General features: G+C 42.2%; 1 protein-coding gene across 1 annotated transcript; it reads left to right on the top strand.

The window, feature by feature from the left end:
- The first annotated feature begins 27522 nt into the window (after positions 1-27522).
- micu1 (mitochondrial calcium uptake 1) lies at positions 27523-129766 on the top strand. The gene is made up of 12 exons (XM_080740423.1): positions 27523-27626; positions 32411-32578; positions 37368-37578; positions 46275-46437; positions 62230-62273; positions 84628-84742; positions 87545-87627; positions 91128-91328; positions 96060-96197; positions 105119-105227; positions 126327-126416; positions 128459-129766. The coding sequence occupies exons 2-12, from the start codon at positions 32412-32414 to the stop codon at positions 128620-128622; spliced, it is 1485 nt and encodes a 494-aa protein (XP_080596549.1). The 5' UTR covers positions 27523-27626; position 32411; the 3' UTR covers positions 128623-129766.
- Positions 129767-144179: the final 14413 nt, after the last annotated feature.

Here is a 144179-nt window from a genome sequence, read left to right as displayed (position 1 = left end):
TTATTTTGTATTGTTGGAGGCTGTTCAAAGTTTATATTGTTAGAGGCGTGACATTCTGAAGAAACCAATACATAGAAGTGATTTCGTTAAAGGCTTTTATTTGGAATTGTTAGAGGCTGTTTATGAGGAAAAAAACTGTTAAACTGTTAAAACAAGATTTTTATATACTACATTATGTAAAAAAAAAAAAGGAAAGCAACAGCAATTTTGTTTTAGTTTTTACAGCATGGGTCTTCAACAGGGAGTCCGGGACCCCTAGGGGGTCCTCGGAGTTACTACAGGGGGTCCTCCAAATAAAAGAAATACAACCTTTTTTTTCCCCACTTGAACCCTAACGTCCAAATTCTGAGAACTTCAGCCAAAAATAGCTTGATCTACAAGCTTATGTTTGGCAAAGAGGTTTGGTGTAGAGGGGGAAAAAGTCAATTTTTTAATTAGTATTGACAGTTCAAGTGGTTAAATATCTAAAACAAATTGACATGAATCCAAAATATCTGAAAACATAAATTGACATGAATCCAAAATACACTAATATATTGAGCAGTCAAACAATGAAACGATATGGAAAAGGTTGTGGGGGTCCCTACTTCATCTCTCTCAACTTGGCCTGAAAACGTTGAAGACCCATGCTCAGTGGTCTTGACTTGTGTCGTAGAAAAAAAAGAGACTATTTTATATTGGTTTTATGCTGTTTTATTTTTTGGGGGAAGGATAGAATAGGTTGACCACTTGTAGCATTGGTATGATCCAAGAATTTCCTTTTTGGTAAGTATACTGAAAACATACACAAACAAATCTTTTAACATGTTAAGAGTAAATTGTCAAGATTATTAGTACACCCTGCTCTTCTGTAATATAACCTGTCTTGATACCAACCCTCTTGCAAACTTTCAGGCCATTTAAACTCCTACGAGTTGTTTTGGAATTGAAGGGAACAACTTGTTGGACACACAATGGTGAGTTTCTTGATCAATTTCAATTCCAAAAGCAAGCCCTTTTTGTTATTACATTTAATGTTTCTTCTGTTTCTTCTCTATTGGACAGTGGCAGTAGTGATGGGAGGGAAAGACAGTGGAGTGTGACGGGAGGATCAGAATTGAGCCATGGTCAGATTGTCCACTGTCATTGTCAAGAGAGGTATGTAGATCTACAGTTCAGTGTCTGTTGACCCCATGGGTCTATACTTTGTCAACTCAAATCTCTTTGCTGAAAATGGCAGATTTGCAAGCTCACAATGTCTAAAGAATTTGACAATCTAATATACAAGCTCACATTGCATCAATTGTGATGCATGTTTGTTTGTTGTTTTTATTTTGTGTTAGCTACCAGAATATACACTTTTTGATTGCTTGTGGAGTCAATGGACTTCTGCCCCCTGGTGTTGCTTTGGCCACATAGCTATTCATTTCAGCAGATACCCTGCCAGACTTTTTTTATACATGCTACCTTTTGGGCACATCACATAATATGCTTCTCTGCCTTATTTATTGTATTTGTGGCGAGTCTCTAACGCCACAACCCCCAATATTTTAGTTATTGTCATTAATGTTTTAAAGTTCATGTTTTCTGTCTGTTTCCTGGCTGCAGAGATCATCATGCTGTCCTTAATGAAGACCTGATGGACAACTTGAGATGACAGCTGCTCAAAGTTCCAGTTTCCTGAAGATGGCAGTGTCAGTCTCTCAAGTCTGTACCATATGACTTGGACACCGGTCTTGTCAAGACGGGGTAAGCATTGGTCTCTTCCAGTATATTGATCGGATGCACTGTACAAGCCAACAGTTTGACAAATGGATAGAAGGAAATAACAAAATGTAATATAGTTTTGCAGATAACCTTTTTTGATGGATAGAGTAGAATCTGCTTGAGTGGTTATAAATGCAACACTGGGCATTTACATTACCATACATTATTTTCTGTTTAATGTTATATGTAATACATTGCATATCTTTTTCACCAGGCTGGTTACTGTCCAGTCTTGTATTAATGTGATGATTGATTTGATGCTAGGCATCTGTAAATTCAGGCTCCAAGTCAACATAGACCTGTGTTTTTCTATGTACAGTATAGTTCCCTAGAGCTCAGATTCCTGCTTTAGCTCCAATGAGCGTAACAATAGAAATGTGTATCTCTGTAAGCATCATGCTTAATGCACTCAAACTGACTTTTGCTTTGTCTGTTTCTTGGCTGCAGAGATCATCATCCTGTCCGTAATGAATACCTGATGGACAACTTGAGATGACATCTGCTCAAAGTTCCAGTTTCCTGAACACTGTGTGAGACACTGTCAGTGCCACCTGTCCTCAGTCAAGTCTGTACCAAATGACTTGGACACCGGTTGTGTCAAGACGGGGTAAGCATTGGTCTCTTTCAGTGTTGGAATGACAGTTGGATGCAAGCACAACTCAAACCTATTGATTGGATGCACTGTACAAGCCAACAGTTTCACACATGGATAGAAGGAAATATCAAAATGTAATATAGTTTTGCAGATAACCTTTTTGATGGATATAGTATAATCTGCTTGAGTGGTTATAAATGCAACACTGGGCATTTATATTGCAATTCAAGACAATCAACATGTTTGCTACAAAACTGACCAAGTTCAGTGGCAACTTCCAAATCTTGGACATTGAACCTTTCATTGATTAATTTAAATGCCTTGTGCTTTGGCATTACCATACATCATTGTCTGTTTAATATTATATATTTAATAGATTGCATATCTTTTTCATCAGGCTGGTTACTGTCCAGTCTTGTAATGGTCACAAAATGTGATGATTGTTTTGATGCTAGAGCGGAGGCATCTGTAAATTTAGGCTCCAAGTCAACATAGACCTGTGTTTTTCTATGTACAGTATAGTTCACTAGAGCTCAGATTCCTGCCTTAGCTCCAATGAGCGTAACAATAGAAATGTGTAGGTTTAACTCTGTAAGCATCATGCTTAATGCACTCAAACTGACTCTTGCTTTGTTGTCTGTTTCCTGGATGCAGAGATCATCGTGCCAGTCCTTGTGAACACCTGATGGACAACTAGAGATCATCGTGCCAGTCCTTGTGAACACCTGATGGACAACTAGAGTCCTTAATGAGAAGTTCATTTTCTTCATCATCTGACTTTTTCCCATGTTGGGCACACTCTTTGGACAAGTCTGGACTCAGTGACATTACTCTTGATCAAAGCCGGGCAAGTGGCACAATGTTTTCATGTTTGTTCATTCCACCATGGCTTCTCCTTCATGTATAAAATGGACACTTGCTGTTTTTATCAAGATCTCAGCACTGCTTTGTGAGTATGATGACGGAGAGCTTTTCATTGTTTTTCAAACTACCATGTGGTGTTTTTAAATTGTCTTTGTAATTGCCCTATTAGCATTTGACTGTACAATCTATTTTGTAATCAAGTTTTGGCAACCATATGCTGCTGATAATTTGCTGTACTGTGAGAAAAGCTGTAATTAGATTTATCTGCTTTTATAATTTACTGTAAATGTTTGCTGAACATCATAATGCAGTGTCACCCTATTTTAAAATTAAAATGCCATATCATAATAGTTGTAGTGTGTTTATCACAGAGTGTAATTATGTTCATAGGATATGTTGTTTTTAAAATAAATTACCGTAAACGGGTTTAACTTGTTATTTTTTAAAGCAAATTACCGTAAACTGGTTTAGTTATTTATGGTAAACAAACAGTACTCGACTTTAATATTTACGGTTTATGGATAATATACTGTAATGTGTTATACATTGACACCATAATTTTTATGGTGAGGTTCAAGCAATTTAATAGTAATTTACGGTAAAAAAAACAGTTCTCAACTATAAAATGTATGGTTTACAAATAATATACCGTAATCTGTTATACATTGTCACCGTCATTTCTATGGTGAGGTTCTGGTAATTTAAAAGTAATTTACCGTAAACAAACAGTTCTACTGTAATCTGTTATACATTGTCACCGTCATTTCTATGGTGAGGTTCTGGTAATTTAAAAGTAATTTACTGTAAACAAACAGTTCTAAACTGTAAAATGTACGGTTCATGGATAATATACCGTAATGTGTTATACATTGACGCCATCATTTTTACAGTAAAGTTCTGGCAACCACAGCTGCCAGTATCTTACCGTAATTTAACAATTGATTGTAATTTACCGTAAACAAACAAACAGTTATCAACTATAAAATGTACGGTTTATGGATAATATACCGTAATGTGTTATACATTGACACCATCATTTTTATGGTGAGGTTCTGGCAATTTAATTGTAATTTACCGTAACAAACAACAGTTCTCAACTATAAATTTTACGGTTTACAGATAATATACCGTATTGTGTTATACATTGACGCCATCATTTTTACGGTAAATTGCTGGCAACCACAGCTGCCAGTAATTTACCGTAAATTTCACTTTTTTTTTTTTTACAGTGTACCTGAAGGCAGCATTCAAGAGAATTGCCTTGTCCAAACTCTCCAGAACTTATGCAGCATCTTATGTTGAAAGAATTGCCCTCTATGTGTAGAAATCCATGCCGTTACGCCACATCTCCAGTATTCACTTGATTATGCTTAGTTCAGTGTGGTATCAAGCACCGAAAATAGCCGACCACCAAGCTCACAACGCGTCGCAGCGTGACGCATTGTGAGCTTGGAGGTCTGCTATTTTAGATATTTTCACCAAGAGGCCCTTTTAGAAATTTCAGCCCCTGCCTCTCTAACATTCGATGCACGTCCCTGCCCCTTCATGATGTTGAGACACACATGAGGTCACAGCGTCCTTGACCTTTGACCACATCATTATAATCAGTTCATCTTTGAGTCCAGCTGGACGTTTTTCTTTCTTTTTTTTTTGCCAAATGTCATGAAACTCCCTTAAGGCATTCTCCTCCTGGGATATTCGCGGAATGTGCACGAAATCTTTTACTCATGAACTTTGGACCAATATCTAAAGGTGTATTTCGGCGGAATTCTTTTTTAGAGAATATTTCTTTATAAGTCATGCCTCGTTTGGCCTGAAGCCATGCAACTTGCTTATACTGTACATGTGCCTTGACTCAAGAGAAACAAATCTGTCTCTTTGTCCAATAAGCTCCGCTCTGAACGCTAACTTAGAACGCTAACCTGCCGACGCAGGTGAATGCTAACCTGATGAATAAGTCTAAACCTTAACCATAACCCTAACCCTAAACCTAACCCTTACCCTAACCCTAACCAGAGTACGAGGATTCTAAACAGCAGATTTTGCCATGCGTTGTGAGCTTGTAGATTGGCTATTTCTGCTACTGTAGTTTGGGCCCCCCTCCATGAGCCAATGGATATTATAAAGGGCTGGCTTCATTAGATAAAGGGGAAAAAAGATCTGTGTGGATGTGTCTCAGTTAGTTTTACAATTAAGTTAACTCAATCAGTAAGATGCTTGCCTTTAATGCTGATAGTCATCGGTTCAAGTCTCACCTCATGCAGACTCTATTTAAATTGCATTAAACAAAATGTGACCGTGTTCTGTTAATGCATTTAATATATTTGAAGATAGGCAACAGAGTCTTATGCACACTGGGTGCGTAGGCAGGGATCAATGTATTTTAAAACATGCATATGCACAAGATGTACATATAACCCGCACACTATCTTCTACTTGCCAACAAAAACTATTTTATTAAATATGCAACGTTTCGGTAAAAGACCTTCTTCAGGCATGCCTGAAGGCATGCTTGAAGAAGGTCCCATAAAACTGTGAAAAGTGATGACTCATCAAAATAAAAGTGGTGACTCATCACTTTTCACAGTTTTTTTGGGGACGTTTTAGACCAAGGAATGTTTTTCATGCAAAAACAAATGCTTGCAATGGATTCAGAATCATGGAAAACCCCTAGTTTGACCCCTCGCATGATACTTAGAGCAGATTTCGTTTTTGTCACACCAACATTGTTCTTGTGAAATAAATAGTTTTGTCTTTATTAGAGACTGCACTGACTTGCGTTTCCTACTGTCCTCTCGCAGATAGTCTGCAGTCGTTTGCCTTTCCAGATTTTCTAACAGCTCTATTGTCCACTTTTAATCAACAAATGCAATGGATTCCTTAAAGACACACATTGTACTTCCCTATTTTGAGCCATTACAAGCAAGTTGAAATCACAAAAAGCTAATTATATTTGCCAAATCAAAAGACCGGAGAGCTGAATTAGCTTTGCACTGAGATAATGTATGTTGACGTTAAACAGTTTCATGCCCAAAACATGGCAGTACATGAACGTGAGGTACCGAGATCCACTATGGCATCTGTGCAGACCCCAGTGTATGGCATGCACGGCTTTAGGCTAGAATTGTAACATCATGTTTTTCCTATAGTGACAATCATGTTTTTCCTTCTGACGATCATGCCACACTACCTTTTGATATGTTCACTGTCCAAATGTTTGTCTCCATACAGCCTGTCACTCACGGACGGTTGCACTGTAATGATGCAATTGACAGACCTTTATTATATTCCTTCCCTCCATTGTCCCATGCCTTTTCATACACGCATAAAAAACCTCTAAAAACACAATTGTCATCACATGTCCCAGACACATAGGCCTACTGTACAATCTCCTGGCGGAGATTTGCACTCTCCTGAGCGGATCTTTCAAGTTGATTTTATGGCATGACAAGCAGAAATAATTATCAGCTTCAGCTTGCCCAGGGTTGGCAGGGTTATTTCACTGACAATACCCAGCATTGTCTGGGTTATTATTGTGTGGGTGAAATAGGACCTCCCTCTCCCTCTCCCTCTCCCTCTCCCTCTCTCCCTCTCTCGCTCTCTCCCTCTCTCCCTCCCCTTTTCCCTATCCCTCTCTCCCTATCCTCTCTGTCTCTCTCTGTCTTTCTCTCTTACTGATCAAGCTTGAGTCTGACATCACATCACATCACACAACCCTCCCCTACTTACTCTGTCCATGTTTGGGCATAATCCAACCGCCTGCCCATCAGAAAGATAGACGCACACGAACACGTGCACGCGCGCACACACACACACACGCGCGCGCGCGCTGGCGCGCACACACACCTTGAACTTTATATCTACTGTATGGATCATGTAAATACTGTGGGAAAGGGATTGTTTGACTAGGATCAGTTCTTTGGCGTGGTTATCTCAGAGAACCTGAGGGAGGGATGTGCTGAGTGGACAGGTGGTCAAATCGGTGGTTAGCAGGGACGTGCCGAGAATGTTAGAGAGGCAGGGGCTGAAAGTTCTAAAAGGGCCTATTGGTGGAAATATCGAAAGAAGCTGACCTCCAAGCTCACAACGCGTCGCAGCTTGGAGGTCGGCTATATTTTTGGTGCTTGATACCACACTGAACTAAGCATAATCAAGTGAATCGCGGAGATGTGGCGTACGGCATGGATTTCTACACAGAGAGGGCAATTCTTTCAACATAAGATGCTGCATTCAAGCTCAGGAGAGTTTGGACAAGGCAATTCTCTTGAATGCTACCTTCGGGTATGGCATGGAAAGAGGGCATAATTTGCATTTCTTTCACCATAGTAAAAACTGCATTCATGGTCTGGAGAGGGCACTTTTTACAGACGGATAAAAGGGCAGGGGTTCAAGCCCCCTTTGATGTCTATGTGAGCCTGGTGGTTAGTCCACAAATCTCTGCATCTGTTTGCCTAGACTGGCGTCCAAGTACAATCTTAAATAAATAAATGGTAAATGGTGCATTTGGGTGGGTGACGTGACGTAACGTTTTCGCTGTCCTCGGTGTCAAACATGTATAAATAAAAAATATATTTGTCAAAAACCTTCTGAATATTGTGCAGGACATTAAGCTTTATGTGAACTTACTCAAGATTAAAACATTTCATTCCTCATTTCTTCAGAATTTTCAACCAAACATGGCAAAACTCATATGGTGTGACTGTCCTGACCTTGTTTCTCAAAGTGGGAACTTGAATAAAACTAAGAAAAAGAATTGCTAAAAATCATTTGAAAATGAATTTAGGCTAAAAAAAATGTCTATTTGTGAGCCTATATCTTTTCAAAGTCAAAGCATAATGTTTTCAGTCATTTCTGATCAAAAACATTTTGTCCCCCAAACCAAAATCATTTGGTGTGACACTAGTTTGGACAAATTAAACAGGCAATTATTTGGACACCTATCGGCTAGAGAGGTCCTTCTTCTGTAAGGCTATTCAGCACTCCCAGCACAACTGCAAGACAGGTGTCTGAGGTGAGTTATAATTTTAACATTTTCATGAAATGCCATCTTGTTGAAACTTTGACAAACTCACCACTTTGGATGTCTGTTGGTGTGACACCTTTTCATTAAAAAAAGCTTAAGTTATTTGAAGTTTTGGTCATATTTCCATGTAGATCTAGGTTGCTTTGTTATAGCTAGCATGCTGTTAGCATGCTAATGTGTACATAGTAGCCCCAAGGTAAACCTAAATGCAGAAAACGTAATATGGTGTGACACTTAATCATAATGGTGTGACATGTCTGCTTGTCACGCCATATGACTTGATTGTCACACCATATGATTTATACTGTATTTAACTACAGATATAACAATAAATAACAAAGTTCCATGTTTCTTTTGTACATTTAAACATTTTTACATAAAATGTAATTTAGCTTCATTCAGTGATACTTCAAATTCATCAGACAGAGCAGAAACCCCTTCACAGAAACCTTAACATATTGTTTCAATCTAAACAATATTTTCTCTTTGTCTTAAACTATACATTCCATTTTCTTTTGTCAGCTGGAAAATGAGTGCTGAGAGAACGAGAAAGTACAGGGAGAAACTAAACAATGACCCAGCAAGGAGAGAGGAGCCAAAGGGGCGAGACTGCATTTTCTACGAAGAGCAGGAGGTTGTCTGTGGCATAGCAGAACCGCAACAAGGCAGCCGGTTTGCTACCTTCACCAAATACGACTGGCTGATGTAAAATACAGTCTAAATGTATAATCTAATCTGATCTAATACTTTTGTACTTTCACTCACTGTACTGGACAGTGGACAGTGTTAACACTTATGTTGCAATGATTTTTTCTCTTCAATGTCTCGCGTTGCCATGGTTACCATAGACTTCCATGTAATTGTGCAATTGTGTAAAAAGTGCACGCCCATGCCTAGATGATGCACCACGTGTGGCTAGTTCACAGCTTTCAAACAAAAAAATCCGCTTGGAAATCCGTTCAGGCATTCATGATTTATGGGCCATTATGTTTTCTTCAGATGTAAACAAACATGGCTGCCATGTTTGAAAGAATGAGTTGGTATGGGGGTTAAACATGCAATTTTGCGATCGCGATCATGCCTAATACATTTCTGGAGGTCCAAAATTTTTTTTTGAAAAAAAGAAATTGAAAAAAAAAAAAAAAAAAAATCAAAAACGGCCCAAACTCGGGGTTGGCACAGCGTTGGTATCAATACAAACTCGGGAAACTCGGGGTTGGCACCAGATGTGTTAAGGTAGGACCCGAGACAAAACTAGCGAAAATAGCTGATCTACAAGCTCTCAACACGTTGTGCTGCGAGAGCTTGTAGATCAGCTATTTTCGGAGTTGAGCAACCCAGCACTCTTTAGCTAGTGGAGATGTGGTGTAATGTCATGATTCCTAATTACATTTGTTCAACACAAAATGCTGTGTTCAAGTTCAGGAGACTTCGGAAAAAAGCAATTTACCTGAATGCTGAGTTCTGTTTCCACTAATTGGTGTTAATAAAATGTTGCCTTGGCTCCATCAAGTGTGGCTATGCGCCTTATTGTCTCTTTAGGATCCTTCTGCCGTGGGCCGGCAGAAGACTTAGGTGTGCGTAGCATTCCTGTGCACATCCTCATCATCCATCTACTACTACAATTCTTTCTTATCCCATGTTAAAGCTCTACAATAATATCCTGTTCAGAAATATTAAGGCCATGTTATCCTGGGTAATTGTTTAATCAATCAGTAAAGTTCAGTACTCACTAATAGGTAGGTTAAAACACAGTTTGCTTTGACACATGAAGATATGATCATACGGTGTGACACTAAATCATTTGGTGTGACATTCCAAATAGTGAAAAATCATACCTTTATTAATGATTAAACCAAAAAAATGTTTATGGATTACATAGAGAATATTATCAGGAAGAGTCACAAATATTTGTGTAATTTTAGAGAAAGTTTTGACAGAATACATTTAAAATATGTTGTAAGATCATGAACATGGGCCTCACACAGAGTGTCGATTATGAAAAAAATATACAGATATAATTAATTTTCAAAAAACTATAGTGGATCACTGGTTAGTTATGATAAAGGACTTTGATAAAGTGAGTAACTTAAGAAAGATGTACTCCATTTTCATTTTATGAACAATTATTTTCATGTCACACCATATGACGATTTTAGGCACAAGTACAACAAACTGCTGAATAAAGTCTGATTCCAATAAAATATCTAAAAACAAAATGTATTTCCATAAGGTTGAGAGTGAGTAGAACAAAAGTAAATAACTTGCAATTTAAAGTTTTTTTAAAAACACATTTTTTGGGGCGTCACGTCACTGACCCATTTATATACAGTAGTGCTTTTTATCCAAACTGCTTCACATAGATTGTGCATTACATTCACCCATTCACACACACATTCATACATCGAGGAAACCATGCAAGGCACAAACGTTCAGTGGACTTGTTCAAGGACACTTTGAACACTGTCATACCCTTTCCTGGGTATTTTGAATGTTGTACACTAATTAAATCAGACTACAATTACAGCTTAGCTTTCTCACTATAGCACCACATTAACCCTGGTGTCACTATTTTGGGAATATCATTATAGACAACATGTTTCAAAGAGTTCAGTTTCTTTAAAAAGAATGCAATAATAGCTAATCTATTACATTATTATTTGCGCAGCACCATTGTACAACAAAAAGGCTCAGGAGGCTGAGCAGCCAGTTCGATCCCGGGCTCTCCCAGAGTTAGTGTCGAAGTGTCCTTGAGCAAGACGCTGAACCCCTAATTTCTCCCGATGAGCAGGTTGGTGCCTTTCATGGTTTCCTCCGCCATCAGTGTATGAATGTGTGTGTGTGAACTGTGAATTGGTGAATGTAATGTACAATCATTGTAAAGCACCTTGGATAAAGGTGCCATATAAATGCACCATTTACCATTTATAAAATATGACTTATGGCACCACACAGAGTGTAGGCTAGTGCCAACTTTTACATTGAAGATTTACGGTAGATTAAAAACTGAGGGGCATATCAATCTCATCTGATTGTTGCTATACTGTGGTACATCTTGGCTGTGCTGCTGTTGAATGCATTCCATTATGGATATAACTGTACCTATTATTAGTCTGTCCTCCACTGGTGGTGGCCATGTCACAGAGTAATACAGGTTCAGATCAGATCTAATCCCACTGATCACAATGTCCACCACTTTGAAAAGGTTCCGGCTTACTTCTTGACAAATCATGCCAGCATTTCCAGGGATAATAACAGGAGCAGTAACGTGATAGGTTACCACAACTCACCTTTAGTCGTGGATTGTTGAGGACCAGTCATCCTCTTTATGATGGGCCAAACCCTTCATTTCACTCTTGTTGCCACACCTGCGTTGGTCGAGGGGTTAAAGATAAGTATTTCCTAATTTATCTTTAACCTCTCCACCAACGCCCCATGGTCAACACAGGTAGGTACCTGTGTTGACCGTGCAACTCAAGGGTAAATATTACTCCAGAGTTCATATTATTATCAATGTATTATTAATTTGTATCATTAATATTATTACTACGTTGTTGTCATTCAAGTTAATGTTACAATGCAATGCAGAACGTGTGTGTACACAGTATACACACAATATACACTACAGCAGTGGTTCTCAACCTGTGGGTCCCACAGGGTCCCCAGATGATTAACTTACTGTAATGTCCAACACCACAGTAAACAAAACAACATAAAGTTTACGTTTTTAGAGGGTATCTGCAAATTCGTTTTTAGAGAGTATCTGCACATTTCTAAAGTTACAATTTAAGGACTTTTAAATAGTCTACCTCTAATATGACAAATATTAGAGGCAGACATAGTGAAAATATGTATATTATTTTCACAATAGAACCGTGTTGTACAAAATGAAATGCCTCAACTCTTAGTGCTCGTCAGGGTGGGGGGTCCCCAGTTAAAATATGATTATTTTGGGGGTCGCGGTCTGAAAAGGTTGAGAACCACTGCCCTACATGCAGGATAGCATTACATAACAACAACAATGTGCGGTGCATATGGGGTGTGTCGGATGTTTAGCAACCTGCGTGTGGAAAGAACGTTGTTGTGACAGTTCGTGTGAGATGTGATGCTCCACTCCAGTAGTAATGTAATGTAAAGCAGGGCGGCTAGTGTTTTGGGCTTTCCCTGAACCTTGTCCCTCAATCCTGCAGTGTGTCCTCTGGTACAGCGCGATGAACTGTGTTGTTGGTGCAATTTAAATGCAAATTCCCAGTCATGGACGAGGATGTGTTCAAGGCCTTATGGGTACATTGATTTACACAGTCAAAACTGGTGTGGTGGTGGGTTTAATATTTTGTCGTATAACGGAGTCGCGCACAGAAAACGACTTTACAAGCTCACATCGCGCCATGATGCAACGCGTTGTGAGCTTGTAGAACAGCTATTTAGTATTAGATGGTCCTGTCCCAAGTAGACCTTATATATTTCTGTGCAATTGTGCCAAATAACTGTTATTTGAGTCCCAGGGGCCCTTGACAACCAAGGGCCCAGGGGGGCCAATGACAATTTACTTATGTGTAAATATTTATATAATATAGGCCTATAATATATAAATATATTAAATATATACAAGTTCCCTCCTTTACAACCATCTGACTAACTGGACTAAAGTCTGACAAGCTGAGATCACTGATATCACAAAGATTACATTTTTTACATATCATGTAAATACTGTTAAGGGGATTCCAGACGGTACGCGGTCACCGCCTGCTAGTAATTCATTTTCAATGAGAGGCGGGCGGCTATTTCGTCCGCGCAGCGAAGTTTAGAGGCGGCGAGGCGAGCGGGCGCAGTCCCGTGAAAATCCCCGCGAGCGTGCTCGTTTGTGCATGCGTACGCGGGCGGTGAGAGATGGATTGTGTTCATCTTTGTGAAATACCGCGCAGCGTTTACTCAAAGAGCGAGTGTGTTTGTGTATCACCGCGGCGTGTTCCTCGCAGATCCAAGCGGGAGCCCCGGCGGCAACCGCTGTCCGTCTGTAGAGCGCCTTAGACTGTAAATCCTGTATAATATGTCTACAGGGGCTTTCTTGACCTACATACTGTAATACGTTACAACTCGGATAGTGTGCTTGCGTGCCAAACCATGGCTACCTGTTCTGGATAGGGGTCAGGTTTGGGGACCCCTGAAAGATAATTGGCCAAGAACAGCCTTTAATCCATCCCTGATAACAGCATGCGTTAACGCATGGTTGTATAAGCCGTTGTAAACAGCAGCAGCTGCAGCGAAGCCAGGTCTTATGTTTCATGAAGGCATCTGAGTTAGTTCAGATGTTACACGATTTGACTGTGTGCCGTGAGTTGCTCATATACTGTGCTCGCACGTTACTTCAGGTCACAAACTATAAAAAGAGCTGACTAATATAGACCTCAGTGTCAGAGTATGAGAACGTATTAGACCCCCACTAAGATATTTAAATAGAATTTCTGAGTTATCAAACTGATCTCTATCTCTAGCTTGAATTCAATAGCAGAAATATGCATTTAGAATTTGACCCCAGCAACACCTAATTATACGAGAGACATTTCTGTCAATATTAAAGTCAACATTGCTGCAGTCAAGTATTTGTACTCGAGGTGTGTGTGCATATGTGTGCGCATGTCTGTGAGACTGATAACAAAGCCCTATGCTGAAGTGTCTGTCAGCACCTAATGGATTATCCCCTCCAAGAGAACACGTCACGCCCATAGTGCATACACTGTGCAGCAATGAAACACATCCTTCATACATTTCCAAGTGTATTATTATTGTATTTTTGTATTGTATTTCCTTTATTTATAGTGGAGATGGACAGGAAGCAGAGAGAAAGAGATGGAGAGAGACATGCAGTAAAGATCGTTGGGAATGGGACTCGAAGCCACAATGCCACAATCCACAATGTCAGGCTACATTGGGGCCTACTGGAGGTGCATTGTGTATTCTTAAGGCTTTTGCTAGGTAATGGTGGAAAAAGGCCTTGTAACCTGCCCTGTAATGAATCACTCAGAAGGGAAACACCCTCTTGAATCAAACACAAGCACAGATAATCCCCGTCGTCACAGCACAGTGGTTGCGTGTATGTAGGGCTGAGTTAAGAGGTCCTCCTGCAGACCAGTCTTATCTCTTGTTCCACCTTTGCACTCTCACAAAAGCTAGAAGGCAGAAAAGCGGCGTGCCTTGCTGTGCCGTTCTGTGGACAGTCCAGCCCTATAGCTTAGCCAAGGAGAAAACGTGACATTTCATTGAGGAACACAGCAGAAAACATTTACGCTACACTCTGTGCCTAGATCCCCATTTTAGTCTGACTAATCACCACCAATGCTTGAGTCATGAGCAGTTGAAAGCTGACAGGAACAAACTGTTCCCTCCCTTTGGCTCCCTCCCTACGAATGACACCCTGGCCAATGCTCCTGGACTCTTCTGTCTCCTGGACTCTTTCTCCTGGACTCTTCTCCAGAACCTGGCACCTAAGCTGTGGAATGACCTCTAAGTCAGGACTGAACAGATTCACTCCCCATTTAATGAAAACTCACCTCTTCAGGCTCTACCCTCACTGCCTACTAGCACTCCTCATTTCTTGTATCAACTCGTCATAGTGTTTGCTAATAGCTCAGTCAGTATGTTATTTAGATAGCATGTTAGACAGATGCTATAATGTACTGTAGGTTTTATGTTTACTTACTTAGTATCCTATAGTTATTTGTACTCTTTGCACTCTATTTAACCAACCATCATTTGTTGACTATTCCTGCCATTTATTCCTATCTTGCATTTTCTAAGTCGCTCTGGGTGTGAAATGCCTAAATTGTAAATGTTTTTTTTTTACATTAATTTGTTAGGCATGCGCCTCGAAGTCTCCTGGGAGGCTATTTCTGTTACATGTATATAGCAACCATGATGAAGGGGTTGTTATTACAAAACAAACATGAAACATCAAATGAAAGTCACAAAAAGACTGTAGGCAGGCCAAAGCCCACCCAACCACTACAGTTGTGTATACTACTTTCACTGAGAAAAGAAGAGATGGCTCATTAGTACTTCAAATGAACTGACAGATGAATCAATTCCTTAACTTTCCAACATCCCATCGTGCATTGCGCAGAAGGCGAGCAGCATTTCCGGCATCGCAGCCAAGTGTGATCTACAAGCTCACAACGGTTGCATCTGTGACGCGACGTGAGCTTGTATGTCTGCTGTTAACCGGAAGTGTCCCGCAGATAATGCTACAGTAAAGTCTTGCGGAAACAGGTAGATAGAAAAACCAAATATAGCCTAAAGAATACCTAGTAGCCTACATACCATACCCTATAACACACGTCATTTCGCTGGATATTTTCAGTATGACCCATTGCTGTGCTCTCAAAGCCTCAGCTATGTATACATCAGGCTTATGCCTGCTTGTCTGTACACGACTGTTAACTGATACTGAGGTTCCGAGGTCTCATGGGGACAGAGTACAGTACTGTACAGTGCACTATACACCATGTGTGCATAACTTTCAGGGAGATGGTGAGTGGTGACAGTGCTAAAAGAACTCTGACATTCTTTCAGCTCTTCCTTCCCTACTGATTTACATTTACAATACAAAATAACACTTTATTAGTCCATGAGGGCAATTCAATTTAGGGTACCATAAAAAAACAAACAAGAAACAGACAGCACACACAAACAGTGCAATTTATCTAACAAGAAAACTATGCAGAAGAATATCAGAATTGCCCTTTAAGTAGGCTACTTGTGATGCAACTAAAAATAAAACTGAAATGTGGGTCAAATTAATAATAAGAAACAGTCCAATATTTCATGTGCCAAGCACTAGTTCCCGATACAGCTTTGGATTGTCCATTAAGTCTTTACTCACCAGACAGATGGATGGCTTCCGGGACAAACGTAGCTTTATGCCAGTCAGAGAGGCGTCTGGGAGCATACAGTATAGGTTGCTTTATGCCAGTTAGAGGGGCACATGGGAGCATAGGTTGCTTTATGCCAGTCAGAGGGGCACCTGCATGGGAGCGTAGGCGACGCCCGACAGGGAGCTTGAGTTGACTCAGGGTACGAGGGATCTGGTCCATAGGTTCATGTTTGTTCCAATTTGTTCAAGTTTGCTCTTCGACAGTGGGTCCAAAAAGGTTAAATCAATTAAGAATCATAATAGTCATAATGAAGCAAAAAGGCAAAAACCAGAGGGGCCCTCACACCTACAACAGTATGTCGAACTGCTGATCCGACCGATATGCCTGAGTAAGGATCTCGTTATCTGTCAGTCCTTGTCCCTTTTATGCCCATATATGGAGATCCCTGATGTCATCAGTACATGCCCATATATGGACTGGTTTGTTTGCACTCTCCATATTTGGGCGTAGTTGGGAACTCCTTATATGGTTGGTTATGACTTGGAGTCATAGTGACATGAGTCAGTGTGTGTGTGTGTGTGTGTGTGTGTGTGTGTGTGTGTGTGTGTGTGTGTGTGTGTGTGTGTGTGTGTGTGTGTGTGTGTGTGTGTGTGTGTGGCAATAGCTGCTGACATCACCTCATCAAAGATCAAACCCTAGATATCCATACATGAAGACGACTGGATCATCACCTAGATCTCCATATATGGAGCTGACCTCTACATCTGATTCCCAGGTGATGCCTTGTTAGGGCGACCACACTAATAGAATCCCTTTTAGGCCCATCAATATTAAGCCCATATCTGGGAATGCCCATGCAATAGAATCCCTATTATGCCATCAATATTAAAGGAGTAGTTCACCCCCAAAATGACTTTAGTCATGCCATGGAGAGTAGAGTTCAATAATATTTTTTGGTTTTTGTCACATTCCTAAGACAAAAATTTGATTCGAGTAAATTTACCCCCATTGATTCCGGATGGTGACCCGTTTCGAAACGGGTCACCATCCGGAATGAATGGGGGTAAATTTATTGTTATCACATTTTTGTCTAAGGAATGCGACAAAAAACAAAAAAAATTATTGAACTCTAGTCTCCATGGCATGACTAATCAATAGAAAAAAAGTCATTTTGGGGGGTGAACTACTCCTTTAAGCCCATGTTGTGCCGACCTCTCTTTTCGCCCTTAGGCGTCTTACTGGTATATGTGTTGTAGTACAACAGTACTTTAGTTTATTGTATTTTTAAACTGGGTGACCTTTCAAACGAATTTCAATTTCCTAATTGCTTGGCATCTGGCAATAAAGACAGTATGTATTGGAGTGCATTCCATTATAGTATATGGATAAGAAGGGAATGTGAGAGCAGGGCCATGCAGAGAATGTCAGAGAGGCAGGGGCTGAAAATTCTAAAAGGGCCTTTTGGTGAAAATATCGAAAATAGCAGACCTCCAAGCTCACGACCTCCAAGGCACTTCCTTGACCACGAGAGCAAAGGTCCGTTTCTCAATGGATTTTTCATCTAGGAGGGTTATTAAACACATTTGGCTGGGGTGTATTTTTTTAAATGGCGGGCAAAATGTTTGACAGCTAGGGTAATTTTCAGTCTCATTCACTTACTATACACTACACTATAAAGGAAAAAATGACTCCCAAAAAATCTGCTTTAAGTGGGATGTGAGGGGTCAACCTAGGGTTTTTTAATTATTCTGAATCCATTGCTAGCATTTGTTTTGCATGAAAAACATTCCTCGGTCTAAAAACGGACCACAAAAGACTGTGAAAATAGATGACTCATCACTAAACCATAGTTTTGTTGGGAGAATACACACTGGCCAAATTTGTTTAATAACCCTCCTAGATTACAAATCCATTGAGAAATGGACCTTTGCTCTCGTGGTCACGGAAGTATCGGATTCGGCCCAACTAATAGTGAAAACGGCATGGTCTGGAGAGGGCATTTTTTACAGACGGGTAAAAGGGCAGGGGCTCAAGCCCCCTTCGGTGTCTATGTGTGCGCGTGCCTGTGTGAGAGTGACACAGAGTCAGTGAATTAGATAAGTGGCTTTCACTTGGAGCAATATATGCTTGCAGAATACCATTGTCTAGCTTGTGGCAAGAGTGCTATTTTAGGGAAGCTATTATTCAAGTGGCATGTTTTTCCAGAGAGTGGACAGTAACATACTAACAGCCTTCTTGTGACAAATTGTTCACATTAATGAGCCTTTCACTGGACAACTTCAGTCACTGTTAAGTAGCCTCCCTCATTAAAAATGAACAGACACAAAGAGAGTGAGAGAGAGAGAGAGAGCGAAAGAGAGAAAGTAAATCGGTTTGAAAATTAGGCTGGAGATAGACACTGTTTTGTAATTTAATGTACAAGCAGGACACGATATTATGCTCTTCTGTCCAGGTAATTGCAATAATCCCACTGAGACTTTATTGAAAACAACAATACACCGTGACCTGCATCAGCAATAACAGCATCAGAGGTGCACAAAGCAGATGAAAAAGCCCTTTGAAGATTAGACTTTTAATGTCATTTGACCTTAGTGTCCAAGCGGTTCATTTGTTATTGTAATAGTCCTATTGATTTGGGAGGCGTTTCGCTTCGATTGCTCAAGTTCTGGCCTTATACCTTCTTTTTAGGTCAATAAAGGTTTGGCAAATGCATTGCATACATGGGTGGGTGCAGGGGCGCAAGAGGCATTTTAAAAGTGAAGGGGATATATCTGGGAGGTATGTGCGCGCGCATAGCGCGCGCGAAAATTTTTGGGGTATCCCCCCCACTTTTGGTGATATCCCCCCCACTTTTGCCCCGAGGAGGGGGGGACATATCCCCCCCACCAGAGAGTAGCTCTAGTTCCAATCCACACCAACATTGCACAATGCAAATACTGTCAAAAAAAAAAAAAAAAAAAAAACACATCTACAAGCTCAAAATGCATTGCAGTGTGACATGTTTTGAGCTTTTGTGTGGAATCATGAACATGATTGCGTGTGTCACACACACACACACACACACACACACACACACACACACACACACACACACACACACACACACACAATACTAGTCATGCATTCAGCTACTAATAGACCCAAGTGATGAATGCAGGTACATTTTTGGAATTCTAACAGCTCAAATAAATTATATATCACTGGATATTAACCTGTGGGCCACATTAAGTGAAGGCACATGGGACTAAACAAGAAAGCAGTTATGGAGTCTCACCTGTAGTGGTCCATCCTGGTCATCCATGCGGCTTGGGCCTCCAGTCTCCTCTGAGTCACTCAGTTCCTCCACATGGATGGATCCTGTTGTCCCATCTTCTGACTCGCTGTCAGATATGTCCTGAAAATGAGAACGTTATTTGGTCAGATCATTCAGAAAAGTGTCTTAATATTGAATGACATGCAATGATGCACACAGGATTTACAAAGGATTCTAACCTGCAGTCCAAGTCTGTGGCGTCTGGTTTCATCCACCCAGCTTGAGCTTTGGGATACAGTCTGCTCTGACTCACTGTCATGATTAGAAATGTCCTGAAAACATGAAGGAAATAGTAGTTTCATACACAATGCAATATAAAGAAAATAAAGGTTAAAGGGGGCCATTAATGGTATAATTAATAATTTGTAGGTTTCTCCTCACCTCCTCCAAAGCCTGCACTGGCTGCCCTCCAGCTGCTGCCTTCTTTTTGTTGTTGTTGTTGTCGTCTGAATTTGCCTGGTCATAAACCATGAAAATTAAATCACTATGTTCTGTGCATGTTGACAAGTGTCAAACCAAAGACACATGTCGGCTGCTGTCTTTTTGTTGTTGTTGTTGTTGTTGTCAGAGTTCGCCTGGTCATAAAGTTTCATAAATCATGAAAATTAAATCACTACAATTTGTTCTATGTTCTGTGCATGTTGACAAGTTTCAAACCGAAGACACCACATGCAATGCATGTACAGTGTTTTACTTTAGTAAAATATTCTGTCTGTGACCAGTGAGTGACAGTGATTCTTTCACTCTTTCACTGATTTATTTTCACGTGGGGCCATGAGTGATTGCCTCATTGGTGTCTATTTTTGGGTCCGACATGAAAAAGTTGGGAACCACAGTAACAAGAGGAAACGTAACTTAAAATGTGTTGACAAACGAAATTGTATTTCCATTATGCATCTGTTCAAAGGTACTTACATTGTTGCTTGATTTAAAGAACGACGTTATCGTTTTTTGGTTTTTTGACCGTTTCATTTTGACGTGAGAGGTCCAGCACCTGCAATGACGGTCTCCTTCTGCCAGTGCCACTGCATGCCTGCTTGTGTCGCAATTAAACTCATTCAGAACAGATGAGCTGCAAATGGACTGCACTGCACTGGTGGGACTGTGCCTCTAGAGGGCAGTAATACGCCTTGAAATGAGAACTAGGCCTACTCTCAGTGTGTACAGTATAAGCGATCATATTTGCGTCTTTTTCTTGGACCTGAACACTGGGTGGGATATCCCCTCCACCCAAAAAAAGTGAAGGTGTTAATCCCCCCCGTCCCCTCCTATCTATTGCGCGGCTGGGTGGGTGACGTGACGTAACGTTTTCGCTGTCCTCGGTGTCAAACATGTATAAATAAAAAATATATTTGTCAAAAACCTTCTGAATATTGTGCAGGACATTAAGCTTTATGTGAACTTACTCAAGATTAAAACATTTCATTCCTCATTTCTTCAGAATCTTCAACCAAACATGGCAAAACTCATATGGTGTGACTGTCCTGACCTTGTTTCTCAAAGTGGGAACTTGAATAAAACTAAGAAAAAGAATTGCTAAAAATCATTTGAAAATGAATTTAGGCTAAAAAAAATGTCTATTTTGAGCCTATATCTTTTCAAAGTCAAAGCATAATGTTTTCAGTCATTTCTGATCAAAAACATTTTGTCCCCCAACCCAAAATCATTTGGTGTGACACTAGTTTGGAAAAATTAAACAGGCAATTATTTGGACACCTATTGGCTAGAGAGGTCCTTCTTCTGTAAGGCTATTCAGCACTCCCAGCACAACTGCAAGACAGGTGTCTGAGGTGAGTTATGATTTTAACATTTTCATGAAATGCCATCTTGTTGAAACGTTGACAAACTCACCATTCTGGATGTCTTTTGGTGTGACACCTTTTCTTTAAAAAAAGCTTAAGTTATTTGAAGTTTTGGTCATATTTCCATGTAGATCTAGGCTGCTTTGTTATAGCTAGCATGCTGTTAGCATGCTAATGTGTACATAGTAGCCTCAAGGTAAACCTAAATGGAGAAAACAGTAATATGGTGTGACACTTAATCATATGGTGTGACATGTCTGCTTGTCACACCATATGACTTGACTGTCACACCATATGATTTATACTGTATTTAACTACAGATATAACAACAAATAACAAAGTTCCATGTTTCTTTTGTACATTTAAACATTTGTTTTAAACATTTTTACATAAAATGTAATTTAGCTTCATTCAGTGATACTTCAAATTCATCAGACAGAGCAGAAACCCCTTCACAGAAACCTTAACATATTGTTTCAATCTAAACAATATTTTCTCTTTGTCTTAAACTATACATTGCATTTTCTTTTGTCAGCTGGAAAATGACAAGTGCTGAGAGAACGAGAAAGTACAGGGAGAAACTAAACAATGACCCAGCAAGGAGAGAGGAGCCAAAGGGGCGAGACTGCATTTTCTACGAAGAGCAGGAGGTTGTCTGTGGCATAGCAGAACCGCAACAAGGCAGCCGGTTTGCTACCCTCACCAAATACGACTGGCTGATGTACAATACAGTCTAAATGCATAATCTAATCTGATCTAATACTTTTGTACTTTCACTCACTGGACTGGACAGTGGACAGTGTTAAGGTAGGACCCGAGACAAAACTAGCGAAAATAGCTGATCTACAAGCTCTCAACACGTTGTGCTGCGAGAGCTTGTAGATCAGCTATTTTCGGAGTTGCGCAACCCAGCACTCTTTAGCTAGTGGAGATGTGGTGTAATGTCATGATTCCTAATTACATTTGTTCAACACAAAATGCTGTGTTCAAGTTCAGGAGACTTCGGAAAAAAGCAATTTACCTGAATGCTGAGTTCTGTTTCCACTAATTGGTGTTAATAAAATGTTGCCTTCAATGCCTTGGCTCCAAGTGTGGCTATGCGCCTTATTGTCCCTTTAGGATCCTTCTGCCGTGGGCCGGCAGAAGACTTAGGTGTGCGTAGCATTCCTGTGCACATCCTCATCATCCATCTACTACTACAATTCTTTCTTATCCCATGTTAAAGCCCTACAATAATATCCTGTTCAGAAATATTAAGGCCATGTTATCCTGGGTAATTGTTTAATCAATCAGTAGTTCAGTTCAGTACTCACTAATAGGTAGGTTAAAACACAGTTTGCTTTGACACATGAAGATATGATCATACGGTGTGACACTAAATCATTTGGTGTGACATTCCAAATAGTGAGAAATCATACCTTTATTAATGATTAAACCAAAAAAATGTTTATGGATTACATAGAGAATATTATCAGGAAGAGTCACAAATATTTGTGTAATTTTAGAGAAAGTTTTGACAGAATACATTTAAAATATGTTGTAAGATCATGAACATGGGCCTCACACAGAGTGTCGATTATGAAAAAAATATACAGATATAATTAATTTTCAAAAGACTATAGTGGATCACTGGTTAGTTATGATAAAGGACTTTGATAAAGTGAGTAACTTAAGAAAGATGTACTCCATTTTCATTTTATGAACAATTATTTTCATGTCACACCATATGACGATTTTAGTAGTACAACAAACTGCTGAATAAAGTCTGATTCCAATAAAATATCTAAAAACAAAATGTATTTCCATAAGGTTGAGAGTGAGTAGAACAAAAGTAAATAACTTTTATGCCTGCAATTTAAAGTTTTTTTAAAAACACATTTTTTGGGGCGTCACGTCACTGACCCACATATACTGTACTGCCCCCTTTCTAGCTGAGTGGTTATAGTGGTTATATACTGTCTGGGAGGAAGTGTCCTTGAGCAAGACACTTCTCCCCGGGCCTCCTAATAGTTAGAATGGGTAAATGCAAGAAATACCCCAAAGGAGTCAGGACATGTCAGAAAATGTTTCTTTCAAAGATTCAAATTCAAAACAAAAGTAGCATATCCACATACTAAAAAGGTCGCTAATTTGGATGCTTTTGCATGGCGCGATAGGGTGTAGTTGTAGTATGATCAAGTAGGGCATTCATTTCAGAAAAACACAAAAAGTTAAGGTATATGTAAATAAGAGGTTTCTGCTCGACAGCAATGATATTATCATCTTATTGAATCCCCACGAAGGAAAACATTCTCCATTTGCACAAAGTCCTAGAACATAAAATAAACAAAAAATAAAATAAAAAAAGATTTGATTTTCTCAGAATCTGTTTTTGAGAGATTAGAGATTAGTGATAAGTATGACTAAGAGGAAATGTACTTGTCTCTCTTGTTAGCATAATCAGAATGGAGAAGCTGAAAGATCCCTATCCCTATAAGAAATAATTGCTTTATGGGTAGGCCCTACTTCTGTTAAAATAAACGAACTAACCAGACCTTCCCTTTTCCCCCACTCAGTGCTTTGTAGCATTGTATTCTATCTCTATATGTCCATAACCTCATTGCTGAAAGGCGAGACCAGTATGTTATACCAAATCTTTATAGGTCAAGTTTATTCTCCTCAAAAAGATTACCGACAGTACAAAGGCAGGGCCCTTAGCCAATGAGGAGCAGCGTTCTTAATGGTGACATCACCACCAACATGCCTCACATAGACAGGCTTTACTCATCTGCGAAGAGAAAAGCCTGGTGACTATGAGGTGAATATAAGGCAGAAAGCGTTCAACTTCCGCCGTGAGCTCATAAGTGAGCTTCCCCAGTTTTCCCATAACGTAACTTCCGTTAAACGCAGCACTTCCGCTACAAATCTTGGAACCAACCAGAAGGCATATTGTCTACAGGGTGCCCACCAACAAGCGCAACCTGATATAAATAACAACAACACATGGGCTCAAGACCAGTATGTTATATCAGTATGTTATACCAAAACTTTATAGACCAAGGTTATTCTCCTAAAAACAATTACCGACAGTACAAAGGCAGGGCCCTTAGCCAATGAGGAGCAGCCAAAGGGTAGATCTTTGTGCCCATACATGGTGTTACATGCGAGCCCACACTGTTTCGTAGGAACAGTATTTCTACTTAAATGAGGCATCCTGACCAAAACACATATAGGGTTAAATCTGCCTTTTATCATACCCTTCATACCTGCTTTAGTCGATTTTTTCATAGCTGCCCCTGTTGCTAGATTTCGGCTGTCCCTGTTGCTAGATTTTTCATGGGCCCTCTCATAACTAACACGGTGGATTGTCATCCCGCTAGTGCGGTTATTTCTTTAGCTTCAAAGTTAGCATTTTTTCCTGAGACCAACCAAACCGCTGTTTTGACCTTGCAGGCACCCTTACTTGTCAAACAGACGAGAAGATCCAGAGACACTCCTCTGCTCCTCCCCTCCCTTTCTGGGCTCTCCTCTCCCTGCTCTGGTGCAGAGCAGAAGCCGTAAGTAAAGGTGCCTGTGAGGTCTTAACAGCAGTTCGGTTGGTCTCAGGACGTTGTGTAAACACAATCCAATTAAAAAATACTAACTTTGAAGCTAAAGAAATAACCGCACTAGCGGGATGATAATCAACCGTGTTAGTTATGAGAGGGCCCACGATATCTAGCAACAGGGGCAGCTATGAAAAGAAAAATGACTAAAGCAGGTATATGAAGGGGTATGATAAAAGGCAGATTTAACCCTATATGTGTTTTGGTCAGGATGCCTCCTTTAACATTGATATACTGATGCATCAATCAGAAATCTGATCTGTATGTGACACAGCACCTCACCTCAGGAGCTCAGCAGTTGTGTTCATTCTCTGTCACATCAGTTATTCAGCCTGGGAGATCATGTGTGTTTTAGGCGTAACTGGCATACTGCACAGAATAAATGCATTTATAATTGGATAAGAAAGGTCAAAGCTTTATCAAGCCAGAACAAGACATCATATTGGCCTGTAAAGGGCAGACAACTCTTTTTGTGTTTCTGTCTGTATGTTTAGCCCAGAGCTGTCTATTGGAGAGTTGCGCCACCTCCGTTCACTTCTTCAGGCCAGGTCTTCTACAGTACATACAGAATGCATGGGGGTCCATGAGCATTTGTCACTATTTTGAGGTTACATGACCACCAGGTTTCGGCATAAGCAGTGGTGGATGATGTACTCAGATAAAAGCAGCAATACAACATTATAGAAATACCCTATTACAAGTAACAGTCTTGTAAAATAAATGTTTTGAGTAAAAGTACAAAAGTATTGCCATCAAATTATAGGCCTACAGTAGGAACTGTAAAAGTAGTTTAACTCATTATGCAGAATTTCTCATTTCACAATACAGTATCTATCCATAAATGCATGGAATCTCTGTCTGTGTGTGTAACTTTCCCCACTTATATCGAAAACCATCCAACCAATCGACTTCAAACTTGTCATGTCACCCAGGACCCGAGGGTGTGTTCAGCGTTGTTCTGTCTGTGTAGCCTCACTTAGCCAGACTATATCACTAAGGGCGGATTTGACTGATTCCAGGCTACTGTCTCTGTGAGAAGTGAGAACTCATCTGACCTCGCCTGGCAAGCCAGCCCTGATACTGCGCTCACTCACTCATTCCTTCCCCAGTATCAGGTCTGGACTTCGGCTTATAGGTACCGAGTATGAGAAATCTGAAAATGATTGGGGCCAATCAGTGACTGCGTTTCATCATCATCATCATCATCATCATCATCATCATCATTTATTTAACTCACGACCATGATCGCATGGCATGGAGCACAGATTATATACATACACATGTACATATACATTTATACAGTATACAATACATAACAATACAATACAATATTTATATATAACATCAATTACAAAAGCAGAAAACGGGGAGAAAAAAAAAAGGGGGGGGGGGGGGGGACATGGGGGCTTAGTCTATTTACAAGTCTCGAGTAGCAGCCACCTCTCGAATTATAGTAGTGACTAACTAATTAACCTGCGACTAAAGCTGTCAAATACTAACCTGACTCCGCCAGATGGTGGCAGCAGTGCATACCGTTCTACTTTACCATCTGAGACTGCTCGGGGAGAGTTGATATAACTCGTAAAGTCCCAGACCGGACAAATCAGCGGCAGCTACGGGCGGGCTCTGAACGGCTCTGAGCCAATAGAGTCTGACTGCAGACCACGAAACCCAGGAGGCGGATTCTGGGTGTAACGTCATGCAGACAGGCCAATATGCGTGGTTGGAGTTGGCACTCCCAGACTGTAATAGACAGACGGCCCCATCCAATCACCTGCTAAAGAATTTGAAAAAATGGCCCGCCCCTTACATCGCCCGAGCAGATGGTAAAAGTAGGGCGGTATATGCAGTATACGCACTACTGCCACCATCTGGCGGAGTCAGGTTAGTCAAATACATACTGGAATAAAAAGTACCTATTTACCTCTGAGATGTAGTGTGGTGTAATGTTATATGATAATGTTATATGATATAGGCCTACTTAAAGTGTGGTACCTGTGGAAATAAGCCGTAGTGCTTCCAATAAATTCTTCAATCAATCATTCAATCAAAACCACCACAGAAGATGATGCTTCATGGCTCGGGGGCGTGGCCATGGGCGGGGTTCTTGTTGTGGACACGGAACTTGCTCCTGTTGTGGTCTCCTCTATGGGTCTCCTCCTCCTTCAAGCAGATAGAGATGGGATTTATGGCTCTCTGAAGTGAGCTGGATCTCCTTTCAAAGAGCCTTTCAAAAGACTCATTTTAGTTACTTGTCACTTTTTTTTTTTTTTTTCAAATCACTTCAACCCTATATACATTTCTGACATATATAAATTTCGGCCATTTGAAAATAGCCGATCTACAAGCTCACAATGCGTTATGCGTCGCGACGCATTGTGAGCTTTTTCAAATGTTTTTTTCCCCCCTACATTTCACATCACACATCAAGTGCATTTTGATACCATACTTTTGTACTTTGACTCAAGTAGCCCTACATTTTAATTCCAAACTTCTACTTGTGGCAGAGTATTTCTACATTGCAGTATTGATACTTTTACATAACATAAGTAAAGAATGTTTGAACTTTTTCCACAACTGTTCATTTACAAAAGGAACGACTCCCTACTGCGAACTGGAGAAAGCCTGGTAGGCGAGGTTAACTGCGAACCGGATCCCATCGTTCATTTCAAAGAGCCGTTCAAAAGACTCGATTCGTTCGCGAACGTCCCATCTCCACTAGCAGCGCTACCAGTGGGAAGGAAAAGAAAGACGCATCTGGAGAAACGTCGAAGAACCTGTGATTTTGGACGTTAAACAGCAGGGACGCCTTTGCGGTGAACCTCCACGTGAGTAACGGACGCGTTCCACTCGCATGTCGGCATTGAAACGAAGCGTTTTACTCGACGAGCGAAATACGAGAGAGAAAGCAGCTGTAAACATGGCTCAGTGCTGGGCTAGCTAGCGTTTAGCTGTGGGTCTGATCTGACTGACATCTACCTGGGCTGCTGGGTTCAGTGGGTTGATGATGTCAGCTTATTAAAGCTTGATAGTTTGACAGTTGGTATTTTGAATGCGTTTAGATTAGATATAATTAGTAGCCTTGTTTCCGTGTGGTGTTTTTAGCCGTTGTTTTCACTGACAGCAGTAATGGCATTGTAATATCAACAACAAGGTTAACTTTAGCATCTGCTGGCTGGCTGCTGCATCTATCCAGTGGTGGAAAAAGTACTCGAGTATCTCTATTCTCTGTTTCGGAATAAAAAAAAAAAAAAAAAACTTGACTAAAAGTACAAAAGCATTGGCATCAAATGATCAAAATGTACTTACAGTACCAAAAGTAGAATGTACTCGTTAAGCAGAATGTCCCATTTCACAAGTTTTCAAATATATATAAATAGCCTATAAAGTATAAGATGTATGAAAGTCATTTCAAAATAGCTATTTTTTTATGTCCGAAATGTATATAGGGCTGAAGTGGTTTATGTATGTTTTGTAATAATAATAATAAAAATATTAAAAAAATAAAATAATCTACAAAGTAACTTGTAACTAACGTTTTCAAATAATTGTAGTTGAGTAAAAGTACTATATTTACCTCTGAGATGTAGTGGAGTAGAAGTTAAAGTACTGAAAAGTTGAAAACGAAATACTCCAGCTAAGTAAAAAAAAATACCTAAAAATAGTACTTACAAGGGGCACGGTAGTGCAGTGGTTAACGCTTCGCCTCACAGCTAGAAGGTCCTGGGTTCGATTCCCGCCGGGGGACTCTGTGGGTGCTGGCGGCGTGTTTCTCCCTCCACGTCATCAGCGCCCTCACCCTAGGTGGGGTAGGCGATAGGGTTGATACCCTCACAAAAACATGCAGTAATCCTGGTCTCAATAATGCCTCCCCCTGGCCAGCCGGGGCGCTTGATGGAGGGGAAAGGAACTGGTTGGAATAACGTGTTCTGTTCTTTCCACACGTTATGTCCATCCCGGGGAAATCCCCCCTGTCAGGTGAAAAGAAACAACTTGGACTACTCATGCATTGAAGGAAGTATGAGGTCAGTCCGTTGTCTCCCCAGGCACGGCAGCGGGAGAGCAGAGCCCAGGATTACATAGGCAATTGGCACTGGGTGAAAATGGGTTGCAAAATCTTGGGATAAAAAAAAGAAAAAAAGTACTTACAGTAAGTACAGTACTTAGTTACTTCACACCACTTGTTGCCAACTACCTGAAATTCAAATACCTGACCAAGAAAAATTAAGGATGCCCAGAAAAAGATTAAATCTTTCTGGATTATGTAAAGTTTTTGTACATTATTAACCACTAACCCTAACCCTAACCCCAGCATGTATATGCACAGTGAGCCTTGTAGATCTGATATTTTTTGCAAAGAGATTTGGTGTACTGTAGACAGAAAATAATGGTCCAAGTTCAAGTCCATTTTATCCAAGGAGTTTTAGATTGTGCATACATTCACCCATTCACATCACACACACACACACACACACATTCATATTCACCAATGGCGGTGGAAACCGTGCAAGGTACCGCACGGTTTCCACCGCCATTGGTGAATATGAATGTGTGTGTGTGTGTGTGTGATGTGAATGGGTGAATGTAATGCATACATAGGTTGACCTAATGACATGTTACCGTACAATCCTGCTCATCAGGTGCAATTAGGGGTTCAGCGTTTTGCTCAAGGACACTTCTACACTACCCTGCAAGCCAAATGACGTCATGATGACGTTATGATAACATCCTCCGGTGACTCGGGTGACGTTCTGAACTAGGCCAGATCACAGCCCATGTGGGGATGATCTTGACGTCATTACCAGGACGTCACACGGACTATAGGATTATTGTTTGTGATGGTAGTTATGATATTTATCTGGCCTAGATCGGACCCTCGCTGATTAATCCAGGACGTCCGTTTTCGTGGGCAGGATTTATTTTGGTTGAAATCAGGTGATATTCTAGGCCAGATCTGACTAGTCATGGTTTGACTTGTGTCACTGTCTGTCTGATTGATTCCCAAAAATAAGGAACACAAGACTGAAATAACATGTCTTTTAGTTTCCAAATAAGGGAAATTTGGCAACCCTACTCTCACACGAATGTGTCCTAATCTTGTATCACTTCACTGTTGCAATTTGGAAACAATGGGTGTGGTTTGGTTTGCAGGAATTGGCCAGGTGCATTCATTTCAAATGATGTGAGATGAGAGTAAAAACTGGCTAATGATGAAGTGCCTAATCTTCTTGGCTTAGACTCCATAAGAAAAGATTAGAGGATTAGGCAAATCTTTAATCATCTCTGGAAGGAAATTCTGTCTAAAGTAAAAAACAAACACAAAACCAAGACAAATAGGATAGTTAAGCTGAAATTAGGCACAAAATATCTGCAATGGGTCTCTGAGTGAATCTGAATCTGAATGTGTAGAGTTTATCAAACAATAGTCATTACTATGTCTTATCACCAATGAACTGGCAGTATGTCAACTTTTAAAATGTATGAAAGTCATTTCAAAATAGCAGATCTACAAGCTTGTAGATCGTCTAAATGGCTGAAATATATATATGGGGCTTTTAAGCCGTGACATCATTTTGTAGGCAGAGGAGAACTCTGCCCCCAGAGCATTTTCTGTCCCTCGCTATTTCAACAGATCCGAGACAAAAATAACGACTAAAGTATAATTCTAACACTTTCCTTTCAACAACAAAGAGAAGAAAAATGTGTAAATAGTAAAAATAGTAAAAAGATTCACGGAAACTGGGGGCAGAAATTCTCCTCTGCCTACAAAATGATGTCATACTTTACAGCCCCATAGGGCTGAAGTGGTTATGTATGTTAATACTAATAATCTACAAAGTAACTTGTAACTAAAGTTTTTAAATAATTGTAGTTGAGTTTGAGTCAAAGTACAATATTTACCTCTAAGATGTAGTGGAAGTACTGAAAAGTTGAAATTCTGGTAATACTCCAGTAAAGTAAAAAAAAAAAAAAAAAAAAAACTCAAAATTGTACTTACAGTAAGTACAGTACTTGAGTAAATGTACTTACTTTGTTACTTTACACTGCTGGTTGCCAACTACCTGAAATTCAAAGACCTGACCAGGACCGGGTGTCCCTTATTTCCAAGAAAAATTAAGGATGCCCAGAAAAAGCCCAGGAGAGAGATTAGAGCTCTCCAGACTGAATAACTAATATTGTTTTAAGCTTAGCTTTTTTTAGGTGGGAGTTAATTAGTTTTGTGAGGGAATTAAATTCTATGTTTACCTAAGACTGTTAATGCTTTAGATTATGAAAGTAATTTGGCTTGCGATGAGAAAATAGTATTAGGCAGTTTGAAATCTTTACACAGGCATAGGTTTAGGAATCCTAGGATCCTTATACCATAATTTAATTTATTATTAAATCAGGCAAAATCTCAGATCTTTCGGGGGCTACGGTGGTTAGCGCTTCGCCTCACAGCTAGAAGGTCCTGGGTTCGATTCCTACCGGGGGACGCTGTGGGCACTGGGGGCGTGTTCCTCCCTCCGCGTCATGTTCTCCCCGTGTCTCCTAGGGTTGATACCCTCACAAAAACATGCAGTTATCCTGGTCTCAATAATACCTCCCCCTTGTACCAGTGAACTGTACCGTCATGAAACTGTACCCTTTCCTATGCAAACTTCTAATAAAGTCTTCAATCAATCAATCAATTAGACTGTTATTAACCAAGACCAAAACGTCATGACCATAATTACACCCTGACCCTCCCTGGTTGCCTGTGAGTTTCAGAATTGATTAAGACTTACAAGGCTCAGATTTGTAGGTAAGGGCCCTCTTGGTTGTTCCTAAAACTGGCCTCATTAAACTCACCTCATTATCTGTGGGCGATTGGACTTTTAAAGCCCCGGGCGGGCACCAAAGCTTTGGAGCTCCTTGCCTGTCTGTCAGTGCCTGAGGATTTAACTAAGGCTTGTAAAGTCAACTTGTCATCTTTTAAATTACTTCTGAAAACTTTACTTTCATGTCATGGCATTTTGCTCACCTCCGAGAAAATGTACATAAAGTGTTAAAAAAAGAAAAGAAAAAAAGAAAAAACATTCAACGCTCATAAGTGTCACGTCACACACAAATAGCAATACTTAAAGGCCCAGTTCACGTCTGGGACAACCAGATCATATGATGCAGCATGATGATGCATTTATGATGCAGCATGATGCATCATAATGCAAAATGCATCATCATTCATGCTGAAATACTAAAATATCTCAAAACACAGATTGAACACAAAAAATAACTCAGGATTGTGTTGATCTTGTCCCAATCAACAATAAAATAAGATCTGGTTGTCCCAGAGGTGAACTGGGCCTTTAAAGAACAACTAAACAATGCAGCGCCAAACAAAAGTGTTCCTAACAGTCAATGCTAGTCAGTGCAACACAAGTATCTCACTGCCATGCATACACAGCAATAGAACTCAATACTACCAACACAACCCAATAGTGCAGGGCCAAACAATAAGTGTCCATAGTCAGTGCAAATAAATCAAGAATAAAAAATAAATGAAAGCAAGAAAGTGTGACACAGCAAGACGCCACAACCAATCCTCCCATCATCATCATCATTCATCCCTCCTCTCTCTCTCTCTCTGCAGGATGTTCCGGTTGCGGGCGTTGACGGCGGCCTCGGTGGGCCTGGCACAGGCGTCCCGGCGCTACCACAGCGGGGCAGTGCGGGGGGGCCCTGGCCGCCGGAGGCTGATGCTAGCAGCTCTGGCCGGGGTGACGGGGGTGTCTGCTAGTGCTGGACTGCTCTGGGCCAGGTAGGTGTAGGTAGGGGTGGGCGATATGGTGATAAATATCACTGAGACGACACAATGTCTCCACGATATTCCTTTTCAGAGATATCGTATATATTGTGTTACAATGAGGGAGCCTTATAAAAAATCCTCACCTCATGCAATAAAGAACGTGCAGACCAGTCGAGTGCTCCGTTATTTTGTTTGGGTAGTCATTTATGAAGTGCCCAGGTAGTGAAACAAATGAAACCAAATGGACTATAAAAAAATATATAAAAGTTAGAAATCGTGTGATGACGTCTTTGGTTAGGCAGTTTTCAGAACTTTCCACAGCCCACCTCAGGTGTCTCAGAGGTGTGTATATAAAAATGCACTTCAAACTAAAGCAGTCCAGAGCGGGTATGGACAGAATGGGGCCATCCTAATGAGCATTAGGGAGGAGGACCTGTAATATGAACATAAAGGTTGACAACGGGTGAAGAGCTCTGTAAAAGTGCAGCTTCATGCTGATGTGAGTCTGTGATATTTATATTTTTAAGCCAGGCATGCACTCTAAAAACAAAACAGATGGTTCTAAATAGCACTATAAATGGGTCTTTCACGCATAATCATGGGGGGACCTAGACGAGCCCTTCATCTTTACTATACAGCAGGGGTCTTCAACGTTTTCAGGCCAATGCCCCCTTAATCGAGAGAGAGAGATGAAGCAGGGACCCCCACAACCTTTTTTCATAGATTCCATATAGTGTCATCATATAATTCTTTGGGTGAACTACTCCATTTAAGAACCAATATTTTTGTGCGTGTTGGCTGGAGCAAATCCTAGTGGCAGTACACCCTGCACCTCACTACTGTAATACCCTTTTAACACAGTTCATGGTGTGCTCCACCCAAATCATTTGAATTCCGCTGAAAGCACATCTGGAGTTGTATGCACTGTTGGAAAGAGGATATTCTTCTTTCCTTCATAATCATGCTAATATTGTATGTACTCATAGGACTATCATGCAATGAATTAGAAATGTTTAATGCGCTAATAGTCACAACGGAATGTAGAGGCATGGCTTCGCATGGCCAGTCTGTGATGTCAGTCATCTATGACATCAGTGCTATGTCATCAGTGACTGCCATTGATTCCATTATCAAATTCAAGTTAAATAGTAAAATCCCACCGGTGCAAAGTGAGCGGTGCTTGGATGGTATCAAACAAGACACACGTGCATATCTCCTTGTATGGGCTGTTCGGTCCGTGGCGTTTGTTATCTCCATACATGGAGTTCTGTGCTCATTCTATGCTCCTACACACGAAGCCAGACGTAGGAGAGGTTAGCACTAAAACATTTTTAGAGGGGTAGGTCTACTTCTTTGGCCTACTGACCAACCTTGACCCGTCCGTGCTGGATAATTATCGACCCATCTCTAATTTGCCTTTTCTGGGCAAGGTCCTAGAAAAAATTATCTTTCATCAATTGGATGTGTTTCTGCAGAACAATAAGGTGCACAACAAATTCCAATCCGGCTTCAGGAAAGGACACAGCACAGAAACTGCACTTTTAAAAGTTATTAATGATCTTAGGGTGGCTGCTGATAACAAAGATGTGTCCGTTCTCCTACTGCTGGACCAATCGGCGGCTTTTGACACAATTGACCATACAATTCTAATACAACGTCTCGAACACTGGGTAGGACTGTCAGGTACAGCTCTGTCCTGGTTTTGCTCTTATCTGACAGGCAGAAGCTACTCTGTTAATATAGCTGACTTCGAGTCAAACAAACACAACATCTGCTCTGGTATTCCACAGGGCTCGATTCTTGGTCCTTTATTATTCTCCCTCTATATACTGCCGCTGGGAGAACTTATTTCCGCTCACGGTGTGAATTTCCATTTCTATGCTGATGACACCCAGTTGTACCTTTCGGTGGCTACGGACGACCCCTGTGCTCTAGACCCATTGCTGACGTGCGTGTCCAGCATAAAATGCTGGATGAGTGAGAACTTTCTCAAGCTAAATGAGGACAAGACAGAAGTTCTCATAATAGGTTCTACTGCCCAGAGAGAATCAATAATAAATAGACTTGGTAACCTGGCTAAAGAAAATAACACCTCTGTTAAGAACCTGGGGGTGATCATTGATGCTGAATTAAATTTTAATACACACATTAATCATGTCACGAAGATTGCCTTCTTTCACCTTAGAAATATTGCGCGAATTAGAGCCTATCTGTCGCTGAACGATGCAAAAACGCTGATCCACGCTTTTGTTTTCTCTCGGCTTGATTACTGCAACGCACTTCTCTCTGGTCTGCCAAAGAAAACAACTGACAGATTACAACTTGTTCAAAATGCAGCAGCCAGAGTTTTAACAAAAACTAAGATAAGAGAACATATTACTCCAGTTTTAGCGTCGCTACACTGGCTCCCGGTTGTTTTTAGGATTGATTTTAAAATTCTTTTACTTGTTTATAAAGCTCTAAATGGTCTGGCACCTTCGTACCTCTATAACTGCCTGCATAGATATGTTCCAACCCGCCCACTCAGGTCCTCTAGTGCAGACCTACTTGAGGTGCCAACAATGACATATAAAAAATATGGTGAAGCAGCTTTCTGCTTCTATGGACCGACAGCTTGGAATAAACTACCACTACACCTAAGACAGGCAGCCTCGGTGGATAGCTTTAAAGCACAGCTCAAGACCTATTTCTTTACTCTTGCTTTTAGCTACATTTTTTAATCCCTATGCTGCTATTGACGTCCGCACGGCTCTGAAATTGTTCTTCAATGTTCTATGCTTTTATTTTTTCTTGCTTTATTGTAATCATTTTACTTATCTCTTTTTTATGTATTTTTTATTTCTATTTTACTTTTTCTCTGTTAAGCACGTGTGCTTCATTTTATGCTCTGTAAAGCACTTTGAGCTGCATTTCATGTCATGAAAGGTGCTATACAAATAAAGTTTTATTATTATTATTATTACTGGCAGTGTGAGTGTACAAAAGAAATCTGGTGCTGATCAGTTTGCGAGATTAGCCCCCCTTACCATACATACAGTACTCAAAGATCCATTTCTAGACAGCTCTGCCTTCTATACAGAGCCACAATGTAAAGATAATGTGGGGTAAATAATGTGGATTATATTTTTAAATATACGATTGGGGCGTTATTTACTTTTGTTCATCATTACATATCTATATGTAAAGAAACACTGGATCAGATTAGAGTCGAGTCCAAAGTAGAAATACTATCTGGAGAATAAACTAATCAGTCTTGTTTTAATCGAGTTCTGTAGACAAACTGTTTCTTGTATACGTTCTAATGCTTTAGTATTAGTATTCTGTGCTACATTTTCAAGGTTCAAAACTAGATTTCTCATCCAAAGTGGGCAGTTATTTCCAAGGTGAATAAACCTAAGGCTTTGTTTCACTGCAGTCCAAAGAAAACAAAGCGGAAGAAAGTCTTAAAAATCTCGAAATGAGTTTAAGATCTGATTGATTTGAGCAGAGCACGTCGCACACTAACCCCAGAGGGACCTAGTTCCAGGCTATGGTATATAGTCTATCAACTCATCTTAAATAGCTTCACAGAGTAAGGAAATGGAATTGAACCTTTCACATTGTTAATTATTAGAATTTGGGACCGGACCCAGTGTTTGGGAGTAGAGAGTAGAGAGAGCCAGTATGGGCCAGGAGCAGTGGTGGAAAAAGTACTCAAATGTGCACTACAGAAAATTGCAGATAAAACTTAAGTGAATAATGTATAATTTCCATATTATAGACATTCCCTCTGAAATTGTGAGCAATTTGTTAGAGGGATACTCTAACAAATTGCCCACAATTTCACAAACAGCCGTGCCATAAAAAGAATCGGGTTCTAGACGTCATCCTTCCTGCCACACTACACTACACCCCCTGGGTTTGAGATGGGCTTTATGATGGCACTCCCATGACTAACAATACTAGTGTGTAGTTAAGATGTACTGTAGCGCTGGGTCTGGCCACTGATGTGAGGGCTCTTTGGGGACATAGTGACTGTAGAGAAAAGGAGTGAGCATGATGGATTGCACCAGAGGGTGCTCAAAAGTGATAGGATGAGACCAATTCTAGACCTCCAAACCTGAGGCCTGATGCTGGCCATGTCTCATTAAACAGAATTATTCAGCACCCCCACGGGTGGGACTCGGCTATTTGTTTTATTATTACCATTCCGATTTTTCAATTTAGTCTGAAAATTTGTCTGAAAATGTGGGAGCTTGTCCACGGCAAACTACACATGTACAAACAAGGATGGGACGATATTAAAATGTCATATCACGATTATTGTGACACAAGAAATCGTGATTTACAATATTATCGCGATAATCAAAATCCATTATCCTGGGGTGGAACATTTGCCAAAAACGTGACGCTTGTGAGCTTGCGTATTTTTTTGGCTAAGACATTTGATAGAGTGAAAAAATACTGTATCAAGTACGTGTATATTATAAGTACCTTTTACGAATTATAGAGGGTTTAAATTATACCGGATATGCAGCTCTGCAAATAAAAGGTGAATTGATCCCAGTGCATGACGGACGACGATATCACGATATATTAAATCTCCACGATGCGAGTGTTTTTTATCACGATAAACGATAATATCGCTTATCGTCCCATCCCTATGTACAAACAAGGATGCCCAAAGCAACAGAGCATCTCTTTCTCTCTCTCTCATTCCATTTATTTGTGCAGCCATGTTTGCATTAATCCCCGTGCCAGCCTAAACCCTCCCTCCCCACAGGTCCTAACATGAACCCCGTTTTTGCTTGTTGAAACGCAGAGCGCATGCCGATGCTGGGCCGTCCGTCCGTCACGCGGAGCAGGCAGAGCAGGCAGAGGAAGCAGGGTTCGCAAAAGACGCAGCAGAGACCGACGCCGAGTCTGAGAAGTCGGTGGAATCCAGCAGTGGCGGAGACGAGGAGGAGGGAGAAGGAGAGGAGGGCGGCGATGCAAAAAAGAAGAAACCCCGCTCTGGATTTCGTGACCGCAAGGTAATCAATAAACAACAAACATCCCAGCCCATATGCAGTTATTCAATCAGTCCCACCGTTTACTGTAATTGGCCCGGAAGATGGCGTTTTTAGAGCACACAACCCCCCCTTCCCCCCCTATCGCCCCCATGTCCCATAAGACAAGCGTCAGTGTAATTCTGACAGTATATTTTATCGAGCTGCGCGAAAGCCAATCAGTGTACATTTCCTTTGTCATAAATGTACCACCACTAAATGTCATTGCTGTTAATTAGGCCGAGGATGAAAAAGTACCAGCAAGACAAGCGATAGGGCATTTGACGTGATGCCAGCTAAACCCAATTTCTGGCAAAAAAAAAGTACTTCATTATTTTCAGACGACCTGGCAGAGAGAGAACGAAGCTGTAACAATAGGGCAGAAGTTTGCCTTGCTGCAACATGCTGCTGCAGTGGGACAATGTGTAGTGTGTGTTTGTGTGCGTGCGTGAGTGCGTGCGTGCATGCGTGCGTATACAGTCATGCTTTTCCTTGCTCAGAAAATGGACCTCTGGGGGGGTGGGGTGACTAGTATGCACAGCAGTAAACATGATTGGTCCACATCATCACAACTATGCACAACAGTAAACACATTGAAATAGAAATCTATGCATTTTCCTGTAATTTCTGATAATTTGATCTGGACGAAAAATCTAAGCCTTGTCACAGAACATGATCACTGATTAGGGGCTAGGGGTGGGCGACACTGGAAAAAAACATTATCACAATACTCTTCATGCAGTATCACGATACTGTTTTATGCGAGTTTTTAGGTTTATTATGATTATTAGACCCACACAGATATTCTATTGATAATCTATTCATTGTTATGCTGCATATAGAAAGATAGATATCCTAATCTATGATTTTTTTTAATGATAACATTTTGATTTTTGATTAAACAATTAACATCTTTTACCTCAAAATATTTACTAGTTGGTGTGATGATGGTTCAGGTCATTCAAATGGGTCCAAGAAATGTTTTATGGGTTCCCATAAAATGTTTTTGAGTGTTGTGAGCTTGTAGATTGGCTATTTTCAAAACAATTTGGCTAAATCATTTCGGGACCTCTCTGGGGGTCTCGACCCACAGGTTGACAACAACCCATGCCTTACCATTGAAACTTGGGGGGAAACAAATTACCCTACGACCAACCAAAGTCAGGAGGTTTGTTATGATACAAGCTTTCTTTTTACAGAATTACTCCATATTTTACAATACAGTTATCATCCTAGCTTTTAGCTTTTCTACTAACAAAAATGGCATGGTTTTATAACTAAGCCAATTATGAAATAGACGCGAAATAGGCGCTACGATTTCACCGCGAGACACACGCATATGCTTCAACGGTGAAAGCATAACAAACAAAGCACTTTACAACTAGCGGCAAATAGCTACTTGTTTGTAGTTAATAAAAACAGAAGCATGCATTTACAAGGCGATCTAAATCACCTCATCAATACTGCCAGAACACACAGCTGTGGACTCCACTCCAGCACACACACACACACACACACACACACAGCTCAGCAGTTTGCAGTGAGATGGCTGATAGTGATAGCAGGACGGATAAAGTAGTTTGCGTCCTGTTAGTTTAATCCATCCATTATTAAAAATATGCTTCAAAGAATGCAGGGCAAGCTGCATCACTGCTTTATAAAGTCCTGTGAAAGTGAAACTAAATCGTGGTCGTGGACCAGTGTGCCGTGCTGCTCGGTGCTCCGGCCAGTCACTGTAGAGCAGGGGTTCCCAAACTCTTTTGTCTCAGGGCACCCCATAAATATTTTTTTATTCCGAAGCACCCCTACATTATAATTTTCACTCCCAGCACCTTATATTTATAGCATATTGTTGTTGTCGGGTGGAAACCTTGTATGTCCAAAACCGTTCGTTTTGTATTTATCATCTATAAAATGTACTAAACTAGTGAAAACAGCAGATCTACAAGCACACAATGCCTCGCGATGTAGATCGGCTGTTTTCACTAGTTTTGTGCGACAGTCTTGTATGATGAAGCAGGGCTTTGCTTTACCAGAAGACGTACACATTTGAAGCTTGGAGATACGAGGTTTCTGCCCGACAGTGACGATAATCTAGTGATTATGTTGCAAGGAAAACATTGAAATAATAGCCATTTTGGTTAGAACTGATTGGAAATAACTTTGGACTTCAAGTTTAAAATGATACTAAATATAAGTGTCCAAATAAATTCCAGATATAATCAAATGATCTCGCGGCACCCCAGGACTGCCGTTGCGGCACCCCAGGGTGCCCCGTCACCCACTTTGAAAACCCCTGCTGTAGAGTGTAGACACTCGGAGCCTGTCTGCGTGCTGCCCGGGGGCGGGGCCGTGAAAGCAAAGGGACAGATCCTCAAGCCATATGACACGTTGAGGCGCGACACGTTGTTAGCTTGTAGATCTGTTCTTTTTGGTGAATTACACCACCGTACTATAGAAGTATAAATTAAGCAATAGAGCAGCGACTCATAGAACGTGCACTCGCTGTATCCAGAGCCTTTTCTGTATGACTGCTTGTATCACGAGAGAAACGATAATCTGAAAAGGCATATCGTGGCAAAGCTGTATCGTCGAGACGATAATTATCGCCATATCGCCCACCCCTATTAGGGGCGGCATAGCTGAATGATTTGGGAGTCCGCCTGGGGAACCAGGTTGTCCCTGGTTTGATTCCAGGCCAGGGTAGCAATGTCGTTGTGTCCCTCTGAGCAAGACTCTTAACCCCTAATTGCTCACGCGCTCCTTGTGGGCAGCGAATCAGCTGGGTTGGTCTGAAAATACTGAATTTCCCCCTCGGGAGGAAGTAGGTAACTATTGTTATTGTTGAATGTCAAATGAACTCAAGTACTGTTAATTTGAATCTGACATGAGGAGCCGATAAAGGAACCATAACGCTTTTCATTTGGAAGGCTTTGCAGGGGTTGACACTAAGGTCTTCAGAGGCACTTGCCCATCGGGCAAGTACAGGTCATGTTCTACTTGCCCGAAGGTAATGTCCACTTGCCCGAAAAGTAAATCGTCCATTATAAAATGATAGGTACGATTTTAATTACCGCTCAATTTAACACTTATTTCTTCACTTTCTGGGGCTGTGCGATAAAATGTCATACATCAATACCTCCAAATCCAAATACCAAATACTTTAGCTATGATTGAATGTCTATGGTTTCACACTTGTTATTTTATATTTTTAAATATAAAAAACAGCAAATCATAGGTTAATAGTGCTCTTATTTTACATTCCACAGACCAGAAGACACAGCGTACTGGCCACTTTCAGGTGTTTAGACAGATATCTCGTGTTGTGTTTATAGACATTTGTGTCCCCTCTCAAATGAGCACTTGCCCTGTCGGGCAAGCTGAAAGCCAACTTCACCTGCCCTGACGTTTTATTTACCTGCCAGGGGCAGGTGGGCAAGCCTTAGTGTCAATGCCTGGCTTTGGTAAGCTGCTTGTTGCACTAAGTTCTTTTCAGACGGCATTTAGTAATTTATTTTCAATGAGAGGCGAGCGCGCAGGTAGGGAGGAGTGGGCAATCTGAGACGACATTCCTGTGAAACTGTCACGATTGGGCTTGTTTCACACATGTGCCAGCACGTGGCGAGCAAAGGGTTTGATGGGCTGAACTTGGATCAAGCTATTAAACACACTTGCAGAGTATTTGAATAGCTATTTTTAATTTTGGCACTGGTGATTTTCCTTTGGCGCTAGCTAAAAAATCTTTGTGGGAGGAGGGCCACACATTTCGCTATGCAGGAAAAACTGATGGTGTGTTTTTGTGTGTGTGTGCGCGTGCGTGCGTGCGTGCGTGCGTGCGCATGTTTACTTGTGTATGTGTGCTGTAGACTGTGACAGCTCTCGGGTCTGTCAAAGTGTTGATGGATTTCTATGGTGTCTGTCTAAGCTGCTGATTTTACACTTTTTCTGTTGCTGTCATAGAGTAGCTTGTATCGACACACAGACAGTGAACTTTTGTTCTTGTTTATAATCTTTTGTTAAATTTAACTACAACGTACAATAAATGTATCATTACTATAGTATGCTGCTCCAGTAGGGATTGAATCATCAAGCCCTAATGCCTGTTACTAAGAGAGCAGCATGTTCCACCTTCCTGCTGTTCAGCAGATAAAACCAGTAAGACTCCCTAATCGGGAGATAAGTGACCGTCAGTCACCAATCTCACCATTGATGTCACATCTCTGTAATAGGGATGGGACGATATGAGCATTTCATATCACGATTATGATTTACGATATTATGGCGATAATCAAAATCCATTATCCTGGGATGGAACATTTGCCAAAAAATAGCCGATCTACAAGCTCACAACGCGTCGCCTTGAGACGCGTTGTGACCTTGTAGATCGGCTATTTTTTGGCAAAGACATTTGATAGAGTGAAAAAAAGACTGTATCAAGTACATACATATTATAAGTACCTTTTACCAAAGGGTTTAAGTGGTACCGGATATGCAGCTTGGGCAAATAAAAGGCGAATTGATCCCGGTGCATGACGGAGGACGATATCACGATAAATTAAATCTCTGCGATACGATTAATGCGAGTGTTTTTTTATCACCATAAACGATGATATCGCGTATCGTCCCATCCCTGCTCTGTAGATGGTGTATCTTTGTCTTCAGTCTTACTGTAAACCTCTGCGTATGTGTGCATGTGTGAGAGTGTTGGGGGGGGGGGGGGATTGAAATGCTGAATGCTTATTAAGGAAAAACTGCTTCGGCCTGCATCCACGTGGCTGACACTCGGATCAATATCCTAAATGAGATGAGGGCTACAGAGAGATGACATAGCTGACTCTCCATCACTTGGGGACGGTATTCCCCGCCACTTCGTCGTCTATATGCTAATGCTGTGTTGGTGATTCCCCCAAAGTCCCGTATGCTCTGCAGAATTGTGTGATGCGTTGTGTGGTGTACTGTAGATAGGCTATGCTTTTGGCGAGCAAATTTAACCCATTTAGGCCTAGAAATTATTGAATGCTTTAACCGGTGAAAAATAGCAGATATACAAGCTCACAGCGCGGCACCGAGTGCCGCGCTGCGAGCTTGTAGATCTGCTATTTTTGAAAAAGTCGTGAAAATGTGTGCAAATCTTTGAATATAATGTATTTTCAAAGTGAATGTTTGTAACTCAGATGTTGCTTCTGGGGTGGTCCCTGGAACTAAATATTTTGAGATGGGGGTCCGTGGCCAAATAAATATCATTTTGGGGGTCCTTCACATGAAAAGGTTTGAGAACCACAGACTACGTCTCTCAAGAACAGACTAACTGAGTGAAAAGGACCTTTTCTTTGACGATGGCTGGCCAGATTGCTGACATAGAAACATAGGGTTTTTAAAAAAAATCTTAGAAGGATTCAAAAGACACTTATAGAATCGGGTCAAAATTCTAATTTTCACGATTTTTCAAAAATAGCAGATCTACAAGCTCGCAGCGCGGCACTTGGTGCCGCGCTGTGAGCTTGTATATCTGCTATTTTTCAATAGTTAAGCATAAAATAATGATACACAAAATGTGTACCCGTTCTAAATGGGTTAAGTAATGAGTGTTCGGCTTTAACCTCACACTAGCGGCCCAAATGTTCTGGGAAAATTGCAGATCTACAACAAGCTCACAATGCCCCCACAACGTTGCCGTGTCGTGAGCCTGTAGAACTGCTATTTTTGCAGATGAGATTTGGTGTCACGGGAAAAAAAGGAGTCCACAGGGATTCCGCTCAGGTAATCTATTGGGTTTTAGTGATTCTGATACATTATAGAAGGTGAACTCACAGTGTTAGAGTGTATTGCCAAGGACCATTGCTCAGGAACATTATAGTAATTCAGAAACCTGACACCTGACTCTTCATCATGATGTCACTTGGAACAATTTCATGAAATACAGTGGCAATGAAGTGAAAAGTGCCAGGAGGAGACATATTTAAAGGCAGTGGTGTCTTCCTAAAATTAGAGGGCTTGCCTTTTGGGCATCTTCAAAATTAAAAGGTAGAGTGAGTTAAATCTCTCGCGGTGCCTTTGGCTTTGGCTTGGCGTCCTTATTGCATTTCGTCACTGTCGAGCAGAAACCCTGTATCTCCAAGTTTCAAAATAGTATGTTCTTAACTCTTACTGTGCCAATCCCGAACTAGTTCGGCTTTATTTGTCCTTATCAGGGTGCCGATCCCGAACTAGTTCGTCTTTTTTTTTTTTTCGAGCCGGGCCGCCGGCCGTCATCTGTTTACACGGCCCGCGAGAGCGTCGCGCCGCCGATATTTACCATCCACTCCAATGCAATCCAGGATCTTTAGAGCTCATTTTCTCTGTTCCATGCATATCCATGAGGTGTGCAAGGTTTAATCATGGCTAAATCGCCGATAATAGGGCTTCTAAAATGCTTGGTAGCCAATAGCTAACTTCAAGCTAACTTCATCCTGTTCCTGTACATGCACAAAGGAAAGTGTTCAGGCGAGTCATGGCTGCGCACGGCTTGGTGCATATACCAGCGCTTGTCTATGTAGGATTCTATGGCCATTGGGCGCCCTCTAGTGGTGAAAAGGTGGCATTGAAAGAGTTCAATTTAAGCCCTATTTCATCATACAAGAGTGTTGCACAAAAGTATTGAAGATGGCAGATCTACAAGCGCACAACGCGTCGCTCCACAAGGCGTTGTGCGCTTGTAGATGGGCTATTTTCACTACTTTAACTCGTTTTTAAAATAATAATAAAAAAGGAACAGTTTTGGACATACAAGGTTTCCACCCTACAGCAACAATTCTCTGCACTAGTGACTCCTACTGGTTCGTCGGAACACTTGTTCAGCAGTGACAGGAACTATACAGTAGAAGGTGGCAAAAACCTCAGCGTGTTAATACACCCCCTGCGAAACCCCTTGCTAGGAGGTGGAGAGAAAAAAGCGGCTAGCCACTACACGTGGCTCCTGTGTTTTAGAGGAAGCATGTGTTTTAGAGGAAGCATGTGGTTATCTACTACTACCCCTGTTATCTGTGAGTGTGTATGCAGTGACCACATTGCCATGTGACTGTATGCCAAACAAGCATCTTGCAAACAAAAAATTTCTTGTGAGCACTTTGCTGTTTATGGCCTAGGCATTGTGTTATAAACCAAAATGACTTGCTTGTTTTTTTTTTTATTAAAGAGACGATGCCGCTAACACAAACCACAGCTTTCCAGTGTGTGTGCCGTGTGTTGTGTTATCCTTCTGCGCTTGCCTTGTCATTATTCATGCGTGCTGCGATGGCCTGGCTACGCTGTGAATGAGGTGCGTGACCCTGTGAGTGGACTACTGGAGTGGACTGAGGAACCCTGTCTGTACTCGGTCCCAAACAGTGACAGCTTGTTGTAACCCCCGAGTCCCTTCAGCTCCCTCTTTAAAAAAAAAAAACACGGTTTTCATTTATTTGCTTTTCGATTATGCTGTAATGGAGTCTGGGAGCTGGAGGCTTTAACACTGACTGCACCTCAGTCAGTCACTGACAGCTCCATTTTCTGTAGGCACCTTACACACCTCTATTCCTGTCACCCACCCCAACGCTCCGCTCGGCTCCTTTCACTCCGTCTGGAGTGATGGCTGCGTTTTTGATTTGACACGTCACACTGTGAGTCTCGGCATTATGGTTTTGTTATCAGGTTAATATTGCATTAAGCAGTCGTCAGCCGTGTACAACTGAGCATTGTTCTTTTTGTGTTGCTGAAAAGCTGCCAAAGATGTGCTTAGAATTTTCATTTCAGCGATCCTCACTGGGATACAATCTGTGAACGTGAAAACAAATCCTAAACCACAAGATCGCATCCCTATTCTGGGGATAATATTCTGTAATAGCACATGCACAGATCTGTTAGATATGTCTATTTTCAGGGAAGGGATTTGGTTGTAGAGGGGAAAAAAGGAGGGAGAAAAGGAGTGTTATAGATCCCTGGGGGACCTTGGGTCAACTAGGGTTTACGTGATTAACTATTTTTTTAATAGTTTAAAGCAGTGTTTCTCAATCTTTTTTGGCTTGAGTACCCCCTTTCCCAGATTTTTGAATCGAAGTACCCCCTTTACCTGACAACAACGTTTACCTTATAAAACTGCAATTAAAACCATAACTAGTGGTATATGATGCTATATGATAACCCCCACTTTTCAAGAATATAACATCACAAATATGAAAGGGAGTGAGAGTTTGGCTCCTCCTGAACAGATTTATTTTCAACACTATGGCCGTAATATTTCAGTCCAGTTTTCATGTCAATAACTTACATTCAAACATCATTCAAACACATCCCAGTTGCCTGGTATGTAATTTGGGTTAGCAACTATCAGGATCTCAAGTGTCATCATTAAACATAACTCCTCTAATTCAATTGCAGTTAATTATTTAACTATGAATATTATCATGATTTATTCTTCTATTTTTCTTTTTTGGTACCCCCTGCAGTACCTCCGTGTACACCTAGGCGTAGGGTTAGTACCCCCATTTGAGAAACACTGGTTTAAAGCATAAAATAATGGTTAAAGTGGTTCAAATCTAAAGTGAGACCGATTTGCGTTCAGGCCTAAATGGCTTTTAACTGGCCCCCCTCTCTCTCTCTCTCTCTCTCTCTCTCTCTCTCTGTCTCTCTCTCTCTCTCTCTCTCTCTCTCTCTCTCTGCTTTACCAGGTGATGGAGTATGAGAACAGGATAAGGGCCTACTCCACGCCGGACAAGATTTTCCGCTACTTTGCCACGCTGAAGATCATCAGCGAGCACGGAGACGCCGAGGTCTACATGACGCCCCAGGACTTCATCCGCTCCATCACGCCCAACGAGAAGCAGCCTGAGAGTGAGTTCTCCTCCCTTTCGGTCACTCCTCCTCGCACCCACCACATTTTTATGTTTTCTTTCTTTTATCTTCAGCTTATCGATTGGTTTTTGTTTCTTTCCCCCCTGTGTCTTATCTGGGCGGACGGTAAGGGAGGCTCAATCCTCGTCTCTCCTCCAAGGCATTCGAGCGCAGTGATGAATCATAAGTGCAACCCGGAGACCTGAGCAGCCTGGTCTAGTGTGTGTGTGTGTGTGTGTGCACGCACTGCAGCTAGAGCCCAGATGGTCATCACTGTATTGAGGGCGATACGTTGCCATCTGGTATGGCCGTTTAGATCATATCAATATAAAGGGAGGCAGGTGCTAAGCGAAAAAATATATAACATGAAAAGTACAAGAGAAAACGCTTTGCACACTGTGGGCTCCAGTTGATTTAAAAAGAAGGAAGGAAAAAAAAGGCACCTGAGTGCTGTTTCGGCTCTCGTCTGTCTGAGGAAAGGCAAGAGCCGGAATGTCACAGCAGCATTCAGGTGCAATCAAAAGGTCCTACAACTGAAGCCCACAGCATTTCTCTTTTTGTTTTCATGTTTAGATCATATGAATGATTATACACACACACACACACACACACACATATATATATATATATATATATATATATATATATATATATATATATATATATATATATACATACATACACAATACACATACATACACACAGTATATTAGAGATGTTACCGATCAATCGGCAATGGATCGGATCGGGCCGATCAAAGCGTGATCGGCGATAATCGGTGGTTTAGATCAAAAGGGAAATTCACCGATCCGATCCGATCGGTGCATCCGATCAACCAGCCGTTCAGTATGCCCACTTGAGGCCATTTTGTGGTATTGATTTCCACAGTGCTGAAGGAATAATTAGTTACTGCTATGATAATAAATACATAGTAATGCTGGTAAATAACTATAAGGCAAATATATAAATGAATTCATGAGTGAATTAATTAATTAAAGTTAAAACATTAACATTTAGAATATATAAATAATATATAAATAATAACTTGATCGGATCGGTGATTGATCGGTATCGGGTGATCAAACTTTTGTGATCGGTGCTCGTGATCGGTTCCAAAAAACCTGATCGGACCATCCCTACAGTATATATAATATTATCACCCTTAAGGCCCATTCCCACTGGGCCAGATAACAGATATCTGGAGATATTTCTCCAGATATTTTTCCATTCAAAGTGGATGATAGATACAGATAAAAAATATATATACCACAGATATTTGCCACAGATACTTTTATCTGTGGCAAAACATTTTTTTATCTGTATCTACCATCCACTTTGCATGGAGAAATATCTGGAGAAATATCTCCAGATATCTGTTATCTGGCCCAGTGGGAATGGGCCTTTACCCACCCATGTTCAAAGTAGCTAAAGACTGAGACAGCCCCACCCCCCCCCCATTCCATTGACGGGGGCATTCAGCCAATGTGTGTTGGCATTCGAGGACCTGTGCCAGTTTGCCTATGTTTAAAATCCCACCAACCATGATCTGAAATATGATAGTTGGCAGGAAGGCGGAGCAAGGACAGAGTTGTCCAATTGGCTGTGAGGATGATGGGGTGACACATTACCACGCAGCAGTTGGTGTGTTAATCGGAAGGCAATGCACGCAGAGCCAGTGAGATATATTTAACAGGGGCCACAGGTGGGTTTGGGAAGGCAGGGAGCTTAACTTAGCATAGGTTTGTTTCAGCACTAACACTTCACCGCTGTGGAATAGAGAGAGTGCAAACTTCTCCGTGGCGTTTTTGCAATGTTGGAGTCTGTTGCCTCCAAGGGCGTCACAAGGGGGGGGGGGGGAGTGGGACTGAGTTACTAGGGTCCAAGGTGGAGGGGTCTTAATTATTTTATACTTTAGCTATTGAAAAATAGCAGATATACAAGCGCTGCGAGCTTGTAGATCTGCTATTTTTGAAAAGTCGTGACAACGTGTGCAAATCTTTGATTATATGTATTTTTTAAGCGAACATTTGTCCCTGGAACTCAATATTTTGAGATGGGGTCCGTGGCCAAATACATATAATTTTGGGGGTCCTTGACATGAAAAGTTTTGAGCACCACTGACATAGAAACATAGGTTTTTCAAAAAACAAATTTTCACGATTTTTCAAATATAGCAGATCTACAAGCTCGCAGCGTGGTGCGTGCGTGGCACTCTGTGCCGTGCTGTGAGCTTGTATATCTGCTTTTTTTTCAATAGTTAAAGCACAAAATAATGTGTTCCCAGTCTAAATGGGTTAAACCCCCCTCCCCCTATGAAGAACATTCATGGGGGCCATTGGGGGGCCCCCGCAGTGAATCCTTGTACCCAGGGCCCAGGATTTGGTGCGACACCCCTGGTTGCCTCCCTGGCAGGCCTACGGCCAGGGACGTGCTGGGCCCCTGATTCAGCCCGGGAAAAAGTGTTGGAGAGGCCCTCATGTTTTCACTACTTTTGTGCGACGGCCTTGTATGATAAAGCAGGGCTTTGCTTTGCGAAAAAAATTATAAATGTGAAACTTGGAGATACAAGGTTTCTGCCCGACAATGACAATTTACTTTGTTGGCCGCCCAGCCCCCAAAATGGAACGAAGGCCGACATTTTATTTTTTATTTTTTTCCTAATGGCCGGCCTGGACCTGCCAGGAATGAACCGGCCGTTCGGGAGTTGTCCCGCTTTTCCCAATGGCCAGCACGTCCCTGCCTACGGCTGAATGTGATGAACACCAACCTGCACAAACGCCCCCTACAGTTTGCTCTGCCAATAAGGCCTTTGTTGGTGCTGCCCCTGCCCTCTGCACGACTCAGCACTTCCATATATTTATCGCTGTCAGGAACTTGGCTCAAGTTGGCCCCGCTCCAGCGCCTTCACTCTCCTGGCGCAGTGCCGTCCTCCAACTTTTTATTTTGACCCCCAATAATACTCTCGTTCTCCCCGTCCCCTCCTCCCTCTTACCAAACTTGTATTAAAACCCATTTAGGCCTAGAATTATTGAATGCTTTAACCAGTGAAAAATAGCAGATATACAAGCTCACAGCGCGAGCTTGTAGATCTGCTATTTTTGGAAAAAGTCGTGAAAATGTGTGCAAATCTTTGAATATATGTATTTTCAAAGCGAACGTTTGTAACTCAAATTTTGCTTCTGGGTGGTCCCTGGAACTAAATATTTTGAGATGGGGGTCCGTGGCCAAATGGCCAAATACATATCATTTTGGGGGTCCTTCACATGAAAAGGTTTGAGAACCACTGACATAGTAGTCTCTCAAGAACAGACTAACTGAGCTTCAGTTAAGTGAAAAGGACCTTTTCTTTGACGATGGCTGGCCAGATTGCTGACAAAGAAACATACCGGTAGGTTTTTCAAAAAATCTTAGAAGGATTCAAAAGACACTTATAAAATCGCGTCAAAATTCCAATTTTCACGATTTTTCAAAAATAGCAGATCTACAAGCTCGCAGCGCGGCACCGTTTTTTTATTAGTTAAAGCATGAAATAATAATACACAATATAGTGTACCCGTTCTGAATGAGTTAAAGTAATAATAATGCTGAGTGAGCTGAGCTCCATTGGAAAGGGGGGACAGTGGGAGGAAGTGAGCGAGAGAAGAAGGCACTAAAGAGATTCCGCAGGGTGTTTTATTAAGTCATAGGCAGTCATTTCCTCATCCTCTCTCCTAGCCAGCTCAGTGGCTCTGAGATTACCAAGCAGAATACTCCTGGGCCAGCCTTTCTGTTATGATAATGACAATAATAATAATAATAATAAGTCTCTAGACACTCAGAAGCTGACAGCCCGCTGATGAATTTGTTGTGTTTTTTTTGGCTCAGTGGGTTATTCTAGCCCATGGTGGTATAAAACAAAATGAATAAATGATAAATGAACCCTCTTTTTTCCCACGTTTCCATTTACTAGTAAGACGCCTCAGGGCGGCGCCAATTCTTGGCTATCTGGCCAGTGATGTATATCGGACCAGTTACCCAATCTCAACAGTGCCTGTTGACTTTGGCAGAACATGCCCATATATGGGCATTCCCAGATATGCCCTTAATATTGATGACACTCGGACAGGGATCTCCATTTGTGGGCATAAAACGGACAAGGATGTAATTAATTTGCGAGTGTTATCTGGGAATGCCCATATATGGGCATGTTCTGACATCACATTGTCGACTATTCATTATATGGGCATAAAAGGGACATGAAGCCAGAGCGTGATGTCAGAGCAGAAAACCCATTCTGTTAACTGTTCTGCTGCCGTTGACAGTCCTCACCGTCATTGAAAGGGTTAATACCATGGCGCCGTTGACGGTGAGGACTGTGAATCTTACTGTATATACAGTAAAGATATTATTACTTAACACATCTGTTGCCATGGCTTATTTCTGTCTGTACTGTGCTATTGCCATGTTTTTGACCAACTTCGAAGACAGCCTCAGCATTCAGTTTTATCGTGACAAAATCACACAACACACCGAATGAAAGAGGAGATTCTCTAGTTTCACCCGGTCCAAGAACCATGTTTCTACGATGTTCGCTTCTGTATTTATAGGCCAGACAAAAAAAAAAAACGGCCAAAAATGACCCCTTTTTAGACCTTGTTTTGAGAAAAACAGCTTTTAGTGAATGATACTGTATCAGGCTGAAAACTCACTTGATCTTTTTAGCTTTGACTTCAATGACTTCAATATTGTATTTACAGTATTTTTCCTTCAAAGAAATACAAAAGAATAAGACAAATAAGTGTTTTTTATTTTGTTTCTTTACCGTTTTCAATCAAGTGTATTCTTGCTAGTTCAGTGTTTCTCTGGCTTGTTCACATTGTTTCTCACATTGTGCGTGTGCGCGCGTGCATGCGTGCGCCTGTATGTGTGCATGTTCACAGTTCAGAGTCTGCATGCGTGCTCGTGTGCGTGTGCATGTTCACAGTTCAGAGGCTGCGTGCGTGTTCACAGTTCAGAGGCTGCGTGCGTGCACGTGTGAGTTGAGATGAGGCCGGTCAGAAACAGCGGGCAAGGAAAGTTTTCAGTTCTCCAAAGGGAAGTCAGTAGGCTCCTCTGCACGAACCACTACCTATAAATATAGAAAAATAAAATCCATTTACAATACAATGTGTCTCACACGCACGCACACACACACACACACACACACACACACACACACACACACACACACACACACACACACACACACACACACCACAATACATGTTCTCTATCCCTCTCTCTCTCTCACACAATAAAATACATTTCCTCTATCCCACACACACACACACACACACACACACACACACACACACACACACACACACACACACACACACACACTTTCTTTCTATCCCTCCCTCCCTCTCTCTCCTTCATTTCTCTCCTCCCTCCCTCTTTCTCTCTCCCTATCCCTCCCGCCCTCTCTCTCTTTCACACACACACACACACACACACACACACACACACACACACACACACACACACACACACACACACACACACACACACACACACAATACATTTTCTTTCTATCCCTCCCTCCCTCCCTCTCCTTCATTTCTCTCCTCCCTCCCTCTTTCTCTCTCTCTCACACACACACACACACACACACACACACACACACACACACACACACACACACACACACACACACACACACACACACACACACACCCAAGAGAAAAAAATTTCTCTCTCTCTTCCTCCCCCCTCCTCTCTCTCTCTCACACACACACAAACCACAATAACCGTTTTACTAAACAATAATCTTACCTTCAGGGGCATCACGTGACACATGATGGTCATCATCATTATCTCCAACAGTATCGTCTGATTCTGAGTCTAAATAAATAACAGATGGGAGGGGGAAAAAAGCACAAATCAATTTACACCTTTAGCCTAAAAGTTTTAGGGGTTTAGAAGACACATTTATCCAATCCTACCCAGAGCAACTTAGATTATAAAACATACATTGATTCATCTGACGATTATATATAGGCTATATATATATATATATATATATATATTCTGAGAGCTGAATGGACTCTCCGACATCTGTGAATGATTGAATAGATACACAGTGATGTCATTACGTGCGCATCCCGCATCAAAAACTCATTCAAGTCGCCCAGGGACTCATTCATGTCATGGTCCTGGGGTCCCGGGGATGCGCCTCCATTGGAGTCCATGTTAAAATAATTTACCGGGTCGCGGTATAAGAAAAACATTTTAAAATTCCACAGACACCACCATTGTTCATGGGTGAAAGCATTCTACTTTACCCTACGTTAACACAAATAAAATCCACGTAGAAAGTCTTAAACAGGCGATAGAAATGTCAATGTTTTGATTCCACCGACGTCCGACGCCATTTTGCGCGCCCAAATTCATTAGGGGCACATGTTTTAGTAGTTTTAGTAGTTCTAAGTTCAAACATTAGCCAAATTGTAAAATAAATATAAGAAATAGGCAAACATTTTGAAAATAGTCGATCTACAAGCTCACAGCGCTCGAAAACATTGAATTGAGGACTCATACAACTTTTCTGGGACCCATTTGAATGACCACCTGTGGGTCCCGGGACCCATTACATTGAAAACCTAGTAACATCACTGGATACATTCTAAATGTAATCGTGGATCACTACTATACCGGCAGTTCGCGATACAAATACAACTTCAGAAACAGAAGGGGGGGGGGAGAAAGAAAGAAACATTTACCTAACGAGCTGCTGGTTTGGCACGTTCACGATGGGGCCTGTGTGTGGGCTGCGGGCCGTCCCCGCAGCCAGCTGGGGAGAAGCGACCGGGTCCGCCTCTGGTGGTTCTGGCTCCGGTTCTGGCTCACAGAAACCTCCGACTCAGTGTCAGGCCTCGGAGCAGAATGCTGTATTGGCTGTATAGGGCTCTCTCATAGGGCTCGATCATCATGTCCACTCGTCCAGGGCTCAGTGGGTCAACCCGCGGTCGCGGTGTTGCGCTGTTGCGCTGAGTCGGATTACCTCCGTAGTTGAAGTTGGAACCAGACAAGAACGCGATCCACAGTGAGGAGAGGCCGCCGTCCGATGGCTCCACTATGGACGCGTACATATTGCATTCTGCTCCGAGGTCTCTCGCTCTCTCTCTCTCTGTGACAAATGTCCGACTACAACTCGCTCAAACAGGTATGTTTTAGACTCCATTATATAGGTTCAGGCGATGGATTCTTCCTTTGATCGTGGCTGTTTGTTTTGTATTCCAGGGTCGAAGGAAAAGCAAAAGTAGATTGTCTAGCTGCTGCTGTAGCGCCACCGTCTTTTGACATTGTTGTGATGACTGATGAAGTAGAAAATGTTTGTCACAGTGACCCACTAATGCCAGGACATTCACAGCAGCCCGTGATAGCACTAGAGTTAGTTGTGATGACGATGATTATGAGGAAGAATATGTTGTTTGTCACCGTGACCGACTAATTCCAGGGCTGCATAGCAGCCCGTGATCTAGAGTTATTGTTTTGACCTGGGGGAAACACCCTGGCTTCAATCCGTTGGTTTCACACAACAGGGCTTCCACTAATCTGACAATAGCGCCATCGTGTGTAATAAAGGTGCAATTGACTAGCCTAATGCACGGAAAGCAGTTCAAAGCAGTGAATGCATTTCTGGTTTAGAGCGAGTAATGAAGTTAGATATTTGAGCCATTTGAGCCATAGTTTAGCAATATTGTGGTTCATGGGAAGCATTTGTATTTGTTTTTGCTCACATCACTTGTTGAATATGTGATTTCTGACTTTTTTTTAATCACAGAAGCACCAAACTTTGTAACAAGATGGGGGAGAGTGTAATTAACCTAATTAAGTAATTAAACCCAAACTCGGGAAACTCGGGGTTGGCACAGCGGTCTATTTGAAATCAAACTCGGGAAACTCGGGGTTGGCACCATATGTGTTAATGTCGCTCCGGTCCCGCCCGCATCGGTAATGTCGGCGATTTGTTTACAACGCACGTTGGGCGTGCACGCGAAGTGAAGCTCCTCAATGTTAAGTCAATGGAGAGGCCCATAAAGAAACTTCATTTAAACAAAATAGACATTTTGAGACATTTTGCAGCAGATCTAAATGTAAACAAGGCACAAGGCAGGGCGCAGCCATCTTCCTCTTCTTGTCCCACACTGTCATGTGACTAGATGACGTAATCGTTGCCGTCAAGTGATAATCCAAAAAAACAAAAACAACCCCCTTCCAGCCCTTCAAAATAATAGCGGCGGCCTATGGAGGAAACGGCGTGGCACCGAGGCACCAAGCAACCTTCAGATTAAGAGGCACTAATTGTGTTAAGAATGGTTCCCCTACATCAAAGTGACATCAGAGCATGATGTCAGATTGATGTCACAGTGACAAAGGGAACCAATAGACTGTAAAAATGTGTACTGACAGACTGAAGGAAGGACTGACACTGACAGACAGACAGACAGACAGACAGACGGAGACAAGCTGCGACATTTCTCATGGTATACTGCGACCTTCGGTCGCGATCAATTTGGAGATGGTCTTCAGATTGCCACTGACTGTAGAGGCTTGTCATTGGCTTCCTGTCAGCGTTGACTGCTGACCTGAAGGTCAAAGGATTATTGATCCAGTCACGATGCAGTAATCCCCGTTAGTTTGCTTCCTGATTAGGTTTGATCTGAATCTGAAGTGGAAGAAGATTTACACGAGTAATAAGGTGTCAGCACTCCAGCAGATGTTCTTCACCTGCATGGCAGGGCTTTTGAGAAAATTGATGACAGACGCTGAGAAAATGGCCCAAATTACTGAAATTCTCTATGGTGAGCCTCTAAATCGTCCTTATCCCTCAAAGGCAAGGCAATTCTACCCCCTTTCAGGCAGCTTACTGATTCTAGCCCTCTTACAAAACAAAAGGCTCTTCCTCCCCAAGCAATTAGTACTTCAGCGTGCCATGTAATTTGGTTATTTCTCTTGTATGCCAACCATGGCTCGTCCTATTGCATGATGAAACAAGGGCTATCGCCTGGTACGCCATCGCCCCACACACACCCCTACCTTTCCATCTTCCATACCAAGCTATAGGCTCTATCCACAGCAGCCATATTGTAGAATAGGAAATTGGGCCCCTTCCTTAACAGTTCTGCTGCCGTTGACGATCCTCACTGGCATTTAAAGGGTTAAAATCATGGTGCCGTTGACGGTGAGCACCGTCAATCTTACTGTATTTACAGTAAAAGTATAATTACTTACAGTACGTCGCTCCGGTCCCGCCCGCATCGGTAATGTCCGCGATTTGTTTACAACGCACGTTGGGTGTGCACGCGAAGTGAAGCTCCGCCATAGTAAATCCATTGAGAGGCCCATAAAGAGACTTCATTTACTCAAAAAGAGACATTTTGATCCAAAGGGTGGCCTGTTTAGAGTAGAAAATACACTCGGCAGGGCGCAGCCATGTTTCTTTTCTGGGCTCACACTGTCATGTGACTAGATAACGTAAACGTTGCCGTCAAGTGATAATCCAAAAAAACAAAAGAACCCCCATCCGGCCCTTCAAAATAATAGCGGCGGCTGCACCAAGGCACCAAGCATCCCTTCAAATTAAAAGGCAGTAGTAGTGTTAACTTCCTTCACAGGTGTTACCAGTGATACTGATTAAGGCTCTGTTCTATTGTGCATGTTGGCTCACTGGAAACACTGTACTACACCAGTGGGTCTCAAAGTGTCGTTGAAGGGGTTCCAAATAGCCCCTTATGGGTCTGTAACTCTTGAGTGTACAGATGGAACCAAATGGACCTGTACGGGTCCATTAGGTTCCATTTGTACACTCTCAGAGTTATGGTGGCCTTTGAAATCAAAACGTTTGAGAACCACTAAATGGAACACACTAAATAAGCCTCCACCGCACACAAAGCAATTCCTACCTGTGGTGTGATCGTATTCCCGGTTTCAATTACCTTCAACTGTCCCTCGTTGATTACACTCATTTACTTGACTCACGTGACCTGGCCAATGCCAATGTGATTTGTTTAATGTGTGGAAGAGCAAACCTTTGAAGGATGCGTTGTAGTCTACCAATATTTTCCACTCGCCTGCAGTGCCATAATTCAATTCAGTTCAGTTCAGACGTTTATTTCACCTCGAACATCACTGAGGTTGCACTCATTTTCAGCAATGTCAAGTGTACCAAAAAAAAGCATTGCATTGAATAACAGAACAAATCTAGAATTCACATTTAAAAAAAAAATGATTATCATAATGAAAAACACAGGCAAGATACAATCCTACATATAATTTTAGAGATGAGGTCAGTCACTCACAAAATGCATTATCTATTCACTCGCTTCAGCGACTGATCTCAAATTTAACATGGCATTGGTCATTAGCATTATACACACAATGACGGAGCCCGAATTTCATTTTTCCCAAATTCTAGCGATTTCTTAGCGTTTCTTCACTCTACAGCTCTACAGCCTGTTGTCAGGGTTACGGTCCCTTCCTCCAGGCCATGGGATCTGTAGCCCCGGGCACACACACACCTCTCTCACAGTTAGGAATGCACCATGCAGTTACAGTTACTTTCCCCAAAACCCACACTCTGCACATATTTTGCAGCACATATATTCGAACGGGAAAGGTCTAGTTATCATAAAACACAAGTACAGCAGTGGTGTAAAGTAACTAAGTACATTTAGTTAAAGTGTTAGTTCAGCTATTTTTTACATAAAGCTGTGTGAAATACTTGCCATTAAAATAGTGGTTACAAATGTATTAATTGATTACCAGAGTCCCGTGGTCAGAGTTCTGGTCAGTTTTAGATGAATTTTAAGTAGTTCCAATCGGGTGGGGGCAATTTTGCGTGGCCCAATCATTGAAAATAGATTAATCCACAAAACTAGCGTCATTTGTATTGTTGGCCTATTTCTACCATATAGAGCGAGGTTTCGTTCTGATCAGCTGACTGCAAAGCAACTTGTTTTGGGGAAATACGTTGCAGCGGCGTAGTGATACTGGACACAAAAAATAGTACCATGTGACAGAGGGGTCAAAGTTGAGCGAAAATTGGTCTATTCTGGTAGAAATAGGTCAACAATACAAATTACGCTAGTTTTGTGGATTCATCTACAGGTATTTTTAATGATTGGGCCATGAGCCCCTGCCAAATTACCGGAACTACCTTATATTCATCTAAAACTGACCAGAACTCTGACCACGGGACTCTGGTAATGAAATAATACATTTGTAACCACTATTTTAATGGCAAGTATTTCACACAGCTTTATGTAAAAAATAGCTGAACTAACACTTTAAGTACGGTACTGTACTTAAGTACAATTTTGAGGTATTTGTGCTTTACTTTAGAATTTCCAATTTCCAATACTTTTACTTCTACTCCACTACATCGCAGAGGCACATATTGTACTTTTACTCACTACAATATTGGACAACTTTAATTACTAGTTACTTTGTAGATTTAGAATATTATTATAAAATATACATTGATCTCTTCAGCCTTATACATTTTGTCCATTTGATGCGACGCATTGTGAGCTTGTAGATCGGCTAGTTTCAAATGATTTCTATACATTTGAAAACGTGAAATGGGACATTCTGCCTAATGAGTACTTTTATTTTTGGTACCGTAAGTACATTTTGGTGCCAATACTTTTGTACTTTTACTCAAGTACATTTTGAATTCCGGACTTCTACTAACTTGTTTTTCTGCATTGTGGTATTGATACTTTCACTTGAGTAAAACATTTCAGTACTTTTTTCCACCACTGCCTGTTAGCACTTGCGGTGTCATATCATAGGAGAGCTGCACTTTGCTGCCTGTCTGTCAGCCATCATGATGTCATGAGGTCACGAGCCGGCCAGGCGAGCGAGCCTAGGGGTCATCAATCTGATGAGACGGAGGTGATGGAGGTGACGACGACACCGAAGTGAAAGGGGAGGGGAAAGGAACAAGGAAGGGAGGGCAAACAATTTATTATTAATTCTCCCGAGTGTCGTTCACCGTCTCTCTCTCTCGCTGTGACATAATGACATTGATTGACCCTATAGTGTCTCGGTTCAGGCCACCGTGTGTGTTAAGTGAAGCGAGGACTATAGGCTACGTTCTCCATCATGAGAGCTGCTCTCCTGCAGGGAAGTGTACAGGCCCAGGACCATTTTGTATGGGTCACGACAAATCCAATTTTCTTGACCTGCGTAAAAAAAGAATAATATATCGTCGTTGTCGGGTGAAATGTCGGGTATGTCCAAAACGTTCGTTTTGCATTTATCATTTTAAAAATGATTTAAACTAGTGAAAACAGCTGATCTACAAGCACACAACGCCTCGCGCCACGATGCGTTGTGTGCTTGTAGATCGGCTGTTTTCACTACTTTTGTGCGACGGCCTTGTGTGATGAAGCGGGGCTTTACTTTTGCGACAGAACGGACACATTTGAAACTTGGAGATACGAGGTTTCCACCCGACAACGACGATATATTTCAAAAGATGTTCCCCTCTTCCAAATAAATCCATTAGCTCAGTGGCTTTGTGGTTAGTGTCCCGCCTTGAGACTGGGAGGTTGGGGTTCGATCCCCGGCTGGGTCATACCAAAGATCAAAGAAAAATCCGACCCAGTCCTCCAAGCTTTACACTCGGCATCAAGGGTTGGATTGGGGGTAAGTTCCTGTGACATAAGGCATGTTTTCACTACAGTTCCGGAATTTTTCCTGCAAAATAATTAGCATAATCATTTTCAACTTGCCGGGAGTTTTGTTTTTTGGGTGTTTTCACATGAGCAAAAATGCTGGCATCGCCATAAAATACATCGTTTTCACTACTAAACCGTCACGGAATGAAAATCCGTGTTGCCAGACTTTGCGAGAGAAATAAGCAACCAGGTGTACGAAAATAAGCCCCAAAAAGTGATATTATCTAGGCCACAAAAGCAATTTAAAACTATAAGCATCGCCACATCAGCTACTTGACAATTACCGATCTAAAAGATCACAACAAATAAAAAGCAGCCAGAAACGATCAATACATACAAGCAACTTTACGGAAATCAAGACCATAGTCGCTTATAATTAGCAAACATGGCAACCAGTGCTTACCACACCGTCTGCGTCTGGACGCTTGATCGCTTGCTAAAGCAGCAGCGAGTCACGTCTGTTCGTCTCTCCTTTTCTCTCTCACCAATGGATTTAACAAGTTACGCTCTTTGAGTTGGTAGCTTCCAACTTTCATCACAGCATAGGCCAAATGAGCGCATTGTGTCTCACTCAGACAAAAAATAGGCTATAGCACCGTAAAAAAAGTTGGTAAAGATTCCAGCTTTTATCACATTACGAGCGCATCGCGCTCCTGTCTCCAGAGCGGACTTGTATCAAAACCCACACAGCTTAATTACAAATAGGCTATAGAATAATTTTGAACCATGCATTGATCTAGCATTAAGCTTGCATTTCTCGAGTCTGTCTTCTGTGTTTGGCTGGCTTACATAACATTCGAATGCAATATTGATTCTGAAGCTTTCAATCCCAATTACAATGCTTTAACTGTTAATATTGGCTCCTTGCGTGCACCTGCTTGTCCGAAAAAAGTAAAAATCACGGTATGCCGTTTTCACTGTGGGGATATTTCTATTCTGCCGGGACTTTAGGCAAAAATTACTAGGTATTTTCCCGTCACGTTTGGGACACCAAAACTCACGGAAGACAAAATAAGTGGCCGTTTTCACATGGCGTGAATTTCAAAATTGCCGTCATTTTGGAAAAAACTTCCAGAAGTTTGACTCAGTGAAAACGGGGCTATACTGTACTAGCTTCATGTCCAGGGGGTGTACTTGTACATCAAGCTAGCTACCTAACCTCACTCTACAGAAACAGGAGATTGGCTTCTGCCCTATGGTCCTCATGGCTCGACAAGGCTTACTTACTTACCAAATAAATATATATCTTTTTTTTTTATAAGAAAGTTTGCAGAATTTTATACATTTTAGAACTAACAAACAACTCTACGAAATTCCTTTCCTTAATTAAAAAATAATTGTAATTAAGAAGTAGTGAAAATAGCTCGTATACAAGCGTGTAGTGCAGCGCGAAGCGTTGCGAGCTTGTATAGACCTGCTATTTTCACGTTGCCCCGGGCAAACGTATCTTTTGGGTCTCAAGCTAAAAAGTTTGGCAACCACTGTTTATAGCAGATATCACATCTTCTATTCTTTGCTTAACTTTTATTGGCTTATTCCAAATGTATACGTTGTTTTATGCAGAAAGTACCAGCTCTGCAAGCTCCAGAGATTGTAATATATACTGTATAATATATTTGGTGCTCTGCCCCTGCCTATAAATCAGGCATTACTCTTTATTTACATTTTCCCCACTCACAGTCAAGAGCATCTGGCTAGGTGGGCTCTCGCAAACAAGCTCCCCGCTTTAGAATGTTACTATGATAAACGATGGGGGGGAATCGGTGCGGAACACTGTCGAGAGACTTTATTTGAAAGATTCTGGGGATGTGGAAATGGTTCGTTAATGGCCGTTATTAATCCGCTGGTACATGTCGGTGATTACCGTAATGACACCCTGTAAAGTTGTTTGCACTCCCTCTGCTGCAAAAAGCACACGTGCTATGTAATGTACCTACCCATTCTCTTTCTACCTGGGTACTTTACGGTCTATGTGATTTCAAACACATTAACTGCCCATTCTCTCTCTCTCTCTCTCTCCCATTTTCCCTCTTTGTGTCTCGCTCAATACCTGTCTCCTCATGGCTTTTCTCTTCTCGTCATGCTATCCCTGCCTTTCTATCTCTTTGTATCCCTTCTGTCCAGTGATAATTTTGACAGCAAATTTAGATTTCGTTTTAGTCTAGTCTTTTAAAGATAGCCTGATGAAGGTCTAAAAACAACCGAAACATTGTGATTCCCCATTAAAACCATTTTTTTTTTTTGCATTTGAAGAGTGTTTTGACTACAATTTAATTGAGTTAAATGTTTTGGTTTTAGTCGACTAAATATCATAAGGTTTTATTCGACTAAATCTACAGTTGCTTTTGACGACAAAAATGTATTTTGGCGGGCATAATGGCGCCGTAATGCCTGATTTTACGCTTGGTCGCATGCTCAAAATAGCTGCTATTTTGAGTGCAACACCAGAGTGCAGCCAAACATAGACAAACTTGTCTTTAATTCTACTGGATCTCTTCTCCACTAGTCCCTTCCTAACATTTTAGTCTAGATTTCATTCGCTGACGAAATCGTCAATATATTTAGTGATCGTTTTAGTCATTTTTCTATTTCGTTTTCGTCAGTGAAAAAAGTTAGTCGGCGATGGTTTTTATGGTCGCCGTGGTTGTAGTCTACGTCAGGTGTCATCAAACGTTTTGAAATGAAGTGCCATGTTTTTATTTTTTAGATTGTCAGTGTGCCATGTCAACATTCATTTTAATTTTAATGACACCCCATCAAAATTTTGACATATTTTGATTGTCAGGATCTTGTTGTAACGATCATTAGACTCATCATTAGCAAAAACCCACCTATCTCCCCAACTACCTCCCCCGTCAGAGTTCAGAATTTTAATGAATGTAGAATTGTGTGCAGGATGTAATTTACTGCAAATTGGGTGACTTAATGTAATTGACCATGTTTAAAACAATATTTGATTTTAAAATAAAAATCCTCTCTCTCACATTTCTGCCAGTGTGCCAGTGATCACCCTCCCCTTTGCCAATGTTGGCACTCATGCCTAAGGTTGCGGTACTAACCCTGCTTCTGTCTCCTTCCCTTTTAGACTTGGGTCTGGATCAGTTCCAGGTGAAGCGCTACGATGGCAAGGTAAGAAGTGGTGTGTGGGTGTGTGTGTGTGGGCTGTCAGGGGAACAACAGAGGGTTACCTCCTAGCTATGGGTTCCACGTGAATAATGGCAACAAGCACTTTCATTATCACCTTTCTTTTCAGACCCATTCCTCAGCTCTGAAATTAATTTAAAGTTAACAGCTGTACTTTTCTCCCCCCTCAAATGTCAATGTGAACTGAATTATAACAAACCATCTGTGCTATGTTGCACTAGGCATATTACGTTTACAGTATGTTTTGCTGTTTCCTATCCCTGTTGTGTTTCTTATGAGCCTATCCAAGGGTTTATTTCTCAGTTTACCTCTGTTTGTGTGTGAGTGCTGAACTAATGTATACAGTATGGAAGATGTTGAAAGTAATACAAAAAGAAAGAATAATAGAATAGATTATCAACCGAACTTCGGCCATTGCCTGCAACCAACCAAGTATGCATAATCGATTCACCTTTTGTCAGCCTTATGATTGGTCCCTGACTGACAAATCTGCCTTGTCCCGCCCTGGTTCCGCCTTTTTTATGTTGAATTTGCTAAAACATCATTTTTGGAGGAATAAAAACATTTAAAAACATGCCCTGTCACTATTAGGGATGGTCCGATCAGGTTTTTTGGAACCGATCACCGAGCACCGATCACAAAAGTTTGATCACCCGATCCCGATCAATCACCGATCCGATCAAGTTATTATTTATATTTTCTAAATGTTAATGTTTTAACTTTATTTCATTCATTCACTCTTGAATTCATTTATATATTTGCCTTATAGTTATTTACCAGCATTACTATGTATTTATTATCATAGCAGTAACTAATTATTCCTTCAGCACTGTGGAAATCAATATCCCAAAATGTCCTCAAGTGGGCATACTGAATGGCTGGTTGATCAGATGCACCGATCCGATCGGATCGGTGAATTTACCTTTTGATCTAAACCACCGATTATCGCCGATCATGCTTTGATCGGCCCGATCCGATCCATTGCCGATTGATCGGTAACATCTCTAGTCACTATACTGCCAGTCTGCCACTGAGAGGCTCCTTTTTGACTGAAACCAAGATTAAAATGAGAATTGAATACATAAAATAACAATACGAAGCAGCTGAATTACAATGGTAGTGGATGGAGAGAAAGGACTTTTGTCCCACCAAGACACAGCAACCAATGGGTGTGAAGTGGGGCGGGACAACTGGCGGGACTTGACAAAGGGTGAATTCATGCTGCCTACCCGAAGTTGGACATGGAGGCTGGAGGGCAACAATATATGCTGGTTGATAATTGTTAATCGCATAACCTCATTTAATCACGAAAGACAACAAGAAAATTACAAAATTATTATCACTTTAAATGCCATTCCTGTCATTGTGGAAGTACCCTATGAAATATATGTGTAGTCCTGCTGGGATTCCCTGACAGTGTGGGGAGAGAGTTGGCTCTGAACAAGGCGGGTGTTGCTTAATTTGTACTTGGTTGCACACCGGTGTCGCTCACCGGAATATAGCCGCTCTACAAGCTCACAACGCATCACAATGCGATGCGTTGTGAGCTTGCAGATCGGCAGATCGGCTATTTTCGGCACACGATTCTTGGCACGCAACTAAGTGTATACATCGGTATTGTGTTGCTGACGTGCCTGACTTTGGTTTCTGTGCAACATACAGCTCAAGGTGTGGCTCGGGGGATAAGCTGAGCCCATGGCTATTTGGTTTAACGTGTAATTGTAGGACGATATACAAAAGATTTGGAAGACATTTGTAGAATCGGACTCAGGTCTTAATGAATTAAGAACAAAGTAGCTAGGTGTGCCTCTCTGTATTATTTAAAACATTAATACTACACACCCCATTCAAATAGTATTTTAGCTGAGCCGGTGTTCCCCTTTTGAAATGGCATAACAGTAATGCATGGGTGACGGATAAACAAAGAAAGATGTCTACAGCGTATATAGTGCCAGATCACCTTAAGCCCTCCATACATACTTAATGTTACGAGGGGCCGGATAATCAATAGCGTATTGTGAAGAATAACACGGTTATACTCAGCTGTGTCTAATTGTTTTTTTGCGCAGTGCTTCCCTGCGCTGACAAACTGGCAGCTTGTGGGTATGTTGACTAGTGTGGTGACTGTACCACCTCCTTTGGCCAGATGGAAATGGCCATCTTCAAACATGCTTCAACACAAAACATTTAACATGCATAGAGTTTCAACTACAACACAACATTCATGGCTTTCATGAATGTTATGAATATATATAGGGTACATACTGTACAGTACATACATACATACATACATAAATACAGATAAATATACAGTACGTGTAGATACATACTGTTACACCCTGTTCTACAAAAAGATTCATAATAATCTACGCCATTTTGAAAATTAATTCATATGCGCACTGTTCCGTTTAAAAAACCCAGTTTGTGACCAGATTGGGATCTTAGTCATTTAATCTGTTAAAATGAGCGCTCCAGTAAGCACTCACAATTAAGCTTTTGAAATTGCAGTAATGAAGGTCCAATAGCCACAGCTTTAAATAACAAATGTCGATTTCTCTGCCAAAGCGTGACAGTAAATGGGATAGAAACACTTGGAAGTAATTATTTTCGGTGCCATTGACAATTTATCAATGCAGCATTAGTAACCTACAGAATGTAAATTGTGTTTTTCCATTATGAAATATGTGACATAGCCAAAATATTAATGGGCACAGAACAATCCAAACATTTTTCTATTTTCCTTTATTCTAACTTGGCAATGCATGCACATTTTAATTAAGCCGTAATGGACCAGACAGTTCATATTGCCACGTTAAGAAGCAGCTGCATTGTACAGGACATTGGTTAGTGACATTTTACATTAATAAATGTCACAGCCAGCCCTCTGTAAAGAATCGGTTTTTCCCTGGATACAATGTGTACGTGCGCAAATACCTTTAATTGCCATAAGTACAAGTACAACATATTTCTTTTTTTAACAGTCTGTCCAATATCGATGAAAATAACTTGAAATCCAAACTGTCTTTGGGAGTCAAAATCAAAGCGTCTTGCTTCAAAAATAGTCTTTAAATCCGCTGATTTCTTTGCGTCTATCACTTCCCAGGGATTTACATAGCAAATTGACCGTCAGAGAAGAAGAAGGAATCATCAAAAATATCACTCTGTTGTGCTCGGAAATCCTCTGCTTAGATGGAAAATGCCACTCATGCCCATCCAGAACTAATAGGATGCCAGCATTGCCATATACAGATTAATTCCCATAATAATAATCTTGATGACCAAAAAAAGAAAAACGTCCCCCTTCTGTTCTGGCAGCTGATCACTTCTTAATTTCTGCAGATTTCCAGTTTTCTCAGCAATGCATTTGACATTTATGTTTCACTGCATCGAGGTTCACTTAAGAGAGGGATTTGCAGTCACATCACTTGCACAGCAAAATCTTGAATGTAAAAGGTCATTACGCACAGACAGAAAGAGGTCATGACAAATAAACAGTATGGAAATTGCTGGCGAGTATTTTGCATCAAAACTACTCTTATTGTCGATGCCTTATTCATATGCCTTTTATTCACGGTGCAAAATCAAACTTGTTCAGAATAAATATTGTGTTACTTTATCCCAGCATGGTATTCACCTTTTTACGGTATGTATGTGATGCAAACAACAGTTTCGGAGGGATGAAATCGGGCAAATTAATTGCTTGACAAAAACGCCTTGCTTGTTAGAGAGTACCTTTATGCTCTATCACAATAAAGTGATATGATGTACTGTAATGTCTGTTGATTTACATCTAGAAGTACGGTATCTGCCTTAGACCTGCTGCCGATTCTACAAATGACTTCTATGTTGTATATCGTTTTCATGTCAAGGACCCCCACAATTATATGTATTTGGCCACAGACCCGCATCTCAAAAAACGAATACCAGTAAGACGCCTTAAAGGAGTAGTTCACCCCCAAAATGACTTCTATTGATTAGTCACGCCATGGAGACTAGAGTTCAATAATATTTTTAGTTTTTTGTCGCATTCCTAAGACAAAAATGTGATAAATTTACCCCCATTCGTTCCGGATGGGGACCCGTTTCGAAACCGTTGCGTGCACATGGCTGCTTTGGCATGTATACCCTTCTGCTGAGCTGGTCGAGTCATCACTGTGATGTCCAGCAGGTCAGCTACAGTATATCCATATATGGAGTCTGTGAGGTCAGTTGTACAGTAGAGGTATTGACCAGCTCCATATATGGAGATCTAAGTGATGATCCAGTCGTCTCCATGTATGGATATCCAGGGTTTGATGAGGTCAGTGTCGTGATCTTCATATATGGAGATCCAGGTGATGATAGTCTGCAGTCTTGATTTGAAAAATTAATTCTGTCTTGGCCATATGGAGTGTCCATAAATGGGCATTGTCAAATATGGGCTTAATATTGATGACATCAGGGATCTCCATATATGATTGCCAGAACAGGCTGTCTTGGTCATTGAGTCAACAATGTGATGTCACAACAGGTCAGCTATAGACTCTTAGTCTATAGCTGTCGCAATTAACATATTTTTGAAATGTTTGGAAAAAGGACACCAGGGCAGAAGTGCAGGTTAAACCTTTTGGTTAGAATGCCGCACACATCTGCCAACAACTGAGAAGCATGCTTAAAGTTCAAGCTAGTTAGGAGATGCCCGACTTGCTCTAATCATTAAGAGAAACATGAACAAAGTGGCCCTGCCTTGCGCTTAATGACCTATTTAAGGGCAATAACAACGGGTGAACTTTGGACAGGATGGGTCCCCTATGGCAACAGCTTGATCCACAAGTAAGTCACCACAATCTGCAATAATATCGCTTCTCCACTCACTGTAAAAAAAAAAAGGCAGATGGACAGCGATTTGGTTATGATTATGATTCATTGTGATAAGTCACCTAGACCCCCCCCCCCCCCCCTGGTTGGGTTTAATCACTTTGAGCACAGATTCCAGTGAATCTCTCTGCTAAACTCCCAGCATTCAGTCTCTCACTCTCTGGTTGGGCATTATCCAGTCATTAGAGTGTTGATTAAAGTAATGTTTCTAACCTCGTCATTGGAGCCGTTCAGCCCCCAGGCTAGTGTGACAAATGACTCTGCCTCCACTCTCCATGTGCTGTTCAACCAAAAAAACAGAACATGCCTTCCTCCACCAGTTTATCTCTCTCGCTCCCTCTCTCTCTCTCTGCACCTCTGCATTGATTTCAGTAAGACTTGATTTGGTCTGCACGTCTATAAAACAGTGGACCAAATTAGATCTTTAACCCTGACGGGTCCACTTGGTTTCATTTCACGCTCTCAAGAGTTAAATTATTGTTAAAAACCTGCATTACTTAATTTCCAAGAAGTCTACACAATTAGAGAATGTAGAATTAATTGTTACTTTGATTGACCTCTTATCTATCTCTCCTATGGTACCACTTCAATACAGCTCTTATCCAACGATAACAAAATATTTTTGAATATAAGTTTTGGGTCTGAGAGACTAGTCTTAAATCTCATCAAATGGTGGTCTGTCTGTGGTTCAAATGCTGAATAAATAATGGACCTTGCTATGAAAAAAAGGTTGAAAACCACTGCTCTAAAGCTGTGATTGTTAAGCAAATATCCTGGGCCTATTATCCGTTGAATAAATATTGATAATCTGTGCTGGTGCCCATTCCTCCTCCTCCCCCTCCTAAAATCAGAATGGAGTGCTCCAGATTTATGGCTCTTGCCTGCCCATGTGCAGGTCAACCAACCACGTCTCTGGGACGCTACTGTTGCTTTAACTTGCCAGTCAAACCTCTCGGTACACATGGTGCTTTCCCTGATGATATATGGCTTGGGTTTCCTCCTGAGATTTCCCTGCCGGGTCCACTTAACCCCTCCCCCCCACCTTTCACCTAACCCCTTCTCTTCTCTCTCTCTCTCTCTCTCTCTCTCTCTCTCTCTCTCTCTCTCTCTCTCTGGGCCTGCCCTCCCCTTCCTAGCAGCCCTGTGCCAATATTGGTTTCATAGTCACCCCTGACTCTTAGCTCTGGTCCAGAGTGTCAGCTGTAATGACGCTCTGACAGGCGGCTGGCTAAAATACTAGACCAGGATTTCTGTACCCCTACGAGGGTTCAACTTCAGTCAAAATAAACAAAACTACTTCGCTACTCACCTGACCAAAGGTAGTTTTGCGTTGTTGATAGTCTATTCTCCGCGGTGGGAAACCTCTCAGCACCCCACCCACTCTGTAAAATACATTATTTTTGTCATGAAATAAAAGTAAACGCATCCATTTTTCGACCGCCGCCGCATCCAACTCGACCGCCGCTTATTTCCGGGTTGTGTCTGCGGTGGCTTGAGGTGGGTGCATTTTATTTTGTGTCAAAAGAGTGGGTGGGGTGCTGAGAGGTTTCCCACGGCAGAGAAGAGACTTTCAACAACGCAAAACTACATTTGGTTAGGTGAGTAGTGAAGTAGTTTTGTATATTTTGACTGAAGTTGAGCCCTCGAAGGGGTACAGAAATCCTGGTCTAGTCTTTTAGCCAGCCGCCTGTCTGAGCGTCAGTGCAGCTGACGCTCTGGACCAGAGCTACCACGCTCCCTCTTTCCAGCAAAAATCCAGGAAACATAGTCTTCATGAAGTAACACAACAGAGAATTATGATAATGCTGCCCCGTAAATATGAATATGCTCTAAATATGCTCTTACGTACTGTAATATGACGTACAGTAAGAGCAAAATGGCTGCCTTGTTTTGATGGTATGGTCAATTTCAGTGTGGTTTCTATTTAGACATAGTGTTTTCGGTTGCAGATTATTGAAGCTCACAGCTCACCGGTAGGATGTGATTGAGTTTATGTGTGCTCTCAACCTCCTTCCCACTGTGTTATTATCCCCTCCTTTCCCCTCTTCCTCCAAGGCTGCGGCATACTTCTAGGCCAAAACAAGTTTGCTGGTGAGGTAGTAATGTATTGTTGGGGGGAAAACAGACAAACCTTGGCCGATGTTCGATCCAGCATTTCTTGCGCCTCCAAGATTGTCTGACTGCCCGTACATCACTGCATAGGCACCAAAGAGAAATTCAATGTACTCATGATACTCTCCGTATGTTAACTTTGTGTGTTATTCTTCGTAAAATGAACGCTCTTCTTGATCATACTACAGCACACAAAAGCGTTAAAAGTAGCAGATCTGCCAGCTCAAAATATTTTGAGCTTGTAGATCTGCTACATTAGCTATTTTCGAATTTGAATCCTATAAAGTAAAAGTTTTGGACGTATTGGGTTTCCACTGGAAACAATCCACAATCTGCCTTGCAACGTACCATCATACCATGGTTGTGTTGAAGTCTGAAGGTTGTCTGAGGACGTTAGGAGAAGCTCTATATATCCTGTCTGATCGTGGACTACAAAAACAACACAACCAGATGGCGAATTAATTCATGGAGAGATATATAAGCACACACTTGAGCACAGTGTGTCTGTGCACATAATTGGTGAAATCTCAGAGACAAATGTGTTTGCAAATTGGAAAGGTGATGAAGTGGAGATCTGGGTGTCAGGATCGGCCACTGCTTACAGAGGGTGTGGTCTAACCAGGCCTGTATTCAAGATAATCGGCGTAAAAAAAACAACATATTTTCAAAACTTTTCAAAAATAGTGGAAATGGCAAATCGTTATATCCACAATTATTTGAGCGACAAGTAATCGCAGAGTAAAATGTCATAATCGGCGACAGCCATTGGTCTAACATTCAGCGCTCAAAGCGGAACCACGTCAAGTACAAAACAACATAGCCAACATTTTCACTGACTTATTTTGAAGTATGCTGCCAGCCTTACGAGCCAATTTCTTTCAGGTTCAGTGTGCGTACAACGTGCACTGTGTATGCCAACATCATACGCCTCATTTTCATGTCTTAACTTTTGTGTCTTGATTGTAATTTATCCATGTTTTAATGTGGTGTGCTGTCTTGGGAAATAGGCCAACTCTCTCCTGTGTCAAATTTTAACAAGGTCTCTTATGTTCGCTCTAGCAGCCGTTTCATCATCATACTCTCCTGTTACTTCACACCATTTTCCCCTCCTTCTACCCTCGTTGTGTTGTAACACGTTGTTGTTGCAACTCGCTGTTTATATAATTGTTGTGACTTGCCATCGTTACGTTAAGCTGTTGTTGTTTAATCGCTTGTGCTCTGTCTCTTGCAATCATCCTCTTCTCTCGCACATAACAAGTAATGCCTCCATTTTCTCTCTCTCTCTCTCCCCCTTCCCCTTGAATAATTATCCTCAACTATCTGTACCCCCTCCCAAAACTCCTACCCGCTCCACTTCCAACTTTTCCCCACCTGTCTCCTCCCCCAACCGCTCCTCCTCCTCCTTGTTCAACCCCCTTTCTCCTTCTATAAACCTCCTTCCCTCCCTACCTCTCTCTCTGTCTGTCTGTCTGTCTGTCTGTCTGTCTGTCTGTCTGTCTGTCTGTCCATCCCCGTTCCGCCCCTCCCTCTCTGCAGGACTTCTGGCAGGTATGGGGCGTGTGCCGTGCAGCATGCGAGTGTGCCTGAATGACAAAAAACTATGCACTATGTACACTCACTATCTACTCTAATGTGCATCTCTCTCTCTCTCTCTCTCTCTCTCTCTCTCTCTCTCTCTCTCTCTCTCTCTCTCTCTCTCTCTCTCTCTCTCTCTCTCTCCCTACCTCCCTCCTTTTTGGTAATTTGGAGGGTATAATCTATTCACAACCGCTAGTTCTGGGGGAACAGCTTAACACTATAAGTTCCTGGTTTTTATTGCATCTCAGCTTCAGTTAACCCATCCGCCAGCCTCAATTATTAGGACACGAGCCAAATTGTGCATTAAAAGTTACACTCAAGAAAGAAACCGTTAGATTGGTTATAAAACTGTCCTGAATTTACCACCCAACTCTTCATCAAGCTGAGCTGTAGAGGATTATATCTAGTAGTACTCAGCAGAAAGGGTGAAGTTAAGTGTCATAATTATGAGGATGGAAGCAGAGTAGAATAATGATTCCTCCTCATAGAGTCAGTCTAATGATGCGCAGCGAATGTCCATACAGTTGGTGTGTGCATTTAAAAAAAAAAGTAGTTTCCACCAATGGAACAAAACTAGCCGAACTACAAACTCACACGATTGTGAATTTGTGTCGCAACACATGACATTATAAGCAGTGGTGTAAAGTAACTAAGTAGATTCACTTAAGTACTGTACTAACTACAATTATGAGGTATTTGTACCAGTTTTCAGTACTTCTACTTCACTACATCTCGGATCCAAATATTGTACTTTTACTGCACTACAATTGTTTGAAAACTTTAGTTGTTACCTAGGCTATTTGAAAATAGACCATCTACAAGCTCACAACGCGTCAGATCTGCTATTTTCAAACATTTTGTACTTTTATTTTTAGTACTTTAAGTATATTTTGATGCCAATACTTTCATACCTTTACTCAAGTACATTTTGAATTCAGGACTTTTACTTGTAACAGAGTATATCTACATTGCAGTATTGATACTTTTACATTTGAGTACTTTTTCCACCACTGGTTATAAGGCACGTAGATTTGATATTTTCAGCGTGCCACACCTTTTACATACCTATCAAATGAGTTGAACTTTAAGCAGGTGTGTACAGTATGTCTGACCCTTCCCTTTGCCAGGGGAACTAGGAGACAAACACAGCAAATAAAGAGCAAGCCTTGGCCTGCGTATACGTTACAGCAGCCAGGAACAGCCCATTGTGTGTTGTGGACTCATAAAGCCTGTTTGCCATTTGTTTGAAGAGCTCCCCGCCAGGCTGTCCATTGTGTGGCCTTATGGAAAGCACTATGCCCGCCTTTACCTTCTCTGCTGAATTATTGAAAGAATTCTTTTCTCTTTTGTGCCCCCCATGCAGAGATAATTAAACACTGCTGCTGCACTATTGAATTATTTAACATAGCCAGACTAGCCAGTGCTGTGTAAAATCACAAATCCCTACACCAGGCGGCTCAAGGAATATGTAAATGTTAAGTCTCTGCGAAGCTGAGATGTAATGAGCAGGTAGCCTTATAATAAGCCATTTTATATGGAACTTATTTCTGTCACTGCCGACTGTGCCGAGTGACAGAAGACCCCCCCCCCCCCCCCCCATCTTATTCTTCTTCTCTTGCTTTATGGCTTTTTCCTCTTTCTCTCTTCTTCTGACGACTGTTAAACGAGCTCTTAGCTGTTTCCCTTGCTTTGGCGCCGCGCTGTAGCTCCCAGCATGCACTGCTCCACTTGCCTGTGTCTGCTCCGAAGGGGGAGAATGTATAGTTTTAGGTGCCGTGGCGCCCCCTCTCTGCGCATGGTGGTATCACAGAGTGGTCCAAGACACCAGGAAATGGCTCTTGCCTGTCAGCCAACGATCAAGCTATATATACTGCTTGATAGCTCCCCCCCCCCCTCACAAATCCGTTGACTGGATTATCCAGACGGCAACGCTGCATGAGTTCCTTAGAGCATGGTTTAGAATGGTCTACGGACGTCAATTTGTTACACTGTTGTTTCTGTACCGAACCAATTCCTCTTCCCACGTTCTGGCTCTGCAATACCAGGGCCTCTGCTCTCCCACGCCGAGGCCTCTTAACGTGACCGAGAGGGGACGTCTGTCACTCAGGAGGAATGCTGAGGGGGGCTCTCTCTGACGCAATATGGGAAAACCAGTCATCTTTCTTGTCTCAAAAGTCTTGTTGTTGCACCAACCGTTCTCATGATAACTCTTTCTCTTTCAGCAGGGAAGTCCCACGGGCAGCTGTGGGGAATGCCGTGGCTGTGTCTCTCTTGCTTTTAGTTTTTACACTGTCACTTTCTGCAAAACCAGCTTCTCTTCTCAATAGCGTGCAAAGTCTGCGAACACACACACACACACACACACACACACACACACACACACACACACACACACACACACACACACACACACACACACACACCTCTCTCTCTGTCTCTGTCTCTGTCTCTGTGTATACGTAACTTTGGAACGTGTGGGAGCGCACACACACCTGGTCGGTTAATTCGGTCCCTCTCTATCTGGACTCGCCGGGCGGGACAGCTGCCACTCCTTAGCAGCCATAATTGTTTATCGAGCGTTCCACGCCGGCGTCCATTAATCTGCGTGTCTTCTCCACTTCTATGAATAATTATGAGTTATTTTAGCAGCACACCTGCTCAATTAATTACCCCTGGGACTGGAGGTGGGGGACCTGGTGCATTAGTCGCCCCCGCCCACCTAGCAGCTACTCATGTCCCGGTTACAGTGTATCATCACTAGACTTACATCATGCACTGAATATTAATGCCTTGTTACACCGGTGATGCAACAGTGCAAAGTTCAGTTTTTCGGGAACCTCATAGGGATTTAGCTTTTGCTAGTGAGTTGTGTTCCACTGTTGTATGTATACAATACAATATTTGTGTACATTAACATGGAGTTGTGTGTGTGTGTGTATGGCTGCGTGCATGCCTTGGAGAGGGACCATGATTATGATTATTTATTTTTAGAAATATTGCATAAAAAACAAATATTCCCATTTTAAACAAAATATTTTTCAACTAACAATCCTAAACTGTACCCCTAATTTAGTCATCAAGCCAATTTACCCCATCCTGAAATTAAATGTAGTCTGTCACTGCCAGCCCACACAAATGATCCCAAGGGATGGTGCAGAAAAACGTGTCTTCTCCAGAACACATTAAGTCTCCACGACTTCACCTGAAAGCCAGGAGTTTCACTGCGAGAGCCTAATGCTTGTGACAGCAGAGCCTAACTCATGTGGAGGAACACCCCCCGTTCCCCCCTCAAACAGGCGCGCCGACCACCCTGCATTAACTCTTTTACTGCTAAATGAGCGCTCGTTCTTTGTTTCCCATGTCCGCCGCGCCATAACGAGCGTTCGTTCTTTTACCTGTCTGAGCACTGTAAGCAGATGAGGGGTGGCGCGGGTGTGTTGTACAGTAGCAGCAGCTCCCGTAACGTTAGTCTCAAATCTGGAGCGCACATAAACAATAATGGCGGCGGGATCACTTCTTTGGTGGTTTTCTCCTCAGCCTGGATCTACTTTCTCTATTTCTATGTCTGAAAACTGATGCAAACAGAGGGGGGGAGGAGGAGCCTCTCGCTCCGTAATGGCTGCGCCCATAGTGTTGCGGTTTTTCATGACGACTCGGTGAGCGATGCAGCTTTATTTTACACAAGACTGCGATAGGAAATAACGGATGGCTATTTTTCTATAAATTCGCAAAGGTAAGCTACTTTGATGGCCATGAGCTGACTGTAAACAACCTAAATGGCGGCAAAAGAGTTAACTGATTCACAGCCAAATTGCCAAAAATCGCCATTTTGGGGGGGGCTGAGGCAGCCAGATCGCCTAACGTCGCCTTTCTGATAATTTTCTAATTTTTTTGGTATTTTTTTTGACATTTTTAGAGCAAAAACTGACATTTCTAGGTTCATATAAGCTTAAGCAATGAATTTGCGATGGAAATGACGTCATCGCCGGAAATCGAGCGTTTCTCCCATGTAAACAAACATATTTTTTTACATTGGAAGCCATTACAGCATCACCGCTAAATCTCAGCATCAATACGTCGGATTTTGATCCGGTTTGAAGTGTCTGTGCGTCTATTGCGCATCTAAGGCCATAGTCACTAAGTTTTTTTAGACCATCAAGCGCGCGTATGGCGTGCACGGGTCCCGCGCTCTTCCATGCTAACGCTAATGGTAATGGTAAGTGGATGGACAGGCTGCTAACTTGAGGCCTTCTAGCAATCGCCAGAGACCTTAATCGTTGGCGACATCTAGTGTACATTATATAGATTACAGCCTAGAATAATTTCATGCATATGAGGGCGATCTACTGTGTTTCTGAAAAATGAATAATATTCCCGGCAGTATAGGCGCACAAGCATATTGTAAAATGGCTGAGAATGGGTTTTAATGGAGCAACGGAGAACATTCTCCCGGGCCGGCTGCCCACCCGAGAAAGAATGGATCGCCCGGCCAAGCCGGACGCACCGCAGAGAAAAATAAATAAAGAGGGACCATGCCTTAGTTCCAGTGAAGCACACTCCAGCTGAGCTGGGTAGATAACTGGGAGCCTTCAGTCCCACTTCAGACATCATAGGTCGCTGCTCCAATTCATTCTGGTCTCCCTCTGGTGCAGACAGTGCTCCAATCCACTGTTGTGATGTGATGTGCAGAGATGGGCACAAGACACAAGAAAGTATTTGAAATACAAATTGAAAATACTTACCAGGACACTGTCACCAGAATAGTATCTTGTTGACCGTATCCTGGTCAATATTAAACCAAGTACTGACCAAGTATTTTCAAAATACTTTTTTGTATTTTGTGCCCATCTCTGGATGTCAGTCACATAGCCGCCAGGAGTGGCTCACCTGTACAAAAGATGAGAGAACAGTCAGACAGCCACAGGCTGCCACCTCTCATGTCCGGGGAGTCATGGATGAAAAACAACCTCCCTTCTTTCCTTTGTCTCTCTTGTCTGCAACAGCCTTGGTTTTTCATCTTCAGAAGCTGGTCTTTGTGTCTTTGTTGTTGGGGGCCCATGCAGAGGACAATCAACTGGCGGGAAAAAAAAATCTCTTCTGTTGAATTGCTGTAGAAATCTCTAGTCTACTTGACTCTACAGAAGCCAAATAGCATACTCTATACATCGCATGCGTGACATAACCTTAGAAAGGTCACCTTTTTTTTACTGACAGTGGGGAAAAAAAACAATATATAAGGCCAAATGTTGGCGCAGAGTTTTTAAGAGCATGCCACAGCATTTGAGTCCCTGGTCCCCGGCTGTGCAGCCTCCCTCTGCCTCGCCTGTTATCAGTGTTTCTGCAGCTGCAGCACTGTTGGACGGGGAGGCTGATCTAATCGTCAAGAAAACACTGCAGTCTGTACAGTGGCATTAAAGTGGGCCGTGAGGACCAAACTGCCACTGTCTCCCAGGCCAACCGCCAGGCCCCACACACACACACACACACACACACACACACACACACACACACACACACACACACACACACACACACACACACACACACACACACACAACACGTGGAAGGGTTTTCACAATGTATTGTATATAAATAAATAGCAGGAAAGTGTTTAATGGTTGGCTGGCGTGTTTAATATGGTTCTTTTGCCAGTTCTTTTGGGAACGCGCATTGAATGGATTGCCGTGTTACGTGTTCAATGAACTCAGTATCTCATTCAAATGGCTCAGGCAGATGGCTGTTTTCCATTGCAATGCCACAGAGACAATACTGGATCAGCGTTGACATTTATGTCTCGTCGTCGTCATCGTCACATCTGCGGAATGATTGAGCCCATCAAAGCAACACTACAGACAAAGACTATAAAATCCTTCATCACTCGGTTTCTCCTTAAGCAGCTCAAATAATTTTCCCGAACACAATTTCTTATGTTCCAAGTGATGCAATATTTTCACCCCTACGTGCAATCATGCATCCTAATAGCTTTTTCCTTTGTGTAGCCCGACTTGGTAATTTTGAAACGACGTGCGTGAAAACAGTTTACCGAACTATAACTGTGAAATTAGCAGAGACTTATTTATCCCTTTGACATGCAAGCTGTCCACTCGTAAACTTCTGGGCACGATGAACTCGGAAATGGGATGGAACTCGTGGGACTGCTACTGGGCTGATCTAGCTCTAGTCTATTACATTAGGGAGATTATAGGGAGCTGACCATACACTTAACCGAGCATGTGTGAAGTGAACGTGTGTGTATGAGGGCGCTAAATCTTGACCCAGCCCCCAGCCCTGGCTGTCACAGCTCTGCATTTCTGCCTCAGCTCCCCAAGGCATCGTGGCGTGGGCTTGGCAGTGTGTCATCGGGATTCAAGCTCGCAGAAACTGGCCGTGGCGTGACTGACTGACTGACACATCCAGAGACACAGCCTACTGCAGTGGTTTTCAAAGTGGGTGACGGGGCACCCTGGGGTGCCGCGAGATCATTTGATAATATTTGGAATTTATTTGGACACTTGAAAAAGTATTTAGTATCATTTTAAACTTGACGTACAAAGTTATTTTCAGTCAGTTCTAACCAAAATGGCTATTATCTCAACGTTTTCCTTGCAACATAATCACAAAAATATCGTCACTTTCGGGCAGAAACCTTGTATCTCCAAGTTTCAAATGTGTACGTCTTTTGGTAAAGCAAAGCCCTGCTTCATCATACAAGACTGTCGCACAAAACTAGTGAAAACAGCTGATCTGCAAGCACACAACGCCTCGCATCGTGAGGCGTTGTGTGCTTGTAGATCTGCTGTTTTCACTAGTTTAGTACATTTTATAGATGATAAATACAAAACGAACGGTTTTTGGACATTGGTTTCCACCCGACAACGACGATATGCTATAAATGTAAGATGCTGGGTGTGAAAATTATAATGTAGGGGTGCCTCGGATTAAAAAAATATTCATGGGGTGCCCAGAGACAAAAAAGTTTGGGAACCCCTGGCCTACTGTACATACAAACTAGAGACTTCTCAAACGTATAAAACGGAAAAACCGGTTGACACATTCAGAAGCACCGACTCAGAAGACAACTCGGACAGACAGGTCGACTGAAGTTCAGAGTACGCTGCGGCTGAATGTTTTTGTACAACAGAGTTTGGGATCCTTTAGATAATTGTGTTTTAGAATCATCGTGTCCTCTTGGTTGACCAATCAAGGCTTGATTTATACTTCGTTGAGTACTGTGTTCAGTTGAACGCAGAACTAGAGTATACGTAAATCTGGTTTAACTGTTACCAAACCTGTACATTGTTGGTCCAAAATACCAGAGCAACAAAGAGTTTCGGTCTCCCCCCCATCATCTCTTGAACATGAGAATGAAGTCCCAGCACTAGGGCATTCACCAAATATTCGAATATTCGAATATCAAAGTCACTATTCGACATTGTTCACCGAAGTCAAATATTCGCTTATTTTTATTGTTTTAGTTGTTTTATATAGTTTATAAAGCTTGGCTAGATAGGAAGTCATAAGAATGAGTTATCAATGCCCCTGGTGGATGAATTTGTTAATGCTCTATACCAGAGGTTCTCAAACCTTTTTAGGCCGTGACCCCCAAAATCAACATATTTGAACTGGGGACCCCCACCCTGACAAGCACTTGGAATTGTAGGTATTACATTTAATGTGACTCGGTTCCGCAGATAAATATTGTGAAAATAGCAGATCTACATGCTCACAACGCCTCGCGTTGGCTATTTTCACAATGTTCGCCTCTTGCTTACTTAATATTTGACAGTTTGGCCAGTCCTGTCGAATATTCGACTATTCGAATACTTTGCGTTCGAATAATTCGAACACTAAAAATCACTAAGCGTGAATGCCCTACCCAGCACAGAAATGTTGCATGCATCAGAATTATAATTGTGTTTGGGAGCATGGACTGAAAGTTCTCCCTGGGCTCCTCGTCCAACAGAGAACAGATTTGATGGGGGTGGAGGGGGTCTCCAAGCCATCACCAGTCATGTAGAACTATGGAGGATGATGCCCCCGAGGTGCACAACACACTCCCAGTCCGACAGGCTGTGGAGCCTAAAGGAAACCTAAAGCACAGTGTGGTGTGAGGGAGTGCGTGTGTGTGAGAGAGAGAGTGTGTGTAGGGGCCCTGAAAGAATGCAGAGTGCGTCATCATGCATGTGTTAATGTGGCGGAGACGCATGGCAGCACAGGGTATCGTGTGTGTGTGTGAGAGAGATGTTAGCTTTAGCTATTATCGGCCCATCACTCAGTCCAAGGATGGAATGGCTCCAGTGTAGGATGTTGGACATGTGCTACAAGAGAAGCTGATTACGAAAGGGCTATTTGTTTGTGCGTTAGCTGTGTTTGCGGTGTTTTTGTTTTTATTCGGCCACCCACACAGACTCGCAGTGATGTTTTTTTTTGTTGCTATTCGCTCTGTTGATTAGCCATTTAGATTTTAGTATTTTTGTATTTCAGCATGCTACAAAGCATCATATGATGCTAAATGCATCATATGATGCTTTGTAGCATGCTGAAATACTAACATATCTAAAAACATAGATTGAACACAAAACCTCAGGATTGTGTTGATCGTGTCCCAAACAACAATAAAATAAGATCTGGTTGTCCCGGAGGTGAAGGAGGTCCTTGACCTCCTTCAGAGCAGTACCTCCTGTTGTTGTCAGGGGTGGATGTTCCGTTTGGATGTTAAAGGTGAGCACCTCGGTTTTCTTGGCATTCAGCCGAAGGCCAACCTTGGCACACTCTGACTCCACTCTGCTTAAGAGCTCCTGTGCTTGCTCCACGTGGTTGGAGAGTAAGCTGATGTCCTACAGTAGGGCTATGTTTGTCCTTGGACTATTCCAGCGTAGACTACAGTATGAGTTATTACTCCTGATTATTCAGCGTGCCTCCTCCATACTGATGGTTCTAATGAGGCCCCCTGTGTGGTTACATGTCCCATATCGCGTGCATGTGTGTGGGCGGGAAGGCAGGCAGGCAGGCGTGTATGTGTGTGTGTTCACTCATGCAGTCAGGTCTGCGTTAGAGAGCGGAGATCCTCCTGGTTGCCTCTCACTTAAGGCGAGCTCCAGAGAGCTTTGTGTGTGGCATGGCATCATCGTTTAACGTGATAAAAAATCACTCACAATAATTGTATCGAGGAGATTTACATTTATTGTGAAATTATCCTTCGTCATGCACTGGGATCAATTCACCTTTTATTTGCTGAGCTGCATATCCGGTACCATTTAAACCCTCTATAATTGGCAATACGGACCTGCAAATAACATACTTGATACAGTCTACAAAATCTCTTTGCCCAAAGATTGCCAATCTACGAGCTCACAACGCGTCGCACCATGTTGTGAGCTTGAAGATCTGCTATTTTCTGGCGAATCTTCTGCCCCAGGATAATGCATGTTGTTGGGGATATTTTCATTATCGCGGTAATATCGCGGTAATAATCGTGACATGACATTTTCATATTGTCCCATCCCTAATCAACACCCCTACTGTATGGGTCTATTCTGTCTCTCCTTAGCCTGAGTCATAATTGGTCTTACGGTGGTCTCGCGTGAAGCCGAGAAACATAACCTACTTTATCATTAATTTTAAAATTGATGTGACGATAATTTACTAAACGCAAATGTTTTTTGGAGAAGGTTTACTATAGGGGTGCCCACACTTTTTTTGACTTGAGAGAAAAAGGGAAACATTTCTTCATATTTGTAATTATATATTTTTAGGGGCATGTCATGTGGTCTACCAGCACAGCCTTTGTGATCTACTGGTAGATCACGATCTACCTTTTTGGCAGCCCTGGTTTACTATGATAATAATATCAAGTTTAAAGTTCACCAAAACCTCGTAGAGATAAGGTGAAATAGCGACATCTGCTGGGCCACTTATAGGAACAGCAGATTCAATGAGAACCCCGGAAGTGGCTTCATTTCCAGCAAAGGTTTGTAGATTGGCTTGTTTTAGGCTATTCTTCGATGGAGCGTGAATTCTGCATTTCTCTCCCTCTCTCTTGCTCAATCTCCTTCCAATACAAACACACACAAACACGTGAAAACATTTGCACACCAACTCCTGCAGCAGCTGGCTTCGTCTTTCATCTCTCTCTCATATATATACTGTATATCGACGTTGTCGGGTGGAAACCTTGTACTGTATGTCCAAAAACGTTTTCTTTTTATTTATCATTTTAAAAATGGTTTTAAACTTGCGAAAATAGCACATCTACAAGCACACAGCGCCTCGCATCGCGAGGCGTTGTGTGCTTGTAGATCTGCTATTTTCACTAGTTGTGTGCAACAGTCTTATATTACGATGCAGGACTTTCATTTACGAGAAAACGTGCACATTTGAAACTTGGAGATACAAGGTTGCTGCTGGACATTGACGATATACTGTATATATCTGCAGTACTATTATTCCAGTAATAGCTTTCTCTCTACCTTTCTCTTCCTTCCCCCGCTCTCCATGAACCACTCTCTCCTCTCCTCATTACGCATCGGGGCCATTAATTATAAATGTTACCGTAAAACCACAGGTTTTCTGTATTCACGTCAGTGAAACGGATGAATCAAGATGTGTGTGTGTGTGTGCCAATTGGGGATAGCGATACAGTTCATAAAAGCTATACAGTATATCACTTGCTTTTAGCAGTCGTTTTTATCTCATGTGGAAGGAGCGGGTTCATGGGAGGGAAAGTAATGTTTACATCTGGTCAAAACCTTCTCTTTTGCGAAGAAGACCACCACTTAATTTCACTATTCAGCTATGTTTGTCATGCAATGTTTATAAATAGGTCCCAGCACAGATGTCACATTGTGAACTCGGCAACTCGCTTTCTAGATCGTCCCCCTCACCCCTCCCCGTCGCTGACAAATACAGTTTGACCGTCCAAACTGCTTGCTTGTCCAAACTGTAACTTAACCCCAATGTACAGTTCCATCGACAATCACTTGGAGAAGCTGAAAAGCAGGGAACTGTGATTGCAGATTTCACACACAAGATTAGAATGCACTCGCTCATTTTGTCAATGTGAGCAGCATCGGGTGGTACAGTATAGCTTAAACATCTGAGGAACATCGCGAGTTCCCCCCGAGTACACAAATGTACGACTATTGAACTACGGATGTGAATTCTGAAAATAAGTGGTGCTCTCCTAAAAAAAATCTTACGTCTGGGAATTCTTTTTATGTTTTTTCTCTGTGTATGTACAGTATGTATGCATGCCATGCGTGTGTTAATCCAACTCAGGGAATGTACAAAATGTAACCAAATGGACCCGTATGTATGGGTCCATTTGGTATTACGTACACTCCCGGCGGGTTGGATTGACGCGGTGCAGAAGGCTCTTTACGGTGTGAGGTGACGGGAAAGGCAAAGCACAGCACATATGGTGCGCGCTGCGCCCCGAGGCCTCTCTCTCTCTGCCAGAGACCAGACTTCTTTTTATAACGTTTGTTTCTGCTCCTCCTTCCTCCTCCTGAACCGGACCTCTCTTGCAGACGGAGGTAACTCCACCACGTTGGGCCGCGTACATACAGTACAGCCCTCTTCTCCAGTCCCCCTCCGTCTCTCTCCCCCTCTAGCATGCTCTGTCCTACGTCTGTCCTCTTCTCTTCTTCTCGTGTGTGTGTGTGTGTGTCCGTGTGTGTGTGTGCGTTTTGGTCGAACCGTCTCCCCAGTTTAATAGCGGGGATCTGTGTTTACCATCGTGTGAGTGTTGTGAGTGTGTGTGTGTCGCGCGCATGTGGATTAAGACAAAACCTTTCATGCAATGCTGTAACTATACACATGCTAACGAGGAAATGTTTCTGTGTGTGTGTGTGTGTGTGTGTGTGTGTGTGTGTGTGTGTGTGTGTGTGTGTGTGTGTGTGTGTGTGCGCGCGCGCGTGTGCGTGTGTGAGCGAGAGTGTGGCAGAGAAAGAAAGGTCACTTTCGTTGTTTTTGAGGATTAATACATTTCCGGGTTGTGTTTTCCCACATATAGTTAACTCATACAGGGCCAGATTTCCAAAATATGAATATGAATGTGCGCTTATAACGCCAGGAAATAGCTATTTTGTATCCCCCCAGACCACCTTAACCAGACCACCTTAACGAATGCACGTTCAACATACCATACCACCAGATGACCACTAGAGACCACCATACACCATACACTGACATGGTCCCATGTTAAGCCTGTTTAAATCCACATAACAGGATGAGACGCTGACTTGGTCCTCATTGACTTAACATGGACGGGCCGCCGGTCACCATTTCAGCTCAATACTGTTCAATTCGTGCTTGATCGTCTCAAACCACCATTGGTATGGGCATCGGGACGTATATAGATGCCACACAGAAAGTTTCAGAATCAAAATCCGACCTAGTGAAGCTACGTGAGGGTCGGATGGTTGCATTGAGGCTAACGCTAGCAGAGGCCTGTTGTCAACAGGAAGCCCTGGTTTAAAGGTGACGTCATAATCGTATCCTTTTTTTTTCACGGTTTACGTGTGGACATTAGCTGAGGTAAGCTAACCATTTCGCTCCGTCTATAAACACATATTAAAAGCTTAAACAATGCTTTTATATAAAAGTCGCTCCGAGTCGCTCGGCACCAAACGCCATAGTGAACTAGTCGCTCGTAAAGTCGCCCGGCGCTAACTGAGTTAATCAATAGTCTCTGTGTTTGTGCCACAGTGTTTCTCTTTCTTGGTGTTGTCTCTCTCTCTCTCTCTCTCTGTGTGTCGATTTCCACACTGTGAGTACAGCCACTGTTGATGATGTGACGGGCACGACACCACTACTACTAATAGACTAGTGTTTAACCATCCCTCACCGCTGCCCTCCTCCTCCTCCCTGCCTGTTCGGCTTCATGTGTATGCACAGCACTTGCATGATAGTTTATTGGTTATGATCCCACTTTTCCCTGGCCTGTTACCTTCCTTTATAACCATAATATATTTACAACAACGTTCGTGTTTTTGTGTTTGTGTCTGTGCACTTTTGTGCGTGTTTGAGCTCAGCCACATTCTTTTTTTCGGACAAAACCACGTAAACCCCTGGTCCTGTACGCTTTGTCGTACGACGGGACAGCGGACATAGCAGATCTATACGAGCCCGCAATGTGTCATCATGGCGCGTACTTGTGAGCTTGCAGATCGGCTATCTTCGCTAGTTTCTTAAACGTTTTTTTGACAATTGAGTACCTGAGACAGAAAAACAGTCTAAACTAGAAGTTTTTAATCTGTTAAATACTTAATGCACTCCCCCCTCATTTTGTTGCATTAGATCTTTTTTCCTTAACTCATATATATTAGGAAATATAAGACATACTACTTATGGAAAGTGGAAAGAACAGTATATCTCCAACAGTTTGTGGAACAACAGTATAAGTACTTACAAGCAATATTCAGCAGACAAAGGGAGCAGATAACATTAAAACAGACAATTGAACAAAATGAGGGGGGAGTACATTAACAATTTAACAGATTAAAAATGACTAGTTTGTGGTTTAGTCTGGTAAATCAAAAAATATATATATTAAAAGAAATATATATATGGACTTATTTGTCTCAGGTACTCAATTGACAATTTTTTAATGACAGATTAGAAGTGGTTTCAATGAGCCTCCTCAGACACACAGACACACAGAGACACACACACACGGCACACAGGAAGCTGTCCATCCTTCCATCATGGGTCCATTTTAACAGCTGTAAGGGGAAGCCCTTCCGTCACAGTGTGTGGGTTTTAACACACCTCTTCTCTCTCCCCGGAGCAGAAGATCACCCAGGAGAGGGAGAAGTTTGCAGATGAGGACAGCATCTTCTTCACGCTGGGAGAATGCGGCCTCATCTCCTTCTCCGATTACATCTTCCTCACCACCGTGCTCTCCAGTATGTATCTGATTGAACACCTATGCCAGGGGTCTTCAACAGGGGGTCCCCAGAGTTACTACATGGGGTCCGCCAAATCATTGTGATAGGATAATTATTTTAAATGAACAACTGTAACCCCCACATCCCTATTCTGAGGAGAACTTAAAGCAGAAAATAGCAGATCTACAAGCTCTCAACGCCTCGCACTGTGAGGCGTTGAGAGCTTGTAGATTGGCTATTTTTGGCAAAAATATTTGGTGTAGAGGTTAAACAATGTAAGTGGTTAAATGTCTGAAAAAACACATTAACACAAATCCAACATAGACTGATGACAGTGCTTTCAAACAAGTCTATGAATCTATCTATGAAATCTATGAAAATCTGCAACACAATTTAATACAATATGCAATGGGGGTCCCTGCTTAATATCTCTCTCTCTCTCTCTCTCTCTCTCTCTCTCTCTCTCTCTCTCTCTCTCTCTCTCTCTCAGCTAAGGGGTCCTTGATCTGAAAAAAAAAACAAAAAAACAAACAAAAAAAAAAAAACGTATACAATGTTTGAATAACCAAAGTATACAATCTCTGTCAATGAGGTCAGCTTTGACTAGATTTCGCACACAGGCTGTTTTCCTGTTAATTATTTTATAGTTTAGGTAATGTGTTTTTTTGGTTTGCATTTGTTTATGTAACACCCAGGATTTCGAACTCGTGTCTCCCACGCGCAAAGCCAATATTTTAACCACTAGAGTACAGTAGACCAAAGGGGGACCGGGGAGATATTGGTCATCAGGCTAAAGCAAGCAGTGAGTCACTGCTACATTTTCTCCAAAAAACATTGCCGAAATTACCTGAATAAATGAGTCAATTATAAATCATGGCAATTTTACATTTGTTCATAAATCAATCTTTTCCCCGGGGGCAATTGTTGGCTACACTTTTAAAAATCAATCCACAATCCACAAATCGTTCAAATGCATGACCTAACTTTGACTCAAAATGACCTAGCAATGATATTTAGCGTGTTGGATTATCCAGCTCGAGCTGGGTTTTCCTGTCTCTGCAAATTGATTTTCATTCTGAAATGAACGGAATCCACTGGTTGCCTCCAAAAAATCAACCAAACCACAGTATGCTTTGGGAAACGGTTTGCAGTAATAATCAATGGGCTAAACATGTCAGACCTCTAGTCTATAGGGTCCATTAAATACTGTCAGGATTTTAGCTTGTTTGTCCCTTACACCAGGATTCTTGAACGTTTTCAGGCAAAGGACCCCTTAGTTGAGAGAGAGACGAAGCAGGGACCCCTACAACCTGTTCATAGATATAGTTTCATTGTTTGACAGCACGATCAACAGTGTATTTTGGATTCATGATAAAGTGTTTTCAGATATTTAACCACTTGAACCGTCAATACTTAATAAACTCGACCTTTCACTCTGTACTTAGTCTACTCTTTTCCCCCTCCAAAGCTTTTTGCCGAAAATAGCCGATCTACAAGCTCACAACGCCTCGAGCTTGTAGATCTGCTATTTTTTGGCTAAAGTTCTCAGAATATAGACGCTAGGGTTCAAGTGGTTAATATAAGAAAGGGGGGGGGGGGGAAAAGTTCCCATCACACAAAGATTTGGAGGACCCCCTGTAGTAACTCTGAGGACCCCCTAGGGGTCCCGGACCCCCTGTAGAAGACCCCTGCCCTACACTTTATGTCTTTGTTTCCCTGCTTTTGCTTGCCTGGTTAATAAACCAGACTGTTGTAGTACGGTCTGGCACCGATCCATTGAGATTCTATTTCCTCAACCAGCTTCAAGGGTTGGCCAATCAGGGTTGTATGCTTGGGGAACGTGGTTTCTGTAGGCTTGGGGCACGTGGTTTGGGGCAAACCCCAGAAATGAAAACTCTTCCTGAGATCCCAGACTCTCTTCCCAAAACGAAGTGTGTGATAGAGGCTGGCAACGCCAGGCAATGCTTTTGCCACCTAAAAGAAGAAGAAAATCCATTTCATCACTGTCCATTCTGCTTTACAAATGTCTGTATATACAGTAATAATGCTCGCTAGGCCAGAAGGATCTCCTCCTGCTCAGTACGGTGTAAATAACTGTCAGTTGCTGCAACGGATAACGGCTTGTCTGGCAAGTTATCTGTATTAGTTATCTTGTTTCACTGAAAGAGTGGTTTGTCTTGTTGTTTTCTCTATAACTGAGCTACAGCCATATCGATGTACAGGATGTGTTGTTGGCCTTGAGAGTTTCATTCCGTTATGAATGGTTTGGACAGTCCAGTTCCTCTCCTTTCCAAAAGGGCCAGTAAAACGTTTAAATTCCCAGCTCGACTTGACCGTTCAACAACGCTTATCTCATTGGTATGAGATTGTCGCCGGGGAGATGCTCAAGGGCAAGTCGTTCATTAGCACACGGGCAGGACACCTTATGCTCGGTCTCAGTCCATTTAACAATCCATCTAAAAAGGATCTCATCTTTCATGACGCGCGCACGTGTGCACGCACGCACGCACGCACGCACGCACGCACGCACGCACGACACACACACACACACACACACACACACACACACTCTGTTCCCTCCTGTCAGCAATTCATCTTTATCGCCCCATACACAGTCTCCCATGCATCCCATATCTGATTGAGTCGGTATTGAACTCTGCAGGTTATTTTTTCTGGGGATACAGTGATACAGCCCTGTTGTGTTGTCCTGTGTGCCGATCTCGTTATCATGAGCCGTGTGTCCCTGACTTTTCTGCATGTGTGTGTGTGTGTGTGTGTGTGTGTGTGTGTGTGTGTGTGTGTGTGTCCCGTGGCGTCTAGCTCCCCAGAGGAACTTTGAGATTGCCTTCAAGATGTTTGATTTGAACGGCGACGGAGAGGTGGATCTGGAGGAGTTTGAGCAGGTCAGGATTCAGCAGCACACCATTCAAAATAACCATTGATGGAAAAATGACTCACTTTTTACCAATACTGCAATGTAGATGCACTCTGTTACAAGTAAAAGTCTGGAGTTCAAAAATGTACTTGAGTAAAAGGACAGAAGTATTGGTATGAAAATGTACTTGAAGCACCAAATGTAGAAAGTACTCGTTACGCAGAATGTCCCATTTGACAAGTTTTCAAATGTATAAAATCTTTTTAAAATAGCAGATCTACAAGTTTGTAGGTTGGCTATTTTCAAATGGCTGAAATGTATATAGGGCTGAAGTGGTTATGTATGTTTTGTAATAATAATCAAAATCTACAAAGTAACTACGTAGTAACTAAAGTTTTTAAATAATTGTAGTCCAATTGAGTAAAAGTACAATATTTGTCTCTGAGATGTAGTGGAGCAGAAGTAAAATTATTGAAAATTGAAAATACAAAATAAAGTACAAATACCTCGAAAGTTTATTTATGTACAGTACTTAAGTAAATGTACTTTACTTAAGTACATTTCCACCACTGCAAACACTGCAAAATATAATTCAGATATAGCACATCAACAATCAACAAAAAAGAGCAAGACTGCCCATTACAATAGCATATACCACAATATCTACATCTAGATCGTATCTCAGTTAAGTCATTTTACACAAAGAGGCAATAAGGATAAGCCCTGCACTGACATACTCTTCTGAGGAAGAAAAAGCGCAGTGCTATTGTGTTACAGCCTAATATCTCTCTGCCATTACTGTTACTGGTCTGATGGCTTTTCAGTAGCACTACAGCAATACCACTGCTCCCATTAGCACTGTCATAGAGGTGCTTTCTTCAAACATCAGTCGGACCTCGTCATATCAAAGAGGCTTTTTATGTAGAACAGGGGTCTTCAACAGGGGGTCTGGGACTCCGAGGGGGTCGTCAGTGTTACTACAGGGGGTCCTCCAAATCTTTGTATGATAAAAACTTTTTTTATATTAACCAATTGAACTCTAGCGTCCATATTCTGAGAACTTTAGCCAAAAATAGCAGATCTACAAGCTCACAACGCCTCGCGTGAGCTTGTAGATCGGCAATTTTCGTCGAAGAGCTTTGGTGTAGAGGGGAAAAGAGCAGACAGTACAGAGTGAAAGGTCAAGTTTATTTAGTATTGACGTTTCAAGTGGTTACATTTCTGAAAACACTAATTGACATGAATCCAAAATACACTGATGATGTGTTGTCAAACGATACACTATATGGAATCTACGAAAAGGAAGTGGAGGTCCCTGCTTCATCTCTCTCTCAACTAAGGGGTCCTTGGCCTGAAAATGTTGAAGACCCCTGATTTAGAACTTCTTTCTTCACTAATAGACCTGTTTAACACAACTAGTGCCTCTTAATCTGAAGGTTTGCTTGGTGCCTCGGTGCCACGCCGTTTCCTCCATAGGCCGCCGCTATTATTTTGAAGGGCTGGAAGGGGGTTGTTTTTGTTTTTTTGGATTATCACTTGACGGCAACAATTACGTCATCTAGTCACATGACAGTGTGGGTCCAGAAGGGAAACATGGCTGCGCCCATCCCGAGTCTAGAGTGTGCAGAGTGGAGACCCCTCTTTGTATACAAATGTCTTTTATGAGTTATTGAAGTTTCTTCATGGGCCTCTCAATGGATTTACTATGGAGGAGCTTCACTTCGCGTGCACGCCCGACGTGCGTTGTAAACAAATCGCGGACATTACCGATGCGGGCGGGACCGGAGCGACGTACAGTAAGTAATAATATCTTTACTGTATATACAGTAAGATTGACAGTCCTCACCGTCAACGGCGCCATGGTATTAACCCTTTCAATGACGGTGAGCGTCGTCAACAGCAGCAGAACAGTTAAAAAGGGGGAAGCCACTGAATAACTTGCTTGGACGTCCTCTGGTTTTTCCGCTAGATTTGTTATTTTCTGTTTCTAAGGGACTTCACTATACCAGTGGTTCTCAACCAGTGGTCCAGGGACCGCCAGTGGTCCTTGAGGGGGTTCCAAGTGGTCCTCAGCTAAGTAAATGATGGAGAGATGCTAACCAAATTGACCTGTATAGATCTTTAACTGTTGAGAGTGTAAAATGAAACCAAATGAACACTTTTGGTTTCATTTTACGCTCTCAAGTGTTAAATTATTGTTAAACACCTTCATTACTTCATTACTGTTTTGATCGTTTGCCTGTTATCTCTCCTATGGTACGACATCAATACAGCATGGAATTGTGGAAAAGATCTTATCCAACGACAAAGAAATATTCTAGAGGCTAAATCTCATCAAATGGTGGTCCCTGTTTCAAATGCCTTGATATGAAAAAGGTTGAAAACCACTGTACTGTACAATTGTTAACATCGGCGCTCAGATGACAGGGATATGGATCTTCCCTTTCACCACAGAGACTAGGGCTTTGACTCCTCCTCAGTGCCTCCAGCTTGGCTGGGCATTCAAAGGAAACTGATAGCATTGACTTGTCACTGCTAGAACTTAGCAGTGACATGGGACTAGAATACACAGGGAATCGAGAGAATCATCATAATTGCTACATTGGGCAGGGCTGTCACGATTATGACATTTTACATGACGATTAATTGTCACTCAAATAATTGCGATTAATGATTTAATTGTTACTTGACAATTACATTCCTTCCGTTAGGCTTGTAGGCTTTGAAGTTGCACATGGCAAATATGATACATAACCTAAATGTACAAAGATACAAAGACATATTTGACAACTCTATACTTAAAAAAATAATATTGATAGTGGAAATAGCCGATCTACAAGCTCACAACGTGTCGCATTGCGATGCGTTGTGAGCTTGTAGATCTGCTATTTCCATTATTTTAGAAAATGTTTGAAAATATGAACATTTTTTAATATGTAAAAAATGATGACGATTATGACAAAATGATTGCGAATGTCAAATAATTGCGATTAGACGATTATGTAATAATTGTGACAGCCCTAACATTGGGAGGTACAGGAAGATTTTTAATTTTATTTTTTGTCATTTGTTAGCAGTGGTGTAAAGTAACTAAGTACATTTACTTATGTACTGTACTCAAGTACGGGGTTAGTTCTACTCCACTACATCTCAGAGGCAAATCTTGTACTTTTACTCCACAAAATGTATTTGAAAACTTGAGTTACTAGTTACTTTGCAGATATAAAGACATAATATTATAAAACATACATAAACCACTTTAGCCTATTTTATACCTTGGATATTTGAAAATAACCGATCACAACGTGTCGCATAGCGACGCGTTGTGAGCTCGTAGATCTGCTATTTTCAAACATTTTGTACTTTCACACTTTCATACTTTTACTCTTTTCATACATTTTGAATTCCGGACTTTTACAGCAGTATTGATACTTTTGATAAAGTAAAATATGTGAGTACTTTTCCCCCCACTGTTTGTTAGTATAAAGGTCTTATATCATCATGATGCTTTCCCTTCACATGGTCCAGGTCCAGAGCATCATCCGTTCTCAGACCAGTATGGGCATGCGGCACCGAGACCGCTCCACCACGGGGAACACCCTGAAGACAGCCGGCTGCAGCTCTGCTCTCACCACATATTTCTTTGGAGCCGACCTCAAGGGCAAGCTCACCATCGGCAGTTTCCTGGAGTTCCAGAGGAAACTGCAGCATGACGTGCTCAAACTGGAGGTTAGATTTCACAGCAGTTTTGCCCAAGTGTGTAGAGTTGATCTGTGATACCATTTAGACCGGGTACGCCTTATTGTGTGTTATTATTTTATGCTTTAACTATTAAAAAATAGCAGATCTACAAGCTCACAGCGCGGCACCGAGTGCCGCGCTGCGAGCTTGTAGATCTGCTATTTTTGAAAAATCGTGAACATTTGAATTTTGACCAGATTTTGACCCGATTCTATGAGTGTCTTCTAAATCCTTCTAAGGTTTTTTTTTTTTTTTTTTAAACACGTTTCTACGTCAGTGGTTCTCAAACTCTTTCCTGTCAAGGACCCCTAGAATTATATGTATTTGGACACCGACCCCTGTCTCAAAATATTTTGTATCGGGGACGCCCAGAAGCAAATATTTGAGTTACAACTGTTTACTTTAAAAATGAGATATTCAAAGATTTGCTCAAATTGTCATGATTTTTCAACAATAGTTTAAGATTGTATATCTGCTATTTTTCATTTGTCAAGTGTGTAGAGTTGTCTGTGATACCTAGGAAGATTAGCCTTAGAATTAGAAGCCCCGAGTCTGAAAATGCTCAGGTAAAGTTACCGTGACGCAAGACCAAATATGAGAAGATAATATTGAGATCAATACGTTGGTTTATTCATGAGAATGCATTCTGAGAGATACAGAGAAAATCTACAGTTTTCATACAGGATTTAAGACACTCCCCTCAAAGGAGGGAGACAGAGACGTCATTATAAGGAGAAGAGCCCTGTGTACTTATCTTTCTGTACCAGGCACCTGGGTAGCACAAGGTTGCAATAATATGATCTCATCTCAAGTTGATGAACTCAGTGTAGGTTTAAGGTCATACTGACACAGTTTTAGGTTTACGCTATTGGAAACTCAAGTAATATAATGAGCTATCTTTAATGACAAGACAAATGTAAACACTTTAAACATTAATTATTAAAATAGAATCACGTTATAAAAACCTCTTTATCAACCTTTTAAAAAGAAAAGATTATCGTGAGCCTACATGGGCAAGGCTAACAAAAAGAGAGAAAGGACTAATGCTGGGTTCACACTGGATGTGGAGTAGATGAGCTGCGAACTGCTGCTAAGCCAATTCTATGTCCTGTGAGTGAACCCAGCGTTACGGGTGAAGAAATCTATATAACTAGTGAGGTGTATGTGCATAAGAGCCTTATGCTCGGTCTCAGTCCATTTAACAATCCATCTAAAAAATATCTCATCTTTCATGACGTGATACGCACCTTAGTAAACCTTTTCATGTACACATTGTTTTCAATATTTAGTTTAAAGTATTTCTAAAATAATCATGATATTCGTTATTGTCCCTTTTTTTAAATCATGATTAAGTAGGGTATATTTATTTAGGGTTCTACTGGTTCTACCGAATGAAGATCCGCCCTCGCTGTGGTTGCAGACAATAGCATTCATCTCTGCTAGCATTTCGGACCGGATATAGAAATATGACAGATTTGAAATAGCTGAAAAACAGGCTTTAAAAAGAGTCTGTAGACACCATTCCGGACTGGATATAGAAACATGACAGATTTGAAATGAAAAAAAGCTGAAAAACAGGCTTTAAAACTGCTCCAATGGCACAATTTCTACAGTCAATGGTTATACTCCATTTTATTTCCCCCTCTGGGACCCCTCAGCACCCCTTTCCTGTCTGCTTCCAGCGGAGCTAAAGCACTGATTGCTGTTGAGCATACCATATGGTTCCTGTATTAATTAGCGTAGACTAGCTAGTTCTGCCGACATGCCATCCGAAGCGCTGAGAACAGGATTTCTTCTGCCTGAGAGTCACTCTGCAGTACCTGCCCTGTCGTTAATGAGCTCGCCGCTCTGCTGCTTCTAGGAGCCAAATGATAAAACTGCAGTTAACACTTGACCATCCTCACCTTCAGGGGTGTCACACCAAATTCACTCACATTTTGTGCTTTAACTATTGAAAAATAGCAGATATACAAGCTCACAAGCTTGTAGATCTGCTATTTTTGAAAATTCGTGAAAATGTGTGCGGGGTCTGAATATTTCGAATCCAAGGTTTTATGAAAAACCTATGTTTCTATGTCAGTGGTGCTCAAATATTTTCCTGTGAAGAACCCCCAAAATGATATGTATTAGGCCACGGACCCCCATCTCAAAATATTTTATTCCAGGGACCCCCCAGAAGCAAAATTTGAGTTACAAATGTTCGCTTAAAAAGTACATAATATATTAAAAGATTTGCACACATTTTCACAACTTCACAACAAATAGCAGATCTACAAGCTTGCCGCGCTGTGAGCTTGTATATCTGCTATATTTCATTAGCTAAAGTATAATTAAGGCCCCTCCACCTTGGGCCCTAGTAACTAAGTCCCACTCCCCCCCCCCCCCTTGTGACACCCCTGCTCATCTTTAAGACTCTGACTGTGTCAATGCCTCTATCTCTATACCTCCCTCCCTCCCTCCCTCTCTCTCTCTCTCTCTATCTCCCTCTCTCCCGCCTTCTCTCTCTCTCTCTCTTTCCCTCTAATTGCTGATGCTGCATCACTGCTTGGGCTTTAATTCAGCACCTAAATCTTTTTCATGGCCGGATGGCCTCCAGTTGCTTAACCCCCCCCCACCCCACCCCACACACAAACCTGCACCTACTGTTTTTCTCTATCATGTTTGATTTACACTTGCCAAAGAAAATAGCTGATCTACAAGCTCACAACAACGGGGGCATGCAACACCATCTTAAAGATATATAGTTTTTGCTTTTATGCCTTTATTGATAGGGATAGACCGTTGGACCGACATGAAAAATGGGGGAGAGAGATGGGGAGTGACACGCAGCAAAGGCCGTTGGGATTGGGACTCGAACCCGCGACACGCTGTCGGGCCCCAGGCCCTTTGCGACACCATCTTAGAACAAAGAAAAAAATCAGGCCTCACTTTCTGACTCACTTCTGCATTTCATATATTATATTATGTATTTCATATATTATATTACTGCCCTGCAGTCACATAGTTTAGCGTGAAATTCAAATTCACATATACGTAAAAAAAAGGGCAGAACTTTTCCATGTAGACGGAGAGGGCGTGAAATGGGAGAATCGGGGTGCGACCGGAGGGCATGTGGTGGTTCTTACTTCATGAGCCTATCCGTGCGTGGCCAGTGCACAGTGAAGTGTAAAGGGCCGCGCTGCGGTCTTTTTAATCAGCCCTTCAGCTCTGCTCTCACCAAGACAGACTTCCATTTGTGCGTGAACGTGTCAGGAGGGTGAGGAGGGCAGCTCCGGGCCGCAACACTTGGCGTGTTTGCACTCCGAGTCATTCCCCTTTCCCTCGCAGGCTTTATTTTGGCTTTGTCATGACTCGCGAAACCCGAGCTGTCAGAAGTGTGTTGGAATTAGCATTTTGAAAGCTGGCTGGCGGGGGAGGGGGAGGGGGGTCTGAGGCCCCCCTCCCCGTGGCTGTCATTTGGCCGCAGATGTAAATCAGCCCGTATTGACCTGACACGGCCAGGCCTACTGTTGCCAGCCGTGCTCCATTGGAACGCTATAAAAATGCACATGCAGAATTAATGTCGCCACGCCAACCCCCAGAGGCGTGATTCAACTTGAAGGCTGACACCAGTATTTACCGTTTCCCATCTCTCTCTAGTGGTCTCTCCCTCTCCTCGCTCTCTTCGTCCTTTCCAGCTGTGCCCGGCACTCAATCTTTGCTAGAGCCCAGTCAGCCCACCCATATATCTGATTATTATGACTTCTTCTTTTTGGACGACACTGGTATTGACAATTATGCAGCCGATAACCCGATTTCCCAATTATGGGCATGGCAAAAATATTTGTACGTTCTCAAAAAGTGTTAAAACCGTTTCAGAAACGGACGATTGTACAGATCCTTCTAAAAAAAATAGAATATTGTGTAAAAGTAAATTTTGTTCTGTAATATAATTCAAAATGAGAAACTTTTAATATATTCTAGATTAATTGCGCATGCAGTGAAATATTCAAAACCTTTTTTTTTGTTTTAATTAGGATTTTTAATATTATACGAGACCACTCAAAAGAAAGATTTATAATACAGAAATGACAACCTTCTGAAAAGTGTGTTAATTTATGCACACAATACTTGGTCTGGAATACTTTCATCAATGGGGAAAATGAACTTTTACACAATATATTTTGTGTATATTGTGATTTGTTTGTATACTTTGATAACACGTTTTTTTCTTGTTTTGTTTGACAAATTATCAGTCAAAAACATCAATAAGTAATCGGTGGGCTAGGATTGTCCCAAAATCAGGAATGCCATTGATTGAACCCAGAAGTGTGGCATTGGTTCTAGTGATGGGACGATAAGCGATATTATCGTATATCGTGATAAAAAACACTCATGATAATTGTATCGTGGAGATTTAATTTATCGTGATATTGTCCTCCGTCATGCACTGGGATCAATTCACCTTTTATTTGCCGAGCTGCATATCCGGTACCACTTAAACCCTCTAGAATTGTTAAAAGATACTTATAATATACGTACTTGATACAGTCTTTTTTTTTCACTCTATCAAATGTCTTTGCCAAAAAATAGAAGATCTACAAGATTTCGATTATCGCAATAATATCATAAATCGCGATTTCTTTTGTCACAATAATCGTGATATGACATTTTCATATCGTCCCATCCCTAATTGGTTCTGGTTCTAATCGTCGACGGTCTCTCTCCCCTCCACCGCAGTTTGAGAGGAACGACCCGGTGGACGGCAGGATCTCAGAGAGGCAGTTTGGAGGCATGCTGCTGGTGTACAGCGGTGTCCAGTCCCGGAAACTCAAACTGATGCAGAAGGGCCTGAAGAAGATGTTCAAGGATGCACAGGTTTGTAAACATGAATGGTTGAATGAACACATTTTTATTTTACGTGTCTTGTCAAAACACCCATCCATCCCTTACACTATTATGTGACACCAAAAACACAAATAAACAATATCACATTCACTTCCTGGAGACAAAAAAAGAATTGGTTAATACTACCCCAAAACAATATAAGCACATCACATAGTATATGTTTTCTTTGTCCGTTTGTGCCATGCTTTCTCTAAATATTCTGCAAGTGCGAATATCTTATGTTCAAAGATCCATACACTTCTCTCTGCGTCGCTTAACCAAATATCTATTATCAATTATCTTGATAATAGGGGGTCAAATACCAGTATTTGATACAAAGGGAAAACACCTGGTCGTACACACAAAGACATGTATTGGAGAGGTTAGCGCCGCTAAGAAAAGGACGGTGAGCCTGACAGCTCATCCAGCAACAGCTCCTTTAAGACCTTCGGTAGTAGCGATGTTCCCAGCGGTTAGTTTCACTGACGTGTACATCACATTTTTTAAACCTAATATATTCGAATATGAAATGAAAAAGATTGAGAATCACTGAAATATAGCTCTGAGAATGTGGAAGTAGACAATGATGTGTATGTGCCTCAGGGATGGGTGATCAGGCGTGTGTGTGTGTGGGTGTGTGTGTGTGTGTGTGTGTGAGCGCGCTTGTGCGTGCGCTCAATCCGTGCATGTGTTTGATGTAGATGAAAGGTAATCACCGGCCGAGGATGGCAGTGTCAGAGCCTTCCTCTGACAACCTGCCCAACGCTGGCTCATTTCCTCTGCCTCTTCTCTGGGCCCACGGTCTGCATACAAAGCACCCGGCATCCCTGAAGTTTAGGCCTCCGTGCCTCTCTCTGAACCACTCGGCTCTGATATTCATCAACAATCCTATTACTCCGTTCCCCTTTTAGGTGGAATATTGGCAACTGGCAGCGCAAGCTGTGCACAGGGAAACATTTCTGCTTTTTCCTTTGCTCGTCCCTCTGGTGTAAGGCTCTCTCCTCCCCTCCCTCCCCTCCCCTGTCAGAGGCAGTGCCACAATGCAGCGAGCAAAGAGAAAAATGGCCTGCTGGGATGCACGGAAGGCAGGGAGGAAAGCACACTCGGCAACAGCCGCAGGGGCGTCACAAGGGGGGGGGGGAGTGGGACTGAGTTACTAGGGTCCAAGGTGAAGGGGCCTCAATTACTTTAGCTATTGAAAAATAGCAGATAGCTTGTAGATCTGCTATTTTTTTTTAAGTCGTGAAAATGTCTGCAAATCTTTGAATATATATTTAAGCGAACATTTGTAGATGGGGGTCTGTGGTCAAATACATATAATTTTGGGGGTCCTTTACATGAAAAGGTTTGAGCACCACTGACATAAAAACATATATATATATTTTTTTTTTAAACCTTGGGATTTTAAATATTCAGAGACTTTTCACGATTTTTCAAAAATAGCAGATCTACAAGCTTGCAGCGCTGTGAGCTTGTATATCTACTACTTTTCAATAGTTAAAGTACCCAGGGCCCAGAATTTGGTGCGACACTCCTGCTACCGTCCCTGTTATGGGGGCAAACGTTGGGGCCAGAAATAAGCGCTCTATTAGCTCGCAACATGACGCATTGTGAGCCGGTAGACCGGCTATTTACGATGAAAAAGGTTTGATGTTGAGGGATAAAAGGAGGGAGCCTACTAGTACGGACCCCCTGGGGACTCCAGTTAACCAAGTACAGTATATAGGTTATAGTATATATATATTTATGCATATTTTACTATGCTCGCTCTTATTCAAGCTGTTGGTTTGACAGGTGGTCCCAGGCCGGTGGCCACCACGTCACTGTAAATGAGCCCCGTCACTTAATTAGCTGTATTCATGTTACACCTCCGGTACGCACATCCCCAAAGGCACTGCAGAAATCTCTCTCTCTCTCTCTCTCTCTTTCTCTCTCTCTCACTCACACACCCCCAGGACAGCAAGCATGTAATAGGGGGTCTCTCTGTGATTTGCATAAATGTATCACAGATGTCAAACTTGGTTACGATAAGGCTAGCTTCTGTGGTTAAACGCCTCAATTAGCCAAGAGAGAGAAGGAAGACTGAGGGTCATGGAAACATATATATCGTCGTTGTCGGGTGAAAACCTTGTATGTCCAAAACCGTTCGTTTTGCATTTATCATTTTAATAATGATTTAAACTAGTGAAAACAGCTGATCTACAAGCACACAACGCCCCGCGGTGCGAGGCGTTGTGTGCTTGTAGATCTGCTGACTTTTGTGCAACGGCCTTGTATGATGAAGCAGGGCTTTACTTTGCGAAAGAGCGTACAAATTTGAAACTTGGAGATACAAGGCGTATAAGGTCAACGACCATATACGCCTCCCTCCCGGCGCTGCCAGGCAGAGCGGCTGTAGCTCGGCCTCCCCGGGGAGTTAAAGACTGCAGTCATCATTTCTGCTTCTCATCCTCCCTTTCTCTGCCTCCCTCTCATCTCCTCTTATACATGTCTCTCTGCCAGACCTGCAAGGTAGATTAAAAGTGGCATTCACTGACTGTACCAGCTGCTGTTTAAGCACATGACACAATCAGTATTGTGACAGGTGTGCGTGCGTGTGCAACTCTGTCTGCCTCCGTCTGTCTGTGTCTTGTTATTTATCTGTGTGTGTCAGATTAGTTCCTCCCACCACATCATGCCATTGAGCTGCTTCCTAAGAGTAAGTCGGAGAGGCTTATTAACTCTTTTACCGCTTCGGACGTTCCCGTTCGCCCCAATTTTCAACCCAGCTCGTTGCCAATACGGCTCGTTCTTTTTACCTTGTCTGATGACTGTAAGCTGATGATAGTCCTTGGGCTGGACGAGATATCGGTACCGCTGAGGGGGCAAAACCTTACCTATACTAAATTGTTTTTAGGGTCAATATAAGTAAATTAAAATATGATAGACTTTCCATAGGAGTAGCTTTTTATATTTTTTGCCATTTTGTTATTTTCCTCTATAGGCGGATTTTCATTCATGCATATCTTGTTATTGGCTCATGTTCAGGACATATTGCAAGGTTTTATATTATATGTTTGGTATTATTTTTAAGGGGACACTTTGAGCTTTAATTCAAGCCCTTTTGTGAATATGTATGATAAGTACAGTGGTCACTGGAGCTCTTCAAAACTTTAATAACTCAGATTTTCCCACAATTTCCGCCTAAACCATATATTTTATTTTAGTTCTGTGGCATCAAGAAACATCAGAGACACAAAACACAACAACTAGAATACAGACAAGACCCCAAGGATTCAGGAAATGTATAATTTACCCACAGTATTTCATTCTGAGGTGGTCATTTTCATCCAAATTAGATACAGTCTTTTCGGTGCACGGCTCAAAAGAACATGCGAGGTGAAGAAGTTGCCAGCACTCAAGGAATCTCCTTTTCTTTTTCTTTTTTTGTTTTATTTACCTTACAACAAGCTCAAAACGGATGCGTTTCGACCATCTAGGTCTTCATCAGCGTTTGAAGACCTAGATGGTCGAAACGCGTCCGTTTTGAGCCTGTTGTGAGGTAAATAAAACATAGACTATCTGCTATGAAAGAAATACATTATGCTATTTACAATTTGATCCATGCTCAGCTCTGCACCAAGCAAAGATACTGGATTGGTTTTAAAAATGTAGACAAAAGACACTGGTGTCTACATGACAAGAAAGAGACTGAGGAGAAAGTGGTACAGTCAGCTGGGGCCTCAGGGAATGCCAGTTTTTGGAGGGGCACAAGGCCAAACTGAGGTGCAACGAAAGCCATGGCCTTCTTGGCCTCCCTGAAATTCCTTCCCTGATAGTATGCTCTAAATAAACTAGTGGTTCTCAAAATGTGTAGTTTCAAGAACCTCTATAACTCTGAGAGGGTACAAATGTAACCACATTATGTGTCCATTAGGTTCCATTTTCACACTCCCAGAGTTACAGAAGGAGTTAAATTGCATGATTGTTTGAATATATGAGCCATTACTTTGGCACCCAAGGTGATCAATCACCAGTCTGGTTTGGGACAGTGAATGTGTTGGCACAAAGAGGAGACCTGGTTAACTCCATAGCTACACCCCTGCTCATTCACACCACATAGCTGGGGCCAGTAATCGGACGTGGGACCTTCAGTGTCCCAGGTGGTCTCTCAGTTACGGCCATCCATTGCCTTATGGATGGAGAACAGGGTCTCCATTTACAAGCTTATGGAAAGTAGTCTTTTTGCCAACACCAAAATCTGAGAAGTCTTGTCCATTGTAGATGGCAGTTTTAAAGTGTACTGTATGACAGCAACCATTTAAAAGAACATCTGCCACCCTTCTATGTCTGTAACTCTGGAAGTGTGCACATAGAACCTAATGGAAACATAATGTGGTTACATTGTACCCTCTCAGAGTTATGGAGGTTATTGAAATTAAAATGTTTGACAACCACTGTCTTAGAGCATAATAACACATCATTGGGCAGCAGTGGCTCAGGAGGTAGAGAGTAGCTTGGGAAATGGAACGTTCCTAGTTCAAAACCCGGGTTCCCCCGGAGTTGGTATCAAAGTGTCCTTGAGCAAGACACTGAACCCCTAATTGCACCCGATGAGCAGGTTGGTGCCTTGCCATGGTTTCCATCAGTGAGAGAGTAAATGTTTGAATGTTAAGTACATTGTAAAGCGCTATATCCACCTGTTTCCGCGGGAGTTTACTGGAGATTATTTGGACCTGTTTGGACCACACTTCCGGTTTAACAGCAGACATACAAGCTCACGTCGCGTCGCAGATGCAACCCATTGTGAGCTTGTAAATCACACTCGGCTGCGGCGCCGGAAGCTCGGTACAGCGTCTGCGCAATGCACTATGGGGCGTTGGAAACTTGTGGATAGATGCAGTCCATTTACCATTATGGTCTGGATGGGAAAAGAAGAGGGTATGGTAGCCATGCACTGGGGCTGAAACCTGAATGAATGTTTCTCTAGCCTAGACGGTCTCATGAAGGTCATTCATATCTGCTGCTCTCTGTATGTAAATGTATTACTGTCTGTGGACCATGTCAACTTCTTAAGGAATGTGACAATCCGTATAGGTTTCTTCCAGAGGAGTCAGAATATGGCAACGAACAGTGCATACATAAGACAACAAGTGCCTATAGGGCTATAGATCTGGCTTACAGGATAACTTGACTACTTTGTGGTTATGTAAGTGATTAAAATACTAATACATATTATACATGCTTCCAAAAGTGTTTCCTAGTTTTGACATTAAATGTGAGAGTTAGTGTTATTTATTGTTTGTAGTATAGTAGTATAATGGGACATCATCTTGGGAGGGACGCCATCTTGCATTTGGCATTAACATTTGATTAACTGGTGTTAATTTCACTGATTCAGACACATTCCTTGAACCCCAAAACCTTGGGTTAAACACCAAAACCACCTTTCTAGGTTGCATAATAATTGAGATATAGCCATTTTAAGCTCCCGGCAGCCATCCTGGGTGCCACCTTGAAAATGATGCCTTTATGGTAAATATATTTTCCTGATTTTTCGGTTCTCAAGCATGCCTAAAGGTAAAAGAACCAATTGAAACACTTTTGTATCAATGTTTAGGGAGGTTTAATGCTATTCTTTCATATAGGCCTATTGACCTGTATTTCTCATAAAAAGTGCCCGTTTAAGATAAGGCTGAAGATTACCACCTCAGAATGAAATACTGTTGGTAAATTATACATTTCCTGAATCCTTAGGGTCATGTCTGTATTCTAGTTGTTGTGTTTTGTGTATCTGATGTTTCTTGATGCCACAGAACTAAAAGAAAATATATGGTTTAGACGGAAATAGTTATTTTTATGTATTTATTAAAGGTTTGAAGAGGTCCAGTGACCACTGTACTTATCATACATATTCACAAAAGGGCTTGAATGAAAGCTCAAGGTGTCCATATAATATAAAACATTACAGTATGTCCTGAACATAAGCTAATAGAAATATATGTACCTGTGTCTAAAATGCAAATTTTCAAAGGGGGATGGTAACTTTAGCAGCTGATAACACCACTTAAGCTACCTGTCTGCAAGGTCTATCATATCAAAACTTAATCTAGAGATGTATAGGAATATAAAAATCACAACTAGAATTTGCCCACCCAGGTGGTACCGATATGTCAAATGTTGAGTATGAGCCTAAGGACTATGAGGGGTCGCGCCGCCGTGTACAGTAAAAACATCTCCCGTAACGCTGCTCTCAAAAATCCACCGCACGTTAGCAATAATGGAGTCCCAAATCACTTCCTGGCTGTTTTCTGTGGATCTGATCTAGAAAATGCATTTCTATGCTCTGAATGGATGGCAAGCGAAGTGGCCCAATTCACAGTCATTCTTTGCATAAGGCTGCCCTCTGCCGCCAGCTCGGCTAAAGTACACATATGAGCGTTGAATTGTAAAAAGAATTAGTTTGAAAATATCAATAGATAATTTTCTATATAGATAATCGCAAAGGTAAGCTGCTTTTTGCTGGCACCAGCCCCAATAAATAAATAATACATCTGGCAGTAGAACTGTTAAGCCTAACTTATTCTTTGGCAAATGTCTTATTCTCACACCGACACTTTGATTCAGTCCGAAATACGCAAATTTTTGTTTACACACTTCGGCCAAAGCATAACTTAAGGTGGGCTCACACTACAGGATAAGCGGGTGGTTTTGGGTGGCCGGAAGGGATTTTGTGATAGCCTGATGGAGGGGTGTTCCCTGTTCTAGAGCAGTGGTTCTCAACCTTTTCAGGCCGCGACCCCCAAAATAATCCTATTTTAAATGGGGAACCCAACCCACCCTGACGAGTACTAAGAGTTGAGGCATTACATTTTGTATAACACGGTTCTATTGTGAAAATAGCCGATCTACATGCTCACAACGCCTCGCGTTGTGAGCATGTAGATGTAGATGTAGATGTAGATCGGCTATTTTCACAATTTCTGCCTCTAATATTTGACAAATTTAGATTTTACTAGAGGTTCGCGGGCCTTCGGCCCGCTCACATCTAGAGTCCACGCCCTCTAAAAAAATAAATAAAATTAAAAAAATTAAAATAAAAAAAGTAAAAAAATAAAAAAAGTAAAAAAAATAAAAATAAAAAAAAAAGTTAAAAAAAAAGTTAAAAAAAAAAAAAAATTGGGGGGGGGGAACTATTGTGGCCGAACTATTGTGCCGCAGCGCGCGTTTCCGGTTGGACATATTTGACCGCCGGACACACTGGAGAGAAGTGACTGTTAAGCCTCTGCTATTTCTCTGCAGCAGGCACATGCAAACACAGTGGTGTCAAATTTCACTCTCTCTCTCTCTCGCTTGCCCGCACCCCCTCCCCTGTTGCCTCCTCTCTCTCGTGCTTAGCGAATGAGCGGACGGCATAGGGTTAGGGGCGGTACTCCTTACGTCCTAGACGACTACCTGTGAGTTGAAGTCGATGTAAAGGGGGCGTGAAGTGGGATGCGGCTCTTAGAGGAATGTATATATAAGATTAAAAAGTCCTTAAATTGTCACTTTAGAAATGTGCAGATACCCTCTATACACTTAAAACTTTATGTTGGTTTGTTTACTCTTGAGTGAAAAACAACGTTGTACATAAGTTAATTATCTTGGAACCCCCCAAATTTGGGGTCCCGACCCTCAGGTTGAGAACCACTGTTCTAGACTGATGGAGGGGCGTTCCCTGTGTTAGACTGATGGGAAGTGGTTATCATTGTAGTGTGAGCACTGAGCAGTTCAAAGATCCAATCTTAAACTTTCTGTTTCTTCACAGATGATCAGGGCCGTCCTGATCATTTCAAATATGTTAGATTTTTTCTGCATGATGACATCACTACTGCCGAGTGGAATGGCGGGGGTGGGAGCAGGAGAGTAGAAAAAAACAATACTACAAGTAGGGATGGGCAATATAATCGATACGGCAATACATCATGATAGTTTATTTCCCGATACTGTATCGATACTTCAGGCTGTACTATCGTGATACTTTTGGAGAAATAAATGTATACATAACATGCGCCAATCAAGGGTTTGTGGTCGCGCTACCCCTGGCTCTCTGTGTGTGGGGTGATACAAGCAAACAAGTCTATAAAAATAAGCAACTGGGGCAGGGCAGTCAAACGTTATTGTCTAATATTGTTTATGGGCAGTGGTTCTCTAACATTTTCATGCCAAGAGCAAGGACCGCAATTTGTTAAATATACTTTACAGAAAAACTATCCTAAAGTCGCTTTTAATAAACAGAGGCAGCCACCAACACATTTATTGACTCTCTCTTCTCCAAATAATTTTGCCTAAATTAAATAGGCCTATTATTGATTCTGCTTTTAAAGAAATATGCTATTAACCAAGTAAGCAGGAATGTTATTGAATATAATTGAAAGAGAGTGACATGGTTTGTTTTTTGCCTTGAAAATAATGAAGGGCAGACAATATGACCATACTGTCTGAATGGGAAAAGTTTTTTTTTGTTTGTTTTTTCATTAGGAGGAATTTCCAATGTTCAGTCAATTCAATAAATGAAAATGGTTTTGACTCAATTTGTCCATTGAGTTATCAATAATGTAGCCTCGGGATCCAGGCATTTCAAGAAGAAAAGCTTGGGCTAGCCCCTCTGCAATCTGGGAACCCATCATCAAAGAAAGGGCGATGGCCCCTCTGTAACTGTGGACGTCATGCATTTAGAGGGGCCACCACTTCAAAAATCCATATCACACCACTGGACCCAAGTGTCGTGATACGTATTGCATCGCGAGATTCTTGCCAATACCCATCCCTAACTGCAAGGAGATAAACGTTCGGTTAAAGAGTTTGACACGGCCACCTGTCAAAACCACTGCTCCCTGCCCCACTGTTTTCTCGACCGATAACTTTCCCCCCTCTCTTTCTCTCCATTTTAGGGCATCTCGTTTGAGGAAGTGGAGAACTTCTTCACGTTTCTGAAGAACGTGAACGACGTGGACACGGCGCTGAGCTTCTACCACATGGCCGGAGCGTCCATAGATAAAGGTACACCACCACCTCGTTATCCCTGTCCCCCTCCTCTCCCCTCCCCACCTGCTCTCCCTGTCTCTCCACTCTTTCCTCAACACCTTTTCTTGTTCACCAGACTTCTCTGCTTTCTGTTCATCCTCTGCCCAGGCTGTCTGCGGGTCCCAGGGTTGTGTAAACGCTCCAACCAGACAGATGCTTTCTCTCTCTCTCTCTCTGTGCATCACATTTCCCCTGGCCTGACTCCCAGTACTGTCCGTACCTCTGCCCTTCTTCTCCCTTTGTTGTTCAACCACTTACAGTAGGCCCCTTATACTGGAAAAATCGTGATTTTGATTATTTATTTATTGCGACCGTCAGGTCGAAAGTTACTATGAAAAGCTCCACCGGCTGTCCGTCAGTCTGTCCCTCCGTCAGTCCCTCCGTCTGTCCGTCACGTCACACTTTTGCCCCTACTCTTGTCTCTGGCACCGTTGGCCCTATCGATGCCAAACTTTGCACACACACTCCTTGGATGGCAAATCACAACCTCCGCCCCTGATTTCTCACATGGCCCTCTTCTAGCGCCACCATCAGGCCGATTTTTTGCCAAACACATTTCTGAACACTGCTCCTACAGATTTTGCCCTAAAATCACACAAAGCATCTCTGAAGTCATGTCATCAACATGGATCAGTCCCATTTCCCTTATTCCCTCCTGATTGGCTACGATTGCCTTCTACTGTAAAGTTTGTGTATGCGACCTGACGGTCACTTATCTCCCGATTAGAGAGTCTTACTGGTTTATTAAAAAAAAAGTATCCTACCATTTTTCACCCAGTGCCATTTGGCTAAGCTGTAATCCTGGGCGCTACACCGCTACTCCACCTCTGCCAACCTGGGGAGAGCCCCGAACTGAGCAACAACACTTCCTTCAGTGCATGAGGAGTGAGCAGGCCGCTTCTTATCACCTGACGGGGGGGGGGGGAGTATCCCTCGGTAGCGCGTGGAAGGAACACGTTATTCCAACCAGTTCCTTTCTCAGACAGATGGGCTCTCTCTCTGCATCCCGTTTCACTGGCCTTACTCCCAGTCCACACAGAAGTGTTCCATTTCCACTCCACTCATCCTCCTCCAACTCTTGTCATCTCTTGGACCAAAATGTCCTCTGGGCCACAAGCACACCTGCAGGCCAAAATAGTCTGGGGGGCATGAGGTTGCACATACTGTAGGTGCATAAAACCTCTTCTCGCACACCAGCAGCATCATGATGGTTCCGCACAGACACACACACACACACACACACACACACACACACACACACACACACACACACACACACACACACACACACACGCACCTGTGTCATTATCAAGGGGGTGCAGGTTCCGGCTAGGGATGGGACAATATGAACATTTTATATCACGATTATTGTGACAAAAGAAATCGCGATTTACGATATTATCGCAATAATCAAAATGCATTATCCTGCGGTGGAACATTTGCCAAAAAAATGCAGATCTACAAGCTCAGATCAATAAGCTCGCTTGTAGATCTGCTATCTTTTGGCAAAGACATTTCATAGAGAGTGAAAAAAAAGACTTATCAAGTACGTTATTTACAGGTCCGTTTTACCAACTAGAAAAATATTGTTCCTTCGAAACAATTGTGGGCTCGCTTCAAGCCAAAAAACAATGGCTATAAAAGTACAAAATGTCAAGATCGCAGGCAGTGCTCTCTTTGACGTTACTGACGTCAAAGATTGGTCCATTTTGTTCCAAAAATGTGTTGTGCAAAAGTTGACCCGCTGGTGGCGCTATAACAGGCCAATGTAAAGAAGGGTGGTATCTGTTCCTTGACCTATTGGGAATGTGCTTGCAAGATTTCACGCACATTGCAGGCTGTGTTCATGATTTGAGGTGTTTTTGGCTTTGGCCACTTTATCGCTGCTTGCAGCTATATTCATTATTATTATTTTTTGTGTGTGTGTGTGCACTTCATAGGCATATTAGATAAAGGTCCTTAGATTGTGTGTAGAATGTTTCATGCAAATTGCAAAAAAAAAAATCCTAATGGGTTTAAGCGTTTCACAAACTGCTCAAAATGATATAGCGCCCCCCTTTGGCCAATTGGGGTAAGATTGGTTTTAGTGATATTTGGACTAACACTCTACATCTTTGCCAAATGCCATGAACATGTTGCTTTGCATGTATGATTTAGAGGCAGAAGAATAATTTGCATAAAACTGCAATATTCATTGAATTTATTTAAAAAAGCATGTTTCAATTTTAAAGAAATCCGATCTGACAGATCTTTAGATATTGGTCCAAAGTTCACGTAAAAAAAGTTTTGTGCACGTGGAGCGAAAATTCCAGAATAAAAGCGGGTTTACGCGTTTTACAAACTGCTCAAAATGGCGGAAAATTGAAGGGCGGAGCTTACTTAACAACGACACAGATGTCTTCCGCTTGAGTCAAAGCACGCGTGTAACAAGTTGCATGTCTTCAAACGAAACGAGTCATGACTTATGCCCGTTTGAAGTTTGGATTTTCAAACGCTTCGTATAGCGCCCCCCTTTGGCCGATTGGAATAAAATTGGTTTCAGTGATACTTTGACTAACCCTCTACATCTTTGCCAAATGCCATGAACGTGTAACTTTGCATGTATGATTTAGAGGCCGAAGAATAATTTGCATAAAACCGCAATACATATTGAATTATTAAAAAATCATTATTTAACGTACAAACTTCTCACCACATAGCCTGTGTAGATATAGGTTCAAAGTTCATGTGAAAAAAGTTTCATGCTCGTAACAAAAAAAAACCCAGGAGGAGATAGATTTTTACTGTTTTTCATATAATTCCGAATTGTGGGAGACCTAAAGGTCAGAGGTCAAAAGTTAGAGGGTAAAAGTTGTTCGGCATGAGGAGACGCATAAGTGTATACAGGTTTCATGGCTGTATGTATAACACAGCATGAGCTATACCTGTTCAAAGATCGCACTTTCGAAGGCTTCCTACAGCGCCACCATTTGGCCGATTGCTGTATAAAGTAATAGCACACGTCGCCACTGTAAGCTGAACACATTGATGTTTTTATTTTCATTTTCTCATTAAGTATGTAGGAGTTGAAAGGTGCCAAAGTATTGAGGAGAACTTACTAAACTAGAAAATATTGTTCCTTCGAAACAATTGTGGGCTCGCTTCTAGCCAGAAAACAATGGCTATAAAAGTACAAAATGTCAAGATCGCAGGCAGTGCTCTCTTTGACGTTACTGACGTCAAAGATTGGTCAATTTTTTCCAAAAATGTTATGCAAAAGTTGACCCGCTGGTGGCGCTATAACAGGCCAATGATAGAAGGGTGGTATCTGTTTCTTGACCTATTGGGAATGTGCTTGCAAGATTTCACGAACATCCCAGGCTGTGTTCATGATTTGAGGTGTTTTTGGCTTTGGCCACTGTAAGAGCCTTAATGGGATAATGTCATGATGACCTTACTTGCCCTTGATCTGAGTCACTTTGACCTGACTTTTCTTTGAAGTTGATAGTGGCCAATATTATGCAGCAGTGTGTAATTTCTCAATGATTATGTGCAGCAGTGTACAGTAATGATTGTTCTGTGTGGATTGGCCTGTCTTTAAGTGAGTGCTTGAGATTGGTGCTCCTTTATTGATGTGTTTGGTGTATGTTCTTTTCTCTGTTAAGTTTTTGGTCAGAACAGTGAAGCTAAGAGAGAGGAGAGCACATATTTATTTTACCACGTCCACGTGTCCATGAGACACATGTAAACTGTACTACTTTTTTTGCCTTTATTTCAGTAAAGAGTCTACGTTTACAACGTGCGTCATTATTTTTGTGCTCAAGATTTTTGGAAACTTTAGACATTACATTTAGTAAAAGAAATAGCTCACCTTTGGAAGAAAGGAAGATCTTTTGGATTCTAAGGAAATTACCAACCAGTTTCTGGATATCTTTTGGAAGAATTATTCTACACAACTCGATGAAGACTTTCTTGGAGGAAAATCAACAACTTTAAAGAAGGTAAAAAAAAAAAAAAAAAAACTGTTGAAGCCACTTCAGCCCCAGAGGTGAATTGATTCAAGCTACTCAGTGACTATTTTTCTCTGTTTGCTACTAAAAGCCATTGAAGACTCTGCGTGTTCAGAAGTTATATGCATCTGGTCTGTAAGAGAAGAAGTGTTAAAGAAGATACTTTTTATTGCCTTGCATAGAATTTACGCTCTGTTTTTGTGACATGATGGCTGAAGATGAGAAAAGTAACACTGTAGAAATGGAATCTAAAAGAATGAGTAAGCCTACTGAGAGGGCTTTGGAGGATAAACTGCATAGGCTCATTGGAGCCAGGAGAGGAAAATTAAGCCAGATAACTGCTAAAATACATGAAGTTGAAAGTCTGATGAGTGACGCTGCCAATCTAGAGGCAGTGCAAGGGTTGATGAACTATGAGATCAACACTTATGTTGCCGACTTTCAAGATTTCAATGAGCAGATAAGAAATCTTCTGCCTACAGAAGAAAAAGAGGCAGATGAAAAAAACTGGTTTGAACCTAAGATGCTGAATATCATTCAGTTTAAAGACAAAGCTAACAAATGGATGGATGCTTTACGTGTAAGCGAATTAGATGAAGAGGAAAAGGAGGAAGAGGAGGAGGATGAGATAGGTCCTGATGATAGTGCATCACAAGTGACTGTTCATAAAAATGGTTCAGTTGTTGAACGCACATCTGTCTTATCCACTCGTACTTCAGTTCGAGCTGCTGAAGAAGCAAATCTAGCTGCTTTAGTTGAACGTGCCTCAGCTTTAAAGGAGAAACAGAAGCTTGAGTCGGAGGTAGCACGTATGAAAGCAAAGCTAGATCAGCTGAACTTGGAAGTAGAAATTGCTGAAAAAAGAGCTAAAGTAAAAGTACTCAGAGAGTACGAAGGAAGGGATGGCATGAACAGTTATGTCCGCTCAAAAGTGTCAGGAGGTTCTCGAACGAAAAAAGAGACAATAAGCCATCCTACCACAACTAAAAGCAAGACTACAACCAAGTCACCACAAGTTACAGGAACACAGGTTGTGATGCCAAGGCACACAGACACCAATGACAGGCAACAGCTTGATAGAAGCAGTGATGGCATTCTTCAAGTAATGGAGAAGCAGAATGCAATTACAGAACTGCTAGTTAAGCAGCAGTCCAAGGCTCAGCTTCCAGTCAAAGAGGTCGCAGTGTTTAAAGGTAACCCACTTACCTATCGATCATTTATCAGAGCTTTCGAACAAGCTATTGAGCAGAGAACTGATAATGATCAGGACAAGTTATATTACTTGCAACAGTACACTGCAGGAGAACCACAAGACCTTGTACGTAGTTGCGAGCACATGCCACCGCACAGAGGATTTAGGGAAGCAAAACGACTGCTAGAGAGACATTATGGAGATGAGTTGGTGATTGCTAGTGCTTACATTGACAAAGCCTTGCAGTGGCCACAAATTAAGACAGAAGACGGAAAAGCACTGAACGCTTATGCTGTATTTTTGACTGGCTGTCGCAACACAATGGAAGATGTGGCGTTTATGGAGGAAATGGATAATCCCACAAATATGAGGATGGTGGTATCCAAACTACCCTACAAAATGAGGGAAAGATGGCGTGATTCAGCTTTCCAAATCTTGGAAAGAAGAGGACACAGAGCAAGATTTGCTGATCTTGTCGTTTTCATTGAGCGTCAAGCTAAAGTAGCTATGGATCCACTCTTTGGAGACCTCCAAGAGAGTCGCACATCTACAGCAGCGAAAAGCCAGGAAAGGGGAAAACCCATCAAAAGTGGAGTGAAAGGAAGCTTTGCTACCAATGTGGCAGTGGAACAGAAAAAGCCAGATGCAACGGCAAAGCAACCTAATCCAGCTAAAGCAGCCAACGCTTTTGAGACCCCATGTCTATTCTGTCAAAAGAATCACACGTTGGAATCCTGCAACAAAATTAAAGGGATAGCACACAAAGAACGTGTTGAGTTCATAAAGACAAAGGGACTTTGTTTTGGGTGTCTAACACAAGGCCATCTTAGCAAAACCTGCAAGAAGAGGATGGACTGCAAACAGTGCTCAGGTAAACACCCAGAAATTCTTCACCAAGAGAAAGAAGCCATTAAGAATGCAAATGTGTCAGAGAGCACTAACAGCACTCGCAGCAACGAAGAAGTCACAGGCACTCAACAATCTGTTCCTCAGGAAATAGTTGGCTATACTGGGGGCGGAGAGACTGATTGTATGTTATCAATAGTGCCAGTGAAAGTGAAGTCTCGTAGCAGTGGAAGGACTGTAGACACATATGCTTTTATGGATCCTGGCAGTACAGCGACTTTCTGTACAGACAAGCTCAGAAAGAAGCTGAACGTCAAAGGAAAGCAGACTCAGATCTTGTTGAGTACGATGGGCCAAGATAAACCAGATGGACCAAGGCTGGTTGATAGTTACAAGATCTCTGACCTGGAGGTGTGTGGCCTAGAGGAGAGTACTTACCTTGAGTTACCTAAAGTCTACACACACGATAGCATCCCGGTTCAGAGAGAAAACATACCGAGCCAACAATATCTGCAAAAATGGCCTTACCTGAGTGAGGTATGCTTACCACACCTTGACGCTGATGTGGGCCTTCTCATAGGTGCCGACAATCCTAAGGCAATGGAGCCGTGGCACGTAATTAATAGTAGAGATGAAGGGCCCTATGCTATTAAGACTGTACTGGGCTGGATGGTCTGTGGATCTGCGAAGAACGAGAACGAACAGTCCAAAGATACGACAGCTCACTACAGCATCAACCGAATCTCAGTGTTGGAATTAGAACAGTTACTGGTGCAACAGTATAACACCGACTTTCCAGAGCGTCATTACGATGACAAGGATGAGATGTCCCAGGAAGACAAACAGTTTATGCTGTCAGTTCAAGAGAACACAACACTTGTGGATGGACATTATTGTGTTGGGCTTCCGCTGAGAGACAAAGAAGCTAAAATGCCAAACAACCGCTGTGTGGCAGAACAGCGAGCTGCTAGCTTGAAGAACAAGCTGAGAAAGAACGAAGTGTTTCTTGAGGACTACAAAGACTTCATGAAAGGCCTACTCGACAAAGGTTATGCTGTTGAAGTTCCACAAGAGCAACTTGTTCGTGATGACAACAGGGTCTGGTATGTCCCACACCACGGGGTGTACCACCCGAAGAAAAAAAAGATGCGTGTGGTCTTTGACTGCACAGCCTCCTTCCAGAATGTGTCGCTGAATGGTCAGTTGATGCAAGGACCTGACCTCACCAATACACTCATTGGTGCCTTAATGAGGTTTCGGGAAGAACCAATTGCGATGATGGCAGACATTGAGTCAATGTTCTACCAAGTGAGAGTTCCAGAAACGGATGCCGATCTGCTGCGCTTTTTATGGTGGCCAGAAGGTGACCTAGACGCAACGATGAAGGAGTACAAGATGGTGGTACACCTCTTTGGAGCGACATCATCTCCTAGCGTTGCATCCTATGCATTGCGAAGAACAGCAGAGGATAGGCGAGACTCTGCAGACTCACAAGCTGTGGAAACCATTCTGCACAACTTCTATGTTGACGATTGTTTAAAATCTGTGGCTACGGAAGAAGAAGCAGTTGTCTTGGTGCAGAACCTTCGAGACTTGTGTGCGCAGGGAGGTTTTAACCTCACGAAATGGGTAAGCAATAGCAGAAAAGTGCTGTCATCCATACCTGCGGAGCACAGAGCCAGTGAGCTAAAAGACCTCGATCTCACTCATGATGCTCTACCCACTGAACGGGCCCTTGGGGTGCAGTGGTGCATCGAAGATGATACGTTTACATACAGTATCAAGCAGCATGACAAGCCATTGACCAGAAAAGGTATGCTTTCTGTTGTAAACTCCATCTATGATCCTCTTGGATTTCTGGCACCGTTTGTACTTCCTGCCAAGCTTCTTCTGAGAGACCTGTGCAAGGCCAAGCTAGAATGGGATGAAGAGATCAGCAGCTGGCAAGCTGATCAGTGGTGTAAGTGGCTAGAAGATCTCACTAACCTCTCAGACTTCACCATCAACAGATGTGTTAAACCTGCCGACTTTGGAAACACAGTAGAAGCAAGATTGCACCACTTTTCTGATTCAAGTGAGGATGCCTATGGCACAGCATCTTACCTTGTCCTGACAAATGAGCAAGGCAGAACTCATTGTACCCTGGTGATGGGGAAGTCCAGAGTAGCCCCACTTAAACAGATGACTATCCCAAGACTTGAGTTAACCGCAGCTGTTGTTGCCGTGAAAGTGGACAAGATGCTGCGAGAAGAAATACAAATCCCACTTCAGCAGTCTACTTTCTGGACTGACAGTACAACAGTCCTCAAGTACATAGACAGCGAGACCGCTCGCTTCAAGACCTTTGTGGCAAATAGGATTGCTCTGATACGAGAGGCTACCAAACCATCGCAATGGAGGTACGTCAGAACCTCTCAGAATCCTGCTGATCAGGTCACAAGAGGAATGAACGCCAAGCGCCTGATGCTAAGTGAAACATGGCTGAACGGGCCACAGTTTCTGTTGCAGCCAGAAAGTGAATGGCCAAAGAGACCAGACAGCTTGACTCAAGATCCGCAAAATGATCCAGAAGTCAAGAACATCATGGTGAACACCATCGCAGCTGAAGAAAAGCTTGACCCTGTGAACACCTTGCTTCAGTACCACTCAAGTTGGGACCGACTCAAAAGAGCGGTAGCTTGGATGTTGAGAGTCAAGGAAATGTTGATCCACCTGAAAGACAAAAGGAAAGAGTTACAAAACTCGATCAATCAGTTGGAACAAGATCCCGAGAAACAGAAGGTGCTAATCCAACGGCGCATGGAAAAGTACAAATCTACTCTGGAAAAGAGATCACTTACCTTGGAACAGCTGATAGATGCAGAAACAGAAATCATTCGATACAGCCAAGGTCAAAGCTTTCCTGAGGAGCTGAAGGCTCTCCGCAGTAACCTGCCAATCAAAAGAAACAGTCCGTTGTATAAGCTGGACCCTGCTCTACAAGACGACATGTTGAGAGTTGGAGGACGGCTGGACAGATCCGCTCTGCCAGAGGAAGCAAAGCATCCGGCGATCATCTCAAAACACTCCAGAGTTGCCACTCTCATCTTGCAGGATGTTCATGAAAAGATTGGACATTGCGGGCGCAACTTCATGTTGTCGCAGCTGAGACAAAGATTTTGGATCCCTCAAGCGAATTCAGCTATCCGGAGTCTTATATCAGGATGCACAGTCTGTAGGAGACTCAGAGGCCGACTTGGAGAACAAAAGATGGCAAATCTGCCTGAAGATCGTCTTCTACCAGATAAACCACCTTTCACCAATGTAGGTGTCGACTACTTTGGACCCTTTGATGTTAGACGGGGCCGGGGTACCGTCAAAAGATATGGCGTAATATTTACCTGCCTTACCATCAGAGCCGTGCACATTGAAGTAGCGGACAGTCTCGACACCAGTTCCTGCATCAATGCCCTGCGACGGTTCATAAGCAGAAGAGGCCAGGTCAGCATTATGCGCTCTGATAACGGCACAAACTTTGTTGGCGCTGAAAAAGAACTGCGAGAGGCCATTGGAAACCTGAACCACTCACAGATTGAAAAGGCTATGCAGAGGAAGGGCATCAAATGGATTTTCAACAGCCCAGCTGCCTCCCACCAAGGAGGGGTCTGGGAGCGACAAATCCGTACTATACGCAAGATCCTCAGTGCCCTGGTGAAAGAACAGACCCTCACAGACGACAGTCTTCAAACTCTCATGTGTGAGGCTGAAAGCATAATTAATAGCCGACCTATCACGAGCCCATCAGATGATCCTCACGATATTGAGGCTTTGACACCCAACCACTTGCTGCTGTTGAAGGCACAGCCTAGCATGGCACCGGGAACCTTCACTAAGGATGATGTGTATGCTAGACGACGGTGGAGGCAAGTGCAATATCTTGCAGATTTATTCTGGAAGAGATGGACTCATGAATACCTGCCTCTTCTCCAGGAGCGGCAGAAGTGGACTAAGCTGAAGAGAAACTTCATGATTGGAGACGTAGTGCTTGTGGTTGACAGTTCAGCCCCACGAAGCACCTGGATAATGGGACGAATTACCCAAACCATACCTGACTCCAGTGGAACAGTGCGCAGAGTGAAGCTGCAAACAAAAACTAGTACTCTGGAGAGACCGATACATAAACTGTGCTTGCTGCAAGAAGCAGTGTGAACACAAGAAGAACACATGAAGACATGTGAAGACGAAGACTGACGAATAGTAGACTAGAATTGTTTATTATATGCTTATTATAGACATATGTAGAACGGCTCTTAGTATTTTTGTTGATTTGATAATTGTATTGTATAACCAATTAGGGGCCGGATATGTAAGAGCCTTAATGGGATAATGTCATGATGACCTTACTTGCCCTTGATCTGAGTCACTTTGACCTGACTTTTCTTTGAAGTTGATAGTGGCCAATATTATGCAGCAGTGTGTAATTTCTCAATGATTATGTGCAGCAGTGTACAGTAATGATTGTTCTGTGTGGATTGGCCTGTCTTTAAGTGAGTGCTTGTGATTGGTGCTCCTTTATTGATGTGTTTGGTGTATGTTCTTTTCTCTGTTAAGTTTTTGGTCAGAACAGTGAAGCTAAGAGAGAGGAGAGCACATATTTCTTTTACCACGTCCACGTGTCCATGAGACACATGTAAACTGTACTACTTTTTTTGCCTTTATTTCAGTAAAGAGTCTACGTTTACAACGTGCGTCATTATTTTTGTGCTCAAGATTTTTGGAAACTTTAGACATTACAGCCACTTTATCGCTGCTTGCAGCTATATTTATTATTATTATTTTATTATTTTATTTTATGCACTTCATATGCATGTTAGATAAAGGTCCTTAGATTGCGTGTAGAATGTTTCATGCAAATTGCTAAAAAGAAATCCTAGAATAAAAACGGTTTTAAGCGTTTCACAAACTGCTCAAAATGATATAGCGCCCCCCTTTGGCCAATTGGGGTACGATTGGTTTTAGTGATATTTGGAATAACACTCTACATCTTTGCCAAATGCCATGAACATGCTACTTTGTATCTATGATTTAGAGGCAGAAGAATAATTTGCATAAAAATGCAATATTCATTGAATTATTTAAAAAAGCATGTTTCAATTTTAAAGAAATCCGATCTGACAGATCTTTAGATATCGGTCCAAAGTTCACGTAAAAAAAGTTTTGTGCACGTGACGCGAAAATTTCAGAATAAAAGCGGGTTTACGCGTTTTACAAACTGCTCAAATTGGCGGAAAATCTAAGGGCGGAGCTTACTTAACAACGACACAGATGTCTTCCGCTTGAGTCAAAGCACGTGTGTAACAAGTTGCATGTCTTCAAACGAAACGAGTCAAGACTTATGCCCGTTTGAAGTTTGAATTTTCAAATGCTTCGTATAGCGCCCCCCTTTGGCCAATTGGAATAAGATTGGTTTCAGTGATATTTGGACTAAACCTCTACATGTTTGCCAAATGCCATGAACGTAACACTTTGCATGTTTGATTTAGAGGCAGAATAATACTTTGCATAAAACCGCAATATGAATTGAATTATTAAAAATTAATGGTTTAACGTACAAACTTCTCACCACATAGACTGTATAGGTATTGGTCCAAAGTTCATGTGAAAAAAGTTTTGTGCACTTGACGCGAAAATCCCAGGAGGAGATAGATTTTTACTGTTTTTCATATAATTCCGAATTGTGGGAGACCTAAAGGTCAGAGGTCAAAAGTTAGAGGGTAAAAGTTGTTCGGCATGAGGAGACGCATAAGTGTATACAGGTTTCATGGCTGTACGTATAACACAGCATGAGCTATACCTGTTCAAAGATCGCACTTTCGAAGGCTTCCTACAGCGCCACCATTTGGCCGATTGCTATAAAAAATAATAGCACACTTCGCCACTGTAAACTGAACACATTGATGTTTTTATTTTCATTTTCTCACTAAGTATGTAGGAGTAGAAAGGAACCGAAGTTTTGAGGAGAACTTGATCTAGGAATAAATAAATAATGACAATATCTAAAGTGTGCTCGCCTTATAGGCGAGCCCACAATAAACAAATAAATAATGACAATATCTAAAGTGTGCTCGCCTTATAGGCGAGCCCACAATTATAGAGGGTTTAAGTGGTACCGGATATGCAGCTCGGCAAATAAAAGGTGAATTGATCCCAGTGCAGGACGGAGGACGACATCACGATAAATTAAATCTCCACGATACGAGTATTGTGAGTGTTTTTCTTTTTTTATCACAATAAACGATAATATCACGTATCGTCCCATCCCTAGTTCTGGCAGAAGGTGATAGACAATCATCAGGTAACAGCCTCAGTGTGGGGCACACGGGCCCATATGGTATTACGTCTAACAGTCCAGGTGTTGCCACCATCCATCAAGTGCCCTTAAACACTTATGGCATTTTTAGTTTTATTTTGTGACATTTTGACATTTTCTCACATTTCCGGAAATGGTTTCATATGTCCAAAAATAGTGATGCCAGGGTGAAAGTGATCACAGTAAGTAAGCCAAACAAAGTGTAAGTGTGTGTGTGTGTGTGTGTGTGTGTGTGTGTGTGTGTGTGTGTGTGTGTGTGTGTGTGTGTGTGTGTGTGTGTGTGTGTGTGTGCGTGTGCGTGTGCGTGTGCGTGTGCGTGTGTGTGTGCGCGCGCGTGTGTCTGCGTGTGTGTGTGAGTGCGTGCGTGCGTGCGTGCGTGTTCGTTACACTGCAGTTGTTTAAATTTGGGTATTGGGTTTCCATCCTCACTCAGATGTTAATGATGAGAGCCATTCATTAAGCAGGGCTCAGACCTGTGTGTCCTTCATGTTACGCTCATTGATTGCAGTGACTCAGCTCCTGGATTACAGTCCAGTCCAGATGTGGCCTGGCTGACAGCCGAGCTGTCACTTCTTATCCGCTGATGGCTGAGCGCCCGCCCTGAAGAGGCTGTTTTAAAAAGCACGCCTGCACCTGCACAGTAACCAGCACTGGTCTGAGAGCGTCCCCACAAATATAGTAGAATCTGAGAAATATTGAGCCAGGTGCAGATCTTATTTAGTTAAAAACTGAGGGCCTTTTCGACATGCAATTTGTCACTGCCTGAGACTAGGAGAGCCGAGTCATCCGCGAACAGGAACAGATTGCAGATGACACAAGCAGATGACATGTCGTTTACATATATTAGGTACAACAGAGGCCTCCCAAGTATAATAATACAAACGTGTGTGTGTGTTCACCTGTAGATGAGATGTGTGGTAAGTGTGCCTGCTGGGGGGGGGATTGTTGACAGCAGCAGTCTGGTCTTAACTCTCAAATACCTGGAACGTGCCCGAGTCGCATTAGATTTTAACCACTTTAACCATTATTTTATGCTTTAACTTTAGAAAAATAGCAGATATACAAGCTCACAGCTCACGAGCTTGTAGATCTGCTATTTTTGAAAAATCGTGAAAATGAGTGCAATTCTTTGAATATCTTTGACCCGACTTCTAAATCCTTCCCCTAAATCATGCTGTTCTCAAACCTTTTCATGTCAAGGACCCCCAAAATGACAGGTATTTGGCCACGGACCCCCATCTCAAAATATGTTGTTCCAGGGACCACCCAGAAGTAAATATTTGAGTTACAAATGTTCGCTTTTAAGTAGATATATTCAAAGACTTCATGATTTTTCAAAAATAGCAGATCTACAAGCTCGTATCTGTGAGCTTGTATATCTGCTATTTTTCAATAGTTAAAGCAGTCAATAATCCTAGGCCTAAATGGTCTTAAGCTGGCTCTGCAGAGATCATCCACCAGGCGTGCATCTGCAAAATCAGGAACAGAAAACCAAAATAACACACTCTCATCCTCGCCCTTCATCCGCACCTTGTTTGTTACACCCTTGTACATCAGCGTAGTGACATTTAAAGGTACGTTTAGACGTAAATGGCAAAATAAAATGTCAGATAAGCTGCCGGCGTTTTCGGGGGTTGAAAAAGTGAAACCACCCTCCAGAGTGGAAATCTTTGAAAACGTTCCACGTCTGGTCTCCTTGTGCAGGGGCGTCACAAGGGGTAGGAAAGTGGGACTGAGTTGCTGGGGCCCAAGGTGGAGGGGCCCTAATAACTTTATCTATTGAAAAATAGCAGATATACAAGCTTGTAGATCTGCTATTTTTGAAAAGTTGTGAAAATGTGTTAAAGTCTTTGAATATATGTATTTTTTATGCGAACATTTCTAACTCAAACTTTGCTTCTGGGGGTCCTTGACATAGGTTTCTTGCACACATTTTCACGATAAAAAAAATAAATAGCAGATCTACAAGCTCACAGCGCGGCACTCGGTGCGCAGAATTTGGTGTGACGCCCCTGTCCATGTGCACAGGAACAAACACGTGATGGCATGGCTCACAGTGCAGAGCTGTGGAGCCACGCTGAATGTAAACAAAGCGAGTGCGACAACTGTTATAGGAAGTAGAGCGGATGTGTGTCACTGGTCTATCTGGCAGTGCGCCACCTGGCAACATGGCATGCACACTACAGCGTTTTCAATCACTGATGAGTCTCTGCCTCTGGGAGCTATTTTGATTGTCTTAAGTACCAGCTCTTATGCCTTAACTTAACACATTGGCCACCATCATACATACTGTTTTATTTACCTGTTGTTCAATGGCACCGTGCGCCACTGCGCCAGCGTGGCCAGTCTGTCCACTCCCGTTTGCCTACGTTCAACGCCTTGTCTCTCACACGGAGAAGAAAAAACGACGATCTGTGTGTAAGCTATGGTCCATAGAAAACAGGCAGTGTTTTACCAAACAATCCATTTGGGAAAAGAAGAGGAGATACGTCCATGTTTGTGCAGGAGCTTGTACACAATGCAATGAGGAAGTACAGACGGGGGCGCCACGGAGGCACCTGCTTACCTGGTTACCATGGTAACCTGCTAACCTGTGACCGGGTTTGGCGGGGGAGGTGTTAAAGGCCTGTCCATACTGCCTTCCATACTGAGTTCCGACTTTCTGACGTGCAGCTTTCCGAACTCTAATTCGGAGTAATGCTTTTCAGAAGATGCGAGTGACGTCATTTTGTAGTTGAAACGGACCGACGAAAGGTTCGGTGGTTGGAGACAGTATGGACAGGCCTTTAAGTTAAGGCATAAGAGCTGGTACTTAAGACAATCAAAATAAAGCCCTCCGACCTCCGTGTAAATGCAGAATAAAAAGTGACAACCAAACGGCACTTTACCGTTTTCTGTTCTGATCTATGCCTTGTAAAGTGAGCCTTAGATTCTCTTGTTTGTGTTCGAAGCCCGTAACGCTCTTACACTTCCCTATATTGTGGAACCTTTTTGTTATTTTGTTGATTGAAATCTATTAAATGCAGGCCTATTTATTATGAACTCACAGTGTTTCCGCAAACATTTACTGGAGCATTATGTGTAGGACACTTCCGGTAAACAGCAGACATACAAGCTCACGTCGCGTCGCAGATGCAACCGTTGTGAGCTTGTAGATCACACTCGGCTGCGGGGCCGGAAGCTCTGTGCAACTTCTGCGCAATGCTCGATGGGATGTTGTAAAGTTGTGGATAGAATTGTACTCTCTTTATACTTAACACATACACAGCCATTTACAATATGCTTGTGCGCCTATACTGCCAGGAATATTATTAATTTCCAAGTTATCAGTAGCCTAACCCAGCAGGGATCATATAATTGCAGAATGTACTGTAGTACACGTACTATACCACTAGAGTGTGCCCAACGATTAGGTCTTGCAGTCTGGACTCAGCCTGGACAGCATGTGGACCATAATGGCCGCCTATGGAGCCGCCATTATGGCTCCCGGTCCGCCGAACGGGAGCGATCCTGGAGCGTGCGCACGACGTGCACGCGCCGTGTACACTCGTTTTTGCTCCTGAGTGACCACTCTGTCAGCCTGCCATTTTTTTCCGAATGAAAATCTGTCTAAATATGGTAAAGTTTGATAAGAAAAACGTCAGCTTTCAATGCTATGGAAAGGCCTATGCTTTGTTATGGCCGAACGACTTCCGGGTTACGTCATCGATGATGTCATTTCCATCGCATTTTCATAGCTTAAGCTTATATGAACCTAGAATGGTCATTTATAGCTCAAAAAATGTCAAAAAAATACCAAAAAAATCAGAAAATGATCCCCAAGGCGACGTTTGGCGATCTGGCTGGCTAATGCCTCATTCACACTACAGATATATAGTTGAACGTTTTGCTTGGTAATTCAATGTAATCTCAATGGAAACCAGCTTTAAAGATGCAGGACACACAAAGAACAAAGCTTTGAAAGCTTTAAAGCTGGTTTCCATTGAGATTACATTGAATTACCAAGCAAAACGTTCAACTATATATCTGTAGTGTGAATGAGGCATAAGAGTTAATACATAATGGATTTTTTATTTTGTTGGCCTGTTTGTTACTGTATCTTCTCTGTTCTCTGGACTATATTTTATAACTGAAAATCGTTGTAGCTTGCCTATAATATAATAATATAATAATAATTTCGCTGGTTTGTTCCATCTTCATTTACGAACATTAGACTTTGTGGGCTTTGTTTGGCGGTTGGCATTGGGAAGTAAACACTCAAAACACCCCAAATCCCTGTTTTGGAACATGTGAAATATGCCCCCAAACAGTTCACTCCTCATCCCTGTTGTTCCTCTTTGGCTTTGAACGGAGCCACTTTATCCACAAAATGAAATTCACTATGCCTGAAGTAAGTGACAGATTGAGTTCATTGAGCAGCCTGAAAGCGTCGCAAGTCTCGCTACCCATTCCTCCTCCTCGTCAGTGAATCGTGCTACCACCTGGGACTTTTGAATGGATATTATGAATATATATAGCTCCCATCGTGCGGAGGGAAGACTTGAAAATTAATTAATATGAATCTCGCTTTCCCAGCCATTATATTGGGTCCTGTCCTATTTGTCAATTCCATGTGCCTGCCGGGTTGGGAGAACGGCATCTCCCACAATGCCTGCTGAAAGGCAGGGATGATTTCTTTACGGGGTTTTTGTGTTGTGGCAATGAATGTTGTCACATGGTGATAAATATAAATATTTATCACCTCGTTGAGGTGCTGGTCTGATTGGGGGGTCTTAACGAAGTCACGCACAATGAGTTTCAGTGGGTTGTTAATTACTCTCTTTTGCTTGATTGAGTAGGCAAAACATTAGTGAGAGACAGGGGTGTCACACCAAATTCTGGGCCCTGGGTACTGCGGGCCCCCCATGAATGTTCTTCATGGGGGGGGGGGGGGGGGGGGGGGGGTTTAACCCATTTAGACTGGGAATGCATTATTTTGCGCTTTAACTATTGAAAAATAGCAGATATACAAGCTCACAGCAAGTTTGTAGATCTGCTATTTTTGAAAAATCTTGAAAATTTGTGCAAGGGTTTGAATGTCAGTGGTGCTCAAACTTTTTCATGTGAAGGACCCCCAAAATGATATGTATTTGGCCACGGATCCCCATCTCAAAATATTTAGTTCCAGGGACCCCCTAGAAGCAAAGTTTGTGTTACAAATGTTTGCTTAAAAAATATATACATTCAAAGATTTGCACACATTTTCATGACTTTTCAAAAATTGCAGATCTACAAGCTCGCAATGCGGCCCTCGGTGCCGCGCTGTGAGCTTGTATATCTGCTATTTTTCAATAGCTAAAGTATAAAATAATTAAGGCCCCTCCACCTTGGGCCCTAGTAACTCAATCCCACTGAGAAAACCATCACTGACTGAGGGCGGCTGGTCTCACGGATTCATAATGGTCATGATTGTTATTGGTGGTTACAGTGTGGGCTCCTTTCTTGCTTTTTGATCTCTGTTTGGTTTTAGATCCAGCACCTGCTGCCTTCAAAGGATAGGCGTGACTTCGTTTGATCTCGTTTGATATATCACATATAAAACAAAGCTCCTTTCTGTGTCAACTGGTGTCGCGGACCACCAGCGGATCGCAATTATTTTGCATAATTGTCATAGTTGTTTCAGAAGGGTTCATACACTTTGAAACATAAAAACATATATATGTATCTTACATCTTACATCTTACATATAGTAATTGGAGAAGGGCTCCATGGAGTCACAATGGCTTATGCTCCCTATTCCCAGCAAACCACTAATCCTAGAGGTTCCACGCTTGGCATATGTACTGATCAGTACTCTGGCAACGTTATAGGCACATTTGCCACCATGCTATGTACTTACATCGTATACAATTAATATAAAACATCATTTTTTATACAGGCATATATTTTAGCCACCTCTTGCTAGGACCACCTTTTCTGCCACTAGAGGGCGGAAAAGGACTGTGCAGCCAGGGGCCATTCAGGTCAACACAAGCCCAGAACATCTCACACACACACACGCACACGCACACGCACACGCACACACGCACACACACACACACGCACACACACACGCACACACACACGCACACACACACACACACACACACACACACACACACACAGACTGTCCATGTTTGCATATTTTCTCTTTGTCATTTAAATATTATAGTGACTGTGACAGTGGTGTCAAGTGAATCTAACAGTTTAATTGACATTTATTATTTACATCACATTTTAATTTTATTTATTTTATACAAAATGGCAAAATAGATTTTTATGCCTGTTGACAGGCAAGGTTGATTCTATAGGCTATTTAGGTGTATTATATATCTTAGACCTATATAGGCTAATAGCCTACATATCTATTTTGTATAGCCTAATGTTAAAACAATATAGGCCTACAATAGTGTTCATTTTACAATACTGTTCAATACTGCACCAAAGAATGTAGTATCGGGACATAGATTAATTAATTATTTCGGCGCACCTGATTCCAATAGCTCTGTATTTATGTGATTACTATGGAGTGCATAGGATAGCCGTGTGTAGGTTTGACATGTACTGTAACACCACTGTCACAGTCACTATAATATTTAAATGACAAAGAGATAATATGCAAACATGGACAGTCTGACAGCAGAATTGAGGGTAGGTGAAATGGCTCAGACAGGTAGGTGAAAAGACTCTCCTCCAAGGCGAAAATGCCAGGCGAAAGGACCAAATGCGTGTAGGCGAATATGTTATAGGCGAATATGCCTGACACCCTAAAAAAGACTAACTCACTTTCAGACAGCCCAGACCGGGTGGGGAGGTGGGGCCACGGCCGCTTAAGGGACTGGAGGAGGTTGTGTTATTATTTAGGTGGCGTAGAACATTACTGTAACTATATATATATATTTTACCATTAGTGTCCATGTGTGCCTTTTTGTTAATGATAAATCTTGGATATTATCTCACTACCTTAATCAGAATACGTACCAGCCAGTCTGTCCGCATTTCTGCTAACTCTGCGTCCGACTGTCCGTTGTTCAATTGTGTAAAAAACATAATACAAAAATGCCTCGCTGATCATCTACTTTTCCTGTGGCTGGGCAGGTGGCGCAGGGCTGGCCCTAGGTGGCTGTCTGGGGCCCCACGCAGTCAGGGCCGTGTTTGGTTGTAGGCCATTCCCTTTAACTGGCCAATAGGGATATGTGGGCACTTGGAGAGGTGGCCACCTACACAACTGGGCACTAGGGACATAAAGGGGAGCACACACTGAACGCGGGCAGCTGCGCAGCGTCGCATCGCGGTATCGACGCACGTAAAGTGCCGCGCGGTAACCCCAACTGGATGCGGCGCGCTGCCACACAGCACATCCATTTCCCCCGGTGGGGAGAAGCATGGGAGAACATGTTCAACGCTCGGCAACGCTGGACAAATAGAACAGTGGCGTATCGGCACGGCAGACGAGGCGTTCCGCGCCGCCTCCGCTTCCAGCGTGTGTCCCCCTTAAGCCCCCGCAGGGGGCTTTTTTCTAGTATATATATATATTGGAAATAGCAGATCTACAAGCTTGTAGACCTTGTAGATCGGCTAATTCCACTATTTCAAAACACATTTCGTGCATAAATTCATTATGGTGTATTTTGACCATAATATATTATTTATTAGTGTGGTTGCCCCTGCAGGGGAACCAGACTATATTATTTAATCATCAAGTAGAACTCCATAATGGTGACGGCTCTATGCAGCATTATGCTGTTCTGTATGGAGCCATGCACTGCTCTCCACCTCTCTGTCTCTTCACCTGATGGGACTCTTGTCTCAGTACCCAGCTCTCTCCACCAGGGGGGGCCAGTGTAACTTTTCAATGCTCACAGTAGTTCACCCTGCCCTCCCCCTCTCTCTCTCCTCCAGTGTTGTGCCTTTTATGTTGTAGTTCAACTAGAGGGTCGCACATCTAGTTTAAAAAAAAAAAAAAAAAAAAAAAAAAAAAGGTAAAAAGAAAAAAAAAAAAGTTTAAAAAAAAGTAAAAAACAAAAAAAAAAAATGGGGGGGGGGGGGGGAACTATTGTGCCGCAGCGCACGTTTCCGGTCGGACATATTTGACCGCCGGACGCACTTCCGGTTAGGAACTCCGTGTGCCACGTGATCAGTCCTAGCCAATTGGAGTGCTGCATTTGGTCTGTTGGTCCTACCAAACAAAAACCGCTGGCTGCAGTTCTTAAATGTATGTATAGATAAGCATTGGTTGTTGTGATGGAGCTTTTTCCATCTCTCTGTTTTTGTCTTTCTTCTGTTAAATATCACCCTGACGGTCCGTCTCTCTCTCTCTCTCTCTCTCTCTCTCTCTCTCCCCCTCCCTCTCCCCATTTCACTCGGTTTCCTATTTAATCTTCTCATGTGGTTTGGCTCCTGCCCCAGTGCTGTTTGCTCCTGTACACCCTTCCTCCTCCTCTCCTCTCCTCTCCCAGCCCCCCTTATCCTCCTTTCTCACATTCATCAGATAGGCTCCCTGGCAGAGGAGAGGAGCTCCGTCTGCTATTGATCCCCAGCAGCTTGACTTGCACACAATGTCCTCTACTCTGAACGGGTCATTTTTGAGCCAGCTCCTGTTCCTGCATGTCCTGCATTAACGTTTATTACTCCTGCTCAGTGCAAATGGTAAATCTCTGTCTCTCTCTGTCTCTCTCCAGCCACTATGAAGCAGGTAGCTCGCACCGTGGCCAAGGTGGAGCTGTCGGACCACGTGTGTGACGTGGTCTTCGCTCTCTTCGACTGCGACGGTAAGTTGAAAGTGGCTGACGGGCCGCCATGCTCGCGACGTTGTCGCGGCCAGTAAATACATTTATTCAAGTACTGCGCTTAAAGCTGTGATGTCACGCCCCGAAAATGTACATTATGATACAGTAGGTCACGTGTTTTTTCTACAAACGGTCTAAAAATGGGGAGGGACCATATCACAGATTGATTGCGCAGTTGCGACCGTCAGGTCACAGTTACTATCAAAACCTCCACCTGCTGTCAGTCTGTCTTACTTTTCCCATACTCATATCTCTGCCACCGTTGCCCCTATCCATGCCAAACTTTGCACACACACTCCTTGGCTGCCAAACCACAACCCCCACCCCTCATTTCTCACATGGCCCTCTTCTAGCGCCACCATGAGGCCGATTCTTGCAAAACACATTTTTGGACACTGCTACAGATTTTGCACTAAAATCACGCAAAGCGGTACACAGTATGTCAACATGGATCTGTGCATCGGTCCTATTTAGCGCCACCATCAGGCCACTTTTTTCAAACACATTTTTGGACACTGCTCCTACAGATTTTGCCCTAAAATCACGCAAAGCGGTGTATACCTGACGGTCACTTATCTCCCGTTTAGGGAGTGTTACTGGTAGTGAATGTTTACTTCATCGTACGGGGGCGTGCACATAGAAATAGCCCATTTACAAGCTCACATCGCGTCGCGTTGTGAGCTATTTTCTGTCACCACACACACACACACACACACACACACACACAGTGTATGAGCGGGGGCTGAACAGTCAACAGTGCTCCCGCAGGATCGCTCCGGTGCTACCAGTAGATTAGACGCCAGGACATGGCCGCTAAAAATGTTCTGGAGCACGGGAGGAGAAAGTTGGACCCTCGATACTAATCTCTGACAGCTTGTTTGTAGAAGACTTGTAATTCTTAGCGGTAAATATGCCATGAAATTGCAGAATCTTTATAATTTTTACAGCTGCAAAATGCTGGTTTTAATTTATTATTCGAATTCATTATTTTCACTGCGGTCAGCTGTCTGCTGGGCAGATTCAAAATAATGATGCACACTCAACTCTGCCCCTCCCCCCATATTAGCCAATCAAATACATTTATTACAGTTGCTGTACCCTTTCAGTATAGTAACTGCAATAAATTAATTTCATTGGCTAATATGATTGATTATTTTTGCATGTCATTACCACTTTAAAGGAGTAGTTCACCCCCAAAATGACTTTTTTTCTATTGATTAGTCACGCCATGTAGACTAGAGATCAATATTTTTTTTTGGTTTTTGTCACATTCCTAAGACAAAAATGTGATAACAATAAATTTACCCCCATTCATTCCAGATGGTGACCCGTTTCGAAACGGGTCACCATCCGGAATCAATGGGGGTAAATTTACTCGAATCAAATTTTTGTCTTAGGAATGTGACAAAAACCAAAAAATATTATTGAACTCTACTCTCCATGGCATGACTAATCAATAGAAAAAAAGTCATTTTGGTGGTGAACTACTCCTTTAATAGTACAATTTTGAGGTATTTTCTTTTTTTTTACTTTACTTGAGTATTTCCAGTTTTAAGTACTTTTACTTCTACTCCACTACATCTCAGAGGCAAATATTAAACTGTAGTTACTAGTTACTTTGTAGATTGATTATTATACAAAACATGCATGACCCACTTCACCCCTATTTACAGTACATTTCGGGGCGAAGATTTTTATTACATTTTTTTTTTTTACTTGTAACAGAATATTTCTACAATGCAGTATTTGATACTTTTACTTTGAAATGTAGTACTTTTTTCCACCACTGGTCACGACAGCCAATCGGCGCACGGCGGCCGATGTTCATTCACATGAATTCACTCGTCTCCTCCCGCAGACTGATGCATAGCATCGCTGCGTGCAAATCATTCCTCTTCATCTGATCCTCTTTCACTTAACGTCCTTTCTCATCATTTCATCATCATTCCTCTCCCTCCTCCCCTCTCCCTCCCTCCCCTGCAACCCCACCCCCACCCTGGCATCCCTCCATATATGGTCCTCAGGGAACGGCGAGCTGAGTAACAAGGAATTCATCGCCATCATGAAGCAGCGGTTGATGCGCGGCCTGGAGAAACCCAAGGACATGGGCTTCACTCGGCTGGTGCGCGCCATGTGGAAGTGTGCCCAGGACACGGCCTGGGACTTTGCCACGCCCAAGACGCAGTAGAGAGACGGGGGCAGTGTGTGTGTGTGTGTGTGTGTGTGTGTGTTCTGTGAATGGCTGAATGTGGGATAAATCGGAATCACAACTAGCGCCAAAGGCACCTCCCGCCTCCTGGACTTGGAATTAGAGAATGAATGCAAGGGACTCGGCAAGACTGCAATTGTGATGATAAGCATAATCGATTTGCACGCGTGTCATTGTGGTTTTTTAGAGCTTTGCAAACACTGTGCTTCAAGCACGCTGATGCTGGGCCCGGGGGGAGCACATCCTGAGAAGACTGTAAAAATCCTGAGCGTTTATTCGACACTCGAGAGTGTAAAAATGGTTTACACACTCAAGAGTTAAAGCTGCAATCCCTAAAGCCACTTTCCGGGGTTCAAACCCAAGTCTCCAGCCCAGATTAACTTTGTACCACTGAGCTAAGACGGAACACCCGGAACACCCGCTTTGCCTGGAGATATGCCAACTGGGGTTAAGAAAATACAAATGAAATCATATCTTCAGCACTAGCCCCCCCTGGTGGATAAAAAACGGACAGTCCCTTAGTCAAAATAACATTTTTATTCACAAAATAGAAATTCCTGATTGCAGTTTTAAATTGACACTAAAGATTTTGCAGTGCAGGTGTGCTGCCTGTCAAAGGCACTGTGAGTACCTTCTGGTATATTTATTTTTGCCATAAATTCTGTGGAGGAAGAGGGTTCTATAAAGCAGGCCAGCAAACACATCAAAGAGACCCTTTCCTTACCATGCTAAAAGCAGCACTTTTTTTTTATAACCGCAGTTAACGTGATTTACTCTTCGACCGCAAAGACAACGCAGGGGGAGGTGGATTCAATCCTGCGTGACCTTCAACTGTATAGCATGTTCCCTTCTATATTACTCAAGGGCCGAATAGGATAGAACCTTCTTTAAATTGTGTGTTGGAGCAGAGTGAGACAGCGGGTGCTAATCTTGTTAAGCACGATTCGTACTTTTGATGCGCGACGGACGGTGTCGCTGCCTCGGAAATGGCCAACCCATGGGACTCATTTGGTTTCCATAGCAGTAAGCACACTGCACAGCGAAAATGGTTTGTTATTATATTTAAGATTATAGCATTTGACAGGGTTCCCACGGTCCCTAAAATAAAATTTAAAAAAAAATATTTTTCCAGTACTGGAAAAGTTTTGGAATTGATCAAGGGTCCTGGAAGGTCCTGGAACAAATAGCTATGCATTGTCTTTGGTTATTGATTTTGTTAATACCTCTGAAATGACAAATTAACTTTTTCGCCGCCGTTGACAGTCCTCACCGTCATTGAAAGGGTTAATACCATGGCGCCGTTGACGGTGAGGACTGTGAATCTTACTGTATATACAGTAAAGATATGATTACTTACTGTACGTCGCTCCGGTCCCGCCCGCATCGGTAATGTCGGCGATTTGTTTACAACGCACGTTGGGCGTGCACGCGAAGTGAAGCTCCTCAATCTTAAGTCAATGGAGAGGCCCATAAAGAAACTTCATTTAAACAAAATAGCCATTTTGAGACATTTTGCAGCAGATCTAAATGTAAACAAGGCACAAGGCAGGGCGCAGCCATCTTTCCTCTTCTTGTCCCACACTGTCATGTGACTAGATGACGTAATCGTTGCCGTCAAGTGATAATCCAAAAAAACAAAAACAACCCCCTTCCAGCCCTTCAAAATAATAGCGGCGGCCTATGGAGGAAACTGCGTGGCGCCGAGGCACCAAGCAACCTTCAGATTAAGAGGCACTAGATGTGTTAAACATGGCCAAATTGTCAAATATTAGAGGCAGAAATTGTGAAAATAGCCGATCTACATAGCCGTTGCGAGGCGTTGTTGTGAGCATGTAGATCTGCTATTTTCACAATAGAAACGTGTTATACAAAATTCCTCAACTCTTAGTGCTCGTCAGGGTGCCGGGTCCCCAGTTAAAATATGATTATTTCGGGGGTCACAGCCTGAAAAGGTTGAGAACCACTGGCATACACTACCTGTCTTTGGGCATTGTGCAAAGCGAGTTGTTATTGAGCTGAATTATTGTTATATAGTCCTGGAAATTAGGTTAAATATTCTGGAAAAGTTTTGGAAATTAATTGGTAAAAATGTGTGGGAACCCTGATTTGAAGAGGTCAAATTAAACATAATGTTCAGAAGCTTCATCCATAAACCCTAATGGTCTCGCTCTCGGATACTTTGCATCAAATCAAATGTTAAAGCCGCAGTTACTATGAAAACCTGCCGCTCATGTCCGTCCGTCAGTGAGTGTGTCACGCTAGTAGCGCCCCGGCTGTGGACAATCAGCGACGCGCCATGCGAAGCTTTGTTGTTTCACCGCCCTTACGGCGTGTTACATGTAAAAAGATTTAAAGCCTCAGTCTGGGATTTCTTCACCTGGCTGGCAGTATGTAGAACAGCAGGGACAATATTACTAAAACATCATGATTTTACTGTACATATTGTGTTTATTGCGTTAGTGTTGAGGGGCTCCTTTCACACCGTGGACTTGGCCATACAACATTTTTCATTCGTAAGATTTTATTTTTGTTTGAATCCCAGAGGACAAATTCTGTTCATCAGAACCTTGTAATGCAACACTCCGTGGGCTTGTGGGTCTGCTATTTTCTGCTCGCGACACCGTCATGTGGACGGAGCATTAATTAGGCATCAGTGGGTCTCTTTCTTCCTGATCCTGGTTCAGTGCCGTCTTCAGGTCAAGTCTAGGTTTTCATTGGTTACAAATGGATCCACAGCGCCTGCCTGGCTCTACAAAGTGTATTATGATGAGTGTTATTACTTATTGAATGACTTTATATGAGATGGATATATATATATAAAACAATTGCAATATTAAATGTTTTTAATAACAAACATGATTTCTGTCTGTTACATACTGTGGTTGACTTGATTAATTTGCCAATCACTTCCTTTATTATCATCATGGCAGGTGCAACAAGATACAAAGTAGTCGATACACTAATGCAGGGGTCTTCAACAGGGGGTCCGTGGAGGTACTGCAGGGGGTCCGCAAAATTGTTGCTAGATTAAACCATAAAAAAAAAACATTTTCCACATTTATGTTAAAAATAAATCATGATTCTGTCCATTTTGATACATGATTACTGTGCAATTGACAGATTGTTGATAGTATTGACGTTGGCTCTCAGTTAATAAGGTATCTTCAGAAATGGCAGTCTATGGCCGCCCTGCTCGATGTACCTTGTATGTACATATGTTTAAAATAAAAGCATGAATGTTCCTACTGTACATACTGTATATGAAACAATTGTATACATACAGTACTGTAAATATACAATATATGTTGTAGCCCCCCCTACAAGGTGGTAGGGGGTCCCTCAATCTGAGTTCCCAGAGGTTCTTTTTTTCGCCACTAGGGGGGCGAGAAGAACCTCTGGGCCAAAACTATGATATTCCTGGGCAGGAAGTTGTCCCAGGCTCAGAATCTGAGCTGGGACAATACAGGAAGTAGAGCCCTGTGCAAACCTTCAAAACATTCAGAATAGAAACCAACCAAAAACACTACAACAATATGCAGCCCATGTTTCAAGGTGAATCCTACCAGACTAGGGGTCCCTGCTCCATCTCCCCATCAGTGTGGGGGTCCCTGGCCTGAAAACGTTGAAGATCCCTGCACTAATGAAATAATACAAAATAATATCCACAGGAATAGTTCTGGAGAAATAAAGACATTTCAACCTATAATACTAAAGCAAAGAGAGGGGTCTAGACGGTACACATCTAAAAATATACAGATGTATGAAAGCCGATGTTTGGCTGCCAGGAAGTGCAGTGTGAGATTATGGAGACTAATCTCTGAGGCTGTAAGAAGTCATTTGTCATGTGGCATGAAGAAAGCGGGGAACCTTTGCTCTGTGTGTGTGTGTGTGTGTGTGTGTGTGTGTGTGTGTGTGTGTGTGTGTGTGTGTGTGTGTGTGTGTGTGTGTGTGTGTGTGTGTGTGTGTGTGTGTGTGTGTGTGTGTGTGTGTGTGTGTGTGTGTGTGTGTGTGTGTGTGTGTGTGTGTGTGTGTGTGTGTGTGTCCATGTAGGCAGTGGAATACCGGAGTATTTCCAATGTTCTATGCTTTATACTTCTACTCCACTACATCTCAGAGGCAAACAGTACAATTATTTGAAAACTTTGGTTACTTGTTACTTTTGTAGATTTGGATTATTATTTACAATACATACATTAACCACTTCAGCCCTATATATACTACTGTACATCTCGGCCATTTGAAAATAGCTGATCTACACATCTCACAATGCTTTGCGTGGCGATGCATTGAGAGCTTGTAGATTGGCTATTTTCAAAATATCTTTTGAAATGGGACATTCTGCATTAATGAGTACATCTTGATACCAATATTTCTGTACATTTACTCAAGTAAATATTAAATTCTGGACCTTTACATGTAACATAGTATCACTATTTCTACATTGCCCGTGTTGATACTTTTACATAAGTAAAACACGTGAGTACTTTTTCCATCCATCACCACTGCATGTAGGCTATGAAAGACGGTAATGTGTGTGAGCAGCAACAGTCAGCAGTTTTCTGTAATTGAAATGGACAGCATGGGCAGGGCTCTGTTGCCATAAATGAATTGTCCTGCTGCTCTTGGTGAGCACGCACGCACACGCACACCACCACCGCAGTGTCCTGAAAACACATACACACACACACACGCTACCGCAGTGTCCTGAAAACACACACGCACACACATTGATGGTGACTGATGGCCGGTAATGGTGCTGAGGAGAGATGGGATATGGGATGATAGGGATGAGATTAGGTTGAAATGTCTTTCATCAGTATTCCCAGCCTGTGGTGTTCCCACCAGAGTTTATGCCAGGACATAAACTCTATAAAACGAACATTCAAATAAATTACCGGTACTGGCCAATATAATCTTGACTTTTAAGCGCTATTTTATACTTCAAAATATATCTACAAGCTTACAACACACTGCTATTTATTTTTTGCCTAAAATTAGGGACACCTGGTTGAAAGTGGTTAATATGGGACCACTATATAGCAGTGTGTGGTTTATTGGTGACACAAAAAAAATCTACCATACATTGACCATTAATCCTATCCTGGATGGCTTCAATATTTCACTAAATTTCTATGGCAAAGATTAACGGCCTATTTTTTAGTGACAACAGTAAATGACGCCCACTGCTCTGTCATAGGGGCGTGTCATAGGGGCTTTATTTTTGTCTCGGATCTGTTGAAATAGCGAGGGACAGATATTGACAATAAATCTGCTTGGAGGTCTGACTACAAAATGATGTCACGGCTTAAAAGCCCCTATGAGCATTGCAGCAGAAGTGGTTTACTTGTCCCACTAAAATATCTCCCATTCATTTTCCCCATAGATCTTTACAAACATATTTATAACAATTATGTGAAGCCTAGAACCAAGCCATCCAGGATTGCAGAGAATCATGACCATAAAACCTTTGATCCTATGTGAAAACATATTTTAATATTAAATTATTTGATATACTACATTTAATGACTATCCTTTTTTTAGCGATTTTCAAAATTTCAAAGGTTTTATGGTCATGACTCATGGCAATCCAGGATGGCTTGGTTCTAGGCTTAACAAATATTTTTGTGAACAGGATATTTTTTAGTGGGACCAGTAAACCACGCCCACTGCGATGCTCTAGTGTACGAACACTTACAAGCACACCTCTTATGCACAGCCTGAACGGATATATCCATGGTGAACGACAAAACGAGCGCTCTTACCCCAATCTCACTGAGTTACCCAAACTGACTGTAACATAGATACCTGCGGAGAACCCTCCCGCCAATATGGCAGCAATGTCGGGGGAGTTTAGTCTAGACTGTCTAGTAAATCTAGGGAAAAATACACTCAGGTTGGACAAAATTGTATTATTTCGTTTTTCAACTGATTCTGTTAGGAAATTAGGTCTACTAGCCAGGATAAAAAATCTACCATAATCTGCTCACTGAAAATACCCACAGTGGCCAAATCAAGTTGGGCTCCCATTGACTTTCTACCTACAGGAGGAAAATACCCAGAAAAGAAATCTGCTTTAAGTAGGATGTGAGGGGTCTAACTAGGGGTTTGTCATGATGCTGAATCCATTGCAAGCATTTGTTTTGCACAAAGAACATTCATTGGAGTGAGCAGATTATGGTAGATTTTTTTATCCTGGCTAGTAGACCTAACAGAATCAGTTGAAAAACGAAATAAAACAATTTTGTCCAACCTCTGCCTTAATTTTATCTGACTAGTTCAAGGCCAAGCTTCAAGGCATGTAAGGAGGCGTCTAGTCTATGTCCAAGCTTGTACAAGTTCCGGTCCCCGCCGAGCCCCCTGTGATTGGCTGAACCGGAGGTAGGGAGCGCTCCATTGTAGTCACTTGGACCGCGCAGAGGAGGTGAATAGAATGCATTAGGAGGTTATCGTGGCGTTTATCGTGGGCTTGCCCAGGCCATGGGCATAAATATAACGATTGCATTCACCACAGCTTCGTAACTCGCGCGGCCGGCGGAGCGCACAAGGTCCGCTGGCCTTCGCGCCGCTTGCAATGTCATGGACAATAACTGAATGTCGTGGACAATAACTGTGACATCTAACCATAATACGAGCGCTCCCTTCATAGACACGCTTGGACATAGACTAGACGCTGTAAGGAGATAGAGAAACACGTGACCACCGGACATGCGCCATGCCGCTCACCATGGGTGCCAAAACTCACACCGGAAGTGCGAGTGACAGTGATTGAAGCTATGAACGACAGAGACCTTTTCTTTATCATTCCAATTTTAGCCCAAAGAGTGCCTTATTGTCAACAAAGGGTATTTTGGTATTACATCTGAAATATATACGAGTGGTTGGTTAGCCAAAACCTATATACAACTGTGTTATGGACCAATATTTATATAAAATATATATTTTATTGAGTTAACCTTGATGTGGTCGTGGTTATGACATGGGCCTTATTGCCAGGAGGTCCCCAGTTCAATCCCAGCAAGAGTAGTTCTAACCTTGTAGAATTTAGATGCAGAGTGAACATTTGTAAATGTGGTCAAGAACCGCAAACCATGAGCTTACAAACCACTGACATAGCTCTGGTGCCACAGAAGCATGGAAAGTCTTGGTCATTATTCATGGTCAGTACCATAGTCAGCAGTCAGCACTATACTTGTTAAGCCTATCTGCACCATTGATTGATTGATTGAATACTTTATTAGAAGTTTGCATAGGAAAAGGTACAGTTTCATGACGGTACAAGTTCACTGGTACAAGGTCTACTAAAAGGAGATCCATGAAAAGACTACGCTTATTTCCACAGGAAACCATTAAAGTATCTCATATAACATTGAATGACAGACTAATAGAACACAGTACTATGCAGTAGATATGTAAAGAAAAGAAAATGAGAGAACAAAAAAAAAAGAAAACCGTAAGTCTAAACAAACAGTAAGTATATACAAAGAAGGGGCAGGGTCCCATCATGGTCAGTCAGTACCATGGAACATCTAACTGACAGGCCATGATCAGTACCATGGAACATCTAACTGACAGGCCATGATCACTTGACTATAGATATGTAAACTGATTTCCATGAGGTCTGGACACAATCTATTGGATAAATATAGGCTAATAATTGGCTAGTGTTTTGTAGCATTATTTCAGTGGGTCCTGTTACTGTAGGTTTTACTTTGCTTTTGTGTTCCTTATATTTTGTAGGCATTATTGTTCCTAGTGTTCCCTGTCTACCCTTGTTACTGTTACCTGTCTTGTCTCACCTCCCTGTGCTTGCTCGTTTTCTCCACCTGTGTCCTGTTAATCTCTTAGCCAATCCATGTGTTGAGTGTCAGTTGTGTTCACCTGTGTCTGGTTAAACCTTTGAGTATTTAAACCCTCAGTTCCTTGCTTCTTTCTCTGCCAGTACTTGAATGCTTTCACAGTGTTCAGCAGAAGTTATGTCTCTGTACATGCCTACAGTTATTCTTGTGTTCCTGTGTTTGGTGGAATCAACCTGTTCCTGTGTTTGGTGGAATCAACCTTTGGGAATTTGTCCTGCTCTGCCTCTTGATTAGCAAGAGGAGTTAGTATGTTTAAGTCAGCTCCTGCATTGACATGGGGATATTCTATGAAAAATGTAATACTCTGAAAAATGTCATTCACTAGTACAGTTAAGAAATGTATGTCATACTCACTTGTGAGGCTAAATTGTTTGCAGTACAGCTATCAGTTGTTTTATTTAAATGATTGGTGTTTGTACAATAAACACTTGAAATGGAAGTGGTCGTTTTCAATATATGTCATTAGCACAGCTCAAAGCAATGCAGTTCGGAGGTTTTCTTGAATAATCTTAATTTAGCTAATCAATGAAGCTGGGATTATAATACCACAATGAGAAACTAGTTGCAAAGAGTCATATTTTCTTATTCAACAGTCAAAAGTGAAAACCGTAAAAAATGCACTTGATTTAACAAACATTGAAACTGCTATAGTTTTGATCAGCTGAAACTAAGTTTCTATTTATTTATTTTTTAACTAATTGTGCTTTCAATGAAAGTGAAATATCTGGGTGTTCTAATGAGATGGTTTTAAAGAACAACCTAAATTGCAGTTGTTATAATGAACCCTGGTCATAAGAGGGTGTATAGTAGATTCAGTCATTCTGTCAGGGGTAGAGGTGTTTGCTGTGGATTTTCATCTATTGACCTGTTGGCTCTCCTTTTCACTTTAAATACAACCTCCGACCATTTATTAGTGTGAAAATCCTGGTGGTGCAGTGGTAAAGCAGAGGACTCATAACCAGAAGGTTGTGGGTTTGAATCCCACTACTGGAAAGTCTTTAATTTGGACTTTTTAAGCCGAAGAGCATGGAAGCAGCCCGCCTCCCTCATCATTCCCTCTTTTAGCTCCGGTAGGAGAGGGAGGGGCATTGGAGCCAGCCCAGCCTCTTTTTCACGCCCTCTTTTAGCTCCGATAGGAGAGGGAGGAGCATAGATAAAGCCCACCCCCAGGGGGAGGAGATTAAGACATTTGCATATTAATTATAGAATTGATTATTTATCAGATCGCTGTTTGGTTTTCTGAAGTATTTGATGGTTTGGTTGTGTTTTTTTATTTTCCCCATTGCAAGCTTGATTTCAACCAGGTTATTTTATTGAGGGTTTTGAGATTTTTGTTGTTGTTTGAGTTAGTTTTTTTTTTAGTTGATCTTTAGTTTTGTTTGAGCTTTGAACCTACAACCTTTGGTACATGGACCTTTGATTTATCGTTTGCGCCACGCTGGCATGCAGATATAATCGGGAATGTAATACTTGACCCACGTTTTAGATTTCAAATGGACAGTGAAAATGTTCATCATGAGTTTCGAACTTACAACCTTTGGTACATGAACCTTTGACTTATCTTTGGAGCCATGCTGGCATGGAGAAATAATTGGGAATGTAATACTTGACCCACGTTTTAGATTTCAAATGGACAGTGAAAATGTTCATCATGAGTTTCGAACTTACAACCTTTGGTACATGAACCTTTGACTTATCTTTGGAGCCATGCTGGCATGGAGAAATAATCGGGAATGTAATACTTGACCCACGTTTTAGATTTCAAATGGACAGTGAAAATGTTCATCATGAGTTTTGAACTTACAACCTTTGGTACATGAACCTTTGAGTTATCCTTTGAGCCACGCTGGCATGTAGATGTAATCGGGAATGTAATACTTGACCCACGTTTTAGATTTCAAATGGACAGTGAAAATGTTCATCATGAGTTTTGAACTTACAACCATTGGTGCCTGAACCTTCGTCTTATCTTCTGAGCCATGCTGGCATGTAAAATTGATCGGGAATGTTATAGTTAAACCACCTTTTAGAATTCAAATGGACAGTGAAAATGTTCATCATGAGTTTTGAACCCCAGACCCGTCATAAATGAACCCTTGATTCATCCCTTGAGCCACTACAACTTGGAAGAAACACTTGAGACGTAACTAGAAGCAGTGCTCTTCCGAGCACAGGTCTCCACCAGGCCGTGTGTCCTGGTGGTGCTACTGTATAATAGGCCAATGTAAAAAGGGTGGCATATGTTCTTCACCATAGATCTTTCATGGAAATCGGACGCTGCATGCATGATTTGAAGCATTGTCTTCCAAAAATGTGTTTTGCTAAAGTCTACCTGCTGGTGGCGCTATAACAGGCCAATGTGAAAAAAGGTAGCATTTGTTCCTTGACCTAGTGGGAATTTCTGTGGCAAATTTCACAGTAATCGCAAGCTGCGTTGATGATTTGAAGCATTTTGTTCAGAAACGGAGCAATCCTGCAAACTTTGGAAGCTAATATTAGCCAATCAGGATGGAATATGAAATATCAGACGGATCGGACTTGATCACATGACTATAGAGATACTGTGTACCGATTTGCGTGATTTTTGCATAAAATCTCAAGGAGTAATATCCAAAAATGTGTTTTACATAAGTCGGCCCAAAGGTGGCGCTATAAAAGGCTGATGTGAAAAATGCAGGGCAAAGGTTTATCCTTAGCCTCTAGGGAGTGCGCTTACAAAGTTTGAAACTGATCGGTGGAGTTATAGGTAAAACCACAAATCGGCCTGTTATAGCGCCACCATGAGGCTGATTTAAAAAAAAATAAGTGGCATTTCTTCCTCGGCCTAGTGGGAACGTGTGTGCGCGATTTCATGATAATTGCACTTTGCGTTTGGGATTTGAGGCATTTTGTTCAAAACGGCTCAATCCTACAAACTTTGGAAGCCAATCTTAGCCAATCAGGATGGAATATGCAAAATCGGACAGATCCGTGTCGATCACATGACTGTCGAGATACTGCCTAGCGATTTGTAGGATTTTTGGACAAAATCTGTAAGAGTAGTGCACAGAAATGTGTCTTGCGAACATCGGCCACTAGGTGGCGCTAGAAAAAGCCCATTTGAAACATTTAGGGCAGAGGTTCTAGATTGGCATCCAGGGAATGTGTGTGCTCACTTTGGCAGCGACCGGGCCAACGGTGACTGAGATTAGCTGCACACAAACTGCGAGGACGCACGGACGCACGGACACACGGACGGACGGACACACGGACGGACGGACGGACACACGGACGGACGGAGGGGAAAACATACTCTCCCCCAAGCCTTCGGCTGGTGGAGACAATAATTAACCCAGCTTTTAGAATTTGGATGGACAGTGAAAATCTAGCCTTGCGTTGCCAGCTTCTTTCACACACTTAGTCGTGGGGAGGAGTTCAGTCGGCCTGGAACCCAGGCTAGTGAAAATGTTCCATTAGGAGCTTCAAACCCCAAACCTTCGGTGCTCAAACCACATATTTATCTCTCAAGCCACAGTGGCCTGAAGATGTAATCAATAACCTACTAGTTCCATCTCAACGAGAGCTCTCCCCCACGAATAAAAACCTGTGCAAGTAACAATGGTGTTAAAAAGTTAAAAACGTATTTTGCACACATCCTCTTGTATTACTTGTATGTAATGGTTGCACTGCTACCGTGTTTGTATGGGTCTACTAGCCATGATGGCTGCATGCCAAAACGATATATCACATTACAGATACAGTACAGTGTGTCACCTGCCTTCCTATCCTATATTTGAGTGCATATGCTTCTCAATCAGGGCAGCTTGTCATTTCCTATCTAGTAGTCACATGAAATCACAGTGACAGCTTCCTGTGACGTTCTGCGTAGAGAAAGATTGCTCATCAGTCATCACAGTCTAGGCCTATTATTTATAGACACTGAATGACCTTAAGCCTCCTGTGGCATCAGGCGAAATGACAAGCGAGAGCGGTCTGTGGCCTGCAGTGTCAGCAGAGCTGTCTGACTGCCATCAAGTGGCTTTTAACAGTATTGTGTCTGGTATGGGGGACGGAGATACACCTAAACTTAACCCTAACCTCAGTTAAACTAACGCTGGTGAGTGCTAACCTGGTGAATGCTCACCTGCCGACGCTGGTGAATGTTAACCTGGTGAAATGCTAACCTGCCAGCGCTGGTGAATGCTAACCTGGTGAATGTTAAACTGTTCGGACTAACAGTGCTTAACCCTGTAAAAGAGTTAATTTGATGAGGGATGCTTCACAATAAGCAAACAGCCTAGAGGTATCAGAGTCCACTGACTGCAGTTTAGGTCAGAGCATTCTTCCCAACCTCCCTTGCCTATTAGTCCATGGGCCATACGAGATGTCGGTATCGGAAAGGTGGCAAAGGTTATCATGCATTTTTTAAAAGCTCTATATCTGTAGATTATAATTTGGTATGATAACCCTTTCTGAGACACAGCTAAATTGGTGTTATCAGCCGCTAGAGTTGGTGTCCCATTAACTTTAAATTACAGGAAAAACATGCAAAACTAGAAGCAGTGCTCTTCCGAGCACAGGTCTCCACCAGGCCGTGCGTCCTGGTGGTGCTACTGTATAATAGGCCAATGTAAAAAGGGTGGCATATGTTCTTCACCTTAGATCTTTCATGGCAATCGGACGCTGCATGCATGATTTCAAGCATTGTGTTCCAAAAATGTGTTTTGCTAAAGTCTACCTGCTGGTGGCGCTATAACAGGACAATGTTAAAAAGGTAGCATTTGTTCCTTGACCTAGTGGGAATATGTGTGGCAAATGTCACGGTAATCGCAAGCTGCGTTGATGATTTGAGGCATTTTGTTCAAAAACGGAGCAATCCTGCAAACTTTGGAAGCTAATATTAGCCAATTTGCATGATTTTTGGATAAAATCTCAAGGAGTAATATCCAAAAATGTGTTTTACACCAGTAAGACTCCCTAATCGGGAGATAAGCGACCGTTGGTCGCTTATCTCCACAAATATCACAGCCTCCACCTCTCACGTCATACGGGCAGCCATAGTTACACCTGGAATGTTGAATCTCCATATATGGAGATAACCTACCCATCACACAAAGTCTGACCTCACCAGCCCATACCTGGGCATGGACGACTTATATCTCCATATACGGAGATGGCCATATATGGAGATACGATGACATCACAGAGTCCACAGCTGATGATGTGGCGTGATGTCATACAATACACAAACAAGCCCTATATAAAGGGGCAATTCTCACCAGGGAAGAGAGCATTCCCCACTAGCTGAGTATATTAAGATGGTTGGATGTGATGATAAGCCACAAATAGGCCAAAAGTTTGTTTTACCAATTATCAAGACATACGGGCAGTTGACAGTTTGCCATTGTTACTCATTGAAGTTGAATCTCCATCTGAATCCCTTTTATGCCCATATATGGAGATCCCTGCTCTGAGTATCTGACATCACTAATCCCTTTTATGCCCATATATGGAGATCCCTGCTCTGAGTATCTGACATCACTAATCCCTTTTATGCCCATATACACTATGGAGATCCCTAACAGAATCCATGTTATGCCCATATATGGAGATACCTGCTCTGAGTATCTGACATCACTGTGATGTCACCTGTTTATGCCTAAATATGGAGATCCCTGCTCTGAGTATCTGACATCACTGCGATCTCACCTGTGATGTCACAGTGACACATCACCTCAGTATCTGTGATGTCACAGTGACACATCACCTCAGTATCAGGCGTTACACGTATACATTGAGCAGGGCAAAGGTGTGACGTGTGTGACGGACGGACGGACGGACGGACGGACGGCCGGTGGAGGTTTTCATACTAAACTGCGACCTTACGGTCGCAATAAGTCGGCCCAAAGGTGGCGCTATAAAAGGCTGATGTGAAAAATGCAGGGCAAAGGTTTATCCTTAGCCTCTAGGGAGTGCGCTTACAAAGTTTGAAACTGATCGGTGGAGTTATAGGTAAAACCACAAATCGGGCTGTTATAGCGCCACCATGAGGCTGATTAAAAGAAAATTAAGTGGCATTTCTTCCTCTGCCTAGTGGGAACGTGTGTGCGCGATTTCATGATAATTGCACTTTGCGTTTGTGATTTGAGGCATTTTGTTCAAAACGGCTCAATCCCACAAACTTTGGAAGCCAATCTTAGCCAATCAGGATGGAATATGCAAAATCGGACAGATCCGTGTCGATCACATGACTGTCGAGATATTGCCTACCGATTTGTAGTATTTTTGGACAAAATCTGTAAGAGTAGTGCACAGAAATGTGTTTAGCAAACATCGGCCACTAGTTGGCGCTAGAAAAGGCCCATTTGAAAAATTTTGGGCAGAGGTTCTAGATTGGCATCCAGGGAATGTGTGTGCTCACTTTGGCAGCGACCGGGCCAACGGCGACTGAGATTTGGCGCTCACAAACTGCGAGGACGCACGCACGGACGGACGGACGGACGGACGGACGGAGGGGAAAACATACTCTCCCCCATGCCTTCGGCTGGTGGAGACAAAAATAATCTGCTTTAAGTAGCATATGAGGGGTCAAACTAGTGGGTTTTCATGATTCTGAATCCATTGCAAAAATTTGTTTTGCACGAAAAACATTCCTTGGGCTAAAAAACAGCCCCACAAGACTATGGTTTAGTGATGAAAAGTGATGAATTATCACTTTTTCACACTTGTGGGGACTGTTTTAGCCCTGTGTAAAGAACTGAGTGAGATTTGAACTCATTACCTCTGGATTTCAAGGCCAGTATACTAACTCAGTGAGCTAACTATTGCCTGTTATACCAATGTCTTCTTTCTAATTAGAGGAACAACAAACAATGATACAAAAAGAAAAAAAATAGAGAAAGAAAAAGAAAGGGGGGGGGGGGGGGGGGTTAAACCTACCACCTCAAGATCACAGACTCAGTGACCTAACGCAGCATGCTACCTGCTCAGGCTTTTAAATACACATTTTTGGAGCTGTGTGGAACACAAGCTACCCTATACGTGGCCGTGTGTGTAGGTATGTATGTGGGTGGGTCTGTATGTAGCCTCAAGCCTGGTGTAGTACCTTTTATGACCACACATGTTAAGGGAGGGGCGCTGTTTTCAACTGCAATACACACACACACACACACACGCACACACACGCGCACACACACACACACACACACACACGCACACGCACACGCACACGCACACGCACACGCACACACACACACACACACACACACACACACACACACACACACACACGCACACGCACACGCACACACACACACAGCTCCACTTCGAACAGAGGTTCGATTTTTCTGATGGGACTCCCTGGCAGTACTTTAATGCAACAGGGATAATGCATAACAAAAGAGGGAGTGCACACAAGTAAAAACTTTTAAAGTATTATTTATTAGGCTAAATTAAGTAAATAAAGCAAGTTTAAATCATAGCTGGTTTTGAGGTGTGAACACGTCAGTAATCAGTCATGTCTGCAATGTATGGATGTGTATAATGCTGTGTGCATGTTGTATAAAAGTGTGTAAAAGGCCCCGTCCAGCCAGCCTTCCAAGCACAACCTGCTAGTGAGGAGGAGGGAGAGAGAGAGAGAAAGAGAGAGAGAGAGAGAGAGACTAAACTGTTGGCAATGGAAGGAGCACTACTTACTGTAAA

This window comes from Nannobrachium achirus (assembly GCF_963921795.1).
Source record: "Nannobrachium achirus genome assembly, chromosome: 13".
Classification (NCBI taxonomy): domain Eukaryota; kingdom Metazoa; phylum Chordata; class Actinopteri; order Myctophiformes; family Myctophidae; genus Nannobrachium; species Nannobrachium achirus.
This window is presented reverse-complemented; position numbering and strand designations above follow the sequence as displayed.

Coding starts and splice junctions, on each gene's coding strand:
- micu1 (XM_080740423.1), top strand. CDS start 32,412: ATGTTCCGGTTGCGGGCGTTGACGGCGGCCTCGGTGGGCCTGGCACAG. Junction 32,579..37,367: donor GCTGGACTGCTCTGGGCCAG/GTAGGTGTAGGT, acceptor GTTGAAACGCAG/AGCGCATGCCGATGCTGGGC. Junction 105,228..126,326: donor CGGAGCGTCCATAGATAAAG/GTACACCACCAC, acceptor GTCTCTCTCCAG/CCACTATGAAGCAGGTAGCT.